Source organism: Rhineura floridana, chromosome 1, assembly GCF_030035675.1.
Source record: "Rhineura floridana isolate rRhiFlo1 chromosome 1, rRhiFlo1.hap2, whole genome shotgun sequence".
Lineage (NCBI taxonomy): Eukaryota > Metazoa > Chordata > Lepidosauria > Squamata > Rhineuridae > Rhineura > Rhineura floridana.
This window is the reverse complement of record NC_084480.1, coordinates 21,355,576-21,480,421: the sequence shown is the minus strand read 5'-3', so window position 1 is coordinate 21,480,421 and position 124,846 is coordinate 21,355,576. Positions and strand designations below refer to the sequence as shown.

General features: G+C 42.6%; 2 protein-coding genes across 12 annotated transcripts; one reads left to right on the top strand and one right to left on the bottom strand.

Annotated features, from left to right (window-relative positions):
* Window positions 1-3,562: 3,562 nt before the first annotated feature.
* LOC133379577 (uncharacterized) lies at window positions 3,563-64,331 on the top strand. Of its 11 annotated transcripts, none has more exons than XM_061615128.1 (5): window positions 3,563-3,651; window positions 3,963-4,083; window positions 5,180-5,236; window positions 5,648-5,965; window positions 13,481-16,667. In XM_061615128.1, the coding sequence occupies exon 5, from the start codon at window positions 13,937-13,939 to the stop codon at window positions 15,179-15,181; it is 1,245 nt and encodes a 414-aa protein (XP_061471112.1). In that variant the 5' UTR covers window positions 3,563-3,651; window positions 3,963-4,083; window positions 5,180-5,236; window positions 5,648-5,965; window positions 13,481-13,936; the 3' UTR covers window positions 15,182-16,667. The 11 variants fall into 11 exon arrangements, 5 of the variants coding, with proteins under 5 accessions (XP_061471112.1, XP_061471122.1, XP_061471121.1 ...); XM_061615137.1 differs by having other exon boundaries at window positions 3,565-3,687; XR_009761219.1 differs by lacking the exons at window positions 3,563-3,651; window positions 3,963-4,083; window positions 5,180-5,236; window positions 5,648-5,965; window positions 13,481-16,667 and adding exons at window positions 5,387-5,484; window positions 40,253-40,366; window positions 55,705-56,116; window positions 58,329-58,442; window positions 63,926-64,331.
* ST8SIA3 (ST8 alpha-N-acetyl-neuraminide alpha-2,8-sialyltransferase 3) lies at window positions 37,832-75,264 on the bottom strand. Its single transcript, XM_061615189.1, has 4 exons — window positions 75,086-75,264; window positions 68,669-68,791; window positions 41,356-41,913; window positions 37,832-38,114 (listed from the first exon to the last, which is right to left on the bottom strand). Exons 1-4 carry the CDS (start codon window positions 75,262-75,264, stop codon window positions 37,832-37,834), a joined length of 1,143 nt encoding a protein of 380 aa, XP_061471173.1.
* Between the last annotated feature and the right edge of the window lie 49,582 nt (window positions 75,265-124,846).

Genomic DNA, 124,846 nt, shown 5'->3' with positions numbered 1-124,846 from the left:
GCTTGCAATCCTTTACATACTTACTTTGGAGTAAGCCCTATTGAGATCATTGGGGGTTGCTTTTGAGTAAAATTGCCGCCCTGGGCTACTGCTGGAAGGAAGGGCAGGGTATAAATAAAATAATAAATAAATAAAATAAATAAAATGCCTAGGATCCGGCTCCACGTTTTGCACAGGTTTTTTTTAAAGCTATAGTTCAATGCACACTCTTTTAGAGTAGCCCTGTTGAACTCACTGTGAGGAAGCATGCCTGAAATTGTTCTGCTAATGCGAGAGAAATTAAGAAAGGGCAATGTGAAAGGACCAATACTCAAAAATCTCTTAAGGCTGCAGTCCAATACACACTTACCTGGGAGGAAGTCCCATTGAACCCAGTGGAGCTTACTTCTGAATAGACGTGTTGGATTGCAGCCTAAGCCAGCAGTCTTCTATATCCACATACCTAGGAGTAAGTCCTATTGAACTCAATGGGACTTACTTCTGAATAAGCATGCATAGGATGGTATTTGCAAGTTGACCTAAGGCCAGGGTTACTGTAGATGACACTTGACACCCTGAGCCAAATTTACTGGGTAAGAAGCCCGTTGATGTCTAAGGAACTTACCCTAAAATTAGACGTCGATCCTGAAAGCGGCCATCCTCAAATCTTTTTATGTTATTTTTCTGGCGTTCTCCAAGAAATTAAATCAGTGGACTGAGGACCATGGCTTCACTATCACCACTAGAGTGGGATGGCCAATTGTGGATCTAACAGTGAAATCCTGAGCGTGTTTACTCGGAAGTAAGCCCCATCGAGCCTAGTGAGGCTTACCCTGCAGCAAATGTGCTCACAGCCTGGCCCTATGCATATTTACTCGGAAGTAAGCCCTAGTGTGACCGGCGATGTGCAGCCTGATTCTCTGCATATTCATCCAGGAGTTAAGTTCCATCGACTGCGATAGGGCTTCCACCCCAGTCATGGTGCTTAGGATTGCAGCAATGGAGCCCTCACAGCCTCCTCACCTTTACTCTGCCTCTCGCCCCCCTTTATGCCTTGCACGCCTCCATTTCTCTCCACTCCTGTGTCAGCCCTGTTGGAATAGGCAACCGACCCAGAGAGCTGGCTGGGCTCCACTGCACCCCCTTCTCAGAAGTAACAGCTTCTGCAAGGGGGTGGGGACGAGAGCAGGTTGAGGCTGCGCAGATGTTGCCTTTGTTTAAAGAGACAGTAATTAAGGGCGGGGGACATAAGTTTGAAAAGCGTGACCTATTTTCTTTTGATCAGCTGTCAAAGGAAGAGCGGGGGTCTCCTTAAGACAGTCCCTTCCAACCACTTCCAGCTGTTAGAGAAAACTTGACTCAGAAAACAATGGGGGGGGGGAGAAAGAAAGAAGCCCCACTTTTTTTTTAAGCTAGAAAAAGGGTTGCAAAATAAATCTTTGGATCAGTAACAGAGACCTGGTTTGTGCTTTTGTTTTCTTCATTTGCAGAGTGGGCAAACAGTGTCCCCCCGCACCAATCTTAAATACATTTATTTGACACCTTCATCCTAAAGACAGGACTCTGAAGCCAACCATTCAAAGACTAGACCTGTTTACTTATCAGTAACTGCCACTGAGTTAAATGGGACTTCTTTCGTGGGAAAGATGTTTCGCATCCGAAGCGCGTTTATTTGTATGGGAGTCCAATTCAGATTTGGGTATGTGGGGAGGGGGGTTACTCGTACGTAAAGCCCATAGATTTCATTAGAGCTTACTCTCAAGCAAGAATACTTACGACCTAGACGTGTTTATTCGGAATGAAATCCTGCGTGGGATGCCACTTTCTCCCTCTTAAATTGGCTGAAAATGGAAGCTTTAGGCTGCAGTCCTAGGGGTAAGCCCCACTGAACCCAATGCCATTAACTTCTAAGTAAACATAAATAGGATCAAGGATCCTCAGATTCACAATTGGCCTGGGGAATTCGGCAGTACTTAAGCGGTCGTGCTCAAGCCATTTACTCCTCAAGTAGTTCTGTTGCATTTGTCATGCTAATTTGAGGACAGCGACTCAGCCGCTTTCAGGACCGAGGCCTTACTTGGAAGTAAGCTTTAAATCAATAGTTTTGCTCAGTTTGTTAGATGTCAGGTACTGCAGCACTGCTCCAAGGTTCACTTAATACACTTTTGAGTATTAGTGCCGCGAGTGGCCTTTTCTTAATTTCTGTTGCATTAAATGACCAGATTGGCAAAGAACTCCCGATACAGGCATAATGTTTAAAATTAATACTAATGATAACCTGCCTCTCTGAGTTTTGCAAGGGATGGTTTAACTCCAAAATAAAAATAAAAAATAATTATGACTAAAATTGAGAAAAGTCACTTTGAAATGTAACATTTGGACTTGGATCAAGGAGGCACGAGTTCAAATCCTTTACCCAGTTATATGGTTCCATTTATTGCCATAGATCGATCACCTTCTGCCAGCCTGGCCTACCTCACACAGTTGTTGTGAGGATAGATATGGAGTGGAAGAACATTATGGGCCTGTCATTGGTGCAAGGGAGGAGTAGAAAGTTCATAATAAATTTTTAGAGAGGGAGTGTTTTAAATGTTGGGCACACATCTAAATTTCTAGCCAAAAACAGCTAAAAAAATTTTGGCTTGCAATTTTGGAATACATTAAAAAGGATTCAAGCCTCCTCTGTATTAAAAGCTTAATCCTAACAACAACAAAAATAGCATTAGAAGGGAGGGTGTTCAACAATTTTGAACTATGCTCAGTTTCGGGCTTTGGCGAATCTCCTGTTTGATAGGGGGTTGGCAAATCCAAGAGCCAGTTTTAAACTAGGAAGCAGGCGTTTGTACGGCTGACTCCACAGGAGCCAATCGCAATTCATATGCACGAACTCGATGCATTATTGGAAGGAAGTCGTACTGATTTTCCTCAGGACAGAGGACTGTAGCCCATTGAAATGATTATTTAGAATTAGTGGCCTTCTGCGATCCTAAACCCGTTTCCTGGAAAGTTAAATCCAACTGATTTCTATAGGACTTGAGAACGGTGCTTTCATTGACACGTGACACCACGCTAAACCAGATGAACTCCCAATAACTCCGCAGTTGCGAATCAAGCTGGCAGCCGTTCCATTGACGTCTGTGCGACTCAGGCTGCAGTCTTAGCGCCACTTACTTGGGAGTAAGTCCCGCTGAATTCAATAGGACTTACTTCTGAGTAGACATGGTTAGGATTGCGCTGTCAAAACTTTGACTCGCTGTCCGTCTGGATCCATCCATTTGAAGGCTTGAAAAACCTCTGTAGAAGAAAACGTACATACAACACCCAGAAACTATAAATGCTGAATTTTTGTAGCTCTCAATTGTCTTTTTTTAAAGTCCACATTTTCTGTAAGGAAAAGGAAACATATTCCTCTTACCCTCTACATTTGGGGAGAGGAAGTGAGGTTCTCTTGGGTAGGAGAGATCAACCTGGAAAATAAACCTGTTTTCTGTCTGCTGAGCTCCGTGATCACGTGGGCAAGAGTTTAAAGGTGAGGTGTTGAACGTTCCCCCCTCCTGATCAATACTCTGCTTCTGTGTGGAATCAGCCAGGCAAGCGGGTCTTTGTGTGCAATATTGCCTTTGACTCGGCTCTGGATTTCAGGTTTCGTGTCTCGATGGCAGGACGTGGAAGGTTAAGTAAAAACAATCGTCAACACACCTTTTTAAAGTAAGATACAAACGTCAAGATTATTTCAGATTAGGGTCATTTTTATCCAGTGCTTTAAATGATAAACACACACACACGCCCCCTAGACGTCTTGCTCAGGAAGATACAAGGGAAGTGTTAACCTCAGCTGTGAACCTCATCATATTTACCTTCGTAGCTGATTGTCAGGAACAGTAATAATAATCCTTAAGAAATAAAGTACCAATGATCTTTAATCTGCATAAGGACTTTTCTTTTTTACCATAATATTTTAATTTCTTCTTTTAAAAATAAAGGAGCGACCATCAAGCTGGAACCAGGAAAACCCCCCCCCATTAATATTTGAGAAAAATGGTACCCACGCCAACACTGGTGAGCGAAGAGATGGCTCCTGTATTTATGTATCCAACAGCACAGGTGAAGGAGAATATCAGATATGTATTCTCAAAATCTTTTCATCATTTTAAAACAGAATATTGCATGCTTGTGCTACGATTCAACCTTTCTCCTCTTCGGTCCTACACATAAAGAATACTCCTCTGTCCCCCCCTCTCTTTTAAAGAATGTGTATGTTTGTGTATTCTTCATCTATAGGAGCTCATCACCTCCCCCATTGAAAGGAATGTTTTTTTTTTAAGCAACTTTATTGTGACACGGATAGTGCAGACTGTTAGGAGAATCTATTGAGGCTGTAAGTCCTTTCCACGCTTGCCCCACTGGACTCAGTGGGCCTTCCTCCCCAAGTATACATGCCCAGAAAAGAGATGAAGGATCTACTTCCCAATGCACTCCCCCTCTCACACACGACAAACTGTTTTAACCCCCTCCCCCCATTCGAGGAGATGTGTAAATATATATTGTCGATGTTTTTACTGTATACGATAAACATTTAGGTACCTAGCAATCTTTGTGTTCCTGTCCTGAGTCAGGTGTACGAATAATTCCCAGGATGCACCTCTAACACACACACACACACACACACACACACACACACACACACACACACACACACACACACACACAGAGAGAGAGAGAGAGAGAGAGAGAGAGAGAGAGAGAGAGAGAGAGAGAGAGAGAGAGAGAGAGAGAGAGAGAGAGAGAATGCCCCTCTAACACACAGGTGTATTGCAGGTGACTGTATTCTCGTGTGCACAGCCTTGCCCAGCAGCCTACGCTCCTGTGAGCGCGACGCACTTGCACACTGTGTGGGCACTGCATTGTGCTTAATTATTCTCTGTGAAAAGGCATCGACGACCTCTGGTTTTTTTTTAACCCCTTGGCACCTGCCAAAACAAAATAAGCCCTCGTGTACACGTGTTGAAATACGATAATCCTTACATACACGCATACAATATAGTGTGTTTGGTGAGGGCAAACATACATATTTGCTAGAAAAATACATCTCAGGATTTAATCGAGGGACAGAAGTGGTAATTTTCTAGGGTGTAATGAAGCACAGTAATCTGCACAAGTGAAATATCTATTATTTTTAAAAACCCTAAATCTTCCACAGGTCTGTGAAATACCAGGGATGCGGGAGTGGAGTGGATCTGAACTCTTGGTTAGTTTGGTAAGGTTTCCCCCCTCTTTCTCTCCCCTTCCCCCCCTCTTCTCTTTCCCCTCTTCCAAAACCATCTGGCACGTGAGTGCGGGGGTATTGATCAAATCCGGGTGTGCTGGTGACCCCATGCTAATCTAGAGCGTTGCTGGCCATCAGTTTGCCTAGGAAGTGTATCTGCCTGCCCTGTGCAGCTCCCAAACAGTCTTCTGATCCTCCCTTCAAATCCCCCTTTGCCCCAACTTCAACCTCCATTTAGGGTAAGTCATTCTCTTTTCCCCTTTCTTAATCCTTTTTTTTGGGGGGGGGGATGGTGGTAGCGGTGGGTGGCTAGGAAGTGTGTGCAACAGATCCGACCTCTGTAGGTGGCAAACCCTCCGATTTTGCTTAGTGGCCTAATAACCCCCACCGTAATCGTTGCAGCACAGAGCTGAGTTTGCGGAAGGGCCCAGACTTCGACCTGCAGCTCCGTTAGAGCAACATCTGGAGGAGGAGCTTTACTTCACCATATGGAGAAGACAGGGGGGATATGCCTTTGTCTGTTTATTTATTTAAAACAGCCCCCCTCAGTGAAAGTCCTGACGATTCACGAGGAGGGGGGGAAAGGGCTGGCTTGGAAACCAGCGAGCACCGTTGGAAGGAGGCATTGAGATCGTGGGGGCCAAATACAAGAAGGTGAACTGAATATCCCGTGTCCCTCTGCCCCCTCCGAGGACCATCGTTAGGAGAAGGGTGGTCTAGGTAAGGTAGCCAAGAAGAAACTCGCTCCCTGTTGAGAGGGAGAAGTTTGCCACGTGTTTATAAAGTGGAGCTACCGAGTATCGTAGTTTCTTGGGGGGGGGGAGGAAGTGTTGCGTGTGAATGGCGGGATATATGTGCGACCCTCCGAGCAGAGCAGTTGCAAACGCCGGAGCAAAAAAAGCCGTCGGACGAGGAAGCGATCCTGCTCCTATTGAAGGGAACCGGGCTTGGGGACAAGAGCCCGGAGTTGCGACGGGGCCAAGACTGGCTGCACGGCTGTGACGGAGACAAGGAGGGCCCTGAAGCGGGTGGATCTTAACGCCGGCCACCTGTCAGGATTTGGGCCACAGGCCCCCCTCTCTGCCTACCCCCAAAAGCTTGGGGAGGGGCAGATCTGGAGAAGAGGAGAGGGAGGAAAGGGCCGAAGTGGGCGCAGTCGAAAAGAGGGGGCAGAGTAACTCACAGCCAGGGACAACCACAGCTTCAGAGTTGGACCTCCCTGCAGGCTGGCTAGTCAGCCAGTCAGTCAATTTCTCAGGAAGAAGCACAGGTTTGGGGAGATGAAGCTCGACCAAGAGTCCTGTGAGACCTGGAAGACTAACGAGTTAATAAGGAGGCATCGGCTTTCCTGGATGTGCCCTCCACTTCCTCTGATGCCTTAGTCCACGAAAAAGTCTACACAATTAACCGCTTTATTATTATTACTATTATTATTATTATTTTATTATTATTATTATTATTATTATTATTATTATTATTATTGACTAACATGGCTACCCCTCTCGATTTTACCACGTTTTCATTTAAGAAGGCCTTTTTTTTGGTGGGGGCCACCTTTCTCTCCATCCAGCACCCCCTAATTTCCCCTCCCAGTTTTTAATCAGTAACTTTGAACGGAGTTTCATTCTCTCTCTCCCCCTCCCCCCCAATCTCCTTGTTTGGCAGGCAATCTTATCTTTGGCAGCCTGTGGCCTTCTTTTGTTTCTTCTCCTCCCCATCTTTTCAAGTCACCCACCGCTTTCGCCACCTCCAGCCCCCCCCCTTCTCCTCCAGGAATCTGTTTCTTGCTCTGTTGTTGCTGGGAATCGCTAGATGAAAATGTCACCTTCTCTTAAGGTCAGAGAAAGTTAATCCTGTTTCTATTCTAACCCACCGAGGAGGGCATCGGGGAGAGTTTCAGATTCAACAGAAAGAAATCAAGAATGGAAAAAAAGGAAAGAAAGGGGAACCCCCCCTCCTAGCCCTCCATCCTTGCATCGAGATAGCTCAATTATACACTCTTTGGGTTTGGGCGTGCAAAAAAAGTCACAGGCTTCTTTTCCAGTGGAGGGAACCTATAAGGTTGGAGCCAGACTTAAAAAGAACGGGATGTTTTAAGTTAGTTCTGGCTGACTTAAGTCCCATTAAAACCAGTGGGTCTACTCGAAGTATGACCTTAAGCCTGGCTCCAGCCCATATTCTTTTGACAAGGGGAAACGCGATGTACAGGACTGGTCGCTCCTGAAGGTGCGATTGCCGCCTGAGTGTAAAGTACTTCGAATAAGGAAAACTTCATAATTTAAGAGGGGAGAAAAGGAGGGGAAGGACAGATGGAAATTTGTTCATCTGACGCCACCTCAACCCCATGAAGACATGCCGCGATTGAAGCAGACTGGCGTTTCATCGCCATATTCTCTTGCCTGGATTTCGGTGCCATTTCCATTTCCAGGATGCCTCAACCGGCTGAAAGCTAAGGAATTTGGCTTCACTGGGACATGGATCCCACTGCAGCCGGCTTGTATGTTAGCGACATGCTAGGGGTGGGCGCCCATGCTGAGCTACATGCATGTATCCAAAGCCCACCTAAAAACAGGAGACCTCGTGCTGAAAGCCATGGGCGCACCCAAGCTGGCGACACGTTCAGATGACACCACAGAATATAAACAACACAGAACTAAATATAATGCGTTTAGTTCTTTAAATGTGGAGGCCACTTTCACTCAACTTCCTATTATTATGCCTTTCGCATCACTTTTCATAAATGCACTCAGTTTTATCTCGTGCATTCTTTGTTTTGCGAGGCTATATACCTCAACTTTCTAATATGTAGATTTAGATGCAATTGCCTGCATTTCTTTTATTTGTATATAGCCTCTGTATATTATTATGTAATTATCCCTTATTTGGCTACATGTCTCATTTTAACACCCTTCCTTTTCTTTCCTTCAGATCTTTTTTTTAAACCAATGCATCTTTAAGCTTTTTGTATTTAGGGAGAGGTCTTTCCCTTTCTGTAACTCTGATTCAATCGAGAAGTCCCCCCCACAAAAAAAGTAAGTTAAAATTGAGTTCTCTCGTCTCATCCTTAACAACCGATCCACCCTCAGTTAAATACGGTAGTAGAAGGGGGGGGTTGAAGCAAAGCGGCGCGAGGTCTCTTGTTTGTTCCGCTCAAGTTAGGCGTGAAATCTTTTTGTTGTCCTTTCAAAGGGAAGGCAAAAGTTGCTATTGATTGTAAAAGGGACAAATTTAACTCTCCGAAAGCGGAAGTGTTTGCAAGTTGGCTTTGGGAGGAGAAACTCGGGACCCGCTTTTAATTTATGCCCGCTTTGCGGGGACTAGTTTGCAGAGGAAATCTCACATCGACTTGCGAGAAATTCAAGAGAGAAATCCAGCCGATCTCTCTCCTCTCCTTCTGCTTGTTCCAGAAGTTTAAGGGAAGGAGAAATTATATATTTGGGCTATAAAGAAATCTTTTTTAAAAAACTTCTTTAGGGAACAGTTTCCCACTTGTTGGAAAAATAAAACTACAGTGAACCAAATCGGATTCGAGCGGAGGGAAACTTGAAAACTAGCATGATAAAATTAGCTGCTTTTTTTTTCTTCTCCGTGGAAGGTGCGCCAATACCAATCTTTTAGAAAGATCTTTGTAGCTGGCAGGGAAGCACTCGATACAAGTAAACTTATATGTGTGGTTTAACTCTCCGGGACTTGATTAAAGGGTTCCCCCCCCCAACATCAAAATTTCTTCGCGGTTTCACATTCCACCTCCTCAAGATCCGAAGGTATGTTCCACTCCTTGGTTGTAACTTTTGCTGAAAGCATTAAACGTCTAATTAATCGAGCAAATCAGAGCGTTGTAAAGCGGCTCGTGAGCCTGCCTTCGGCTCGATCCGCTCGAGTGGAATTCAGTTCTGATCTTCTCAAGCCCGTCTAAAGCCAACCCCCTGAAAATGTACTCAGCCTTTCGGCTTAATTTGAACCCCGAATAGGACGGCAAATATGGAAAACAGACAAAAGCCTCCCCCCTTTTTAATGCGATGATTCAGTAGAGTTAAACTGTTTATTTTTCACCAGCTAGCTTTCAAAAGAAGTTAAATTTAAAATCCCAGTGTTTCTCTCACGGCTCAGAGAGCACATATTGGCATCGATGTCGGAAAAAAGATCAGTTTGAAGTGGACTTCACCATGCATGAATTTAAATCTGTCAGCCTGCGTTGAAATATCACACACATACCCACGTGGGAGCGTGCAATTTGAATAATATGAAACATAATTTCTATCTAAATACACACATCAGTATGCATTATGACTTTTTAAAAAAAACATTCATTTGACTTTTAATTTATTAATTACAAAAAGACTAGCCAAACTGTATAAGGTTGATCCAACTTTTCCTGAAAAGTTACGCTTTTAAGATAGATCCAGTTGTGGACTAATATTTCCAAAAATGTTAGAAAAGAAAGATCCTGGAGGCAGAAAGCGAAAACAAAGGGATAAATAAAGAAACTACCCTCCCTCCACCCCTTCCTTAGGTGCGGTTTTTTCCCAGCCAATTATCTGGTTAAAAACACTTCTGTAATATCTGGAATCGGCCTGACAGAAGGGGACCCCTCAATCCCAAATACCCCCCTCCCAGTATACAGTTGGCGTTTCCCAAGGAATTCCTCCCAATGTTTTCATCTCTGCTGTAAGCGATAAAGAAAAGGGATCAGTGGGGAAAATTGGGATCTCGGTCTTACCCCCCTACCCCAGCCCAGCCCCCTAAACGGGCACACGTTAAAACAATGGAAGGAAAGAGGGGAGTCGTCATCCTGGGCTGCTCTGGGATACTCTGCCAATTGGCCTTGGAGAAACTCAGAAACTGATTTTTGTGGCAAAACAACAACAACCAGAACAAACACAAACAACCCAGAGGGAAGCTCAGTTTATTATAGTCCAGGGAAGCTCAAGCCATAATAAGTCTTTAAGGAACTGCAAGACTCTTTGTTGTTTTAGCTTTTAAAGGGAAGATGGGAAAAGAGGCATCTGGCAGGTGGTTTACGTCAGTGTGCAATAAACACACTCTGGGGTTTAGCACCAGAAGCATGACCGTTTTGTTTTGTTGTCCTCTTCCCGCCCCCGCCCCCCAATTAAAGGTCCCTTCCTCTGCATATTTTCCCTGGAGTCAGGCAAAGTGAACTCAGTGGATTTTACTTCTGGGGAAACATACATGGGATGAGGCACCTTTCTGCACTCTGGGCGCACTCAAGATGAGGGAGTTAAGGGCCCCACCGAACCCAAGAGGGAAGGGGCACATTAGGGTTGCTGGACTAGGGTGCTGCAACCCTCTTCCTACTGAAGTCATCAGCAAAACGCTCCCTTGATTTCCATGGAGCAGGATGGCTGCCTAAAGGTTTCTAGTGCTTTAATCTTTCTCTGCACCTCTCTGTCTGTTTGTCTGTCCGGGTAGATCAGGGGCTCCTAAACTTTTTTCCCTGCTGAGGGTCTTGGCAGACTATTTAACTATTTTTTCCCCTGCCTGTTGTAGCAATTGTAATGCCCTGTGCTAGATGCTGTACGATATTTGATTGCATTTTGATTGCTTCTTTTGTTGTATTACAGTCAAACTTTAAGTGTGGTTCACAGACATACTGCAGACCACCTGAACGAAGCTTGTGGGCCACTGGCGGTCCACAGGCCACAGTATGGGAACCTTTGATGAAGATAACACAACAAACCACTTTAGTTGGTTGAATACATATTTATTTATTGTTATTTATTTATTATTACATTTACATCCCACCTTTCCTGCATAGACCTCAAGGTGGTGTACATAGTTCTCCTCCTTCCCATATTATCCTCACAACAACCCTGTAAGGTAGGTTAGTCTGAGTCTGTGACTGGCCCAAGATCACCCAGTGTGCTTTGGCTGAATGGGGATTTGAACCCTGGTCAATCAGGTCCTAGTCTGACACTCTAACCACTACACCACACTGTCTGTCACATATAAATGTGCTGGGGTATAGAGAAACAGCCTAATACTGTCCAGACTGCAGCTTTATAGTTCATTTTCTGCAGGCTTTTTTTTTTTTTTAGTAATACACTGAGGATAGCAACAGTTTTGGGTCATCTTGTTGTCTGTGGAAACAGATTTTTTCCTTTAGTAATACATTCTCAATGCATGAAGGAAAAAGAGAAATAAAATTGTTCCTTGAAATGAAAGATTCTGACCAAACTAGGATGCAACTGTGGACTAGATAAAGTTGTTGCTGTTAAGATATGGCACGGTCTCCAGTTTGCAATCAGTTTATCTATCTTGTAATTGCGAAGAGATTGATCTATGAATAACAATACTGGTATACCCTATAGGGCTGTTGTAAGGTTTACCAAGATAATATATGTGAAATATTTTCAACACTCAAAATGTACTTTGCAAATGTGAAATATTGTTACTATCTATATAGCATCTGTTTTTGTGAATCCAGATTCTTCTCTATCACTTTATTTATTAAATTTATATCCCGCCCTTCCTACCAGAAGGAGCCCAGGGTGGCAAACAAAAACACTAAAAAGACTCTAAAACATCTTAAAAACAAAAGACTTTAAAAATATTAAAATAAAACATCTTTAACAACATATAAAAACAAAACATCTTAAAAACATCTTTAAAAAAAGAACTTAAAAAACATCTTAAAAAGCAATTCCAGCACTGATGCAGACTGGGATAAGGCCTCTGCTTAAAAGGCTTGTTGAAAGAGGAAGGTCTTCAATAAGCACCAAAAAGATCAGGCCTGGCCTGGCAACCAAGAGGTCTTCTGTATCTTTAAAAGTTGTGCAGGGGGAAGGGAGAATTCCACCTTGTGCTTTTTCCCATTACAGTGTTATAAGAACACCTGCACTTGGCTGACTTTCTCTTCTCCTAAAGATACAGGATCAGTCTCAGGCCCTGAGCCTGGCAACCCTAATACCCATTCAAGCCCTGGACAGAGAATGTTTTGTAAAGATTCTTTCCTTATGGATCCTACGAGAATTCATAGAGCTGGTTGAGGAGACAGGTATGACCATTTCACATGCTACAATTTTCTTACATGGAAAACAGTTCAGTGGAAGAAATCACATGGTACCCATACATCAAAATCATCTTGTAACATGCTTCCACACTTTGTGGCATGCCAGTGTGATACATTCCAAAAACCTGTGGTCATGAATGGCTTCTTTCCCTCCCTAGACTAGAGCAGAGGTTCTCAAGCTGTGTGTGTGTGTGTATCACTTGAACCTTGCAGGCAGTCTTGGTAGACCATTTAATAAACTGTTTTTCTTGAGTCTCCTGCTTATCAAAACCTGTTGGAAGTAGGAGCAAAAAGCAATAGGATAGACAAAAGATTTCTATTAATCTAATGTGTTTTTAAACCCTACTTGTCCTTCTTCAGGCAAGTCCAAACCTGATCTAAAAAACATATTTTGAATTACAAAACTGAATAGCATACTATATCAAACTCTCTCAATAAACAATGCATGTAAAAGTCATCACAGACTTTAAAAGGAGAGCAATTAATACCCCACATTCACAATCAAATTTTAGAAAGCACAACATACATCTTTCAAGTAAAAGCATTCAGTGTATGTTCCAGTTCTTGTATATTTATACCAAATGTTATGAGAATGTATATACATGCATGCACAATATCAAAGATTCATCAGTTGCTCAGGGAAATAACAATTCAACATTTAGATGTGTTCCATCTTCTTTTCTTACGCTCTACTAAATCAAGCAGGGTCAAATGTATCTGCCTACCAATCCTAATTCCAAAAAGCTGTATCTCAAAGTAATGATAAAAGGTCCAGAGTCTCATTAAGATCTACGGGCGTCATGCTTTTTGACTTTAGAATCTACCTTGGTTCCTTCTCCAAAAGTATTCTGTCTGTTGGGTTTTGGATCTCTTATGTTTCAAAACCAGTGACGTCTCGGAAACCACAGCACCTATGCCACAACTTTGTTAGCCCAACAAAAAAAAATTTTTTTTTAGTTGCTAAGGATGTTTGAATGACTTTAGGGTATTTTGGGGGTGCTAAATCCAAAAATGACATTAGTTTGCCGAATTGGCTCTAGTTTTTGAGATAATAGATACCCCTCAAATGACGATTGTACCCCAATACGACATGTAGCTGCTGACATATGCAGCAGGGTTTGGTCTGTCTTTTTACTCTTGAACATTGTATTGCAAGTTTATCCATTGCATATAATATCATATTGATACTTTTTTTTTTTTTGAAGAGGAATATGAGTTCGTCACGAAGAGGCTGCTTAAACAATCCTAATGCATTCTGCTACATTTGTGGCGAATACACTCTGTAAAAACAAAGAAAAATCATCACTGACTTTGTAAAACAAGCATATCTTGCTTACTTTGGAGTGAAGCTTGGAGATCAAGATAAGTCTTGGGCTCCCCATAAGGTTTGCAAAACCTGTGTAGAGTGCCTACGACAGTGGAAAAATGGAGAAAGGAAACGTTTAAACTTTGGTGTGCCTATGGTGTGGCGAGAGCCGCAAAACCATCATGATGATTGTTATTTTTGTGTTGTGAATGTGAAAGGCTTCAATCGCTACGAGAAACACAAGTGAGAGTATCCTGATTTGGACTCAGCAAGGTGACCTGTGCCACACAGCGAAGACGTTCCCATACCAGTGTTTACCTCACTGCCTGACCTTCCATTGTCAGATGTTGAAGAAATGCTGGACGTGGAGTGTAGCACAGGTGGTAGCCCTGGAAGTGGATATGAAGAAAGCTTTTCAACACCTGAGCAGTTTTCCCAAAAAGAACCCAACAATCTGATACGAGACCTCAGTCTGTCAAAGCAAGCATCTGAACTTCTAGCATCCAGGCTAATGGAAAAGAACTGTCTACAGCCGGAAGCTAACATAACAGCTTATCGGACAAGAGAGGAGGGACTTCTTCCATACTTCAGCCAAGATGAAGAACTTGTATATTGCAATAACATTCCTGGAGTTCTTCTCCAAATGGGACTACCGGAATATCGACCAGAAGATTGGCGGCTTTTTATAGACAGCTCCACCAGAAGCTTGAAATGTGTTTTATTGCAAAATGGTAACCGCTATGCATCTCTTCCAATTGCTTACTCAACAAAACTTAAAGAAGAATATGAAAATATCAAAATGGTCTTGCAGAAGTTCTGCTATCATGAGCACCAGTGGTCTATTTGTGTTGATCTAAAGATGGTGAACTTCTTGCTTGGGCAGCAAAGTGGATATAAGAAGTACCCTTGTTTCATCTGCTTGTGGGATAGTAGGGCAAAGCGAGATCATTGGAAAAAAGTGATATGGCCTTCAAGGGAACACATGACTGTAGGTGCAGTGAACATCATTAACAAGCCATTGGTTGACAGAGAAAAATTCATTCTCCCACCACTCCATATCAAACTTGGACTGATGAAGCAATTTGTTAAGGCCTTGGACAAAGATGGTGATTGCTTCAAATACATTTGTAGATCGTTCCTTGGACTGACTATGGAAAAACTAAAAGCAGGAATCTTTGATGGTCCTAAAATTTGTAAACTCATCAATGATTTGAATTTCACTAAATTTATGAATGATGTTGAAGCTTCTGCCTGGTGCAGTTATGTCTCAGTTGTCAAGAACTTCTTGGGTAACCACAAAGCAGACAATTATGAAGAATTGGTGCAAAACGTGCTAGCTAACTTTAAACATTTGGGTACTAATATGAGCATAAAGGTACACTATCTCCATAGCCACTTAGACCGATTTCCGGATAATCTTGGTGATTTTAGTGAGGAACAAGGGGAGAGGTTCCATCAGGATATAAAGGTGATGGAGGAAAGGTATCAAGGAAGATGGGACAGACACATGATGGCAGACTACTGCTGGAGCCTCCAACGTGATTGTCCTGATGCCCCACATAAAAGAAAATTATACACACAGCGTTTTTCTATACATTAATTGTGATTATCTGAATCAGCTTCCTTTGTTTTAATGTTATTGTACTGAATACAACGCCATTAGGTATTTCATGTGTTTACTTTTGTATGATTTGAGACAGTTTCCATGTCATTTGTGGGTAGGCTATGCCTGACCATTAATTTTTTTGAATTTGTTATGTTTTTCAATGGGGGCATCCATTATCTCAAAAAGTAGAGCCAATCTAGCAAAAGCAATGCCATATTCGGAATCAGCGACACAAAGTTACCCTAAAATCGATCAAACATCATTGGCAATAAAATTAGTGTTGACTGACCCTGGCTAAAACCATCGTCGGGGAAAATGAGTCAAGCGCAGGTCCGAATACAGATATTCTCAGCTGTTCTGCAACCTTTCCAAAGAGCAGCTGAACTGAACCGGATGACCAGTGATGCAGTCTACAGTTGGAGAACTGAGGACTGCCAGTTTTTTCTACAGGCCCCTGTAGCTGTGACTTTAACAGCAGCTTGCTAGTCAAGCATGAACAAGTGAGCATGCTTATTTCCATACTGGGGAAAAAGCTTCAGCTGCTGATTTGGACAGTTAAGGGCTCAAGAGGCAGGGTTCTGCTCCCCTCCCTAATTCTTGGTCATTTGGTAACTCTGCTTGACCTTTTACATGATATTGCTCTACTGTCACTGGATACAAATGGGTTCTGCCTTAAGGAGACTGGCATTAGGAAGTCCTTGATTCATCTTGCTGCACTTTCAATGGAGCATCTCAGAGGTGATGATCTAATGAGCTGCCTTTATTATAGACAGCCGGATTCCACCTCACCCTTTGCCTCCCAGGGCACAGGGAAGCAAAGGTCAGCACCTTCAGGCCTGGCCAAGCAAGGTCCTTTCTATTAGCATAGTTTTCAAGAGCAGTAGGTTGAGATAAAGGAAATGGCATGATCTAATTTGGGGTGAGTTTAGGAAGGGATTCTTCAGTACACATGCACACATGCACGTGCACACACACACTGTGATTAAAGGTAAATGTGCAAAAACACTGAAGATTGTGTACATTCTAATGAAGGAAAAGAGAATGTGCACAAACTGACAAGCATGAGCAGAGTATTTTGCACACTACCTGGTCACTATGCTGCCTTGGTTAGTGAGTTTTAGCACTTCTTTGATTGCTTTCTGGGATTTTGTTAAGCTGATATTTTACTTGTTCCTTGCACAGAAAACAGGGTTATAGAGCAGCTCATAGATATAGTAAATAATGAGTATGTTTTCCAAGTGAAATTGAAGAACGTACAAAGCTGAACAACCTAAATAGGCCAGTGTGTATATTAGTTGGTCACTGTATGGATTCCCTGCTTGGGGAATGTGCATGCGAGTCATGTGATGTATGAATTGTCTGCCATCTTCACATTGTCTGTCATCGGTGATCCTCCATATTGATAGGGCAGTATTTGAAATCTGCTGTTGATCTTGTGGATTTGTGTACATTCGCTATATCTTCATGCAAATGTATGCATTTGCCCATGTTTTTACACATTGTTAATTAAACTCAAACAACATCATAAATATATATTCTTGTATTACAAAAGTAGTCTATAAGATATTCAGTTCTGAAAATAATGCATCATATTACATCAAACATCTATACAGGAAAAAAAAAGAATGATCTACATCAGACTATCTGTCTTCCATCTGTTCTATTTATAATGCTACATCTCCATACATTTCTTATATACAGTCTTAATATTTTTACTCTTACCATAACCCTTATAAACCACTTCTTTCATAGCTAAATTCACCTAATTTAATATCCACTCAGCTATGGCCAATATAAGCAAATCTAGCACTTTTTACATTTACAAACTTTTTTTGTGTTCTACCTTCACAATAGTCCTGAAGGGTAGGCTACTACTTGGACATTTTCACAGATTAGGATCAGGGGTATAGTCGTTTGGGGTCTCAGGTGATCTTAAACCCCTTATGTTTTTGGGAGCAGGGTCCCAATGTCTCCAGCATCCTATGAGCCAATCAGCATGAAAGGGGTGTTTTAGCCATTGAGAAGAGTCTTCTAACATGCTTCCTGGTATGTTGCCCAGAGTGACTGGTTAGCCAGCCAGATGGGCGACTAAGAAATCCAATAAATAAATAAATAAATAAATAAATTCCTTGTCCTGTCCTGCCGATTGGAGCCATAGTGAAAGGAAGTGAGTCAGCCACTGAGAAGACTCTTTCATGGTTATTGGCTCCTAGATGCATCTGTTGTTGTGGGAGAAGGCATTAATAAGGATTTCATTTTTAGCCCAGCAGGGGGGGGGAAACACCCAAGGATGGGAGAGGACGAAGCTGTGACTATTATGAAGAGACCTTGCTCTGCTGAATTTGCCACTGCACTACTGATTGGGGCCTAATTAGGGATAGTGAATTGCTCAAGATCATACAACAAATCACCTGCAGAAAATATCTTCTTCTCTGCCTCCAATTTATTAACCATATATTGCCCCCATATTTATTTATTTATTAAATTTGTATCCCTCCCTTCCTCTCAGAAGGAGCCCCGGGCAGCAAACAAATTATCTTTAAAACATCTTAAAAACAATTCCATCACAGGTGTAGACTGGGATAATGGTCATATGGGACCATTTGAAAAGGCTAAAATACATTTGGAGCATACTCTGAAAGAGTTAGTGGAAAGGATCTGTGTAAAAAAAAAAAAGACAGCAATACTCAGAACTGTTTGAAGTGCTGGCAAAACCATGAGCCGTATGTTTTTGTTAGTCTTATGATGATGATAATACACTAATCAGCATCTACAAGACCTGAACCTTGTGCAAACAAATCTGTGCAAAAAAAATCTCCCCCTTGTCTGTCTGTTTGTGTCACTTGTATCCCTTCCTTCCAGAGTCCCTTTGTTGTGTAAACTGCACTTTTGTAAAAAAAATACAATGAAGTGGTGTACACCATAGAAAGTTATGACAATAATAACATCAATAAAACATTAGTAATATCATCCATAAATATTGGTTGGTTAAAAAATTTCACATTTCAAAGGCCTTTCTAATCCAGTACACCAATGAATCCAGGCACTTTGGAAGTTTGTCCTTTGTAGTCTCACTCTGTACTAGACTACATTTCCCAGGATGCTTTCATGCAGAAATGAGGAGCTCTGGAAAAGAAAAAGGGAGGTAGAAATCCCTAATAGTAGGGATGGGTGACAATTTCGATTGAGTGTGCATTTCAAGCAGAATTTATCAAATTCGCAATTTCTGAAACAATATGAGAACCGAAATACAGCCATCCTTCAAAATTCGCATTTATTAGAATTTTGGGATGCGGTTTGCCAACTAAACAGCATTTACGAAAATGCATATGTTAGGGGAAAGTGTGCATAAAAATGGATACATGAGTGACAATAACATGCAAAAAGGCATGAAATGATGAGAAATGGCTTGCAAAAATATGTACCTTTGTCAAAACTGCCTACAAAAATGTGGGTTTTTTTAGGAATTCGCACTAAAATGGTGAAGAATTTTCATGAGTTTTAAAAAAAATTCACAGATTGCTGTAGAAATGTTGAGAAAGGAATTTAACATTGGAAAAATGAGAAAGTGAGAGAACTGAAAGTGACAGATCTTTCCATCCTTACCTAATGGAGCACCCTCCACTGATGAAGACCAGTTTCCACATGGGATCCCTTCTCTCTGTGGGTGACAGAACTGGGGTAGGGAAGAGAGTATTAAGAAGAGCCTGCTGGATCAGGCCAGTGGCCTATCACATCCAGCATCTGGTCCTCACAGTGCCCTTCCTGATGCTTGTGAGATGCCTGCAATCAGGATCTGCATGCATCAGCACTCGCCCCTCCTGCCGTTTCCAACAGCTGGCATTCAGAAAGACCATGCCTCTGATAGCACTGGAGCTGGAAGGTGGTAGGCAGGTTCTCTTCTAAGCCACTTACATCCAGAGCCGATGGCAGGCAGAGCCAACACATTATAGTTTTGTCCCCATCCTCCTCTTTGCTGAGTTCTACAGGGCAACACTGAGACTAAGGAGTTCTTCATAGTTTCCTTGCCCTCCTTTTGTGGAGGAGGATCTGTCACCCTCCCTCCCCACCACCTACCTGCCCTTGAATCTCACCTCTTTCTCCTAACGTTTTGGTGGAAGAGCCTTTCTAGGCCAACAGGAGCCAGTGAGCACCTGCGGAAGATAGGGGTGTTCAGCAAAAGGGGGTGAACATGTGTGAGGACATCTGTTCACAGATTTCTTGATTTTAGATTGGCCTCTTGGAAGTTTGCTCAAGGAGTGATCTCTATTTTATGTTTTTTTTTAAAGCACCAAATACATGATTTAAGGGAGACATGATGCCCAACATTCAGAAAAGACTATTTCAACACAGTTAGAAAATAAATGAATGTTATGACAATAACAAATGGAGGGGAGGGAGAAGAAGGGAATGAGAAAAGAGAGGAGGAATAAGAGAAGGGAGGAAAGAGGGAGAAAGGTGAGAGAGGGGGACAGAAGAGAGGTTGGAGAGTGAAGAGAGGTCAGAATAAGGCGCTGCTAAGGAAGAGGACGGGTGTGCGAACAATATCCATATTTCAATATATCACTATTTGACTTATATGACAATAAGAAAAGGTGTTAGGAATGTTAAGGTGAGGTGCAAAGAACTCTATTTTATGTTGATTTTTAAAAAATAGATTTTTGTTGTTGCCTAGCGCAACTTTGGAATGGTTTTAGTAGAAATATTTAAATAATAGTCCCTGCGATGTGGTGGAGGAGATATATTCAGGATGGGAGGGTTCATGTGAAATATACTACAATTTCTTTCCCCAGAAATGGAACAAGTGAAGCAAAGTTTGCACCCCTGAAAATGGACTTTATCCTTTCTATGTCTCCCATCCCCCCATATGCATATATGTTTCTGGTGCTGCCTCCAAAAGACTCTCTCTCTCTCTCTCTCTCTCTCTCTCTCTCTCTCTCTGCATGTTCCATTTCTGGGTAAGGTACTGTAAGACCAGCATTTTACAGCACCACTTTCATTTTTAGGAGACTGTCCTTGAGATTAATGGTGTGCTTGCGTTGTCTGTGTGTAAGACAGTATGGCACAGAAGAGCATCCAAAGAGATGGTGCCAAGTTTTCATAGCAGCACCAGTTCCCCCCCCCCAAAGTAACAAGGGTCAGCAATCTTATTTTGGCCAGTGGGAACCCCTGGAATTATGAGAAAGTGTAGTGGGTGCCAGCCACAAAACGGCTGCTGTGGCATAACTAGGAATGGAGGAGAAATTCGATTCCATTTGCATTTTAAGCTGAATCTGTCAAATTTGCATTTTTCAAAACAATGTGAGAACCATAGTATAGCCATCCCTAGAAATTCGCACTTACTTGAATTTTGCAATGCTGTTTGCCAACCAACCAATGTTGAGAAAAATGCATATGTCAGGGGAAAGTCTGCATAAAGACGGGTGAAAATAACATACAAAAAGACATTGTATGATGAGAACCTCCTTCTAAAAATGTGTACATGAGTGAAAACTGCCTACAAAAATGTGTTTATTCAGAGAAATGTGCACTAAAATGCTGGAGAATTTTCATGAGGATTTTTTTTTTTAAATCACAAATTGTTGCAGAAATGTGGAGAACTGAATTTAAGACTGGAAAAATAAGAAGCCAAGAGAAACTGACAGATCTTTCAGTCCCTAGGAATAACAGAAAATGGCTGCACTGTGTGTGCGTGTGTGAGAAGCCATAACACAAAATGGCTGCTGTGAGGGTGTGGCATAGTACTAAATGGCTGTAACATCTCAAAGAGCAGAAGAAGGGACAGGACCACAATATGGTGTGGGCATACCTCTGCATCAGCCCCACCAGACCTTTTTAAGACATTGAGAGGCAGAATGTCCATTTGAGGTCCCCCCACCACCACCTCTGAGCGACTTTAGGCCAGTCACTGACTCTCAGCTTAACCTACCTCACAGGGGTTTTGCGAGGATAAAATGGAGAGGAAAAGGAGCATCATGTAAGCTGCCTTGGGTTCCTTGGGGCTGGTGGGGAGGAAAGGTGCAATATAAATATAATGATAAAAAATGTCTGACTATGGTTGGGCTGGGTTGCTACTATTTGCACTTCCTGTGGCTGCAGCCATCTTTTCAGGCTGTCATGACAGAAGGACACAACCTCCAGTGGAGTTTGTTTTGTGGGTTTTTTCTCCATGAGGTTTATGGAGCTCAAGTTAGTGGAATTCTGAAGGAAAGAGTTGACAAGAATGCAGCAATGCCTTTGTTGATGTTGCCCTCTCCGTGTGTGAGGCCCCCCCCTCATATGTGAGGCCCAGGGCAATTGTTCCTGTGCCCCCCTAAAAAGGCCGTGCCTCCCCACATCAACAGGGGAAAAGGCACCCAAATCAGCCACACTGCACTCATTCACTTTCTTTGAGCCTCTTTGCTCTTCAGAGTGATTTCATTGCCCCGCTGACATGGAGCCACCAGTCACTACTGGAGGGTGGATATCCAATCCTGGTATCCAGTGAAATGTGGGCATGTTTCAGGGAGCATGTTCAATGAAGGAGAGGAAGGAGTACAAACAGGGACTCGGGAGGAAGATCAATCAATCTCTTGTGCATTGTAGATTTTTGAGGGGATGTTTACCAAGACCTTTTGTGGGTACATTGGCACTAACTAAAATGGGGCTCCCAATGGTCCACCTGGCACCTGTCCTGACACTGATAAGATCCAAACCCCTTTAGTTTCACCATGCTGCTGCATAAGGTGCTCCCAGATCTTTCAACGGATCTTAGGATATAGCCTGCTCCATCTGCACTATGTGTTGAAAGCAGTGTCATACAACTTTAAACAGTCGTGGCTTCCCCCAAAGAATCCTGGGAAGTGTAGTTTGTGAGAGCTGTTAGGAGACCACCTATCCTTTTCACAGAACTACAATTCCCGAAGCTCCCTGGAAAGAGGAATGATTGCTAAACCATTTGGGGGAGTATTCAGTTTTTCTTATTTTTTAAGGCTGAGCTCCTAAACACATGTACTAGAAACTAAATGCTACTGAAATATTGGGTAAACATGTAGAGGACTGGGCTGTTAGTCTTTTACACTTTCTTGAAAACCAGTTTACATGCCTTACGTTATTGTTAGCTATCCAGAGCATGGGATGGGTCGGATATAAACTGTTAAATTGAGGAAACATATTCTATTCATTGGAAAGATAGGGCAAAAGATTAAGGCTGCACTCCTATACATGCTTACCTGAGAGCAAGTCCCATTGAGCTCAGTGGGACTTACTTCTTAGTAGGCATGCTTAGGATTTCACTGTGAGTTACCCTTGTCTTTAAGAAAATACCGTTGTGGAATTATGCCCCTCTGAGGTTTGAAACTGTTAAGGCAGGAATTCCTTTTATTTCAAATATTTACAAAAACGCAACACACTTTTATTCCAGCATAGCTAGGGGATGAATGTGTGCAAAAGCAGGTTCCTGTGTACATACTCCCTAGCTGGATGGGACCCTTGCACACACAGCTTACATCTTGGATCGGTGAGGTCACCTGCACAATACTTGGACTCTTGACTATTCTGGCCAGGCCCTCCCTTAGTCTGTGCAGGGCCCAGGGCAAAAGTATAGTTGGGGGCTGTGATGTTCCTATATATTAGTGTATTATGGTAAGTGCTGGTTGTTTAGAGTATACATGGTAAGTAGTGAAAGAGGAGGGGGAGTGAATGGGCAATAGAATGCTTGATGATTGGCTGAATGTTTAAAATGGCTGACAGTATAAATGAAAGGATGACAGGTAAATCTGGGGGAATGTGAGGTGGTGAATTGTGGAATCTGGGGGGAGAAGAGAAAGAGTGGATTGCTTGGTGGGGTTTGAGAGAGTTGTTTGCCAGGAGAGAGTGAAGAAGGAGGGAGGTGGAGTTCGGATTAGTATTGAGTAAAACCATATGCTTATGTGCCTTAAGAAGAAATCTTGTTAATCTTGTTAGCTTTGTTATCTTTAATAAATACTTAATTTGGTTTACCAAAGGCCTGATCCTTGGCTGGAGTTTCACAGACCAGAAGGGAGGGTAAGGTAATGACCAAGGCTGAAGGGGAACTGTAACAAATGGTGGCAGCGGTGAAGAGAATAACAATACCAGTATTCAGAGTCTCTGGGAATACTGGTTATAGGACGTTACTGGTGGTTGCCTAGCAGGGGGATCTGTTGAGATCTGTGCTAAAGCGGATAGGTAAACCATAAGAGAGTGCGGTCCGGACTGGTGGAGTCCCTGGTGGTGCCTAGAGACAGGCAGTAACCACGAGCAGGTAGGAACCTGACAGGGAGAGCCAGGGAAGGACGCATCACATGTGGTGGCAGTAGCGGTGGGATACGAACAACAGAGAATCCAGATACGAATACTAGAGAATCCAGAACAGTGGTGTGGCAAACAGAAATAACAAAACAAGATTTCTTGTGAGAGTGACTGGCAAAGAGTGTGTGGCAAAGAGTAAGTGAACTCAAACACCATGGCTGAATACATAAAAATGAAAAGAGAGGAGCTGGTGGAGAAGTGCATAACATTCAATTTACCTCACGAGGGTAAAGGGGTAGATGAATTGAGGGTAGCACTTATAGGATTTGCAACTGCCCAGCAAAAACAACCTGTCAGGGAAGAGACCCCAGAAGGATATTTAAGCAATCCCGCTTATATAGAGTACTTGAGAGAGAAGTTAAGATGGGAGGCTGAGGAAAAAGACAAGCAGAGGGAGTTGGAAGCTGAGAGATTGAGGATGGAAGCTGAGAGATTGAGGATGGAAGGTGCAGAGAAGGAAAAACAGAGGGAGTTGGAAATTGAGAGAATGAGATTGGGGTTTGAGGAGAGGGAGAAGCAACGAGCATTGGATGCTGAATTACAAGTAGAAAAGTTAAAATTTGATAGAGAGAAATTTCACTCTGAGGAGACAAGGAAAGAGAGAGATGGAGCAAAAATAAAAATTACTCCAAAGGACTTTGCTGTCTATGAGCCTGGTCAAGATCCTCAAATTTACCTCAGCACCTTTGAAAAAGCCGGTCAGTTGTGGGGGCTACCTGAAGATAAATACATGCAGTATTTATCAAACCTGATTAAAGGGGAATTGGCTGAGGTATACCAATATTTCCCCTCAGACAGGCCCGTCACCTATGCTGAATTCAAAGAAGCAGTGTTTAAAAGATTCAGACTGGGGCCTGATCATTTTAGAAAGCTTTTCATAAACTGCCAGATACAGACAGGGAGGTCTTTTGTGGAACTGGGAGCAAAGTTGATGGATATATTTGGAAAGTGGATGAGTAGTGCCAAAGCTCAGTCAGTGGAAGAGGTGAAAAGCCTCATGATACTGGATCAATTATACCATCAGTTACCACCAGAAATAAGGCTCCTGGTCAAAGACCGTTCCCCTACATCTGTGCAGGAGGCCGCAGAGCTGGCGGATCACTTCGCCTCCAATAGAACTGTCTGGGTGGGGAAAACATCAAGAGAGTTTAAACCCAGACCATATAGTGCTGGCAGAAGGGATGTGGTACCACAGTGAGTGAGTCCTCCATTAAAATCTGAAGGGCACAGGACACCCCAGAGTGGATCTGTGTACCCTAAAAGTGAGGAGAAATTATGCTACAAATGTGGTAGACCGGGGCACCTACATTTTCAATGTGAGGTTGCCAACCCCATTAGTAATCCTGCTCAGACAAGGGCAGTGAAAACAGAGCCCAAGGCTTTAGAAGCAGCGAAAAAGGTTCAGTTTTGCCAGATAAACTGGACAGAAGTAACAGACCTGGATTCAAGTCTGAGAGAGGAAGTGAGTGTACAAGGGGCAACTTATTGGGCATTGCTTGATACTGGTGCCGCTCAGACGTTACTGAGGCCAGTTTTAATAAAATCTGAAGAAATATTACCTCAGGAAACAGTGACTATCCAAGGAGTGAGGGGTCAACCAGAGAGTTTGCCTGTGGCCCTAGTGAAAATGGAATGGAGAGGCCGAAAGGGCCAATATAAAGTTGGTATTAATGCCCAGCAACAAGAACCAGTAATACTGGGAAGAGATGTTATGGGGGCACAGGGGAAAATATATGTAGTGACCAGACAGCAAATTGGCAGAGAAAAAGAAGCCATATTAAGGGGGGCTGAAACAAACAGGGTGGAATCTGTTAACCAGCCTCAGGTCACCATAGCAACCACTAGCAGGCCTGCTGAAGAAGACAAACTGTATCAAGTGGTCTCTGGGGAAGAAGCAGATCAATTCAGGGAAGAGATGCATAAAGATATAAGTCTGAAGCAGATAAAGGAACAAGCACTGACCCAACAGATTCCTTTCACTGACAAACTGAGGAATCAAGTTGTGTGTGAGAATGGGATTTTATATAGACTGTGGATGCCCGCTGAGAGAAAGGATGAATGTGAACCAGTGAAACAAATGATGGAAGTGGTGAAAGAGAATCTCAGTCAAGCTCAGCAGAAGCAAAGTTACTGGTATGACAGAACAGCCAGAGAACGTGTGTATGATGTGGGAGATATGGTTATGGCGTTCATACCCAGGAAACATGACAAATTACAGGCTAACTGGGAAGGACCATATACCATCAGAGAAAGGCTTGACACAGTGACATATGTAATCACCACAGACCAATTAAACAAAAGCAAAGTGGTTCATGTAAATATGTTAAAGCCTTACCATACCAGGGATGCAAAGGTGTTGCAAGTTACCTTATTCCTTGAGGGTAGTGGGCCTGAACTTCCAGATTTGGTACAGGAAAGCAAAGACAAAGGAGGGGTAGATCAAGTGGAATGGTCAGAGGAGGTGAAGGAGGAAGTAAAAGAAGAGATTCTGAGAGTTTTGAAAACCTATAGGAATCTCTTTAGCAACAAACCTGGCCGAACCAGTATAGTTATACATTCCATTGATACTGGAGATCATGCCCCAATCAGATCTGTTCCGTACCGTGTGAATGGGAAAGTTTTGAATGAGATCAAAAAGGAGGTGGAAGATATGCTGGAATTAGGAGTGATCAGGGAATCCATCAGTCCCTGGGCCTCAAGTATTGTCTTGGTTCCGAAAAAAGATGGAACGACAAGGTTTTGCATTGATTATCGGCTAATCAATAAAATTACTGTCCCAGATGCGTATCCTATGCCTAGGGTAGACGCTATGTTAGAGTTATTGGGGGCAGCAACCATTATCTCTACACTAGATCTCTGTAAAGGATTTTGGCAAATGGAACTAGACGAGCAATCCAGAGCCAAAACTGCCTTCAGTACACCAGATGGGTTATATGAGTTTGTGACCTTACCCATGGGACTAAGGAACTCACCAAGTTCATTTCAGAGGCTAATCAATACTGTGTTGCGAGGCATGTCAGATTTTGCAGTGGCCTATATCGATGACGTGGCCATTTTTAGCAAGTCGGTGCCTGAGCATGTCCAACACCTGACAACAGTATTGGAGGCCTTAAGAAAAGCAGGCCTCACAATAAAAGCTAAGAAATGCCAGTTTGGACTAAAGGAAGTAATCTATTTAGGACATAAGGTGGGGAGTGGGAAAATCACCCCCTTATGGAGCAAGGTGGAGGCAATACAAGCGTGGCCGATCCCCTTAACCAAAAAACAAGTAAGGGCATTTCTGGGTGTGGCTGGTTTTTATAGGAAGTTTGTGAGAAATTTTGGGGAAATAGCAACCCCCTTGCATGAATTAACAAAGAAGAAGTGTTCTGAGCGTGTGGTATAGACGGATGAATGTCAGAAGGCTTTTGATCTACTGAAGCAAGCCTTGTGCCAAGGACCCATATTAATAGCACCAGACTATGAGAAACCATTCATCGTGGCTACAGATGCGTCGGACCTGGCGCTGGGAGTCGTCTTGCTGCAGGAGAGAGAAGGCACCAGACATCCAGTGGCGTAACTGAGTCGCAAGCTGACACCGAGGGAGAAAAACTATTCGTCGGTCCAGAAGGAGTGCCTAGCAGTCGTGTGGGGACTGAAGAAGTTGCGCCCATACGTGTGGGGATGAAGACTCACAGTGACTACGGATCATCGGGCCTTGTTATGGTTGCAGACTATGAAAAACCATAACACTATGCTGCAGAGGTGGTCCTGGGCCCTACAGGACTATCAAGTGGACTTCCAGTTCATCAAAGGCAAGGACAATGTACTGGCCGATGGACTTTCCAGGCAAGTGGCTGGGACTGCAGTGACGTGACCAGACAGAGGAACAAAGAAAGACATTTTCCCCATAGAGTCTTTTATTTGTTAACGCAACGTATAAATCCTGGAACAGGAATAATACTCTGCAGTTGTTTAAGGGGGGGGGGAAATGTGATGTTCCTATATATTAGTGTATTATGGTAAGTGCTGGTTGTTTAGAGTATACATGGTAAGTAGTGAAAGAGGAGGGGGAGTGAATGGGCAATAGAATGCTTGATGATTGGCTGAATGTTTAAAATGGCTGACAGTATAAATGAAAGGATGACAGGTAAATCTGGGTGAATGTGTGGTGGTGAATTGTGGAATCTGGGGGGAGAAGAGAAAGAGTGGATTGCTTGGTGGGGTTTGAGAGAGTTGTTTGCCAGGAGAGAGTGAAGAAGGAGGGAGGTGGAGTTCGGATTAGTATTGAGTAAAACCATATGCTTATGTGCCTTAAGAAGAAATCTTGTTAATCTTGTTAGCTTTGTTATCTTTAATAAATACTTAATTTGGTTTACCAAAGGCCTGATCCTTGGCTGGAGTTTCACAGACCAGAAGGGAGGGTAAGGTAATGACCAAGGCTGAAGGGGAACTGTAACAAATGGTGGCAGCGGTGAAGAGAATAACAATACCAGTATTCAGAGTCTCTGGGAATACTAGTATTGGGACGTTACTGGTGGTTGCTTAGCAGGGGGATCTGTTGAGATCTGTGCTAGAGCGGATAGGTAAACCATAAGAGAGTGCGGTCTGGACTGGTGGAGTCCCTGGTGGTGCCTAGAGACAGGCAGTAACCACAAGCAGGTAGGAACCTGACAGGGAGAGCCAGGGAAGGACGCATCACAGGGGCCCCCCACATTCTTCCTCTCTTTCAAACCTCCCGCCCAGAATAAGCCGGCAAGCGCTGCCTCTAAACGTGCTGCACAGCTGATGAGCGGGCGGCAGGCAGCACAAGGAAGCCACTCAGGTAGGGGATTCAAACCTCACGCCTAAAAGCCTCAGCACACCCGCTTCACAGCTGATGAGCGGAGAGGGGAAAAACCGCTCAGGCACTCAGCCAAAGAGCGGGAGATTTCCCAAGAGCGGGAAGCAGCTGGCGAGACTGCATGGCTTAAAAGAAAAAACCCCACCGCAGCCCAGCTTCTCATCGCCAAGCGCGGGGCCCCCCAAAGCGCAGGGCCCGGGGCAACTGCCCCCCTTCCCAGTGCCTAGGGGCGGCACTGATTCTGGCTTGTAAAGGCAGCTAGAGGTGGACCAGCTGATTGAATGCTTGGAATTGTTAACTCATCTTCATATGGAGGTTCTCTTCCATTCTAACTAAAAATGACAGTAGTTCATCCTCTGCTAAAGAAGCCATCTTTGGATCCCACTCCTTTGAATCACTATTGGTCAATTCTGAATGTTCCATTTTTGGCTAAGGCGATTACAGCTTATTTTATGTAAATACATACATTAGCATGAGTTTAACTTATTTTACAGGATTGTGCTTGCACACACAAATAAACATAAGAAGCTGCCTTATAATGAGTCAGACCCACGGGCCCATATAGCTCAGTATTGTCTACACTGATTGGAAGCAACTCTCCAGGATTTCAGGTAGGGAGTCTCTCCCAGCCCTACCTGGAGATGCCGGGGATCAAACCTGGAACCTTCTTCATGCAAGGCAGATGCTCTACCACTAAGGTACAGTTCTTCCCCTCTACGGACCTTGCAGGTTGCTTTTGTACACTGTTGGGCTGGAGCCTTCTGCCTGGCTGTGTTGGCATGAGCATTTGTAGAGCATCCAGTTTTACTTGCATATCTTATAAAGATGAGAAGGAAAAGACCTTGTGGGACCATACCAGTTTCCAGTGCACAGTAAAACATTTTATTTAAAAACAATGCATCCAGGATCATGTTTTGGCACATGAGTCAATGTGGCAGGCACATTCCACACCCAACAACGTTGTTGAAAGATTCAAAAGGAATTGTTGCCAATTTCCTGCCTCTGACAAATTTCAGTCACCACAATAACTATGCAGAATTCCTCTACAAGAGAACAAAAAGGGAAACAAAACACACACGCACACCTTGGTGTGCAATCCAACCAAAGTGAAGCCTCTTTAAACCCGCTTGATTGCAGAGGGAGAAAAAAAGGCTCCTTGATGTTCCCACTGAAATCGACGGGGGTTGAAAGTTCTTGATTTTGGCTGGATGAACAAGCTGGCGATGAACAAGTCAGACAGAATATTTACATGTACATTATATTGTACAGATCACATTCAAATCTCAGAGGTGTGACCCTGTTTCATACATCTTTAATACATAATATCCTGGAGCTGAACCGAGTTCTAAAGAAGCTAGGGGCATAAGCCATTGGGAATATCCCCTCTATATGCTCCATTGAAATGAGTTTAAGTTCCATAATGAGGCAACTCTTGATCTGCTTTGATGGCGTTTGCACATTGATTGGCTTCACGCGCGTGAAATCTCCATTGACTTCACTTGGACAGCCTCCAGAATTTTGTGCCAAATGTTTTGAAACTTAGTGCAGCTTTCTACACCATTTCACCTGAGATTATATCCTGACTCTTATGTGTACATTTGCTACCTGAAAAATAAAGACTTTCTAATATGGCTATTTAAGAACAAATGGTTGGTTGATGGCAATGGCAGGATTTTTGAAAAACTGATTTCTGTTTGAAGGTGATGCCACTCAACATGGAAAGTAAGCTTTTCATTGGAAAAGTTCACACTTATTTACAGGATTTCGTTCTGTTTGCAGCCTCCATTTATATTTCTTATTCTTGGCTTTTTTGGGGTATTTTGGATGGTGAAAAGATTCTGTGTTTGGTCGGGCCTGCACAACTTCACATACCCAACATATTATGGTCTGTCAGGAGCTTGACAGCTCCCCAACCCCTTTCTGGTTGTGCAGTTGCAGGCAGGCTTTCTCTCAACTGTGCTTGGAGGCTCCCTGCGCTTGGCTTCCTCATCTATCAAAAATTGGGCAAGCCTGCTTTAAATGAATGAAGGCTAAGAAGTACAAAAGTACATAATCACGTATGAAATGACACATTCAGAAACCTTTGTGGATTTACTGCCAGTCGTTCAGAGATCTACCAGTAGATCCTGATCTTCTTTCAGTCTGCCTTGGTTCTATATTTTATGGACCCACTGACAATCATGTAAGCCAGAGGAAATAGATTTGAGCTGAATTTCCGATCTGGAAACTTTGTGTGTCTCAATCACTAGCCCAGCAACCAGATCCTCGCATGCAGTTTTGATGATTTCTGTAATGGCATGTTAACTGATGCCTAATTAAATCAGGGTCATAACAGAGTATGTTGGATTCAGCAGTGTGGACAGGCTTGATTCTTGTGCTGGGGATTGCCATTCTGTGAGTTTGCGCATGCATATCTTTTTGATGCTCTTGTGGCTCTTCTGTGAGAATGAAGGCATGTTACAGACATATAAAATGCAATATGCATGCACCTTGATCACCTGCATTTGGGTGTGAGCTTCCTTCCACGCAGGCAATTGAAGTTGCTCTTTTAATTTCAGTGAAAGCAGGATAGGTTAGGTCTTCATGCATGATACTGTGAAGAATAGCAAACATGTTAAGATCCCAGTATAAATATCTGTTGTGTGCTATGATGTGCCCATGGACCTTTTGTACACATGGAATGTGCCCCCCCCCTATTTCAAAGAAGGGAGCCAAGCTACATGGGTGGACTACTTTCTTCCACTAAAATGAATGAAATAACCTTCTAAGTGGGAAAGCTCTGCAAGTACGCTACACCAGAACTCTTATGCCAAGAATGGATAAAGTGAGGCAATGGTGACCAAAGGTCCTAGAATCATTGGGTTAAAGTTACTTTGATTGACAGCTTAATGAAGCCCTGGATTGCACTATATAATTACATTTCTGCTGCTACTGGGAATATCTATTTCTTGAATCTCTTGCTTAAGCACTCAAGCTACTTCAGAATCCATGCTACTCAAGCAGTTGTGTCATCCTAGAATTTGTATCTAATTTAAAATCTAGGTTGCATTCTAGGTCGATGATACTTGATGATAGTATTTAAGCTGTTGTTGAACAGACTCTCTTGGACTCGGCAATGGAGTTGCTTTGGACAAACACAATGGAAGTCCTTTCACTGATGTTATCAGAAAAATAGAAGTGAGTGGTTCTATGTTCTTTACAGTTTTGCCTAACAACTGTAGGATCATGCCAGTTATCAAAAGTAGGATTAAAGCAGCATTTAGAAAACAGATGGTTGTGAATAATACACTTTGCTTTAAGGAGAGACTTCTGCCCTGAAACCAAGAGTATTGATAGGTTTTTGTTTTATTCTTAAGCAATTTACTTTGGATGATATTGGGTTATTGATTTTGAAGTTGGACTCCTTGATGGATCTATAGCTCTGAAATATTCAATGACGTTATGAAATATCAGTGGCAAATTCCACATGAAAATCAATTGCTACGATACGACCTTTCATTGTCAATACCTTTCTGAATTTACATTTCTAATGTTTGAATCATTTGTTTTCCTTTCTTGGATCTTTTCCTCTCCACTCCTTTTACAGAGCCATAAATGGTAACCCTCACACCATTTTCTTGGGTGGATTTCTACTGAAGTCAATGAGATTGCTCGTGTTAAAGAGTTCTGAAGACTGCAGGCCATTATATCCAACAATTCATCTTGGCTGGATTGTTGCTCAGCTGTGTGACTTGGCAGCAATGATAGTTATACAATACAGAGCACGTAAATGGCTGATGCAATTTCTTACCATCATTAACTAGGAACTGAGGGAAAAAAAAGAGATACTCACAAAGCACATTAGTCTGTGGGCAACACAAACACAATTTTTACTGTGTGCCTACCAGGGCTGTGGAGTCGGAGTCAGAATCGTGGAGTTGGAGTTGGGGTCGGGAGCAATTTTGGGTGGAGTCGGAGTCGGTAGAAATGTACTGACTCCGACTCCAACTCCTTCATAAATGGCAAATGTATATTAACTAGTAATAACACATTTACTGTAGTAAAATGGTAGCGCAAGGCATTTCATCACCACCACGTGAATCCAGAGCTTGGAAAAGTTACTTTTTAAAACTACAACTCCCATCAGCCCCAGGGATTGGGCTCGTGGGAGTTGTAGTTCAAAAAAGTAACTTTTCCAAGCTCTGGATTCACGTGGCGGTGATGATGAAATGCCTTGTAGTACCATTTTACTACAGTAAATGTGTTATTACTAGTTAATATACATTTGCCATTTATGAAGGAGTCGGAGTCGGAGTCGGACAGTAGAAAAATAGAGGAGTTGGAGTTGGAGTTGAAGGTCTGGCGTACCGACTCCACAACCCTGGTCCCTACTCTCTATTAATCCAACAACATATTAAAATCAGAGGTCAGTGCTGTTGAAACTTTCAGTGAATACCCTCTCTGAATCATTGGCAAGCATGATGACTTAAATTCAGATAGAATAATCAGGCCCTAAATGACTGTATCACTACCTGTCCTGTTACTTTAATGTGTGTAACCCCCCTCCTTATTTTGAAAAAAACCTTTAGAAACCTAGGCTACTAACATGGTGAGATGTACTTTGTTTAGGACATTATTTTCCTCAGAGTCCCATCTTCAAGAATGATGTCACGAAGCTTCCACTTCATCTCCCACATGTCATTACTCCTGTCTCCTTTTCTCAAAGTACAAATGTATCAAATATATTATCAAGCGGCTATTTTCTGTTGTACAGTTCTTTTGCTATCAGCCTCAAATGCAGCATGTGTGATGTCAAATAGTTATTGATATCAATGATATCATCGGTAAAAATATGTTAAGAATTGGGACTTCAGTTGGATGCGATGGTGGAATAATGGAATCTATTACTAGCTTTTTTTGTGGATAGGAAGAGAAGAAGTATGTGGTTAGGAACAGGATTTGACCATGTCACCCAACCCAGCTAACACCAATGAAGCTTTTCATACATCAATAATATCAAAGCTTGATGTTAAAACAAAATCAAGATTATACTGAAATATAGGCTGAATAGCTTTGATCCTCAAGATACTCCAATGCCAAGACACCATTAATATCAATGGGATGTTATTTCAATAGAGGACTTTAAATATTGAATTCTTTGAAGTCTATAGCAAAGCTCATAGCAAGCTCAATGAAGCCAAAATCACTTTCTTTCTTTCTTTATTTTCTCTCTTTCTGTTTTTTTAAAAGCAAAGCCCAGTGTCTTCTGCAGGATTACGGTTTAGATAGCAAGTTTAATATTTTCTGAGATTTAAATGTTGGAAAGTGCAAGGACCTAAAAGATGGCACATACATTTTTTAAAAAAAACGTACTTGATTAATCATACGAATTTTAGTTGATTACTCAGTTGAATCTATTGGTTTGAATTTGCAAAAAAATCAGATAGGAAAAATATTTTTGATGCAAGATCATGATTTTTTTTTGTTACATGTGTTTTAGGAGAGAAATTCCCTCCTGAATGAGAAAAAAGGGAGGATGCCTCTTTTAAGATTGTTCTTGCTACCATCTACATTTTAAATAAATACTTGTATTGGAATATAATTTTAAAAAACTTGCTGCTTGACTAAGCTAGGGAAGGTTTTTTAGTCATTTTAAAGTTTTAAATTAAATAAGGAATTTTTTTATCAAGCATTGCAGAATCCAGGGTCTAATAACTCCACAAACAGGGTTGAGAACCTTTATTAAAGCCAAGGCTGGGATTCTTCTGGTGCCTGCCTGAGCATAACTACCAACTGCAAATAACAGAAAAGAAAGTGAAACTAACTTAAAGTAACTGCTTTGCCCAAAATTACTACACTGAGTAGTTAGGGAGCATCCTCAAATTCCAACAAAAAATATATTATCATGATATAACTTTGGGTTTAGACTCCTGGAATGCAGTGACTTAGATTAACAGTTTAGAAGTGAAGTGGATTTCCAGAGGGGAAATCCTAAAAGCCAGTCCCAATTGAAAACAAAGCTATAGGGGTGCCAGGCTCAGGGCCTGAGACTGATCCTGTATCTATAGGATAAGAGAAAGTCTGCTAAGTGCAGGTTTTCTTGCAACACTGTAATGGGAAAAACCACAAGGTGGAATTCTCCCTTCCCCCTGCACAACTTTTAAAGATTCAGAAGACCAGTCATGTCAAAACAAACACTTGTTTGAGGTTAGAAGAAGAGAGATGGAGAGTTTGTTCTGGATACTCAGTGCTCTCAAAATCTTCTTGTTTTATTACTTCTCTTGATTTGAGGCAGGGATGGGGAACCTATTGTGGATGATGTGCGGTGCTACCATAGGACTGCCCTCTTAGTTGCAGGAGTGCTACCGCCAGGGGTGTAGTCATCTGGTGTCTTGGGGGGAGGCTTAGATCACTGACTTTATTGAGAGCAGGGTTCCAGCTGGGCCCATGTCTTCAGAATCCAACGAGCCAATCAGCATGACAGGGAGTTTGTTAGCCACTGAAAAAAATCTTCTAACATGCTTCCTTGTCCTTTCCGGCTGATTACACCCAATCAGAGTGAAAGGAGGTGAGTCAGCCACTGAGTAGCTAACACACTCCCCTTTCATGCTGATTGGCTCATAGGGAAATTTGTTGTGGGAGAAAGCTTACACAGAAAGGGCTGAGTGTGGAGATGATGACGGAGAGCAAGCAAACAAGTGAGGAGGCCTGGCATAACTATAACGAAGGGACCCTGCACTTCTGAATTTGGCACCACACCACTGACTACCACTCAGTGGGATGGAGCAGGGCAGGACAGGTGAAGGTGAACATGCATCTATCCCTGCCACCAATCCAGTGCTTTCCTTGCCCTGCCCCATCCTTGTCCCAGTGATCAGCAGCGTTGCCACAACTGAGAGAACAGCACAATGGTGGCACCCCACCTCACACCCTGTGCCTGCCTTCAGATGTTGCTGGACTACTGTTTTGCCAAAGGTTTTTCCCTTTCCTGAGCCAAGTAAGTTTGGGATCTGAATGACCATGAAACACACTGATGAGGAAGGAAAATGTAGTGATTTTATTGAAACAAGCTGTACAGTCTAACAAGCTGTGACTCTTAACTAGCAGGCTCTAATCTCTTACACTCAGCAGCTGATGATGACAGCTTTGATCTTACATTTGCCTCCTTTTCTCCCTGCCGTAAACCTCATTATCTGCAACAGTTGAAGGAGATCCCTTTTGGCACAGTTTTACACCAAGCTGCACACACTTGCACGCTGGTGCCAAGGCTTAATCTCCCGATCTAGGGGTCCTCTATTTATACTCAAAATAACCTATGGGAGGGGGCACCTTATACCTATGAGATCATTATCTTCCCAGCACTCAGGCTGCTGGATTCTCACACAGGTGACTTTTGTTTATCTCTCCTGACTCTGTATTTACTACACCCTGAGCTGGGAATGCATCTGCATTCCCAGCTTTCCCTCCATAAGCACTTTATTTTAACTATCAAGACTTGTTTACATAAGCAGGGTGAGAACATTTGTAAACCAATTATGCTCACTGTCCATTCTGAGCTTGGGAAAGCCATAAACAAGCCCACCTGGGGAAGCAGGAGTGTGAGACAAGCTGATTGTTTTGGTTAACTGAACAACTTTCCCAAGTGCTGCTTTTGAACATAGAGTGAAAAAAGTTCTTTCTCAGCTTATTATCAACCATGCCAGAAAGCCTGTACTTTAAGCTCTCAAGACCCTAATACTGTGACAGTGTGCAACAGCAATAAGCACCCCAATAAATCAGGGGTATGAGGCATGAATTATGGGACAGGGGCCATGAGCGTGCCATCCTAAGCCTTGTTACATCTAGAGTCTTCCAGACTTTGGCACTACAACTACAACTCCTATCATCCTTGAGCACTGGCAATGGTGGCTGGGGCTCCTGGACTTGGAGCCCAACAACATCTGGAGGTTCCTCATCCCTGATCCAAGAAGTTCAAACTCATCAGAAACAATGACAAATACCAAATTTCTCTTCATAGAAGCAGTTCAAATGCAACAGTAATCTAAGTGAAGCTTTTTTTAATAGCCTCAACAAGGTCCAATGTTTTACTGTTCTGTTAATGGTAAGTTCAAAACTATGGAGTAGTGATGGGCAACATCTTCAGCCTCAAGGGCTAGATTGTCCTAGGACAAGTTGTTTGGGCAGTAGATCCCTCCTTGGCCAAAGTGTCATGCCTGAGCACTTTAGGTGGGGAGAGTCTGTAACCTCTTTAGTTGGTTGGTTGGTTGTTTTACCCCTTGGTTGAAGAAATTGGCCAAGGACATGATGAGGCAGTTCTGCTTTTGCAGATGCCCTTTGAGATATGACTGAGTGTTATAGAAGCTTCTGCACTGTCATAGAGACCTTTGGTGGCATGCTCTTGTTTTGCAAAGGGTGCTTGCCACGGCTGAAATGACACTGTCTCTCATAAGTACATAGGAAGAGCCTGCTGAATCAGGCCAGCGGCCCATCTAGTTCACCATCCTGTTCTCACAGTGGCCAACCAGATGGCCATAGGAAGCACACAAGCAGGTCCTGAGTGCAAGAGCACTCTCCCCTCCTGCGGCTTCTGGAAACTGGTTTTCAGAAGCATATTGTCTCTGACTATGGTGGCACGGCACAGCCATCATGGTGAGCAGCCACTAATAACCTTATTGTCAATGAATTTATCTAATCTTCTTTTAAAGCCATCTAAGTTGGTAGCCATCACTTAGCACAGAGGCTTGGTCAGCTCTGGGTTGTGTCCAGAGTTGCTCAAGTAGCAATAGTAGATGCTGTGGAGGCTTGTCCATTAGGGTAAATGAATTGTGATATAGGCCAAATGCATTCTTTGGGTGCCCACTTGACAATCCCTGCTGCTGATGTATGAAAAGTATCTTTTCCTCTCCATTGAGCTTGATCTCAAAAAGGACTCCAAAAGATGTTTGGAATAATTCAACAGCCACTTACACTGATAGATTCCCATTGACCATAATGGGGTTAATACTGGTGTAAATTATCATTCAGTCCGATCATTAGGGACAGTCCTCAAATTAACCACGGAATAATACCAATGTTTTCAACTAGTAATCAGAGTTGTGCAAGTTAGCCAAGAAAATGAGCGGATCTTAATAAATACAGGAGTTTTAACATCTGACATTTCGAGACATTTTGCAGAATGTGAAAAATATGTGACTATGAAAATACCTTAAAGAGAACCATCTTGGCAGCATAACCAGAAATGCAAAACTTTTTGCTGTAAACAGCTGTCCTACTGCACAAATAGAAGAAATGTTTCTGCACTGCTAAATATGCTGAAGCCACCCTTCTATGCCTTAAAAGATGGCAATAAGAGGGTGCTTTCAAAGCATCTCTGAATTTAAGAGGAGAAAAAAAAGTCCTCGCCCCCCCCATTTGCTTTGTCTTTTAGAATTCTGTCTAGAGAAGAAAAAAACCCCAGCCCCGATTAATTCATTTTGGGCACTTTTTTTCTTAAAAAACAACAACAATCATTTGGCACTTCAAGTGTTAAATCCTTAGGCACAATGGGACAGAGTCAGCTTTGCTAGACCTTCGCTGTGCATTCGAAAGAGTTGCTGGAATTCAGCAGGTAGCTGATGAGACTCTTGCCACTTGGTGGTAAACTTTGTTCCTTTTTTATCATAGTAATGGTACGGAAGGTCTTCTCGGTTGTTAGGATTAAATCCAAACGGCCAGAATCCATACAGGTGGATTTCGTCGCAAATTGCTGATGCGAGCGTATACATGAGGATACCTGTGCTGAGTCGCTTGGGGGCCAAGTGTTTGTTTTTCCAATACCTGTGAAATAATAAGAAAGTATGATGTGGGAAATAGATTATATATTGAATGGAAATATTCTGGAAATGCATAATATACTACCAATAATACGCGTTTAGCATTTAAAGCCCTAAACAATTTGGGACCAGGCTAGCTAAGGCAATGGCTCCCAAACTTTATTCCTCCCACTGACTACCTGAATATTGCTGATGGTGTTAGTGGACCACTTAATGATCTGACGATTCTGTCTGTTGTAGCAATTATAATGTGCAGTGCTAGATGCTATATGATTTTTAATGGCTGTTTTTACCGCTTCATTTATTTCTTATATTTTATTATATTGTATTACAATTTACATCCCATAGAACTCAAACGGTAGAAGAAGCAATAAAGAGACCATTAAAAATCAATATGAACATTTAATGTTGGGCATGCTGCAGACCACCTGAATGATGCTCATGGACAACAGGTGGCCCATGGACCAGTTTGTAAACTCCTGCCCTAAGGATCAGTGTTGATCACTATATCCCTGCTTGGCAACTGTGCTCCTTAGATGGGGCACTGCTGAGAGTACCGTATGCCTCAGAGGTGTACTTCACCTGTGCTAGAAATCAGGCTTTTAGTTGCAGCTCCAAGCTTTCTGGAATCAATTACTGGCTCAGAAAGGCACCTAGCATAATAATGTTTAGGTGCCTACTGAAGACATTTTTGTTTAGGTAGGCTTGCCCTGAGGTGTAGCCCAGTCATTTATGGAGTTATTAATTTTGCATCTGATGAAATTGTTTTGTTGGTTTTAGAATTTGTATGGATGGTTTTATTGTCTTTAGAGTTTGTTGAGTTGATTTTGTTGTTTTCAGAGCTTGTGTTTGAGTGTTTTATTCTATTCTTATCTTGCACACCACTTCGATGCTGTGAAGTGGTTTATAAATTTGTTTAATACTACTACCGCTACTAATAATCATGATAATGAAAATTTCAAAATCGCTATTGCCAATATCTTTAATAGGCCAACCAAAACATCAGAAATTACTGTCCAAGCTTTTGAGTCCTCCAGTTCTTCAGTGATGAATTCCCATCCTTGAAAAGCCATGAACTAGCTGTTCTTGTCTTTTCAGAGATGGGATTCAGCCATTACAGGAACTCTTTGGGAGTGTAAGGATTCCTTCTTTGGGAGCTCAAACTCTAATTATACATTTATATCTGAACTGCATAAAACTTAAAAGAAGCTGGGAAAAGAAATTCAGAAAAAGAGAGTATGTATCAGTACTAAACTCAAACCTTGGCCAATGCGTACTGATACAACCTGTCATTTTCGAACCCCTCCCCCAAGAATCTTGTACCGGTTAGTACTGGAGTCTTCCCTCCCCCTTTTTGGCTCTCTAATATCCACATAGCAACTTAAAGGGCTCCGTCTGAATGTCTGCTACTTCTTCCCCATTCCATGTTAAAACTGTGATCAGATGCAGACTCCATGACTTCAATATTGTTGGAAGTGCAACTCAGCTTGCTAGGGGTTTGCATAGGGAAAGAGCAGATAGAGAAGGGAACCTCCGTGCTTCATAAACTGTCCTCCTGACCTGACCTTCCTTCAGGTGCTAGACTAATACTCTTAGGGTTGCTGAGCTCATTTCCTGCTCCTCCCACTTTCTTGGTCCCACTTTGGGAGAAGAGACTTCTTTTGTTTCTCTCTCTCTCTTGTAGGGAAGAAAGAGCAAGCATGGTCTTTTGCATCTCCAACTTTAGTTAGCTAGAACTAGAATCTTTCCTATGCAATATGTATTTCCAACAATATATGTAAGCTTTCTTGTTTTCTAAAGCCAGAGTCTCAGTCTGATTATATCCAGGGTAAACTGTGCTCCTTCAAGAGGGATCCGGTTACAGTTTGGCTTCTGCCAGCATTCAGCTCCAAATGCTAACAAACATAAGCCATCACTTTCATGCTCCTGCCCCTTACCCTGACTACTCTGTTTAAATCACCTAACATGATGAAGAGTTCTGGAAAATGTGAAAGCTTGCTCAGTGTTTTGTGACATTTTGGTAGGCCTAACAAAAGTATTGCCCTAATGTGTGAATTTTGGAATCTTCCTTATGGGCCAATATGCCTACAACTGTTGACTTATTTATTTATTAAATTTATATTGTGCCCTTCCTTCCAGTAGGAGCCCAGGGTGACTGATCATGATGTATAGCTATATAGAAGAATAGTGTGACCTGGTATGAAGGAACTTTCCTATGTTCCTCTGAAGATGCAGATCATTCCCTGATATTGAAAGGTATGGTCGAATCATAGATCTTGGGGGGCTCAGTGAACATGCTCAAATGTCCCTGTAGTTCAGGGGTGGAGAACCAGTGGTCTGCTGGAAGTTGTTGGACTCCAACTCCCATCATCCCAAGCCAGTGCAGCCAGTGAATAGGGAAGATGAGAGTTATAGTCCATCAACATTTGAAGGTCTGTAGGTTCTTCTTCTCTGCTCTAGCCTTGGCTATGGTTGTCTTTTGTTACCTTGATTCACATTTGTTTTTACAGTTCCTGGTGCTGATTTCCATTGACCATACACTTCTCTACTCATACTGCTTCTCATTCCACAGCCCCATAATTTGTGAACCTTGTTTATCTTACCCCAGGGTCTAATCTTACAAGGGCTTTTGTAAGGTGTCCACCTGACAATCTTGTTATTGTATAAGAATTTTTGCTAGATAAAATATTTCATATTGAGCTGGTACACATGTGATGCTAAGCCAAACCATGGTTTAGCATGAATGATCCAATGTGCAGGTTCCAGGAGCAAAGGTAGCAACTGCAGCATTCATCTCTGCTCCTGCCACAGGGGTTAAGCCATGGTTTGCTTAGTGTTACATCCCAACCTGGGCTTGTGTCTTGCTCCAGACAAACCATGAGCAGTACCTAAGGTTTGTTCTTGGTTTACTGCTCGTGTTTTGTCTGGGGGAGTTTGGATGTATTGCTAAGCCAAACTATGGCTTAGCTCTGGGTAGTACAGTAGCAGTGGGACTGGAGATGGAGCAAAGAGACTGTGATATTCTCTTGAGGTACCTGCATGTTTGTTTGCACTAAGCCATGGTTTGGTTTAGCATTAGCTATTTTTTAAAAAAGAAGAGTACAAATTTAATAAATTTATAAACAACCCATTGCTTCTCTTACAATCCTACGACTCTGGCTACTGCTCATCAATTGCACTGCAAACCACAACGAAAAGCAAGCTACACCATCAAGGAGTGATTTAAATGCAAGAACAAGCTGCACCTGTTGACATGTTGCATTATATTTCCTGGCCAAGCCAACTGGACTTTTAACTGCCCTCGATGCTCAATAAAGAAGTCAACCAATGTTCTTGTAATGGTTGCTGAAGTATGGAAGAAAAAGGCTGGGATCCAGAGAATGGCGCCATCAAGCTTTTTTAAGCTTAGGAAAAAGTTATTGCGATCTTGAATGGTCAAAAGATTGTTGTAGTATTTCTCCAGAATGCTTGGGTTGAAGGTGGTGATGTTAGTTTTCCTTCCAACATCTTTGTGGAATGCCTCAGTTGGAGCAAAATTGCACCGAAAAACAAAATCATATTTATCTATTTCCTGCCCGCACTGGCTGCCCACAAGGATGCCACTATTTCCAACGACGGCACAAATATTATAGTGCTTGTTCTGAACAGGTGAGACATCTGGAAGCAGCAAGTGGAAGCTATTGCTAATGGAGAAGACATATTTATGGCTAGAATAATCATAATGCATCAGCTGTCCAATCCGAACCATATTCTTTGTCAAGGAAAAATTTTTTATCACATCAACATGCTGAAGAATTTCTCGCCTAAAAAAAAAAAAATACAAAACAGAAATATTTCATTAACATGACAGATCCCTCTTCATATGTCGGAAGCTGCCTTTATTTTGAGAAAATCTGAAGTAGGTGGCTAATTTGCTAAACAAAAGTACTTGAAGGAGTGCCTTCTCCAGTGCAAGCCAACCTCAGTTTTGCGATCTGCAAGGGAGGCCCGCTGGTGGTAGCCTCAGGGGTCACCAAAAGAGACAGGGCTTTCTCGGTGGTGACATTCTGACTATGGAACTCCTTACCTGTAAAGATCAGATTGTCTTCACGCTATGTTAATCCAGGAGGCAGCTTACAATCTATTTATTTTGGCAGACCTTTGGAGCATAACAGAAGTGACACCATTTGTGTAATGTAATTTTGATTCATATTGTATTTTGTATTATGGCTCTACTTTTGTTTTTAATGCTGAGCTTTTGTTGTAAGCTGCCTTATAATAATAATAATAATTTTTTTATTTGTTAGTCGCCTATCTGTCCGAATTAACGGACACTCTAGGCGACTTACAACAACAACATAATAAAATACAATATACAATCTAAAAACACGATCATGAGTCTCATGAGAAGAAAGGCAGGGAATAATAATTTTGACAACAGGGATGGGGAACCTTTGGCCTTCTAGATGGATGGATTACAAATTCCATCATCCCTGCCTATTTTCTGTGCTGGCTGGGGCTCATAGGAGTCCAGCAATATGTGGAGGACCAAAGGTTCCCCATTCCTAATTTACAACATGAACAGAGTAAATTTTGGGCTGCATCAGACATTATCTACTATTTCCCCCCCTGTGCAGTGGAGTAACAAGATTGTCCCCTACCACCAAGCTCATCAGTTGTGCCTACCCCGCTTCTGACTCCCTGTCACAACCATGTATGAATGAAATATTTGAATAGGTAGGATGTTTATAAAATCCAAAGTGCACAGTTAATTCCTCCTCCAATAAATCAATAAATCTGAGAATAGGTCACATGATCTGGGCCTACTACAGACGAGGGAGAAATTTATTTATTTATTTATTTCCCAAAATTGGAACTCAAGGCAGCTTACAGATAAAAGTGGATACATATAATAAAAAGATACAAGAATTTGCATGAAGCTAAACTCAAACTGTTTGCAACATTAAAACATTAACATACACTCAAGATACTTAAAAACAATTTAAAAATAGTGCAGTTAAAACCGTGAGCAATACAGCATACCTCTTAAAGCCCTGAATTTGATTCAGTTTACATTTATTATTATTATTATTATTTTATTTTATTATTTATTAAATTTATATACCGCCCGACTAGCGATAGCTCTCTGGGCGGTGAACATAAAATAGTATAAAAATACAATGAATAACAGAATAATATTAAAATACAATCAACAATACAATAAACATTATTAAAATTAGATCAATGTAACTTAAAATGCTTCAGAGAATAGGAAGGTTTCGACCTGGCGCCGGAAGGAAAGCAGAGTCGGCGCCAGGCGTACTTCCTCAGGGAGACTGTTCCATAGTTTGGGGGCCACCACTGAGAAGGCCCTAGATCTTGTCATCACCCTCCGGGCCTCCCTGTGAGTTGGAACCCGGAGGAGGGCCTTCGTAGCAGAACGTAGTGCACGGGCCGGTTCATATCGGAAGAGGCGTTCCGCAAGGTATCGTGGTCCCGCACCGTATAAGGCTTTATAGGTTAATACCAACACTTTGAATCTAGCCCGGAAACATATTGGCAACCAGTGCAAGCTGGCCAGAACAGGTGTTATATGCTCGGACCGCTTGGTCCTTGTCAGCAATCTGGCCGCCGCATTTTGCACTAGTTGTAGCTTCCGAACTGTCTTCAAAGGTAGCCCTACGTAAAGCGCATTACAGTAATCCAAACGTGATTTAAAGCAGAATTGATCAAACCTGCACTTTTTGAAACAATATGAGAACCGAAATAGAGCCTTCCTTTGCAACTTACACGTATCCAAACATTGTGATGCAGTTCACCAACCAAATAATGTTTACAAAAATGCATTCCATTAAGGGATTGCTTGCAAAAAATAATGTGTAGATTAGTCAAAACAGCATGCAAAAATGTGTGCATATTAGGGAAATTTTTGACTAAAGTGCCAAAGAATTTTCAACACAGAGAACTGAATTTAAGGTTGGAAAGATAAGAAACAGAAAGAACCGAAACTGATACATCCTGGCATCCTTAGGGTCTACACGCACTTGTTTTCCCTATGAATATTAGGATCAAGTGAAATTAGTGAGCTTGATCTACTGCTTTTCCTCCCAAAGGGAAAAGCAGTTTGAACTGTGGGGGTGAATGACCTTAGGACCATGACTAGGGTTGCCATATTGCCAGGTTAGCCATGTTTTTTCCGGATTCGAGCCATGCTACCCAGTGCCCGCTTAGCCCATTAGGTGGCCTGGATTCTCAGCTTTCATTGTTTTAAAAGAGCAAGTCGCTAGTCCTTATGGACAGGGCTGGTGCCAAAGATCGGCCAGGTCAGGCCCTGGCTGAGGGTCCCTGTGGCCCAGTGGGGCTCCTGAAGGGCCCCTCCTTAGAGTGTGGGGGTAACACTCTCCTTCCATGATCCTTGGCATGGTTGACTCCCAACACTGCTGCAGATTGCAGAGATGAAGCTCCCAGCCCCCCCTACAGACCGTGCGGGCCTGTGGTGCCTGCCCGCTCCACCTGCCTCTCCTCCCTTTTTGTGAATGCCCTGCATGCTGCGCTTGCAGCTGCCATCAACCAAGATGGCAGCAGAAGTTTCTCTAAGGGGCTGATGCCCCTACCGTCAACTTGATTGTGCAAGCGTGCCATCAGCGAAGATGGCGGCAGAGGTATCAGCCCCTTAGAGAAGCCTGCTGCCACCAAGAGAGAAGAGGTAGGTGAAGTGGTCCCGCACAGTCTATGGGGGTGGGTGCCCAAGGGCCCAGTCACGCCTGGTGCCGGCCCTGCTCATGAATCCAAAAATACAAGGCAAAATGGGGAGGCAGTTTTCTGTCTATTTTCTGAGAAAATAGCCTACTCCCACCTTCCATTGTTGTTAGCAATGAGGGACACCACAGCTGTCCTGGGAAAATCAAGAATTTTAGTCTGCCCATTTGCTGCATATGTAGAATCTAGGCAATTTAGAACACTGCACATGCTCAGTTAATCAACACGTGCAGCTCTGCCCCTTATCCATAGACTTTCTGGTTGAGTAAGCAAAAAGAAGCAGCCTTCATCTCAACTGCCTCTGTGTCTCAGAGTATGTGTCTTAAGTGGCAAATGAAATGGGGGTACGGTTGCCAGGTTCAATCCCTGAGACATCCTCTATCTTTAGGAGAAAAGAAAGTCAGCCAAGTGCAGGTGTTCTTGCAACCCTGTAATGGGAAAAAACACAAGGTGAAATTCTCCCTTCCCCCTCCACAACTTTTAAAGATACAAAAGACCTCTTGGAGGCCGGGACTGGCAACCAAGAGGTCTTCTGTATCTTTAAACATTGGGCAGGGGGAAGGGAGAATTCCACCATGTGGTTTTTCCTATTACAGCGTTGCAAGAACACCTGCACTTGGCTGTCTTTCTCTTCTCCTAAAGATACAGGATCAGTCTCAGGGATTGAACCTGGTACCTGGCATCCCTAAATGGGGGTGTCTGCCTGCCATAATGGAGGATGGAATACAGGGGTTTGAATCCACCAAACAATCCCTCCCCTGAGCAAATATAAGATATAAAAGCAAACCTCTCTGTAGAAAAGGGGGATGGCATTTTTCAGCCCTGCCCCTACCCGGTTAATTGGTGCTTACTCTCAAGTAAAGTTGCATTGGAATGCACTTTCACCACCCCGTTGCCAGGGAGAGCCTCTTTTCAGTACTTCAAAAAGTATTTGTAATATATATCCTTCTTCAGAATGACTGGCAGGCATCTCCGCACCAAAGATCACCCTTCTTCATTTCCTCCCCATGGATGGATGGATGTGTGTGTGTGTATGTACACATGTACATATATATATATATATATATATATACACACAGAGAGAGAGACTCTCTATATTCAATGCAGTGGGGGATATAATCTCCTGCTCTTAACATTAATAGAAATGGAACAGCTGCCCTGCCTAATACTAGCACAGCTTGACAAGTCTCTGGAATTCAATGCATTTAAAAAAAAAAAAAAGAGATGCCAGCACCAAGTTCCAGCCTTTATCATAGAAGGGTGTATTTCCTCTCTCCGTGATCTGGTATATGAGAATCAGTGTACTAAAGACACTTCTCACATACTCAGACACTACTCTCTTTAGATAAGACGATTGATTGAACTGATAATATTGACATCTTTATTTCTATCTGTGTTACAATTTGTAGTGGTGTGTTCATTTCACATTTCCTAATTGGTACAGGCAATCTCTCAGTCACAATATTGCTTTTAATTGATGCTTTTCTGGCTTTTTGTTTCATGCTGGCTTTTTATACTGCTGCATTGACTTCTTTTATGTTTGTTTCAGTTTTGTGTTTTTATTATGTTTTACATTGATTGTGTGTTTTTATTGTTTTTATTATGTTTGTAAGCTGCCCTGAGCTCTGTTTTTAAGAATGGAATAGCAGGATATAAATGCTCTTAATAAATAAATATTCCATAGTGTTGGAAGCTAGAGTCTAGGCATTTAAGGCTGAAAATGTAAGGTTTTGTTTTAATTCCTCACATCCTTCTCTAGTTTTTGGTGGTAATTACTAGGCACAAAAAAAGGACAATGAAACCGTTAATATGCCTAATTTGCAAATAATTTGCATAATGTGCAAATTATCCTTTTGTGGAACCCTAACTATGGCACTGGGAGAAGGGGCCCAAAATGTTTACCCAACAAAAATGATCCACCCAAACGTAATAATTGCAGCACAGGTCAAAAAGCCACTTTTTTTTTTTTTAGTGGAAAGGATATGAGCCTTGGATATGAATATACTCATTTAAGTGTATATATCATCAGCAGCAGCCCCCCTAGAATCCACCTGTTTTTCCCACGCTGTGGCTGCAATCAACTTAACAGCACCTACCTCCCACAAAAAATGGCATTTCCCTAACAAAACAAGCAAACAAAGCCAGCACACCAAGAGGCTGAATAACAACATTGGGGTACAATGCAGGGTTATTATACATTATTCTCTCTGTTACACCCCCCAGCAAATGTAATCCATACTTTCTCAGCCAATATACCTCCACTTCCACACACAATATGGATATGCTAATGATGGATTTTATTTGCGTTTGAATTAGCAGGGTAATTTTTTTTAACAAAATGTTTACATACTCAGCAGGGATTGTGTGTGTGTCCTTGAAATTAAACCTGAGCCAGAAACAGCATGGTCATCTTTTGCTTCTGGATGGGCAAGCTACTCCCCAGTCACAGCTACTCTGAAATCTTGGATTTCTCAATTGTTTTCTCTGGGCAACTATCACTTCTTTACCAGAGGTTTTTTTTTTTTAAAAAAAGCTTCAGAATAAAACAGGAGTCTGTTCAAAATGCACGAGCCAGTCCTTCTCATTGTTTGAATCTAGAGAGAAAAAGAACAGCATGGTCTCCAACTTTTCTGGGTCTAGGGGCACATCTGGAAATCTAAGAAAATGTTGCAGACATTACAAAATACCCATTCCACAGAAGAAAAACTGGCGATGCTCAGAGCCCCCCTTCCCACTTCAGGCAAGACATCTGGAAATGGACTGCCTTCAAGTCGATCCCGACTTATGGCGACCCTATGAACAGGGGCATCACTACTGGGGTGCAGAGGGTGCGGCTCGCACCCGGGTGTCACCATGAGGGGGTGACACCCAGAGCCGCCCCATCCCGTGCCGTTGCCCAGCAAGGCTGCTCCAACTCCTCAGAGGCGGGCAGACAGGTGAGACCGGGAGCAGCAGCGGTGGGGCGAGGGAGGCGCGGCGGTGTTCCCAGGCCTTCTCTGGCTGGGTGCCCCTCCGGCGCGTGCCCTCTCAGGGGCATGGATGGGGTGGCTGGCCTTGAGTGTGTGCACATGCGCGTGTGCACGCAAGCCCAGGAACTCGTCCATGCCCCTGAGAGGGTGCGCACCAGAGGTCCGCACCCCCCCGCACTCCCGCTAGTGACGCCGCTGCCTATGAATAGGGATTTCATGGTAAGCAGTATTCAGAGGGGGTTTACCATTGCCTCCCTCTGAGGCTAGTCCTCCTCAGCTGGCTAGGGCCTGCTCATCTTGCCACAGGCACAGGCCAGCCCCTTCCTTGTCTGCAACTGCCAGCTGGGGGGCAACTGAGCTCCTTGGGACTATGCAGCTTGCCCACGGCTGCACAGGTGGCACGGCACGTAACCCCTGAGCCACTCACTGTGGGGATGATCTTTAGTTGGCCCTTGACATGAGACATGAGCAGGGATTTGAACTCACCGACTCAGGACTCCCAGCCAGGCTCTCCTCCCCACTGTGCTACACCAGCTGCGCAAAACATCTAACCCCCAACCAAACAAATAAAACAGACAAAACAAAAATAAATCAGGCAAGCCTCCCAACCTCCCCCAACAAACTTCATTAAAAAAACAATTGGAAGGACCAGGGAGCCTTTGGGGTGTCAAGGGGATTATCTGAAGGTATAGTGATGCCTATCTGCACTAGGGTTACCAGGTCAGAAGCATCCCACACCTTGAGATTTCAGGGGCAGACCCTAGTGATGTCATTAAGCATGATACGTTAAGCATCAACCATAGTTGCTTGGAGCATACCACTCAAACAAAAAAGAAATCTGATTGGAAATTAAGACAGAAATCTTAGCTAAATGAGGGTATTCCCAGGTCCAGCTGAAGTGATGGGATCATTCCTTCTCATCTGCTGAGAGAGCCTGGGTAGGGAACATTTAATCTAGCCTACTTGCTTCTGGCAAGAAGGGTTTAAGTGCCCTTAGGCCAGACCAGTCACCAGAAGGCCATTGTAGACAGAAGGGAGCCTAGTGTTGTGGAGATGTTAGATGGGAGCACTCAGGAGGAAAGATGGATGCCCCTGAAGGCTGCAATTCTAAACACATTTGCTAACTGCCATAGAATTCAATAGGACTTACTTCTGAGTAGATATGGTTAGGATTTGCTGTTGGTAAGGCTTGACTAGGGATCTTCTGTAAAGATATCCATATCCAAGCAGAGTTGGCAACCCCCTGCCTGCAATGCCCTGCCCGTACCTTTTAATGTGGCCGCTTCAAACTCCTTTACAGATTTGACCCTTCACTGGAGAGAGAGGTTTGAGAAACGTGTAAGAGTTAAGATTCTCTACCCTTTTCTGTCTACCCTGTGGGTAGGGCTGCCAGGTTCATGGCCTGAGACTGATCCTGTATCTTTAGGAGAAGAGAAAGTCAGCCAAGTGCAGGTGTTCTTGCCTCTAATGAGAAAAACCACAAGGTGGAATTCTTCCCCCCCCCGCACACCTTTTAAAGATACAGAAGGCCTCTTGGTTACCAGTCCCGGCCTCCAAGAGGTCTTCTGTATCTTTAAAAGTTGTGCAGGGGGAAGGGAGAATTCCACCCTGTGGTTTTTCTCATTATAGTGTTGCAAGAACACCTGCACATGGCTGACTTTCTCTTCTCCTAAAGATACAGGATCAGTCTCAGGCCATGAACTTGGCAACCCTGCCTGTGGGCTGCTATAAACTTACTTTGACAGACAGCCCAATTCCAGTGAGTAATAATTGACAGAGAGAAAACACCCATGGTTTGGTCTACCTTCACAGGCAGTAGCTTGGGAACAACAGCAATTGAAACCACACTTCCCAGTATGTGCATTCTCTTTTACCACTGTTGGGGAAGAAACAAACCATCATGAAAACAACAAGGTGCATCATCAGTGTTTAAGGGGGTTCAGCTGAGCACATGGAACCACTGTTGTTGCTTCTATGGATGTAAGGGAGTGAGGTCAGAGATAAACGAAATGCAAACAGAAAAAGAAAAGACAGTGATGATTTCCTAAATGCAATACCATACCAACCAAGATTCTTATGTGTAAGGCAGAAAACTCAGCATCCAACAATCAATCAGGGTTCGTAACCAAAAACCAAAACTAAAAAAACCTGGCAGGCAGTCAGCCAAGGTCACTGAAATCCCCATGCAGCATAACCTGACCCTGGAGCTGCAGTTAGTGCAGAATGCTGTGGCACGATTGCTGATATGAATGAGACCCTGTCAGGACATAAACCTCTGCTCTGAAATCTGCACTGGTTGTTGATTTGCTATCAGGCCAAGTTCAAAGAGTGTTTTTCATGTTATGGGTGCCACATAGTAGTTCTGTTCTTGTAAGAAATCGATCCTTTAACATGGCAGAGCCTACCCTTGGAACTCCCTGCCTATTGACATTAGGCAGACACCTTCTTTGTACTCTTTTTGGTACCTGCTAAAAACAATTTTGTTTAGGCAAGCCTACCCAGGCATGTAGAAGTTATTATATTTTTTATCTGGTTTAAGTCATTGTTGGTTTTATTATTCTGAATGTTTTTAAATACCTGTCTTTAACTGTTTTTGCCAATTTATTGTTTTAATTCATTCTGTAAACCGCTTTGAGTTTTTTTTACAATAAAGCGGTATATAAATGTTGTAAATAAAAAAAATGTAAATGTACTGTAAATAAAATACATAAATAAATTTCAAGTCATTGTGGTCCTTTGGTTGCTTTCCTCTTTTAGGAGCAAAATAATCTGCGTTATACCCACTCAGGCTATTTGGTACTATCTAGCATGGACTATCATTGATTCTCCAGGATTCCAGGCAACAGTCTGTTCCAGAGATTGAATTTTGCACCTCTGCATGCAAATCATGTGCCCTACCACTGAACTATAGCCTTCCCCTGTTTAAAAAAGTATCTTTTAAAATTGTTCTTTTCAATGCACTAATGAATGCACATCATACCTAGGGCAGATACACACCATGCATTTAAAACACATTCAACATACATTTGAAGCACATGAATTCCTACCACAGAATCATGGGATCTGTAGTTTGTTAAGGGTGATGGGTACTATAACTGTGAGGAGGAAACTACACTTCCTAGGATTCTTTTGGGGAAGTCATGTGCTTTAAATGCAAGTTGGATGTGCTTTAAATGTATTATTTGGATCTGCATTACTTCATAAAGTTTGCCTGGATACACATCATTTTAATTAATTTTAAAAATGGAAATCAGCTACGAAGTTTACTTGGTGACCATTGTCTACTCACCATCTCTCATCCTAATCTGTCCTTCAGGGTGAAAACAACAAAGAGGGACCATGGCCACCCCAAGGAAGAAGGGGTCACTTAAAATGTAGAGGAAATAATGATGTACAACCATAGTGTGAAAATAGATACTTATTGAGACATAGCAAGAAGAAATATTTTTATAAGCATGACTGTCAAAGATTGTTATTATTTACACAACCTGTAAAGATATTTATAGTGCAATATTATGTTTGTTTACTCAGAAGCAAGTCCCAATGTATTCAGTGGGGTTTCCTCAAACAGGGAAGCATGTGATAAAGAACTTCACTCACCTAGCCTAAAATTCAGAATCATGCCACTTGAAGCTGTTTTGCAACTGTTTTATACTTGTTTTTATGGTTATTGGATTTTAAATGGATTTATTTCTTGTTGTGAGCTGCCTTGGTTTCCAGTTGGCGACCCTACCTCACAGGGTTGTTAGAAAGACTCCATATATACACACACTGAAGATATAAAAATACATATGCCCCATACAATAGTTTATTGTCAAAACCAATTGGTCATTGTAGGACTTTAAAAAAAACAGTATTAGTCTCCTACCAAATAAATGCAGTGACACCTAAACAGGCCCTGCCTAATTGCTTTAAAAGAAAAAGGATTGGCGGGGGAGAGAAAGATTTACAACACAAACACAATCCTTTGCTATGTTCACCCAAAAGTCCCATTGATTTACAACACAATTGTACTTATAAGATCTGAGCAGGGTGGTTTATAACAAATGCTACTGGAGGTCAATGATTCATAGGGTCGCCATAAGTTGTAATTGACTTGAAGGCACATAACACACATGTGGGATTAGCATTGCCCCTTTACTCCCCCCAAAAATGAGTACAGGATTAAAGCTTCATATTGGGAAGGTTTTCCAAACAAGCTATGAATTAGACAAATAAACTTGTCTTTTCAACAGCCCAGGAAAATGTAAAATTGGTTGACTCGTTATACTTAGATTGTAAAGGCATCATAAGATAATTACATTGTAATGGTATCATAAGATGCATGTACACTTTTATAAATTTCTGTTCAAAAATTATTTGAAAGATAAAATGTAATATACTATTTTTACAAGTAATTAAAAAGCCCTGCATGTATACTTTTATTATAATCATAACTGAAATTGTTTACTGTGCATGCCTACCAAGATCCTGCTGTGCTCTAGATCTGCTGAAAGCTATAAATTTCCTGATTTCCTGATGCACAGACAAACAGGAATAGGGAACTGTTTTTAGAGCTTGCAGTGGGTTTTAGCTATTGCCTGGAGGTCAACAAATCCATTGTCAATCACAACCCTGACTTTACTTATTGGCTAAAAACTGGAACTAGAAAAGTTCAATAAACTAGAACTAGAAAAGACAATGATGCTGGGAAAAACAGAAGGGAGTAGAAAAAGAGGAAGGCCAAGATGGATTGATTCCATAAAGGAAGCCACAGACCTGAACTTACAAGATCTGAACAGGGTGGTTCACGACAGATGCTCTTGGAAGTCGCTGATTCATAGGGTCGCCATAAGTCAAAATCGTGTTGAAGGTACATAACAACAACAAAACAAAAACCTGAAAGGATAGGGATTAGAGCAGCCAGTACTAACAGAAATTGCGGGGGGGGGGCTGATATTTTGGTGTATATCTCCTGAACATACTATTTGCCCTGCAGGTGAAAACATCAAGGTTCCAGTTTCTCTCCACAGATTAAATAGTGGGTTTCAGGAGTGGGAATTTGGATAGTGTGGGAAAGGGTTAAAGTTATACCCCACTCCCCTGCCCCTGATCCGAGTCCCCTCCCCAACAAAAACAGTTGGTATCTTTAAAAAACAAATTCACACCAATGCCTGCTCCCATCTCAAAACTCCCATTACATCATCTAGTTGAGCCCTTCCTCTTAATACGTAACATGCTTAATCAACCAAGTACATTAGCCTAAGAAGTACATAATATCCTTTACAATATGAGTATGACTGAACTTATAAACCTATTAACCATACTTAAGGAACACCAACTATTGATTGTACATTACTTAGCTGCCGTACACCTATCTGCTTAAAATACCACACCTTGTCTAAAAGGTGCAACTAAAAAAAAAGCAAAAAACTGTCGCAAGTTGACTCAGGACTAGGTTATTAATCTGCAATAAACCATCAATATGCCAAAGTACCAACACTCTGTTATTATGCCCAGTATATAACTTGATATGGAGCCTCATCTTGTTCTATTCTAACTTCTGTTGTGATGTGACCTTATTTAGTCACACTTTCCCCTCTCAGATGCTCTGATTCCAATGGAAGGAGGAAGTCGAATCTCTGGTAAAAGGGGTCGAGGTCCACTCAGCCTTCCATCCATCCGTGGTCGGTAAAATGAGTACCCGGCATATGCCGGGGAAGGAACTGGCAATCCCACCCCATATATACGGTCTGCCTAGTAAACGTCGCAAGACGTCACCCTAAGAGTCGGAAACAACTCGCACTATAAGTGCGGGGACACCTTTACCTTTAATGGTCTTGCATATGCTCATATCATAACTGGTTTTCCTGGCAATTGGCACCCTGTTCAAACATTAAGAACTGTGTGCGGACATCCAGGCATTTGTGAACTGAGACAAGTGTGCCAGGTGGGAAGGCAGAAGCTTGCTCCTTATCTCCCCCTTGAATCCCCTTTGTTACATTTCCCCACCACCCACACTGACCCTTCATCCATTTTCTAAAATTTCACCAAACAAGAAATTAACATCTGGCAATAAAGACAGTCAACAAGAAGACACAGCAGCAAGCAGTTAGTTGTCTCATCCTTCTTTTAGAGGACCACTTGAAAATTGCTGTGGGTCTTGGTCGAACCACTTTGTTTTTTCTGCCTATTATAGCAGTTGTATTGTGCTGTGCTAGATCCTGTATGATTTTTAATTGTATTTTTATTGCTTCTTTTATTTCTTATATTGCATTGCAATTTGAATTCCACAGAATTCAAATTGTTAAGTGTTCTTCACAAACACACTGTGGGCCACCAGAATCAAGCTTGTGAACCACTGGTGATCCATGGACCACAATTTGGGAACCACTGCTTTAGAACATTTTATGCCATCCTTGCAGAATGATAATCCCCAGATACATAATGCACACCCATGTAGGATTTTGATGGAAGTCTACAGGCCTCTAGGAAGCCTGCATCTCTCTTGACTTGGATGTAACCTTCTCTGCTGTCTACACTAATAACATTGTTCAGGTTGGGATGGGTTCAGTGGCTTTGTGTTCTACTTTACAGAGGAGAGAGACCTCTATTTCTGTGTTCTTCAACCTTGGGTTCCTGGATTACAACTCTCATCATCCCCAGGCATCTTAGCCAGCTGTCGGAGATGATGAGACCTGTAGCTGAACAACATCTGAGAACTAAAGGTTGAAGAACACTGCTCTGTTTGTTCTCTGTTTGAAGGGCTATCCAGTTCAGGTCCAGGTTAAAGATAAAGAACCCTAAGAAAACAGAGCAAGGGGCCTTGAAGTTGCTCATCAACAGTTAGCAGCTGGACAGCTGACTGAGCTGGGACACAGGTCACCTAGTCACAATCTTCCTTCCTTTAATGAGATGTATTGTGTTCCTTCTGAAATTATAGCCATTATTTCTAAATTTACATCAGTACACTTAAATTGGCATATAGAATGTTTATGAAAATCTGAGCCTTCTTTTCCTCCCCCCTTTTTGCTGTTGCATTTCCTCTTTTCTGGGTGATGTGTAAGTGGCCAGCATAGGATGGGCATAGGCTTCCAACAAAGTCATTGGGTATGTGCAAGCCAGGCTCTGGGGCCTTTCCAATTCAGAATGCATCCAGGAAAATAGATTAATTTTAGGACATCCAGTGGAATAAACCAATCAACCCTCTCCCTCGGATTAATTCTGCAATGGATTTTTGTGTGTCTATCCACTTATCACTAGAATTAAAACATATGGCTCTAACACATGATTGATTAATTAATTAATTAACAAACTAACCAACACTTAATTAGTTTTATGGAATTGGCTAGCAGAGGATGTTGTGATGGCCCCTGGCTTTATAAGAGGATTGGATAGTTCTATCAGTGGCTATTAGGCATGAAGGCTATGTGGAACCTCTGTGTCCTAAAGGCAGTCTGCCACTAAATACCAGTCACTGGGGAGCAATGGTGAAAGAGGGCTACAGCCTTCAAGCCTCACCCGTTGGCTTTCTGAAGACATCTGCTTGCTTGGTCACTCGTGGGAAACAGGATGATGGGCTAGAGATGGACTTAGCAGGGGTCTTCTTACATTCTTCTGACTATGACATCATAGCCCTCTGTCTTAGAATGGACTGCCAGATCATAGGGGTGTAACCTGGGGCTAGGGGTGCGCAAGACTGTGCTCTGTTTTTCATTACCTGGAGCATTTTCAGACACTATAATACCAGCATGTTGGCATATATCTGTATCTGTATCCATGGTAAGGTTCAACATGGAACTTGTAGAGCAGAGAAGATGAGCTGTTTGTACTGATTTTTGAGTTAGGGTATAGGACCATGCATCCCCCACATGATTCTACCTCATGTTTCTTCTTCTCCTTCTTCAGATCTCTCCTCAACATCCACATTTCCCTTGAAGGCTTTGGCATAACCTAACCCAACGATGGGGGACCTCAGGCCAGGGAGCTGAATGCACCCTCCAAGCCTCTCTGCCTGGCCCTAAGAACTCTCCACAGGCCACACCATTCATGGCCCCTCCTTCAGCATCGTTGCCTGGCTGGAATGTGCCCTTGAACACTGATAACATCTCATGCTTCTCTGGATGGAGGATAGAGAGGTGTGTGCGTGAGTGTGTGTAGCAATGAGCCTACTGTGCATAGGTAACAGTTTCATTTATTGCTCTGTCCACCATGGTCATGTGTCCCTCAGAACCAGAATGTGGCTGCCCAGAAGGAAATGCAGACCTTGGGCTGAATAAAGATCCCAGACCCTTCATTTTCCCAACTGTTATAAAGCAAAGTAGGTATATTTCCTCACTTTTATCACTTGTTATTTCCTCCCTCTCTCCTATCTTGGTTGTCTTCATCATGATCTGAATTTAGACTGTGAGCTCCTGAAGGTGGAAGCCTATTCTTTTCTTGCTTCTTACTCTTGTAAATGGTAGCAGCCCGCACGGCAGGGCAGGCAGGGCCATGTTGCTGATCTGGCTTCCCTACACTACACGTCACTGCCAGTTTCTGAGACGAAGGGGGGAAAGTCAGTGGGGAGCTGAGCGCAGAGTGGGCACAGCATTGGGATTGGCTTTGCTGCTGTGCCCACGTCATGCCAAGCTCCCTGCTCCCTTTCTCCCTTCCTGTCAGTGACCAGCAGCGATGCATGGCATTGGGTAGCCAGTCATCAGTGCAACCCTGCCTGCCCCGCTGACCGCAGTTGCTTACAAAGTGCTATGTATATTGCTGGCATTACTTAATAAATAATAGTAACAATGGGATCCTGGATGCAAAATGTCATTCGTGCGTTCCCTATAATATTTGGAAACCACTGGCTCAGTTAATACTATAAAAGATTAATAACTCTTTGGGATGGAAACCCACAAGGACAATTAGAGCTTTGTTTACCCATAGTCCTAAGAAGGCATGTAGTTATGGAATCAAGGAATAGGGATAAAGAAAACATCATAAATGGATCTGTGTTTTGGTTTTGGTGGAAATATGCTTGCATTCCATTATTGCTTTTAACATGGCTGCTTTAAATAAAATTTCATGCTTTGTGTAAAACAATTTGTTTTGCTTTTAGTTTAGTTTGAAATATGTTATTATGGGATTATATGTATGTGTGCTTTAATAGTAATTATGGCATAGTGGTTAGAGTGTTGGACTACGACCTGGGAGACCAGGGTTCAAATCCCCAGACAGCCATGAAGCTCACTGGGTGACCTTGGGCCAGTCACTGCCTCTCAGCCTCAGAGGACGACAATGGTAAACCACCTCTGAATACTGCTTACCATGAAAACCCTGTTCATAGGGTCGCCATTAGTTAGGATCGACTTGAAGGCAGTCCATTTCCATTTTCATCTGTAAGCTGCTTTGGTCACTGTATTGTAGAAATGTGGGCTAGAAATTCTATTTATAAATTATGATAAATAATTCACCTGTTTTAGATACTCTCTGTCCTGTGCAGAAGCAGAGTACTCACAGTTCAAAACTTTCCTCAAAAACAATGGGCTGAGTCCAGACTTTGCTTTCTGCAAAGAGTCCTGTCCATGGGAGACTTTTGATCCAGCAGAGAAATATCACCGGCAAAGTCGGAAATGCAACTTTTGCCAGTTCCCTTCTTCCCATTCAGTTCCCAAGGCTACCTCCCACATTCTTCTGGGTGGTTCCCCAACCTTCCAAAACAGTGTGGGAGATGGGGCTGGGGGCTGCAAAGTGGGGGGAGAAATTGGCAGAAGATGGTTCTCCTATTGCTGGTAGGAGCAAATTCTGTATCCAACCTCATGGGGTATCCAACCCCACCTAGACCAGAGGTGGGGAGCCCTTTTATTTATTTATATTTATTTTATTATTTGATTTATATCCTGCCCTTCCTCCCTGCAGGAGCCCAGCTTTTCCGCCACAGAGCCACATTTCCGTCCAGGGGCCACATGCCAGTGATTGGTGTGGCCAGACACAAAAGTGGGCAGACCAATGCATGTAAAATTTACCTTTTTGCAGTAGGCTAGTTTTGACACACACCCCTCTGTCCTCCACCCAGGCAAACAAACAGCACAACTGAAGTTCAGGGACACATTCCAGCCAGGCAAGAACACTCAGGGATGATTTGGAGCAGGGCCAGTGAGGGGTGTGGCCTGGGGAAGAGTCCTGAGGACCAGATACAGAGGTCTGGAGGGCCACGCACAGCCTCTGGGCTTGAGGTTTCTGACCTCTGGTATAAAGATGGTGCTACAGTGGCCCTCTTTCACTACCCCTTAGAATGGAATTACCGCTAGGATTTTAGACTTTTTATTTTAAGAAATACATTTCATCAAAAATCCTTGTAAACCTGTGCTCAAGTAATGAAGGAAACGAACATAACTGAGACCCTGGTCACGGATGCTTATTTGTCAACCCCTGCTAGACCACAGACAGAATGCATTTTGGTTTGGGATTGCTACCTGATTGTAATACAGTTATTACAAGCCTTTTGAAGGAAATTAAAACTGTGATGGCATCTTATATTATCTACATTTTAGGGGAAAGGAAAGAGCTTTGCAAAGAGATGTTGCTGCAGATTCCTTGTACTATCAACACAGAAGTCTCAAGTCAACCTTAAATGGCATTAACAATAATGCGCTTGAAGTTTTGAAGTGAGTGCTTCCAGTATTCTCATTTGGCATCTTCAAGCAATATTTATCTGTCTCCCCTTTGCAGACACATAACTTCTTAATATTCTAGTTGGGGAATCATAAGGTCAGTTTGCAAATATTAAAATTTATCCTAGAGTGTATGAGGCTAATAAAAATACCATTACTGTTTCCATTTACTCATCATCAAGAGAAAACAAAACAACCTGAGCTGTTTCATAACTTACTTGCTACCTTGTGTCTGCTATTTTTCCGAAGTGCTTAGGCTGGAAGCTACACTATGTGTTATGTGTGAAACTGGAAATGCTATTGAAAACAGCATTCTTCTGTTGAGCTTTTCCCATCTTCCTTGGAAAGTTTAACATCTCTTACCCCATCTTGTGATGTCATCATGTTGCAACTTGCCCCACCCCTTCCAGTCGCCAGTTCTACCATTTTTTATTTATTTCATTTATAGACTGCCCTTTGTCAGAGACAACAGGGCATTTACAGTATTCTGAAACAAAATGGTAATATTTACATACATTTAAACATTCAAACCAAAACAATTTCCCAAATCATAATAATCAATATAGCAGCCAGTTGCATAAACTCATAAACATAGCACAGCCATTAGGAGGACTCTGAATTAGGGAGAGGGGAGAAATTTGATTCAGTTTGCATTCAAAGCTGAATCTATCAAATTTGCACTTTCCAAAAAAGCATGAGAACTGAAGCGCAGCCATCCTTCAAATCCACACTTATCCGAATATTGCGATGCAGTTCTCCAATCAACCAATGTTTTTTAAAAATGCATATATTAGGGGAAAGTATGCATAAAAATGAGTATATCAGTAAAAAACATACAATGCATTATATTAGAAGAAACTGCTTGCAAAAATGTGTACATTAGCCAAAAGTGCATACAAAAACATTAGGAGAAATTCACACTAAATTGCTGAAGAATGTTCAGGAGGATCTTTTTTTTTAAAAAAAATGTGCAAACTGCTGCAGAAATATAGAGAACAACGTAAGATTGGAAAAAAATGAGAGACCCAAAACTGACAGATCCTCCCATCCCTACCCTAAAGCCTGGGAGAATAAATACATCTTTAATTAATGTCAAAAACTCCACAGTAAAGATGTTTGACACAACTCTAGGGGAAGGAAGTTCCAAAGATGGGTCACCATGAGAGATCTTGGAACTATCCTGGATCATCACACAGCACGACATCCCTTAGCAGGACAACAAGAAGAATGTCCCCTGCAAATCTTAAGATGCAAGCTGCCAGATATAGGGAGAGGTGTTCCTTCAAGTATTTGGGCCTCATGTTGTTTTCAACTTTATAAGCCAGCATCAGCACCTTATAATGGGCCTGGAAGCACATAGGCATCATTGCAAGTCATGGAAAATAGATGTAATATGACTTCCGTTGCTTGTATCACTCAGTACCTTGGTGGCAGAATGCTGCACCAGCTGCAAATGCAGGGCCATTTTCAAGGATAGCCTCACACAGAGTATATCACAGGAATCCAGGTGTGAGATTACCAGAGCATGGGTCATTGTGGCCAGGCTATTCTGGTCCAGGAATGGCCATAGCTGGCAAAACAGCCATAGCCTGTAACAGGAACTCCTAGCCACCATGGGCACCTGGGCTTCTAGTGATAAATGTGGATATAGGCATACCCCCAAGCTACACCAGTCTGAACTGAAGGACCTTGGACAGCTCCTTGAAAGTTCAGACTAAAACCCAGAGTGGATTCCACTGTTCCTCTCCACTCTCCACTGACATGGAGCCACCAGCCACCACTGAGTTACACGCCTGCTCCATAAAAGGGTATCCAACCCAATCTAGAACAAGCTGACTTCCCACTTCCTGGACATGGAAATCACCCACTTTCTCCATCTTGTCAAGATTCAGTCTATTTATTGGCCTTCATTCATCTCATTACCACTATCAGACACTGGTCCAGCACCTCCATAGTCATATATGGAGAGAGCGAGAGCAAGTGAGCTGGGTGTCATCTACATATTGGTGATACCTTGCTCAAAATCCCCAGTGGCTTCAATGTTAAAATGTATAATGGATTATGGAACCCTATGGGACCTCGCAGCCTTGGGGCCCAGCAGAAACCCTGCAGCGCTACTCTCTGAAAGTGGTCCTGCAGGTAGGAGCAGAACCACCATATCATGGTGATCCCAACCTCACAGATCCAGTCCAGGCATATACCATGGTCGATGGCATCAAAGGCCACAGGGAATCAACACAGTTGCACTCCCCACTTCTTGGTCTAGATCATCAACAAGGGTGATATTCCACCCCAGGGTAGCTAAGCCTGGACAGGGTTGGTTTTTTTTTAGATCTTATGAACAATAAACATGATTGTGATTTGAGAAACAGAGTTTTATTCCATACTTAACAAACAGTAGGCATAAAAATACATCATTGCCTACTCAGAGCTGAAACAGATTAAATAACAAGCTTCTATGCAATTATACAGGTTAACTGACAGGTGGTAAAACAGTTATACAACCACAACCATGCTGTATGATCTGATACTCATCTATAAACCAGGTCTCAAAAGGCTATGGGAAACCCCAGCAAGCATAGCAAACACCTGTTCTGCACCCTTTCCAGTGGCCCAGCACTGCCAGCAGGACCTCAGTCTGTATCTGGCATTTTCTGTTGTTGCAGAGAGGGCTTTTTTTACAGTCCACATCCTTTGAACATTCTCCAGTTGTCCCAACAAGAGCCTCACTGAACCTCCCTGTGCTGGCCCCAACAATGCCAACACGAGAGCACCCATTGATTGCCAGTTTATTTCCGGGACCAATTTAAGGTGCTCACATTAATGTTTAACGCGCTAAACGACTTAGGTCCCAAATATCTGAAAGACTGCCTCCTTTCCTACAGACCCTCTCAGCGTTGAGATTAGCAAAGGTAGTTTGGTAGTTCCCCCACCCTATGAAATTTGGAGGGTGGCAGCCCAGGAGAGGGCTTTCTCTGTGGCAGCCCCTAAACTGTGGAACTCCCTCCCCACCGAGGTGCATCTGACAACTTCATTGTACAACTTTCAGGGAATGCTGAAGATGCAGCTCTTTTCCCTGCCCTTGTCCATTTTTAGGACCCCCCCTATTTTCTGTGATGTTGTTTAAGTTGTTTCTTAACTGTTTTTAATTACATGTTTTAAATGGTTGTAACCTGCCCTGGGACCTTTAGGTGAAGGGTAGGTAATAAATTCTAAATAATAATAATATGAAGTGTGGCTCAGAAACTGTGCTTTCTGTGGAGGCTTAGGGAGGGCTGCTGAACTAGCTCACAGGAGGCCCCCTTTCCCTGTAATGCTATGGGGGAACCAATGGCCCATCAAGACCAGCATCCTGTACACACAGTGGCCAACTAGATGCCCAAAGAAGACTCACAAGCAGGAACTGAGCACAAGACCACTCTTCCCTCCTGCCATTTCCAGCAACCAGTATTCAGAAGCATACTGCCTCTGACTTTGAAGGCAGAGCATAGCCGTCATGGCTATTTGCTAGCTAGGTATCATGACTACGTGTAGTTGGGGAAGGGCCATAGCACAGTTGTAGAGCATCTGCTTTGAACACAAAAGTTCCTAGCTTCAATCCCTGGCATCTCCAGGTAGGGAAGAGCAGGGCAAGCTCCTCTCAAACCCTGGAGAGCTGCTGCCAATCAGTGCACATCAGCAGTGGGCAGTCTTCAAGTTTATTAGATCTACTTTGTTTTTGACTCAGACCCCAAGAGCTACTAACTAACCAGAGCCGAGTGGAATAGATGTACTGCTGTAATTAATGACCTCTGAGCATATTCTGAGCTGAGTAATTTGTTCTCAGTATCATAACAGAAACAGAGCTTGCATTCCTTTCACTCCTAAGCAGCTCTCTTTATCTACCAACAGATCCCAATCTACCTTTGGTATAGATACATCAATGGTTCAGCTCGGTAGAGCAGTATGTTACCATGCCGATGTCCTGTTATATTCCTTCTTGTTATAATGGAATTTCCCTCTGTGTATGGTTAGAGTGGATTGCAAGATTACATACCATGGAGGTGTATATGTTATAATCTGGCACATAGGAAATTGTCTTAAACTGAATCAGACTCAGATTTGCCCCCCCAAATAAGAGCACTAATACATACAGGTACTCCCAAGTGAGGCAGCATGCCTCCCAATGCCAGTTGCTAGGACTCACAGGTGGGAGAAGGTGCTGTTGCGCTCAGGTCCTGCTTGTGGGCTTCCTATGGTTGGCCACTGTGAGAACAGCATGCTGGATTGGATGGCTCTTTGGCCTCATCCAGCAGGCCCTTCTTATGTTCTTAATACTAAACAAATCCCCCACGCCCTGAAGTACATGAACTTTCAGTTTGGAAGTGTTTATATTTTCAGCAGAATAAACTAAAGATCTGAAAATCTGAATGAAAATTTCCATAGGCACATGTAACACAATGTGACTAGGAATTCCTCCCCTCTCCTAATTTATTTGAAGCCTAGATTATGATGCTTGTTTGTCAGAATTGGCAACTGCTACCTATCTGGCATTACAAGTTCAGTGGTTAAGAGCATGAGCTATGCTTCATATCACAGTACAGCTCTGAAGCCCCTGAGCCGCCTTAGAGTTCAAATGCATGCTACACAAAATGTGTGTTATAAAGCCTCTTTTTAAAAAAATAATAATGAAAAGCATCCTTGGGAGGCTGCAATTTTGAGAAATGGAGGGGAAAGGGTGCATAATCCATCTCTGCTGGCTGTTACCCCCCCAAGCTCATCCCTCCCCCAAAACAGCTTTTCCTCACACAGTTCCACCAGTGGTGGCTGGTGGCTCCATGTCAGTGGAGCAGTGGAATCTGCTCAGGGTGCTGAAGAACCTTGGACAGCTCCTTGAAAGTTCAGTCTAAAACCCAGAGTGGATTCCACTGTCCCACTGACATGGAGTCACCAGCCACCACTGAACTACACTTCACACTTAAACTAGGTTAATATTAATTTGCTCTCCCAGGAATTCTGGGAGTTGTAGTTCTGTGAGGGGATGGGCAAGTGTGGGGAAGCTTTGGCCTTCCAGATGTTGTTGAACTACAACTCCCATCACTCCTGGCTATTGGCCATGCTTGGTAGGGCTCATGGTAGTTGTAGTTGAGTAACATCTGGAGGGCCAAAGGTTCCCCACTCCTAGACTAGGGTTTTCCAACAGAGGACATCTTTATCATGGCTAGCAAACTAAAATCCCCAGGTTTCCTTTGGAGAAACTATGACAGTCAATTTAGTAATAACCAGAGAGATGTCTGTTCTGGAGATATTTCCCCCTAGAGTCTCTTAGCCTCATCTGTATTAAGAGGATGATGATGATAATGTCCAGACATTACATTGTTTGTGAACGAATATAGAGTTGTTATAAGGATAACACATATGAAATGTTTAGGAAATATAATGTAAATAGATATTAGGCACTGTAACAATTTTTTTATGTATCACTTTTCCCCTACCAGCTGAACAGTGCCTTAGATGGAACAAAGCTTCAGTTACCCATTTTCTGCCGCTAAGAGATACTCTTGGTGGGAAAGTTCTTATCTGATAGCAAATTGGCTTGGATTTGCCAGTATGATGGTATATATAGAAAGCTGTAGAAAGATTCCATGGAAACAACTCAGCATATTCTTGACCCTCTGACAAGAAGAGCCTGCAACCAAATTGAAACTGAATGGACTCTTGCCTGTTTAATGAAATTTCATATTGTGCCTTGTGCATTGCCTGCCTTAGAAAGGTGCATCAGAAATGGAAAATGAGCTGATGACACATCTAACCCAATGCTATTGTGTTTCCTTTTGCCTTCCCTATTTTAAAAGCCATATAATCCACCATCTCTTCTCCCTGCAGGATCAAATAAACTATAATCCAATCAACAGTCAACATACCCATTTTGACCTCTGAGCATTGTGGCTTATTCCATCTTATTTTCTTTTACTTGACTCTAGATGTCCACTCACACAGAAGAAAGCGTTTAGATTTGAAAGCACACAACACATCTGAACAGCCTGTTAGCTGATTAAAGCAGTGTCCTTCAACGTTGGGTCCCCAGATGTTGATGGACTACAACTTCCATAATCCCTGACCACTGACTATGCTGTCTGGAGATGATGGGAATTGCACTCCAACAACATCCAGCTCCTAACTGTTAAAGTCATATGACAATGGAACCAATTGCCTAGAGAGGTAGTGGGCTCTCCGACATTGGAGGCATTCAAGAGGCAGCTGGATACCAATCTGTCGGGAATGCTTTGATTTGGATTCCTGCATTGAGCAGGGGGTTGGACTTGATGGCCTTATAGGCCCCTTCCAACTCTACTATTCTATGATTCTATGAACATCTGGGGACCCAACACTGAAGAAGAGTGGAATAAAGTATGTAATTTCTGCTTATTCTATGTCTTTCATTGGGCCCCCACATGGATGTAACCATGGCTATCACTTCACCATGGTTAAGAGATCAATAGTGAGCTACGGGACTGTGGATATTTCCTGTAGCCCCCTCTGTCTCTGGAGCAAATTCCCCCCTCTTGCCTTAACCATAGTTAAGGAATACATCTGCAGCAATGTTAACAATGATTAGGGCTAACTACGTTCATTTTAACCAGAATTTGGTAACTAATTCCAAACTCTGGTTAAACTGGGAATCTGGTTAGACATTAACTGTGGTTAAGGTCTGTTCCAATGCAATTTTTAACAGAGCAATCCTACAGAGATTGGGTGAGGTGGGTGGGTGGAAAAATCCTTGGCAGAGGAATCTCCACTTCCTCAGCACTGCTGGGCATGTGCTGGTCATGGTGGAAGGTTTTTCCCTTCTCCATCAAGCATTTAATCTCCTCCACCCATCCATTGGTTTTCAGGAGAGGGAAAACAACTGTGCCAAATCCAGTGCTGTCATAGTTTGTCTCCCTTGTTGGGGGCATGTCAGGGGAACAGGAGGGCATTGGACTCTGTGGATCCAAGGCCTCTCCCAATCCACCCCTGACATACCCACGACACACCTCTTTTCAGTCCCTATCACCATCGCAGTGATGGTGGTGGAACTTTCTACTGCTGTGATGAGTACACTCCTGGGCACAGATTTCCTTCTTTGCTCACAGAACTCCCCTTTCTGCCACTGAGAGGGAGGTACACAGGATCCAACCACCCACCAGCTGCTCTAGGAAAGAGATTTCTACACACAGTGCACAGTTAAAAAATTGAATTTGCTCCCACAACATTTGTTCCCACAAGACAAATTCATGGAAGATGATAGCCATTATGTACCATGTCAATGACAGCCATCATGTACATAGCCATGATGCACCATGACTATGTATTTACCTCCACTCTCTGAGGCACTATGCCTCTGAATTTCAATTGCTGGGAATCACAAGTGGGGGGGTGCTCTTGCACTCAGGTCCTGCTTGAAGGCTTCCCTTGGGCGTCTGGTTGGCCACTGTAAGAACAGGATGCTAGTCTAGATGGGCCACTGGCCTTGATCCAGTAAGGCTCTTTTTATGTTCTTATGTAGGGGCTGAGCCAGGGGTGATGGGTGGGTGGGGAAGAAGCATGCAAAGTTGTATTTTTTTAAAATTAGATTTTTTTATATTGCCCTTCAATCGTATTCCCACGGTGGCTTACAAGAAAGGATAAAACAAAATGTAACTGCAAATAAGACATTATGCACTCATCTTGTACCTGCCTTCCAGTTTCTTAACAGTGGATTAGCCCACATTATGCCTGCACCAGCTCATTCAGCTGGACCAGTATGTCTGCAGTTTTTCTAAAAATACTGTGCAATAGTTGCATGATCCCAGTCTATATTTCAGATAGAACAGGCAGCTATTGGACAAAAGTGTCCATTGACATTTATAGCTCTGGAATAATGTGACCCATTTCAAAAGAACTGGGAACAACACTAATACAGACAGAAGAGATAAACAGTATCCCCCCAGAGTTGTGTGCTTTTGGCAGGAGCAGGATGGATTACTTAGAGCTTGGTTTTGCTCCAGCTCACAAAATAAGAGCAGCCCTGAGATAGGTTCTCCTTGGTCTATCTAGCTCAGTATTGCCTACTGACTGGCAGTGCCTCTCCAAGATTTCATACAAGGGTCTCTCCCAGCCCAGAGCTTTGGGGGAATTGAACCTGGGACCTTCTGCATGCAAAGCAGATGCTCAACCATTGAGCTATGGCCCTTCCCAATTATACAAGGGGTCTGCCTTTGAAGAACTCTGAAGGTTCCGGGGCCTATAGACAACAGAATGCTGGAGTGGAGACAAATCTCACATACATTCTACTGACCACCTTTCATCTTTAATTGTTCATCCCCTCTGGTGTCTCTCCTTAAGCTAATATCCCTGGCTCTCTCCTTTTACCCCTTTCAGGCTCCTATGGAAAATTAGTGGCAAAAGAGAAAGTAAGGGGATACAAATGATGAATGGAGATAGTGATGTGGGTTTTCTCAAAAATTGTGAATGGAAAAATTTTCTGGAAATTTGTGGAGGGATTCTGACGCCCTAGAGAGTGGTTTAATTTAGTGTGTTTATTTTACTGGTATTTAGTAAACAAAGCTACAAAAAAGTACTCTCTGTTATTTTTTGTCCCCATACCCCACAAATATTTGACCTGAAATATTTGAAGGAGGGGAATAAAGCACTCCTAATGTGGTTTAAATGATATGTTATGTAGAACTTTTTATTGGAATACTTGTATAAATTTAAAGACAATAGCATATACTTCTCTTACATCATTTCCATTTAAGAAAAAATCCAAAGTTACTGAAAACTGTAGACACTAATGAAGTTTGGCAACCCAAAGAACTGTGCATGATTTCCTGACTCACATACTTGCTAGGGATGGTCACCTGAAAAGCATTAATAACAACTCTGAAAGTGACAAACTTGCCTAATATTGTATTTGCAATTGGCATCCATTCATTGTTACTAATGAACTTATGAAATAGAAATTTTTCCACAGAAAAATTAAGCACTAGGAAATTTTGCACCTCACAGAATGATAGAATTGTAGAGTTGGAAGGGGCCTATAAGGCCATCAAGTCCAACCCTCTGCTCAGTGCAGGAATCAAAACATACCCGAAAGGTGGCTGTCCAGCTGCCTCTTGAATGCCTCCAGTGTCAGAGAGCCCACTACCTCTCTAGGGAATTGGTTCCATTGTCATACCACTCTAACAGTTAGGAAGAAGATTTTCCTGATGTTCAGGTGAAATCTGGCTTCCTGCAACTTGAGCCCATAATTCCATGTCCAGCACTCTGGGACAATCGAGAAAAGATCCTGGCCCTCCTCTGTGGGCCCTGGTCTTCCTCTGTGTGGCAACCTTTCAAGTACTTCAAGAGTGCTATCATATCTTCCCTCAGTCTTCTCTTCTCAAGGCTAAACATGCCCAGTCTCTCCTCATAGGGCTTTGTTTCTAGTCCCCTGATCATCCTTGTTGCCTGAGTTGAGAAAAATAGCCAGATCCTGCACTATGTGTATGTGATTGCTCTCCCCTCCAGCTTTCTCTGTTGACTTCAGAATTATCAGCAAGCAGAATTTTGGTGTGGGGCTGCTCTCACATTAGGAGTGGAACTGGGGGCCAAGGAGTCAAGCACTAGTAGATGGTGTGGTGGGGTGGAACTGCTTAGCTGACCTCCTGGGAGGTGAGTTGCTGCTGTTTACTGGGAGAGGAGAGGTGGCAGCAAGGTTGGCATGATGCAAATGCAGCGCCTGAGCCATTTAATTGCTCCTGCTGGTATGTCTGCACCACCCTGCCCTCTCCGCTGTCTTTCATGCTGTCCTTTACTGAGCCAAGGGTGCTAGGAAGCTATAGCGGTGGGAAAGAGCAAAATCAAACTTTCACATACTTGTTTGAAAAAAGTCACGTCTTTGGCTACAGGTTGATCTGTAGTAATATGTTTTTTTCAAAAAGGCAAGGTGTCTGTTTAGTGTCTTAGTATAAACTTTTTTTTTGCTTGAGGGGCGATTAAAATATTTTTTTTGGGAGGGAAGCAGAACTTTTTCTACTTTCTAGAAAAAATAGAACCCATCTCAAAACTTTGGTTAATCCTAGTTCAATGTTATAATAGCCTGATCTTCTTAAAATGCTCCAGAGCACACACTATCTGTTGCCAAATAATTAGTCAAAGGGCTAATAACATTTGCAATCACTTTGTTTAAAAACCATGCCTTTTGCTCGATTGCTTAGGTTAGTCTCATTCTGTCTCACCTTTGCTGCAAAAATGCTGTTCTGTTGAATGTCCATTTGGGAGCTTTATCCTGCAAGTCATGGTTCAAGGTGTTTGTATTGGGTACAAATGAAGGGTCAAGGAACTTCAGTGCAAACTGGGACCTGAAAGGGACCACATATCCACACTGTCAGTGAATTCAGTCCAGTATTTAAGAGCCAAATTAACGGTACTATTGCAGTCAAGAATGGAGTACAAACCAAGGACACTTTACCATAAAACAGACATATACATTCTGTGACACATACCTGGAATCTAAACATGCTTAGTCGGGTGTATCTCACTGATTTCTACTCCCAATGAGAAGCTGGACAAGAAACTGTTAGAGACTGTTTGTACATTCTCCCTTACATGCAATATTTCTATTTATTTATTTATTTAAATGATCCTGTGTGGCGCAGAGTGGTAAGTGGTAAGTGGTAATGCAGTCGAAGCTCTGCTCACAGCCGGAGTTCGATTCCAACGGAAGGAGGAAGTAGAATCTCTGGTAAAAGGGGTCGAGGTCCACTCAGCCTTCCATCCATCCGTGGTCAGTAAAATGAGTACCCAGCATATGCTGGGGGGTAAAGAAAGGCCGGGGATGGAACTGGCAATCCCACCTCATATATACGCTCTGCCTTGTAAATGTCACAAGATGTCACCCTAAGAGTCGGAAACGACTCGCACTATAAGTGCAGGGACACCTTTACCTTTACTTTATTTATTTAAAATATTTCTATCCCGCCCTTCTACCCTATAATAGGGCACTCAGGGCAGCTTACAATAAAATTGAACATGTACATAATAAAAATTGTACACAATAAAGATCACAAATACATTAAAATAAATTAAAATACATAAAATACAATATACACAGGGAGTGGTACTGAAGGGACTACAGAGGCAAAAATTAACATAGAAGGTATAAAATCAGTGTTAGGCTCTACCCTCAGTCCCACCCAGAGGCTCTCCGGAACAAGATCATTTCCAGAATCTTTTCAGATCATTATCTATGTGCAGGGAGAGTGGGAAAAGCATTCAAAACAGGAAACATTTTGCCATTAGATCCTGCTAAATATATAATCTGGACCATAGTATGTTGTAGGGGGAAGCTAGATGCTATGGAGCATTACAGACAAGCTAGAGGCCTCAAACTAGAAACCAGCTGCAATCACCTTCCTTTGGACTCCTCTTGTTGGCCCTATCATTGGCCCTGGAAATTCACGTGCTTCATGCTTTTCCACTCCTCCACTGCTTCTTTTGCCCCTCCCACTTATATTCCTCCCCAATTCTTTCTTTTTCCCCTGTGAAGAGTGCTCTCTCTCCTCCTGTCTTCCTTTGCCTGCAATTCTTGGCCCGTTGCCTCCTCCTTTCTTAAGGTCCAATGCTTCTTCTGCCCATCCTTCTATAAATGTCCCCTGCCTAACTGCTTGCTATTCTTCTTTAGGCCTTTTGCTCTTTCACCAGCCCCAGGGATGGTCTCTGAATGTTGTTGGACATGATAGCTGTGCTCTACCACCATAGTCACAGCAGTATGCATCTGAAAACCAGTTGCCAGAAGCCACAGGAGGGAACAATGCTCTTGCATGGGCATCTGTCTGGCCACTGTGAAAACAGGATGCTGGACTAGATGGGCCACTGGCCGGATCCAGCAGACTTTTCTTATGTTCTGATGACTACAGTTCTCATCATACCTGTCAATTGGCCATGCTGGCTGTGGCTGATGGAAGATGTGAGTCCAGCAACATCTGAAGGGCCATAGGTTATCCACCCCTGACTTTCTCTTTCTTGTTTCTTAGTTTACTGTCTACTCTGTTGCCATTCTTGCACAATTCTGAGTCTAAACGTCCTGTTCCTAAATGCCATCTGCTGCTCAATTGAACACAACCTCTATCACCCTCTGTGATATTAGCACTACTTAGGCAATTGGTGGCCTTAGTGCAGCTATCATCCCTGACCATTGCTCATGCTTGCTGGGGCTGATGGGAGTTGGAGTCCAAAGAACCTGGAGGACACAAGGCTGGGGAATGCTGAATTAGTCTACCATTGCATGAGGTTCGCTTGCAAGAGTCTAGAACAGAATCTAGAATTCAGGCCAGGAGGCCACACCTGCCCTCCAGGCTTCTCTGTCTGGTCCTTGGGACACTCCCCAGGGCAGTCTTTCTACTCAAGCTACATCCCCTCTTCCATGTTCTCCTCAGGTACTTTCATCTGGCTGTAATGTGACTTTGAACTGTGATGTGTAGAAACCTCTGACTTTTGCATGGCTGGAATGTAATCTACTGTTCAAAAATATGAGCCACATCCATTACTCTACCCACTTTTTGCCTCTGGCCCCACCCACCAATGTCATGTGGCCCCTCAAAGGTTGTCCATGAGGGAATGGGGCTCTTGGGCTGAAAAACGTTTCCCACCCAATACTGAAGCCAATGGAAACTCATGCCTCAGCACACCACTTAGCTTCCAAATGCCCCACATGATTATTTCACTTCAGTTGGGGAATAAGAATAATAGGACTGAGAAGGTAGTGGGGTTTTTTAAAAAAAAATTATATCCTCTTTTACATTCTCAGTGGAAATAAAAACTGGCTGGCAACAGCAAAAACTAAAAACAAAAATATAGTATATATAAAAAAACTAAGTAAAAGAAGTAATCAGTCCAGATTATGTGTCATCAGTATCTTTAAAACAAAGTCTAGCTTCACTCAAGTAAATTGAAATTTCTCATCTTTTTAAAAAAAAGTTTAAACATGATTTTAAAAAGGATATAGAGATAGGCTCTTGTGGCCTATTTGTGGAGGACATTTTGAAGCCAAGGTGGCATGATAGCTATCTGATAAATGCATATATCTACTTCTGTCTTGTAACAGATGCTATTGGAGGTCACTGATTCATAGGGTTGCCATAAGTTGAAATTGACTTGAAGACACATAACAACAACAACAACAGTTCTGTCTATCAGGAACAAGTGCATATCTCATTCTCAGTCAATTTTATACATTTCATAAAAGTAGGGTGCTGCTTATGTGCACGCATATAATAGTGAATCAATGGGACTTCTTCACATACAGTATTATGCTTTTCCAGGAAGCACTGCATGTAAGATAGTGCATGAAACTAATGTGTAAAACATTATGTGTGATGATCACAGATGTGTATTCTTGATGTTCTCATGTTTATGGCAATCACATATAATGATGTGCATGCTGGTTTCACAAACTAAGCATTTCCATTGATGAAGATGCTTGAAAGCTGTAGTGCAAATCATTATTTGCCTGTCCTCAGAGGAATGCATTTTAGAGAGCTACCTTATACCAAGTCAGACCACTGGTCTATCTAATTCAGTATTATCTACACTGACTAGCTATTACTCTCCAAGATTTTCAGACAGGGGTCTCTCCCAGGCCTACTTGGAGATGTCAGAGATGGAATAAAGCAGCTGCTCCACCATCAAGTTACAGTCCTTCTTAAGCATTTTGCTGCATGGACACATGTGCTTCTCATCTGATGAGCTATATATCATACTTTTATCCACATGTAAGTGAGTAGGACAATCGTAACATGCAAAGTAGGGATGAGGAACCTGTGGCGCCCTCCAGATGGTATTGGACTTCAGCTCCCATCATTCCTGGCCATTAGCCATGCTGACTGGAGCGAATGGAGCTGGAGTCCAACATCTGGAGGGCCACAGAAACTCATTCCCTGATGTAAAGCATTCCTTAGGGTGCAATTCTACTGAACTCAGTGTGACTTAATTCTGAGTACACGTGTATATGATTGTGCTATTAGCCTCTAATTTTTTCCACAATACATCTAACTTTCTAATGATTAAGACCCAGTCTACATATTAGTCTAACCAATAGATGATGCCACCAGAAACAACTACAGCATGGTGGTTGCATAACACTATAGATTAAGGTGGCAGCATAAATACAATATGCTAAAGTCATTTCAAGTGCCATTCACATATAGAATATATATGAATTGAGGAAGGATTTGTGACCTTTGACCCCACCTGATCAAATTCTGAAGGGATTGCATTTCTGTGCTTTTTCATTTAAGCCATGAGAGGCCTCTGATATTATAATCTTAGCTCAAATTATGCATTGCTTGTGAAGCCAATATTATTTTGAAGAACTATGCTTTGACTGAAAATCGAAAGTACATGATGTTGTAACATTGTGAAAGATTGTGGTTAAGCTACAGAAACAGCAGAAGGAAACTAAAGGATAACATCTAGAGAAGATGTTAAAAGATGCATTTAGGGGTGGTAAAAACTGATGATGAACTCTGTTATGTGGTTTCAGGTACTTTCTGGGATAAAAAGTTTAGAGGGGCGAGGCCGAAACACATTCAAGTGACTACCTGAGGTGAGAGGGCATGGGCATAATCGTGTCCTGTATTCCTGTATGTATGACGTTTATAAAAGCTATGCATTGCCTGTTTCTCTCCAGAGTTAGTTCTATGGAACTTCTCTCCCAATGCATTGGTCTTTGCTATCTTTCCCCCCAATAAACTCTGTCCTTTGGAGCATAATAAATCGACTGGAAAGTTTTTCCTTCCACAATTTGGTGCATTGGCTGGGAAAGGACAAGCACGGGAAATTGGGCTCCCTGTAGCCGCTAAGCCTCTCTCCAAAACCCTGAGTGCCCACCTAGGAGTTGGAGAGGTCTCGGTTGAAAACTCTCAACAGGTTATTTTGAAGAAGGCTTGGGGCTCTGGGTGCCTCGCCCGTCAGCTCCCTCCAAACAGCCTGATTGCTGTGGCTTGCTTTGAAGGACAGACATGCAGCTGCCTTTTACTGAGTTGAACCTTTGGTCCATCTATACAGTATTCTTTGCTTTGACTGGCAGCACCTCTGCACATAAGTTGAAAATGAACAGAATAATGCACCCTTTCAATTGTTATGATCTCACAATGGAACAGACAGCCTCAGAACTCTCAATTATATGGTTTTTAGGAGTTTTTAAAGCAGAGGCTGGATGGGCAACTAACAGGGATGCTGCAGTTGTGGATTTCCTGTATCAGAAGGGGGTTGGACTAGATGACCTTTGAGGGACCTTCCAACTCTCTGATTTTATCTTCATTTTAAATACCCCACAACCAGGGCCTATAGCAGATCGGCAATTCGTAAACTGGCCCTCTGTAAGTAGGAAAGGAACTGTTGAAATTGAAGGAAGGAGGAGGAACACAAAACCGGAATGTATGTCAAATCAGCACCATGGACAGCGGCTGCCCCGTTCAGCGGCCTCTGAGAGACGGTCTCTCCTTCGAGTTCCAGTTACCTCCTTCCCTTTTCAGAGCTCTTCTTTCCCGCAAATATAGGGAGGGAGGCAACTTCAGATAACACCCCGCCCCCGGGAGCATTTATGTGGGCGACAGGAAGGGCGCTATCCTTTCCAGAAGCGCCAATGCAACGCCTCTTAAGTCTCCCTCCTCCAAACCGCCTCCCCACACGCCGTAGGGTTCTTTTCGGTCTCTAGATTAGCAGAGGAGGAGGAGAAGGCCGGGGAGAGGGTGAATCATCTTCATGACTGCCGTCTCACGCCTAGCTGGAAAATCCCGCTCCCCATTCCCCTCCCCTAATTTCTCGGGCTGATCTCTGCGCACAGAGAGGGCTGCCTTGATTTCCTGGCGTTAAGACGGAAAATAAATGTACGCTTCTGGTGGGAGTGGCGAGGCGGGGAGGGGGAGAGGGAGAGAGCCCAGAGCTTCCATTGCAAGATTTTAAAATAAAATAAAATATACCCACCATCACACAAAAGACTCTCCGCCCCCTTCCCCCACCAGCCCTGTAGGACAGTGAGGAAAACCGGACCGCGGACGAGGATTGGTGCCTCCCCCCCCCCCAGGAAGGATGGATGGGAGCAATCAGAGACCCTCCCTAGCCATATGCTCCTCTGCACGTTTCAAGATTGTGCGTATCTCTCCGCTGCCCGACGCTGGGGAAGACGCACTGGGAGTCTTCCCCCGTCGCCAGCCAAGGAGACAGCGCCTGCGCCATTAGCCTGCGCCCCATGATGGAATATACATGAACCGGGCAAGCAGCCACCATGATTCTCGTCAGATACCCGCATCATATTTTATCTGTCTATAAGGAGATGGGGGTTTCTCGCCTCTCCATCCCCACCCCTCTTTTCGGGCCATTGAGGCAAAAACTCCAACCTGCTTGATCTCATGGATTTTAACAGGGAGCGGGGGCTTGCTTCAGGTCTGGCACAAAAGCCAGGAGGTGGGGAGGGGGTCCCTGGAGCCTAGATCCAATAATAATAATAATAGTAATAGTAATTATAGTAATATCCCCCCTCACCTTTTCCTCCTCTGCCCCCTCCTCCCTAGCATGCAGACCCTTTACCAGCGTGCTACTTCCTCCCCTGTAAGAGGGAAACGTTTGCAGATAGACGTATTTGAAGCACTCACCTAAATCCAGTGTGGAACATGTACATTCTTGGCAGCCCCGTGTTGGCGTACTTGGGAGTAGTGAAGATATTATCTTTTTTCAGAGACACGTAGCTGATGAAGGACAAAATCAACAGAGCGACGCTGAGCATCACTAGACCCAGAACACTCACCACCCGGACCATCTTGCAGCTTCTCATGCCTGGGGGCGGGTAAGGGTGGGGGAAGAAAAGAGAGAGAGAGAGAGAGAGAGAAAACCACACACACACACACACACTCCACACACACAGGGAGCCCGAGAACTACATTGGAGTTAACACACCCAGGAAACAGGGATGGATGAAGCTTGTATGAGTGTGTGGGGTGTGTGACTAAGGAGGGGGAGGGGAAAATGCACACAAAGCAAAGGATGAATTCAAAGCATACACACACAGAGGATGAAGAATTAAATAATGATAATCACAATAATCATAAAAAATGGAGGGCATGAGCTCTGCAGTGTTGTAATGGCAGCAGATGGGGGTGAGTTAAAGAAAGAAAGAAAGAAAGAAAGAAAGAAAGAAAGGTAGATCCTGCTGGAAATTATAGAAGGCTGCAAGATCCTGCTTGCTTCCTTTGTGCAGGAAGCTCTGAATCCCATTGCCTAAATAGGCGTCCCATTCAAAAGCACTCAGGGGATATGGCAAACCTATGCAATCCTAGAAAATTCAGGAGATGCACTCTATAAACATAAAAAAGATGCCTTGCATTGAGTCAGACCATTCCAGCAGTGTCTACCCTGACAGACAGCAGCTCCCTCAGGTTTTGGTTTTTTCCCTGCCTTGTCTGGAGAGAGGGGGCTGAACCTGGGAACTTTTGCATGCAAAACATGCTGTCACTGAGCTACAGTTTTAGAAAAGTGCCTGTTTTCATGTCCAAATACCATCAATTAAATAGGAGAAGCTCCACAGAGTTTGGATCCATGACCTTCCCCTTAAAAACACCATTGCCTACAAACTGATATGAGTTGGTGGTTTGGGGCTGGTACAGCTGAGAACTTTGTGGTGACCACACAGCCTTCCAACTTTGGGCCCAAATCTCAATGCCCCAGTACAGAACATATATATACCCAGTTGTGAAAATGAGTGGATGCCATCAGGTATGGCATACGTACAAGGTTTAGCACAGGAATGAGGAAACTGTGGTCCTCTAGATGTGGCCATACTGGCTGAGGCTGGAGTCCAACAACATCTGGAGGGTCACGGGTTCCCGAAACCTAGTTTAGCAGTCATGCCACCCTAAACTGCAATCTTTCCATTTCAGATTTTTATTTTTATATTAAAACCAGAGCCTGTTAACCAGGGGTGGGCAGATGATGCTTCTTTTTATTATTATTATTATTATTATTATTATTAAAAGAGAGCTACCAGGGCTTTGGCCTATATTGGAACTCTGCCAATGCCATCTAGCCCAGAAGGAAAACCTAAAAGGATATGCAACTCTGACTCTTGGTGAGCTACCGAGTCCAATGCAAGGGTATATAAAGCCCTAAACACCTTGGGACTCAAGTACCCAAAGTATTAGTTGACCCATGCAATTTAATGGGCAGAGGATGGCCCTGCTTGTTATCCAGTCTGTTGAAGTGATCAATAGGATCATGACACATGACAGGGCATTCTCTAGTATCCTACTTATGAAATTCTCATCCAGGTGCCATGTGGTTGGTCCTACAGAAACATTTAAACAAAGGTTAAAGACCTTTTTAATTTGTCTAGGCATTTGATTACTACATGGATTTTGAGAGGGTCAGTATATTATTATTATTATCATCATCATCAACAACAACAACAACAATAATAATAATAATTTACCCACCTTTCACTCAGAGGTCCCAGAGCAGGTTACAACAATTTTAAGAAACATAATTAAAACAGTTAAAAACAACCTAAACAACAACACAGAAAATAGGATGGCTCCTGAAAATATGCATCTCAGGTGTTGCAAGGACAGGGTAAAAAGGTGCATCTTCAGCATTGGCTGAAAGTTGTACAATGGAGTTGGCAGATGCACCTTGGTGGGGAGGGAGTTCCACAGCTTAGGGGCTGCCACAGAGAAAGCCCTCTCCCGGGCCACTCTTTCGACCTTCTGAGGGTGGCAGAACGATCTGCTGATCTCAACATCCAAGAGGGTCTGTAGGGAAGGAGGCAATCTTTCAGATATTTGGGAATTTAAACATTAAAGCACCTTGAACTGGGCCTGGAAATGAACTGACAGCCAATGCAGCTGTTTTAAAACAGGGGTTATATAAGTTCTAAAAGGAACCACCTCCAGTAATCTGGCTGCTGCATTTTGGACCAGTTGAAGTTTCTGAGTCGTCTTCAAGGGCAGCCCCACATGTTGCAGCTGATGCTATTGTGGTTTAGTGGTTATGCTTGTCTTATTTAGTCTGTTGTTAGCTGCCATGTGCTCCCGATTGGAAAAACATGGGTATAAAAATAAATAATAACAGCAGCAGCAGCAACCCTCTATGTGTTTGGAGACAGGCTGTAATGGCTCAGTTGTAAGGGAAATGTGCTCTGTCCATGCTTAGGAGCATTTTTAATTACAAAACATTAATTCATACTTGTTTCTTTTAAGAAAGGATGTGGCCAAAGAGGGGAGGAGGGGTGATGCTAAAGGGATGTGATTCAAGGAGGAGAGGATATGCTGCATGGCCAAGATCAGAAGAGACCTGGTGTTGGACTACAATCTTAAAATCAGTTTGCATCATCCCTGACCATTGGCCATGCTGGCTGCAGCTGCTGGGAGCTGGAGTTCAACAACATCTGGAGGGCCACAGGATATCCATCCTTGTGTTAAGAGATGTTTTCTACAGATTCCATTAGCCTCGGTATTCCAAATGCTTCCTGGCAGAAAAAAAATCTGGATTTTGGACATATTTCTCCCAAATGTCACCGTCTCGGTGATGAATCTCATCTTTTGCCCAATTTAGGATGGGATTTATCATCTTTAAAACCCAAAAGCTCTTGAGCCTTCATGTTATGGGAGTGCCTTCTCCTGTATGTATCTCCCTATCCTGTGAGGGAGGCACATGGAGATTTAACAGAGGCCATATGCAGCTGCATAGCAGCTGTTGGGGGGCAAATGGCATGAAGGGGCTATTGCACTCATGACCTGCTTTGGTCTTTTCACAGCCATCTAATTGGCCACTGTGGGAACAGAATGCTGGAGTCGATAGGCCTTTGGTCGGGTCAAGCAGTGCTCAGTTAGGAGAAGCCTTCCCCATATTCCCCAGCTTGGAGAAGTAACACGTGTGGAGGAACAGGACAAGCCCTTCTTAGTTGTGAGGCTGCATTCTGAAAATTCCAGCCCAGAGAGAAAGGCACATTGGAAGGTGACCTCTACTAGCTCATTCCATTTGTCTACCTAGCCCAGGAGAGAGAGGTCTTTCACATCACCAGCTACCCTAATTCTTTTTAATGGAAATTCCAGGGATTGAACCTGGGACATTCTGCACTCAAAGCATGTGTTCTACCACTGAGCTATAGTCCCTCCCCAAAGGGACATGCCAGGTCCCTCCTTCTATAGCTTCTGCAAAAGCAAAGAGTTTCGTGTTTTCAGAGCTTCCCTTGCCTATTGATGGTGGTTGGGCTACCTATATTATAATACAGCCAGACCCTGCTGCAGTCTTTAGAGCAGGAAATACATAGTTTTAAAATTTGTATCCACTTTTCCTTCCAAAGGAGCTCTGGGCAGCAAACTGCAAAACATTAAAACAGTACAATTTAAAATCAAATCAAAACATATTTAAAACATTTTAAAAAAACAACTCAGGAACATTTAAACACATTTAGAACATCTAAAAACATTTGAAAGCAATAACATACTCTCACAGTTAATAATTTCACAGTTGCCATGGCCAGTATCTCTCAGCCATCAAATGCCTGGGTAAGCAGTATTTTTTAAAAAATTACCCCTGAAGTTCAATAAGGATGGTTGATATTGACATGGATGATTTCATTATTAATGTCATAACAAAGGTAGAGGGACACTGCTTATGCCAGAATCTCATTCACTGGTGATCACTTGTGGCCGAGTAAGATTGTCTTTCAAGATAAGGTCTTTAACAGTGGGTCCATAAGTGACTGTGGAGGCCAATTCTGGATCCACACAGCCTCCCACAGTGAGGACATAGGTTTCCAGATGGAAGATGGTCGCGATGAGGATTTGTTTGACGTGCCTTCTGCTTAGCTCATTTGTCCCGTTTGTCCTGTATTCGTGCTTCTTCAAAGTCCACAGCACCTTTGATAATAGCTGACCTCCATTTGGGACGTTCATGGGCCAAGACTTCCCAGTTGTCGATGTTCATGTTACATTTTTTTAGATTTGCTCTAAGAACATCTTTAAACCTCTTTTGCTGTCCACCAATGTTCCATTTTCCATCCTTAAGTTGGGAGTAAAGTAGCTGCTTTGGAAGACAGTGATTAGGCATTCAAACAACATGGCCGGTCCAGCGAAGTTGATGTTGAAGGATCATTGTTTCAACACTGGTAGTCTTTGTTTCTTCCAAAATGCTAACATTAGTCCGTCTGTCTTCTCAAGTAATTTGCAGAATTTTCTGGAGGTAGCATTGGTGGAATCTTTCAAGAAGTTGAGAGTGGCTTTTATAAATGGTCCATGTTTCACAGGCATACAGTAAGGTCGGTAGTACAATGGCTTTGTAAATAAGCATTTTGGTCTCCCTGCAAATATCCCGATCCTCGAACACTCTATGCTTCATTCGGGAGAATGCGGCACTCACAGAGCTCAGACAATGTTGAATTTCAGCATCGATGTCAGCTTTTACAGAGAGATGGCTGCCGAGATAGGGGAAATGATCAACGTTCTCCAACGTCACACCATTAAGCTGGATTGATGGTGCTACAGAGGGACTAGTTTGCACCTGCTGATGAAGCACTTTGGTTTTTTTAATATTAAGTGAGAGCCCAAGCTTTCCATATGCTTCTGCGAAGACATTTAGGATGGTTTGAAGATCTTCCTCTGAATGTGCAGAGACTACATTATCATCGGCATATTGAAGATCTACGACAGAGGTTGACATTATCTTACCCTTTGCTTTCAGCCCACTGAGATTAGAAAGCTTTCCATCTGTTCGATATATGATTTCCACACCAGTAGGAAGTTTCCCCTCAATAAGGTGTAGAATCATAGCAATGAAGATAGCAAATAAAGTCGGAGCAATGATGCATCCCTGTTTTATGCCTGATCTGACTCTGAATGGATTGCTCTGAAAGCCATTGTTGTCCAAAATTGTTGCTGTCATGTTGTCATGAAGGAGTCGCAAAATATTCACAAATTTATCAGGGCATCCAGTTTTCAGAAGGATGGTCCAGAGAGTGGTTCGATTTACAGTATCAAAGGCCTTAGTCAGATCAATAAATGCCATACATAAAGGTCAATTCTGCTCCTGGCATTTTTCTTGAAGCTGTCGTGCAGTGAAGATCATGTCCACTATCCCCCTGGAAGGCAGAAACCATTTTGAGATTCGGGGAGGACATCCTCTGAGATCGGCAGGAGGCGATTTGCGAGGATCCTTGCAAGGATTTTACCTGCGGTAGCAAGAATAGAAATACCTCAATAGTTCCTGCAATCTGTTCTATCTCCCTTCTTAAAAAGGGTGATAATTATGGTGTCCCTAAAGTCTTCCTGGATCTCCTCCCTCATCCAGCGTTTTTTGATGAGCTTATGAAGTTGTTGTGTAAGTTCAGGTCCACCTTCTTTAAAGACTTCAGCAGGAATCCCATCAGGTCCACTAGCTTTGTTCTTCATTTGATTGATGGCTTTACTGACTTCATCCAAATTAGGGGATACTGCAAGCTCATCTCTAGTTTGTTGTTGTGGAATTTGCGAGAAGACCTCATCAGCCACAATAGAGTTACGATTAAGGAGGTCGTGGTAATGCTCTTTCCATCTCAGTGCAATAGACTCTTTATCCTTAAGAGGTTTGCTACCATCCATTGAACGTAAGGGATTTGTACCGTAATTTGTTGGTCCGTAGATGGCCTTTGTGGCATTAAAAAAGCCCCATGCATTGTGAGCATCTGCAAAGTGTTGGATTTCTTGAGCTTTCTATATCCACCAGGCGTTCTTAAGTTCTCTAGTTCTTCTTTAGACCTCAGCCTTTGCACTGGCAGATTTTTTTCTTAGCAGCACAGTTAATGTCTTTCTGCCATATCTGGAAGGCTTTCCTTTTCTTCTTAATGATATGTTCAATCTCACTATCATTCTCATCAAACCAATCCTGATGTTTCTTAGTTTGGTATCCAATAGTTTGTTCACATGCTGCAATAATGGATGTCTTCAGTTTAATCCAGTGTTCCTTGACATTTTCAGGGAGTTCCATCGGTAGATGTTTCTTGAGAGGTGTTTGAAAGCAGGCTCGCTTAATAGGATCTTGAAGGGCATGGATGTTCATTTTACGCCTTGGTTTTCTTCCTTGGAGCCTACGTTGAGGAACAATATTAATGGCCATATTGGATCGAATTAATCGGTGATCTGTCCAGCAGTACTCATCATGGCCCTAGTGAGGAGTACATCACAACGATCTCTGCCACGGACAATTACGTAATCCAGGAGATGCCAGTGTTTTGACCGAGGGTGCTTCCATGATGTTTTAAATTTATTTTTCTGACAAAAGAGTGTGTTTGTAATAACAAGATTATGCTCTTAGTCAGAAGTAGAAAGCCATTCAGGTTGCTATTGCCAACTCTTTCTTTCCCAATGGTTTCTGACCATAAATCAATATCACACCCAACTCTTGCATTGAAATCACCCAACAGGATAATTTTATCCTCCTTAGGTATCTCTGATAAGATGGTGTCCAGCTGGTTATAAAAATTTTCCTTAATGTCTTCATCAGCATCTAATGTTGGCACTTAGAATAGTTGCCTGCTGGTTTTTGGCAAGTTTTAACTGGAGAGTTGAGAGTCGTTCATTAATGCCAATAGGAACTTCTGCCAAGAGCTTCACAAGATTATTTTTAATAGCAAAGCCTACTCCATGTATTCGTTGTCCTTGTTCAGGCAGTTCTTTCCAGAAGAAGGTATAACCTCCTCTTCCTTCAGTGGTCCTTCTCCTGCTCTTCGAGTTTCTTGGAGTGCTGCTATGTCAATATTAAAACGTCTCAATTCACTCGTGATAATGGCAGTCCTGCGTTTAGGACGTTCACTATCTGTATTGTCCAGCAATGTTCGTATATTCCATGTTCCAAAATTCATTTGTCTTTTGCGACTGCTAAGTGGTGACCCCACTGGATGCAGTAATCCAGTCAGGGAGAGAGATGAGGCAGACTATGTTTAGGGCCCCTTTTATAGCCCCCTCCCCATACGAGGTGAGCAGAGTGGATCCTGAATAGGACTACTCAGTTGTGGACATAGCTGCTGAACTACTCAACTGCCTCGGTACTTGAGCCAGGACGACTGAGTCTGTATCCACTGCCCATGTGCCGGTCCATGACTAGGGGCTTCTGGATTTCACAATCCTGCCCCCATTGCCATTCGCCGATCACCATGGGGCTTTTGGTTTGGTTTGATTTGCTTGGAAGATGCCTGTGCATGAATTTGTTTTATGTGGGGAGATCAGCGCACGACAATCAACACACAATCTTGACAGAAAAAGGCTTTGATCCAATGGCATGGATACCATGACAATTGGAAGTCTCTTATCTGCTGCAGCCTTCATCCACCTTCACAGCCACTGTAATGTACACATTGTTATCCTCCACCTGTTCTGTCGTTGAGGACTTTCTTGGATCGTTCTTTGTCTGGTTCCTCTCCCTTGACCTTACCGCCATGGGTGACCCTGCTGGGAGTACATGACTCCTGATGGCATCGCTCACAGAGTTCATTGGAACACGCAAGCCCACTCACCACTACAAGGTGACGATCCAGTGAGGGGCCCAGAATCTACCTCCTGGCCTAATCAAGACATGAAACTGACCAAGATGTAGATAGGCGGTGGTGCTGCAGGTGTTCAAGCCACAGTGTGTCTCCCCTCAAGGAGCAGCGGGCCTCACCCTTTGAGAATAAGAACATAAGGAGAGCATAGCTGGATCAGGCCAAAGGCCCACTGAGTCCAATATCCTGCGGCTAGGTAGATGCCTATTGGAATAGGGTTGCCAGGCTCAGGGCCTGAGAATGATTCTGTACCTTTGAGAGAAGAGAAAATTCAGCCAAGTGCTGGTTTTCTTTCAACACTGTAATGGGAAAAACCACAAGGTGACATTCTCCCTTCCCCCTGCACAACTTTTAAAGATACAGAAGACCTCTTGGAGGCCGGGCCTGGCAAGTGGTATTGAGAGGCACACTGCCGCCAACAGTGGAGATAGAACATAGCCATCAGGGCTAGTAGCCATTGATAGTCTTATCCTCCATGAATTTGTCAAATCCTCTTTTAAAGCCATCTGAGTTAGTGGCCACTTCTACATTTAGAAGTTCTTTCTTTTGTCTGTCCTGAATCGGAATGCACCAGTTTCTAGGATTATGAGAGAGAGAAAAATTCCTCCCTACCCACTTCCTCCACATCATGCATAATATTTTACACATTTATCAGGTCTCCCCCTTATTTACTCTTTTTCTAAACTAAAAAGCCCAAGAATGGTAGTCAAGTACAGTTTTATATTTTGCTGTTGTTATGTGCCTTCAAGTCGATTAAGAGTTATAGCAACCGTATGAATCAGCGACCTCCAATAGCATCTGTTATAAACCACCCTGTTCAGATCTTGTAAGTTCAGGTCTGTGGCTTCCTTTATGGAATCAATCCATCTCTTGTTTGGTCTTCCACTTTTTCTACTCCCTTCTGTTTTTCCCAGCATTATTGTCTTTTCTAGTGAACCATGTCTTCTTATATAGGCTACAACAATAACCTGGACAACTTGGTGCACACCTTCTTGAATTGTAGATATGTATGGGATGTGAATTCCAACACAAATTTTATTCATCTTATCTAGGATGATCCTTGAAATCTGGCAGCACATCACAGTATGCTAACAGACTCTAACATTTAGTGTTTGCAACCCCTGAAAAGTACAAATACAGATCTGATTCCAACCAATAGGATCATATCTATTTAAAGGTTATGTATATGTTGTAAGATGACCAAGAGATAACTGTTACATACAGTACAGTGATGAGCACAGCTTTTTCACCTCATTGGCAGGTCCTGGCTGGTAGAGATATAAGCCAGAGCTGACTAGATGAATCAAATTAGACCCTGTCTGTTCAAATCACAGCCCATGTTTGCATAATTTTCCAAACAGATGTGTGCCAGGATTTGTCTTGTAGTGCAGTCTAGGTTCTCATTGTAGCCGATACGCAAGCCCTATGTATAGCCTAAAACCAGAGCTTGGAAAAGTTACTTTTTTGAACTACAACTCCCATCAGCCCCAGCCAGCATGGCCACTGGATTGGGCTGATGGGAGTTGTAGTTCAAAAAGGTAACTTTTTGAAGCTCTGCCTAAAACCATACGATATAACTGTGCTGAAGCTAAGCAGGACCTGGGTGTGGTCAGGGAGACCAGCTGCAATCCTATGTTGTCTGTGACCTGTGAGAATCATTGTTCTTAAGAGGTAAAATCTACTCTTTAAAGAGATGAGCAGAGCTCTGCGAAGACTGACTGGCCCCTGTCCACCTTCTTAATCAGTTTGTGTGTGGTTTGTTGTGATGGTCATTACAAACCACACTGTGTGGTTACTATTCCCATGGAAGGAGATTTTATATAAACATCAGAGTAACCCTTATAATCAAGTCTTGTAAATAATCCCACAAAAGTTACTAGCCTGTTGAGGCTAGTAACCTATATTTCTTTGCTGGCTGAAGAGATGAAAGAACGTAAGAAGAGCCTGCTGGATCAGGACAATGATTTAGTCCAGCATCCTGTTCTCACAGCGGCCAACCAGATACTATGAGAAGCCTGTAGCAGGATCTGAGCACAACAACACTCTTTCCGCTTGTGATTCCCAGTAACTGCCATCCAGAGGCATAGAGCCCCCAATAGCAGAAGTAGGATATAGCCAGGGTTTTTTTGTGTGTGTGGTGGAACTGAGTTCCAGCACCTCTTTTTTTGCTGCTGTGCTGCCATTCAGGCAGGGGAGTGGAAGGAACAGTGTGGACACAAATTATACAAGGGCAGAATGCGCTCAGTTTCCATAGTCTGCTGGGCCTAGTCACTGTCAGTCTGAGAGTTGCTCTGAGTTTGTGCTGCTGCAACTGCTATACACTGAGAGAAGAAGGGTTTGAAAAGGAAGGATGAGAAACCTGCAAGACTAAAGAAAGATATGGGGCCTGTCCTGTGGTATTTTTCTAAACTGAGAGAACTAACAGTGAATCGTCGCTGTAAGAACTTAGCAGAACCAGGACTACGTTCTGCTAAAGGGCTGAGGAAGAAGACCTTCAAGGGCAGAGGAGAACTGTAATTGCAGCTGCTGGAGGCATGTTTTGGTATTCCTTGCTGGCTAGGACAAGCACAAACCAAGGTCTGTTTTTGACTCTGTACAGAGATGTTTTTAGTCAAGATTTGAGTGGGGGAGTGGTTATCTTGATTTCTTATGCTTTTTTACCCATATGTATGCTCCTCATCTCTAAACCCATCTAAATTCAAACAATAATACCTTATGGTGTCCTGTTTCTTCTGTGAACTAAAATTAAGTATGATACAACAACCACAGTTGCTTGGAATATACCATTTAAACAAACAAACAAAAACTGATTGGAAATTAAGATAGAAATTTTAGCTAAATGAGAGTGTTCCCAGGTTCGGGATTCTTTGGGGGAAGTCAAGCACTTTAAAAGTGAGTTGGGTGTGCTTTAAATGTATTGTGTGGATCTGCATTACTTTATAAGCTTTGCCTGCATACAAATAGTTTTAATTAATTTTTTAAGATGGAAATCACCAAAAAGTTTCATTGGTGACCATGGTCTGTCTATTCACCATCTCTTAGCCTAATCTGTCCTTCAGGGTGAAAACAACAAAGGGGGACCATGACCACCCCAAAGAAGAACAGCACACTTAAAATGTAGAGGAAATAATAATGTACAACCATAGTGTGAAATCAGATACTTATCGAGACATAGTAAGAAGAAATATTTATATAAGCATGACTGTCAAAGATTATTATTATTTACACAACCTGTAAAGATATTTACAGTGCAATATTATGTTTAGTCAGAAGCAAGTCCCAATGTATTCAGTGGGGCTTCCTCAAACAGGGAAGCATGTGTAGGACTTCAACCTCAAGTGATAAGGAACTTCACTCACCCAGCCCAAAATTCAGAATCATGCCACTTGAAGCTGTTTTGCAACTCTTTTATACTTGTTTTTATGGTTATTGGATTTTAAATGGATTTATTTCTTGTTGTGAGCTGCCTTGGTTTCCAATTGGCAACCTACCACATAATGTTGTTGGAAAGACTCCATATATACACACATTGAAGACATGCACCCCATACAATAGTTTATTGTCAAAATCAATTGGTCATTCTAGAACTTTTTTAAAAAAAATCAGTATTAATTTCCTACCAAATAAAAGCAGTGATACCTAATCAAGTTCTGTCTAATTGATTAAAAAAAAGGATTGGAGGAGTAGAGAAAGATTTACAACACAAACACCAATGCTTTGCTATGTTCACCTAAAAGTCCCATTGATTTACAGCACAATCGTAATAATATCTACTCAAAAGTAAGTCCTATTGAATTCAGTGGGATTAGCATTGCAGCTTTACTCCCAAAAAAGTGAATATAAGATTAAAGCTTCATATTGGGAAGGTTTTCAAAACATGCTATGAATTAGACAAACTGCTTTTGTCAACAGCCCAGGAAAATTTAAAATTGTTTGACTCCTTATAATTAGAAAAGTATACCACATTGTAATGGCATCATAAGATGCATGTAGACTTTTTAAATTTTCTTTTCAAAAATTATTTGAAAGATAAAATGTATAATATGCTATTTTGCAAATAATTAAAAAACCCTGCATGTACACTTGTTCATGTACACATGAAATTGTTTACTGTGCATGCCTACCAAGATCCTACTATGGCCTTCTATTCTAGATCTCCTGCCAGATTACACAGAGAAAGGCACTCTTAGCTGCTGAAAGCCATGAATTTACCCAACCCCTGATGTGCAGAGAAGCTGGAAAAAGCAGCTGTTTTCTGGACTTGCAATGGGTTCTAGCTGTTGCCTGGAGGTCAACAAATTCCTTGTCAGTCACAATAATTAGCTAAAAACCTGAAAGGGCAGGGATCAGAGGAGCTGGCTAGTAGCTAATTTAACAGAAGTTGCAAATGTGTGTGATATTTTGGTCTATATCTCTTGAACCAGATCACCCAGGAACTTTTTTTAAAAATGAAAGCTAAGTGTCTGGAGATTAGGGTGACGCACCTGGAAATCCAGAGAGGACCCCCAAAAAACAGAATCTCTGGGTGAAAACCAAATACTTGGCGATCTTGGTGAAAACAGGATAAGCCCAGTGTTTGAGAGGTACCTGTTTTGGCAGTACAAGTTTGATGAGGCAGCAGGAACAGATAGATAACTTTCAGGATGATCCAATGGTTCTGGCAATGGTGTAAGTATTGCTGAGTTGAGCTTTACATTGGTGCAAGAGCTGTTGGATTGTCCTGTTAGTTAGTGAACTAAGGTAAATTCATAAATGAATCAATTCTGTATAGTAGTTAAGAACTACTGACTCTTATGAAGAAACTGCCACTGATACAAGGAGTAAGCAAAGAGCAAAGCATGCTTTGTGTTCATTTGGCTTTGCTTTTATTTATGGTGTGGGGTGTCCAATGGGAAATTTGTGCAGTTGGAAAATCTGCTTTAACCCCCCCCCCCGTCATTCATAGCATGAGGAACAACAAGCAGCAAATATCAGGCTACCTGATTGCTGTCTCTTGACTTGTGGTGCCTTTCTCTTAAGCTGTAGTATGGGTGGTTGGATTTTGTGTGTGGCTTTTTAGCCCTATTCTTCTCACCTTTCTTACCAATTTGAGGAGTTCAGGCTGTGAGCTGGACTAGATAGGCCATTGGCCTGATCCAGCAGGCTCTTATATTCTTATGTTCACTGCTCAGCCAATTCCAACCCAAAACCATCCATATTCACTGCTCAACCAACCCCAATTCAAAATCATCCATCTCTAAATAGTAGGACAATGTGGATGTTGTGGAATCATCTTATTAAATTCAAGCAGGGATTCCTCATTGGTGAGGCAGGCCACTTTGTACATGATCTTCCCATTTATTACTGAGGCTGATAATTCCTTATAATACCTGCACATTTTCCTTCTCAGTAAACCAATTGACAAAAGCATTGTTTTTAGATTTTTTTAAAGTCAATCTTCCAGAAAATCTGGGGGCCTCATTAAAAGCCATTCTCTGCCAGAGGCTCATTGCATGGTACTGGGTATTTATTACTCTGATTCACTTTCAAACAAAGGGGTAGCCAAATAAGCATGGTTTAGAGCAGAAACAAAACAATAGTTTCATAGCACTTCAAAGGTCAGCAAACATATTATTACATACGCTTTCATGTATTACCAAGAATGATAAAGTAGGCTGCATTATTATCATAGTTTGAGAAAATTGCACTATGATCTACTCTACAGGATTGTTATGAAACTAAAACAAGCATTAAAACACTTTGGCAACTCTAAGATGCTATTTCAAAATGCAGGATGGTGCAGAGGATAGTGCAGATGACAAGCCAGCTAGGGAAGAGATTTTATCTCTGATCCAGAATTTCTTATTGCTCTACTTATCAAAAACATGATTTATTTATTTTGTTGAATGGATAAGAGATTATACTTCAGAGTGCTCTGTTGGTGGGTGCTGTTGGAAAAGTTTGTTAAAGCCAAGGTTGTGGGCTATTGTGTGGACTCTTACATGTGACTACTTTATTATCCCTGTGTATTGTTCACAGTTATTGATGTGTATGACTGATTGTTATGCGCTATGGCTAAGGCAATGAAGTTTGTCAATTGACTCATTGATAAGCGCCATTTTGATTCTTATATAAAAACTCCTTTTTCCATTAATAGAAATGACACAGTCTGGTTTATAATAAGAACTGCAAAAATGCCTTCAACTACCTCTGTAAGAGGATCCTTCCCCCCACAGTACCTTTCTTATGTAGTTGTTGGCTTTCAAGTGAAAGGTATGAATGAATCAGATGTGGTTTATCACAAGTCAAGTAGAAAACATGAAAAGACTTGACATAGTATTTGTGGTTCAGCTAAAGTGACTTTAATTGATCTAGGCCTTGTTTCTTTGTATGCAGTGGCCCACAACCTACATAGGCTTTCCCCTTAAACTGAGGACCCAATGAGAGAATGGCAGATAAAACATGGATTGCACGTGTTTCCTCCCATGTTCATATTTTGTGTCAAAGAAGAAGGAAATGGGCCAAGCTGAGGTATTAGCAAAACTGTCCATTTTCAGTGTATTCTGGAACACCAGCAAATCATATTGCTCACTCTTCCTTTCTTGACAATCTGTAAACCAGCTTCCCAGATGAGATTTACTGTAAGTGGCTTCTAATTTTATATGAATTGTCTTGTAGATCCACCAAGAGCAGGACACTACCAAGTTGTTCAACCTTTTAAGGACATTTGACAACAGATGCAATCTAGGTTGCTGATTTTTTCTTGGCAATTGCCATCCTTTGTTCACTCAATTTTTATGGGCAATCCACATGACAATGTAGTTGTTAAATTGTTGCATTCTGTTGTTTTCTGTGTTCTCCACCTTCCGTGTTCTTTCAGACCTCTTTTGTGATTTTGTTGTTGCTATAAAATGCAGTCGTAGCAATAACCATATTTAGGGCTCATCAGAGTAATCTTTAAACAATATAGGAAAGAATTAATGTTAATGGAAATAACAATACAACATATAACAATGATGCATGAAAACACACGTTAAACACAATTAATAAACTGAAAATGCAAATTCTTTTGTGAACCTAAGATTCAGCTTCACAGGGGAATTTTCATTTTCAGTTTATTCAGTGGGGTTTTTTTGGTTACAATCTCCCAAGTTTCAAAAAAGGGCAACCAAAATGGAGCAACTCCCCTATGAGGAAAGGTTGCAGTATTTGGGGCTTTTTAGTTTAGAGAAAAGACAAGAGGTGACATGGTAGAAGTGTATAAAATTATGCATGGCATGGAGGAAATGGATAGAGAAAAATTTTCCGTCTTCTGTCATAACACTAGAACTCCTGGATATCCAAGGAAGTGGAATGTTGGAAGATTCAGGACAGAGAAAAGAAAGTGCTTCATGCAGTGTGTTGTTAAACTATGGAATTCCCTCCCATAGGAGGCAGTGATGGCCACCAACCTGGATGGCTTTAAAACAGGATTAGGCAAATACATGAAGGTCATTAATGGCTACTAGCCAAGATGGCTATGTTCTGCTTCCATTGTCAGAGGCACTTTGCCTCTGAATGCCAGTTGCTGGAAATTGCAGGAGGGGAGAGTTGCTCTCAGGTCCTGCTTGCAGGCTTCCCTTGGGCATCTGGTTGGTTAGACACTGTGAGAAGAGGATGCTGGTCTAGGTGAGCCACTGGCCTGATCCAACAGGCTGTTCTTATGTTTTTATGTACTATTGTTGTTCATACATCACTGTTGTTGCATGTTGCATTATTTCTATTAATACTATTATTTTTTTCCTGTATTGCTTATAACTTCCACTGACTTTGTAGGGTTTTTTGTGGGGGAGGGACCTCTACTTTGTGTTTGTGAACTTTTAACTGTTCTTTTAAAGTAAGGGCTGGGGAACTTTTAGCCCTCCAAATATTGTGGACTCCAACTCCCATTATCCCCAGCTAACATAACCCATGGTCGGGGATGATGGGAATTTTATTTACTCCAGCAACATCTGGAGGGCTCCAGATTCTCCACTCTTGGCATAAACAGTACTGAGCTAGATGCTGACTCTGTATAAAGCAGTTTCCTATGTTCCTATATTGAGTGGATTTGTGGGAAATGCTGTGAAACAGGATGAATTTCCTGTCAGCATAATTTATTTATTTATTTATTTAATTCAATTTATATACCGCCCTAAGCCCGAAGGCTCTCTGGGCGGTGTACAAAAAGATAAAAACAAGCAGTGTATAAATACAATAAATACAATAAATCAAAAAACAAAACAAACAAATAATAAAGAAACCAAACAACATCCAGGATACAAAATAATAATGAAAATGCTATTAAAACACACTCTAAAATGCCTGGGAGTATAAAAAGGTTTTCACCTGGCGCCGAAAAGATAGTAGCGTCGGCGCCAGGCGCACCTCATCGGAAAAACTGTTCCACAGTTAAGAACATAAGAACATAAGAAGAGCCTGCTGGATCAGGCCAGTGGCCCATCTAGTCCAGCATCCTGTTCTCACAGTGGCCAACCAGGTGCCTGGGGGAAGCCCGCAAGCAGGACCCGAGTGCAAGAACACTCTCCCCTCCTGAGGCTTCCGGCAACTGGTTTTCAGAAGCATGCTGCCTCTGACTAGGGTGGCAGAGCACAGCCATCATGGCTAGTAGCCATTGATAGCCCTGTCCTCCATGAATTTGTCTAATCTTCTTTTAAAGCCGTCCAAGCTGGTGGCCATTACTGCATCTTGTGGGAGCAAATTCCATAGTTTAACTATGCGCTGAGTAAAGAAGTACTTCCTTTTGTCTGTCCTGAATCTTCCAACATTCAGCTTCTTTGAATGTCCACGAGTTCTAGTATTCTGAGAGAGGGAGAAGAACTTTTCTCTATCCACTTTCTCAATGCCATGCATAATTTTATACACTTCTATCATGTCTCCTCTGACCCGCCTTTTCTCTAAACTAAAAAGCCCCAAATGCTGCAACCTTTCCTCGTAAGGGAGTCGCTCCATCCCCTTGATCATTCTGGTTGCCCTCTTCTGAACCTTTTCCAACTCTATAATATCCTTTTTGAGATGAGGCGACCAGAACTGTACACAGTATTCCAAATGCGGCCGCACCATATATTTATACAATGGCATTATGATATCGGCTGTTTTATTTTCAATACCTTTCCTAATTATCGCTAGCATGGAATTTGCCTTTTTCACAGCTGCCGCACACTAGGTCGACATTTTCATCGTGCTGTCCACTACAACCCCGAGGTCTCTCTCCTGGTCGGTCACCGCCAGTTCAGACCCCATGAGCGTATATGTGAAATTAAGATTTTTTGCTCCAATATGCATAATTTTACACTTGTTTATATTGAATTGCATTTGCCATTTTTCCGCCCATTCACTCAGTTTGGAGAGGTCTTTTTGGAGCTCTTCGCAATCCCTTTTTGTTTTAACAACCCTGAACAATTTAGTGTCGTCAGCAAACTTGGCCACTTCACTGCTCACTCCTAATTCTAGGTCATTAATGAACAAGTTGAAAAGTACAGGTCCCAATACCGATCCTTGAGGGACTCCACTTTCTACAGCCCTCCATTGGGAGAACTGTCCGTTTATTCCTACTCTCTGCTTTCTGCTTCTTAACCAATTCCTTATCCACAAGAGGACCTCTCCTCTTATTCCATGACTCCGAAGCTTCCTCAGAAGCCTTTGGTGAGGTACCTTGTCAAACGCTTTTTGAAAGTCTAAGTACACTATGTCCACTGGATCACCTCTATCTATATGCTTGTTGACACTCTCAAAGAATTCTAGTAGGTTACTGAGACAGGACTTTCCCTTGCAGAAGCCATGCTGGCTCTGCTTCAGCAAGGCTTGTTCTTCTATGTGCTTGGTTAATCTAGCTTTAATCATACTTTCTACCAGTTTTCCAAGGACAGAAGTTAAGCTAACTGGCCTGTAATTTCCGGGATCCCCTCTGGATCCCTTTTTGAAGATTGGTGTTACATTTGCCACTTTCCAGTCCTCAGGCACGGAGGAGGACCCGAGGGACAAGTTACAAATTTTAGTTAGCAGATCAGCAATTTCACCTTTGAGTTCTTTGAGAACTCTCGGGTAGATGCCATCTGGGCCTGGTGATTTGTCAGTTTTTATATTGTCCATTAAGCTTAGAACTTCCTCTCTCGTTACCACTATTTGTCTTAGTTCCTCAGAATCCCTTCCTGCAAATGTTAGTTCAGGTTCAGGGATCTGCCCTATATCTTCCACTGTGAAGACAGATACAAAGAATTCATTTAGCTTCTCTGCAATCTCCTTATCGTTCTTTAGTACACCTTTGACTCCCTTATCATCCAAGGGTCCAATTGTCTCCCTAGATGGTCTCCTGCTTTGAATGTATTGATAGAATTTTTTGTTGTTGGTTTTTATGTTCTTAGCAATGTGCTCCTCAAATTCTTTTTTAGCATCCCTTATTGTCTTCTTGCATTTCTTTTGCCAGAGTTTGTGTTCTTTTTTATTTGGGGGCCACCACTGAAAAGGCCCTGGTTCTAGTCACCACCCTCTGAGCTTCTCGATCGGATGGCACCCGGAGGAGGGCCTTAGATGTTGAGCGCAGTGTCCGGGTAGGTTCATATTGGGAGAGGCGTTCCACCAGGTATTGCGGTCCCATGCCGTGTAGGGCTTTATAGGTCAAAACCAGCACTTTGAATCTAGCCCGGAAACAAATAGGAAGCCAGTGCAGACGGGCCAGAACAGGTGTTATATGAGCGGACCTTCTGGTCTGCGTCAGCAGTCTGGCCGCTGCATTCTGGACTAGCTGTAGTTTCCGAACAGTCTTCAAGGGCAGCCCAACGTAGAGCGCATTGCAGTAGTCCAGTCTAGAAGTTACCAGAGCATGAACAACTGAGGCGAGGTCGTCACTGTCCAGATAGGGACGTAGCTGGGCTACCAAGCGAAGATGGTAAAAAGCATTCCGTGCCACCGAGGCCACCTGGGCCTCAAGTGACAAGGAAGGATCAAAAAGAACTCCCAAGCTACGCACCTGTTCCTTCAAGGGGAGTGTAACCCCATCAAGAACAGGATGAACATCCTCCATCTGGGCAGAGAAGGCACTCACCAACAGCGTCTCGGTCTTGTCTGGATTGAGCTTCAGTCTGTTAGCTCCCATCCAGTCCATTATCCAGTCCATAATGTTTCATGTTCAAATGAAATAAGTGAAATTCTTTTGCAGAGCCCACAGAAGTACGCTATTTTACTTAGAACTCACCTTGCCTTACCTGAAAGCACTGCTATACTTGTCACAAAGTTTTCAGAACAACAATTGACCAATACCTGTGTTAGAACTCTATGTTAGGTCACCATTGGTTGACACTAATCATGTTATTTAATGTTCAGAAATAGTTCCTGGACTGTTTTGAAGTAATAAAGAAGAGTGATTCTAAGCATGTGCAGAGGGCTGTGGAGCTTTGCAGCAAGGAGGTGGCGGCTTTGAGTACTCAGTGGCCAGAGCTAGGAGGAGGCATAGGACATTTTTAGAGGATAACTTTTCACTGTGTGGTGAACTCAGAAGTCCGCTTTTATGTGATACTTAGAGGCACTTTAAACATACATTTAAAAAACAACACGTTTAATTATAATAAATAAATATTTGATGCATTTATTTTAATATGAAATGATTATTGTTATTTCAGGAAACTCTATACATTTCTGTTCTATTGCATTTTTATTCTATGCATCTAGTTTTAAATTACTGAAAAGCTATTCAGTATTTTATATATTTGTAAGCCATTTGAGACTTTTGTAGTTTCAGCAACATTTGGAGGACCAAAGCAGAGCTTGGAAAAGTTACTTTTTTGAACTACAACTCCCATCAGCCCCAGCCAGCACGGCCACTGGATTGGGCTGATGGGAGTTGTAGTTCAAAAAAGTAACGTTTCCAAACTCTGCTTTGGTCCTCCGGATGTTGCTGAAACTACGATTGTCCTCAGCCCCGTAAGCATGGCCAATTGCAAGGCATGATGGGAGTTGTAGTACAACAACATCTGCGCCAAAGATTCCCCACACCTGCTGTACCTAATAGGAAGGGACAGTACTCCCTGTCTCTCAAACAAGAAGTTCCAGAACTTCAATATAGAAATGCTGTCATTTGACACTGAGCCCTGGAGAGTGTGTTATGGGAAACTCTGGAACAGCTGGATTTCAACTCCCACCCCAAACATTTAACTTTTACTTTTAAAACAGTTTTAAGTTAACTTTTTAACTTGTAAAGTTTAAAAGTTGACAGCTGAAGGATTAGTTAGTTTAAAGTTTAAAGTTAGCAATTTCTTTATTTTTAATTTTCAGCTAGTCAATTAACTAATTAATTTCCATGACTTATGTGGCAAAATACTCTCCCCCCCTGCCCCCAGACCACTGTCTGGAAAATACAAATGAGTTCTGAGAAAGCAGAATGTTGGCAACCCATTCAGTCAAAACAAAAAATAGTTTTGGCAAGCAATTACAATTTTTTGAGCTAATGATAGTTATATGGTTTTTAAAATCCTTTGTCATTTGATTATATTTGCATATACCATCATATTGCCAAAACCATTAATAGGGGGAAAAACACACCTCCAACAACAGTAACAAATAACTAACGAACTGCTATGATGTTTCAGTTTGTACTAAGTTGAGCTGTTTATTTGCTGTTCTGCCATACGCTACTGGCATTCTGTAACACAGATTTCAAAAACATTCAATGGTTAACATTGAGCTGGCCAGTGTGAGTTGCATCTCTGTGGCCAGTATGCTGTTAGATTGACCAAATAACGATAGTTTTAAAAATTATAGCCGGGATGGGGCACCATTTTCAGCCCGAGGATCACATTCCCTCCTGGGCAATTTTCCAAGGGCCATACAGCAGTGCTGGCTGGGGCCAGAGGAAAAAGGGCACAAAGCAAAGAATGTGAATTTCACCAGTGCTCAGTAGGCTAGTTTATACACACATGCATACAGCCCTCTCTATCCCTGGTCCAGGCAAGCAAGAACCATTATCAGAGTTGAAGGAACATTCCAGTCAGGCAAAAACACTTCAGGAGGGTGCAAAGCAGAGCCAATGAGGGACATGGCCTGAAGGGAAAGAGGTATGGCCTTAGAAGAGGCCCAAGGGCCAGACAGAGAGTCCTGGAAGGAGGCATTTACCCTCTGACCCTGAGGTTCCCCATCCCTGGATTTATTTATTTATTTATTTAATTTATATGCCACCCCATAGCCGAAGCTGTCTGGGGGGTTTACAGCAATTAAAAACATTAAAAACAAATATACAAATTTTAAAACACAAAAAACAATTTAAAACACAATTTAATAAATAAATAAAAACAATTTAAAAAATTGGATTAAAGCTATTGTTAATTATTTGGCACTGATGGATCAAATAAAGTTTCCAAAGATGCTGGTTGGGGACATTTTATCAGTTTAACTGTTCATACCCACTGGAATGGAAATGGGCTGCCTTCAAGTCAATCCCGACTTATGGTGACCCTATGAATAGGGTGTTCATGGTAAGCAGTATTCAGAGGGGGTTTACCATTGCCTCCCTCTGAGGCTAGTCCTTCCCAGCTGGCTAGGGCCTGCTCAGCGTGCCACAGCTGCACAAGCCAGCCCCTTCTTTGTCCACAACTGCCAGCTGGGGGGCAACTGGGCTCCTTGGGACTATGCAGCTTGCCCATGGCTGCACAGGTGGCAGGGCACATAACCCCTGAGCCACTCCCTGTGGGGGTGATCTTTAGCTGGCTCTTGATGCCCAGGAGACACGAGCAGGGATTTGAACTCACCGACTCAGGACTCCCAGCCAGGCTCTCCTCCCCATTGTGCTATAGGTTAGGATAAAAACCAGCCAATGTCCCAGGGTATGGTCTAATGTGGGGATGGAGAATAATTTTTCATCTCTATCTCTCTAGAAGAAGAATATTTTGATAATTGTGGAAGCTTTTTAGTCAACCAAATGTTTAATAATAGATTAAACTAACTGATTGGAATTGATTTAAGCACTCAGCCTGCACATTATGTAGCAGCAGCAACCTGGGTTAACCTCCTGGTGTCCACTCAATGGGTACTGACTGTATTCAGCTAGGGATGGAGGATAGATTCGATTCAGTTCTCATTTAAAGTTGAATCTATCAAATCTGCACTTTCTGAAACAATATGAGAACCAAAACGCAGCTATCCTTCAAAATTTGTACTTATCCAAATGTGATGTATTTCTCCAAAAATGTTTACAAAAATACATATATTAGGGGAAAGTGTGCATAAAAATGAACATCTTAGTAAAAATAACTCACTAAAATGCATTATATTAAGGGAAACTGCTTGCAAAAATATGTACAATAGTAAAATCTGCATAAAAATGTGTTTATTAGGAGAAGTTCATGCTAAAATGCTGAAGAATTTTCATGAGGTCTCACAAATTGCTGCAGAAATGTGGAGAACTGAATTTAAGACTGGAAAAGTAAGAAACTGAGAACTGAAACTGACAGATCTTTCTACCTCTGACTGCAGCCAATCCTGGCTGTCTGATTGGTGGAGTTGTACATGTTTGCCTCAAGCCTAATTCATTCATGAGGGAGGTGGTAACAGGTAAAGCTGTGTTTGGACTGCACCATTTCAGACAGCGCTGCCATTAGCTGACACATCCTGGACCCTTATCTAGTGAATGCACAGGGATGAGGGTTCTACATGTTCTTTCTAGGGTTATGTCTACCCAGGGTTTTATATGTTAAATGTTGTCCTCACCTAAGTGAGTCTTGTTATCAACAGCAGACAACTAGAGAAGGTTGTTGTTATGTGCCTTCAAGTCAACTACGACTTATGGCGACCCTATGAATCAGCGACCTCCAAGAGCATCTGTCATGAACCACCCTGTTCAGATCTTGTAAGCTCAGGTCTGTGGCTTCCTTTATGGAATCAATCCATCTCTTGTTTGGCCTTCCTCTTTTTCTATTCCCTTCTGTTTTCCCCAGCATTATTATATTTTCTAATGAATCATGTCTTCTCATTATGTGTCCAAAGTATTATAACCTCATCATTTTATGCTTCATCATTTTATCATTTTAGCTTCTAGTGATAGTTCTGGTTTAATTTGTTCTAACACCCAATTGTTCTAACACTAGAGAAGGTAACCCTAGAAAAAGAAATCTTACCCAAGTTCCCCTTGGGGCTGAGGATGTATCAGGAAATAAAAGTAGGATTCCACAGTGGAAATTTAAACACATATTTCTTTATGAAGGTCTGCTTCAAACTAGACATACAAGGAACTGACCAGAGCCAGTGCATAAAGTGTGCATACAGACTTATAGAAAATATGTGGCCTTGAAAAATGGAAATGGATTGTCTTCAAGTCGATCCCGACTTATGGTGCCTCTATGAATAGGGTTTTCATGGTAAGCAGTATTCAGAGGTGGTTTACCATTGCCTTCCTCTATATGTGGCCTTAGCCAGTGCATGATACATAGATTATAATATAATAAACATAATAAAGCTGGCTGCAGCCAGGGCATAATGGTTAAATAGGCATGAAGTGTACAAGTTCACTTAACAGTGCTAAGCTGAAAGGCAAATAACAGTGTATTCACATACATAAGCTGTTGCCTTAAATGCTATACAACATCCACTTTATCTCTTTTAGGTATCCAGAAATACAAGAAGGAATGTTTTCTTGTAATATATTATGCCTTTCTGTCTCCAACCTCCATTAATCAGTCAAATGGCTACATTGCACCAGATCCCAAGGACTAGTCTCTTCTGCGCAGTCCCAAAGGACTGGCCTTGAGCACCAGGTTTGTGGGCTATTTATAGGCTTTTCTTTCCTAATGAGGGCTTTCACTTTGTTCTTTTGTGCCTCCTTGGAGGGCTAACTACTTTGCATTTTGAAGCTCCTTAAAGCTTTAACGGCATCACATACAATGACTTGCTAAAGGTATGACAGGACTTGTGAACTCCTTAGAGAGTTGGCAATATTGCAGTTTGTCTCTCCTCAGAGGTCTAACAGGTTTGTTTCCCAAAATGCCTTTTACAGTTCTTGTTTACAGAACATCCTTGGCGGGAGAAGGGAAGTGCCTAGACTCTTGGCAGGCTTCTAAGCCAGCTGTTCTGTGGCAACCAGAAAAACAAAAAAGTTGCACAGAGAGGTGAGAGATTGCCCAGTCATCAGATAGGGGAGGAGAGAGTAAAAAGCAAAAGAGCAAAGGAATGAAATATAACTGTTATGGTAGCTAGGCAGTCTGTACTCTAGCTGATTTTTCTTACAATACAAAATAAATCTTGTATCCCAACTTTTATACATTTTATTTAACATTGGAGAACTCGAGAGGGCCAGAAAACAATAAAATCAAAGGCCAGCCTATAACAAGGAGCTGCAGGCATTGACATGTGCCCTGGGCCCTCAGGGTAGGTGGTTATGCGACACTACTTAGGATTTCTCATAGCGTTGTGGCATGATGTGTAGGCTGCTCAGATGTATGTGTCTGGTTTTCCACAAAGACAGAGGGCAGAAAAGTCTAGTTATGGGTTAAAACTGTACTGGCAGTCCAAGGCCACAGACTGCAGCTGTACAGAGCTGGATAGCTATATATCCTTGAAAGTGAAAGCTTTCAGTGTGGGGGATGTTGATAGGAGTTAGGAGAAGCTTGGGAAATGTGTTCATGTCTGTACCTTCAAGTCAGTAAAGCCTCTTAAAACCTATAACGGTCTGTGTCTCTCTATCTGCTGGCTCCCTGGGACTGGGTTGCAACCGGGTACAACCGGCGCTGGGCATATGCTGGAAATCACCGCACAACAAGGGGTTATGGGCCCAGACTGCCCAGACGGCCCAGCATAGCCAGCGATGTCGAGCAGCAGAATAGCCCGGGAAAGGGGCGAACAGACCGGACCAGAAGCAAGCAAGCCAGAAGCTTGGGAGAAGCGGTAACGTGGGTGAGTGCTTGATTGAGAGAGGCGGGGAGGAGAAGTGTGCTGTGGAGATGGCAGTATCACTTTCAGCCGGCATGCCTCTGGAAAGGCTAACTGAACGTAATTATTCAAGCTGGAGACTAAGAATGCAGGCTTTCCTGACGAAAGAAGATTTATGGCAAGTAATTGTAGATGACCCACCGGGAGCTCTGCAGCAAGCCTAGATACACATGGATGAAAAGGCAAGAGCTTTTATTATATTGGCTTTATCTGACTCTCAGTTGTTACATGTAACAGAACAGCCAACAGTGAAGCATATGTGGACAGCTTTGAATGCGGTTCATGTAAGACAGACAGCCAGTAGCAAGATTTATTTAGCACGTAAACTGTATCAGATGAAACTGGCTGAGGACGGGACTATGTCTGAGCATTTGATGGAATTTAAGAGACTGTTTGCAGAGCTGCAGGAGCGGAACATAGAGCACACACAGTTGCAGAGAGTTTACATCATCTTGTCTTCGTTAGACGCATCGTGGGATCCTCTGGTCAGTTCGTTAGAAGCGATGCAGGATGCAGATTTGACAGAGGATTACGTTGCAGGCAAACTTCTCCAGGAGTGGGAGAGGAGGAATGAGACCGGAGGAAAAGAGAAAACAGAGAAAAGAGAAAGCAGGAAGATTTCTTTCAAAGACACAGAAGCGAGATCGTTCGGACTTAAATCATGTTACTTTTGTGGTTCGAGAACACATCTGCAGAGAGACTGTGAAATGAAGTGGAAAGGCAGAGGCTGGAAGCCGTCAAGCGTACAGCTGGTGAGTGCGGGAACTTGTAAACCGGATAGCTGTGAAAGCAGAGACAGTACTGTTTGGGTTGTTGATTCTGGAGCTTCCCATAGCATGGTAAAATACTTAAACATGTTTAAAAGTTCACTTCCCATGACAGAAGTTGTCGTACTGGCGGATGGAATGAAGAGGGAGGTGTTGGGCAGAGGTACGGTGAAACTGAGTATATTAAATACAATTATGACTGATGTATTGTATGTGCCAAGCTTGGAATGTAACATAATGTCTGTAAAGAAGCTAAATGACATGGGATACACTGTCACATTCAAACATGGGACGTGTGAAATACAGAAGGGCAACAAAGTCTGTATGAAAGGGTTTATGAGAAATTCACTGTTTCACATTCAGTTTAAACACGCAGGTTGTGCTACTGTTAGTGCTAACAGAAAGCCACATGATAGCTGTGTTCATTTATGGCACAGAAAACTGGGACACGCTAGTTTTGGGACAATCATGAAAACCCCAGGTAATAGTATAGATGTGACACTGAAGGAGTGTGATCAATACATAGATTGTGAAGTGTGTAATCAAACCAAAGCCACAGTAGCTCCCACAAACAAAGAGGCAGAGTCTAGCACAAACGCACCATACCAGATGATTCATGTTGACTTGGCAGGACCGTTTCAAAGTTCACAAGGAGGTGCAAAGTACTTTATGGTGATCGTGGATGACTACACTAGGTATTGCACCATATATCTGCTTAAGCGTAAAGATGAAGCAGAGGGGAAACTGAAAATGTTTATAAAGAAGGTTGAAACGCAACATGGTGTAACAATACAGAGAATATGCTCCAATCAAGGGGGAATCCTTAGAGCAGTACTTAACAAACAAAGGTATAGAACAGAAATTCACTGCACCTTTTTCACCATTTCAAAACGGAATTGCAGAGAGGAAAAATAGGTCACTTCAAGAGGCAACGACAGCCATGTTAAAGGATTCTGAGTTAACGAATGCGTTTTGGAGGAAATGTATGCTGTATGCTACTTACATTCAGAACAGGCTGTTTCATAGAGCACTTAACATGTCGCCGTATGAGAGGCTAACAGGGAAGAAACCAAGGCTTCAGCACATTGCAAGGTTTGGGGCGAGGTGCTGGGTGCACATACCCAAAGGCAAGAGACATGGCAAACTGGCTCAAAGAGCGCAGAAAGGGAATGTGCTCGGATTCCAAAATGCATACTACCGTGTGTAGGTACCAAGTCAGAGACAGGTAGTGCTGAGTAGAAGTGTTAAGGTTCAACAGCAGGATTGGGAACAAAGCACATATGTAGAACTGAATAATGCACACGAAACATCCACAGTAGATGAAGTAGAACAGGAGGTTAAACAGGAAGAAGAAGAAGAACCTGTTTCTAGAGTGGATGAGGGAAACATAGAGGAAACAGTAACATTAAGATGCTCTGAAAGAGCTAACTTGGGGAAACCGCCAGACAGGTTTCGCATTGGCACAGTGAAAGGCCAAGAAACAAACAAACACACAGAAATGTATGATGAAAACACGTTGTATTTAGATTGTGTGAAACCATAAGAGACTGTAATGTCTGTAATGTGATAATGCAATGGCATGAATGTAGAACATGTTTTGTTTTAAAAAAAAGAAAAGAAATGTATGTCTTTATGGAAAAGGTGGGAGCTGTAGGCTGCTCAGATGTATGTGTCTGGTTTTCCACAAAGACAGAGGGCAGAAAAGTCTAGTTATGGGTTAAAACTGTACTGGCAGTCCAAGGCCACAGACTGCAGCTGTACAGAGCTGGATAGCTATATATCCTTGAAAGTGAAAGCTTTCAGTGTGGGGGATGTTGATAGAAGTTAGGAGAAGCTGGGGAATGTGTTCATGTCTGTACCTTCAAGTCAGTAAAGACTCTTAAAACCTATAACGGTCTGTGTCTCTCTATCTGCTGGCTCTCTGGGACTGGGTTGCAACCGGGTACAACCAGCGCTGGGCATACGCTGGAAATCACCGCACAACATGATGCTATCTCCAGGGCATTTGGATGATTTAAAATAGTAGCCACCTGGTACCAACTGGAGAGTTGACCACCTAATGCCAATCACAAGAGTGATATTGGGTAAACTGGCTGGAGGGAGAGGAAGAGTCCTACCAGGTAAGCCTACCAAAAAGGGGGTCACTAGCAGGGTACTATGCTGAGGCCCCCCTCAATTATAGCACTGACTGTAATCTCAGATTGTGTCCTGGCCAAACCCATTGGGTTCAGTCTCGGACTCGCTGGTGTATTTTTCTCCAGTATGTTTAATTAGAAAAACTCAGTTTAGAGCGCTGCACGGATCAGCTAACAGGTTACACAGGATTCTGCATCTCTACGCAGCATAATTAGGCATGACTCCTCAAAGCTAAGACATTGTTGCAGCAATCAGACACGCCCCCTTGCAAACCTTAAGTAGGTTGAGGCAGGCTCTTTCTACTTGCATGGGGAACATGTCACAGAAAGGGAGTGCAAGTGCTCCTCCTAGGTGGGAAAGTGGGGGCCAGCTGAGCCTGCTGTTGCAATTGTCTGCGTGTCTGGGGCAATGGGTGTGGTGGCACCTCATCGAGATCCTCCTGCTTAAGAGCAGGAAGCACCTTGGGAGAAGAGGGTGGAGGGGAGGAGAAGGGTTGGGTTCCTGATCAGCCGCTCTTCCTTCTGTTGTAACTGAAGCTAAGGGGGAGGAGCTGTCCTGTCAAAAGTACTGAAGTCTACTGTCTTAGCACTTCCTGGTTGCAAGTTGCTAGGATGCTCCCTTTCTTCTTCTTCTTCTTCTTCTTCTCCTCCTCCTCCTCCTCCTCCTCCTCCTCCGCGAGGCTTAGATTGTAGATAGTGGTTTAATGTTTAGGAACATAGAAAGCTGCCTTATGCTGAGTCAGAGCACTGGTTCATCCAGTTTAGCATTGCCAACACTGACTGGCAGCAACTTTACAGGGTTTTAGAGAGGAGCCTGTTCCACCTACAGATGCCAGGGATTGGACTTAGGATCTCTTGCATGCAAAGCAGATGTTCTACCTCCGAGCTTAAGTCCTTCCCCTGAATTCTACTCAAGGAGGGAAATCTCTGCACATATAAAACTAGCATGTCAAGGCGACGGCTAGGCCAGAACACTTTTCACTATCTAACTTTCTGGGTGTAGGGATTTTATTTTAATATGACGGAGAATGTAAAATGCAATCTCCCATCCACACTTCGAAGTGGTAGAGTCCAAAGAACAATTTTACCCCTTTCTATGTTGTGTGAATGGGGCCATAGGTATGATGATACCTTTGAATGTGTACCCTTAAAAAAAAAACTTCTAACGTTCGCACTTAAAAAATGTGCAAAGTGGCCCACCAAAGTAACAGTTTAAGCCCAGGTGAATGTCATATGCATCAGAAAAAGCATGTTTCAGAAGGAAACAAAAGATTTTTTTTGCTTCAACATTCTTTAGAGAGAGCAGGATGTCAGTGGCCCTCAAGAGATGGTGGAAGTAAATGAATCATTGCTAGAAACTGAAGGATATCATCCGTGCTGAATGGTGCAAAGGAGTCCCGAACAGTATCTTCATTGATTTTTCTATAATTGACAAAGAAGCTTGGTTTGCCTTAGGGCTTCTAAACTAAAGATGTGGGGAAGCCAATGTTCAGGAAGCTGCTTTTTACTACAACCTGTGCAAAATTGCACTTCAATTAGTTGTCCTTTTTTAAAAAAAATATGCAGTCATGTTCTAGACAAGTGTCTGGGTTGATATGCCTGCCATTTCCATGATTCATTCAAGAAAATTAAGCAGTCCTCATGACACAGCATTCCTGACAATGTCACAGCCAGTGACATACTTACAACAGATGAAGATATTATTTCAGTGGCAAACTTGGTTGCATAAACACACAAGTAGTTGTGGGTGCTGGTGTGCAGCAGACGTCACTGACATAAAGAAATGAAAAATGATCTATAAGATGCAGGACAGACAAAAGAAAGCACATCTTCAGTGACAGTGCGGGGCTAAATGATGGAAGTTGCTCCCACAAGAGGTAGCGCTGGCACCAACTTGGATGGCTTCAAAAGACGATTGGACCAATTCATGAACAATAAGGCTATCAACGGCTCCTACATAGCCAGATGGCTATGTTCTCCCTCCACTGTTGGAGGCACTTTGCCTCTGAATAGGGAATCACAACGGAGGAGAGTGCTGTTGGGCTCATGTTGGACTGGACTTCAAGAACCAACATGTTTGATTTGTATCTGGCTTCTCTAGAACATACTGTTGGAAGATGTGATGTTCCTATATATTAGTGTATATATGGTAAGTGCTGGTTGTTTAGAGTATACATGGTAAGTAGTGAAAGAGGAGGGGGAGTGAATGGGCAATAGAATGCTTGATGATTGGCTGGATGTTTAAAATGGCTGACAGTATAAATGAAAGGATGACAGGTAAATCTGGGTGAATGTGAGGTGGTGAATTGTGGAATCTGGGGGGAGAAGAGAAAGAGTGGATTGCTTGGTGGGGTTTAGAGAGTTGTTTACCAGGAGGGAGGTGGAGTTCGGATTAGTATTGAGTAAAACCATATGCTTATGTGCTTAGGAAGAAATCTTGTTAATCTTGTTAGCTTTGTTATCTGTAATAAATACTTAATTTGGTTTACCAAAGGCCTGATCCTTGGCTGGGGTTTCACAGACCAGAAGGGAGGGTAAGGTAATGACCAAGGCTGAAGGGGAACTGTAACAAATGGTGGCAGCGGTGAAGAGAATAACAATACCAGTATTCAGAGTCTCTGGGAATACTAGTATTGGGACGTTACTGGTGGTTGCCTAGCAGGGGGATCTGTTGAGATCTGTGCTAGAGCGGGGAGAGAAATCATAAGAGAGAGCGGTCCGGACTGGTGGAGTCCCTGGTGGTGCCTAGAGACAGGCAGTAACCACGAGCAGGTAGGAACCTGACAGGGAGAGCCAGGGAAGGACGCATCACATGTGGTGGTAGCGGTGGGATACGAACAACAGAGAATCCAGATACAGTGGTGTGGCAAACAGAAATAACAAAACAAGATTACTTGTGAGAGTGACTGGCAAAGAGTGTGTGGCAAAGAGTGAGTGAACTCAAACACCATGGCTGAATACATAAAAATGAAAAGAGAGGAGCTGGTGGAGAAGTGCATAATATTCAATTTACCTCACGAGGGTAAAGGGGTAGATGAATTGAGGGTAGCACTTATAGGATTTGCAACTGCCCAGCAAAAACAACCTGTCAGAGAAGAGACCCCAGAAGGATATTTAAGCAATCCCGCTTATATAGAGTACTTGAGAGAGAAGTTAAGGATGGAGGCTGAGGAAAAAGACAAACAGAGGGAGTTGGAAACTGAGAGAATGAGATTGGGGTTTGAGGAGAGGGAGAAGCAACGAGCATTGGATGCTGAATTACAAGTAGAAAAGTTAAAATTTGAAAGAGAGAAGTTTCATTCTGATGAGACAAGAAAAGACAGAGATGGAGCAAAAATAAAAATTACTCCAAAGGACTTTGCTGTCTATGAGCCTGGTCAAGATCCTCAAATTTACCTCAGCACCTTTGAAAAGGCAGCTCAGTTGTGGGGGCTACCTGAAGATAAATACATGCAGTATTTATCAAACCTGATCAAAGGGGAATTGGCTGAGGTATACCAATATTTCCCCTCAGACAAGCCCGTCACCTATGCTGAATTCAAAGAAGCAGTGTTTAAAAGATTCAGACTGGGGCCTGATTATTTTAGAAAGCTTTTCAGAAATTGCCAGATACAGACAGGGAGGTCTTTTGTGGAACTGGGAGCAAAGTTGATGGATATATTTGGAAAGTGGATGAGTAGTGCCAAAGCTCAGTCAGTGGAAGAGGTGAAAAGCCTCATGATACTGGATCAATTATACCATCAGTTACCACCAGAAATAAGGCTCCTGGTCAAAGACCGTTCCCCTACATCTGTGCAGGAGGCCGCAGAGATGGCAGATCACTTCGCCTCCAATAGAACTGGCTGGGTGGGGAAAACATCAAGAGAGTTTAAACCCAGACCATATAGTGCTGGCAGAAGGGATGTGGTACCACAGCGAGTGAGTCCTCCATTAAAATCTGAAGGGCACAGGACACCCCAGAGTGGATCTGTGTACCCTAAAAGTGAGGAGAAATTATGCTACAAATGTGGTAGACCAGGGCACCTACGTTTTCAATGTGAGGTTGCCAACCCCATTAGTAATCCTGCTCAGACAAGGGCAGTGAAAACAGAGCCCAAGGCTTTAGAAACAGCGAAAAAGGTTCAGTTTTGCCAGATAAACTGGACAGAAGTAACAGACCTTGATTCAAGTCTGAGAGAGGAAGTGAGAGTACAAGGGGCAAATTATTGGGCATTGCTTGATACTGGTGCCGCTCAGACATTACTGAGGCCAGATTTAATAAAATCTGAGGTAATATTACCTCAGGAAACTGTGACTATCCAAGGAGTGAGGGGTCAACCAGAAAGTTTGCCTGTGGCCCTGGTGGAAATGACTTGGAGAGGCCGAGAGGGCCGATATAAAGTAGGCATTAATGCCCAGCAACAAGAACCAGTAATACTGGGAAGGGATGTAATGGGCACCCAAGGAAAGATCTATGTAGTGACCAGACAGCAAATTGGCAGAGAAAAAGAAGCCATATTAAGGGGGGCTGAAACAAACAGGGTGGAATCTGTTAACCAGCCTCAGGTCACCATAGCAACCACTAGCAGGCCTGCTGAAGAAGACAAACTGTATCAAGTGGTCTCTGGGGAAGAAGCAGATCAATTCAGGGAAGAGCTGCATAAAGATATCAGTTTGAAGCAGGTAAAGGAACAAGCTCTGACCCAACAGATTCCTTTCACTGACAAACTGAGGAATCAAGTTGTGTGTGAGAATGGGATTTTATATAGACTGTGGATGCCTGCTGAAAGAAAGGATGAATGTGAACCAGTAAAGCAATTGATAGTACCTAGCAAATACAGAACCAGATTGCTAGAGGTAGCCCACGATGTCCCATGTGCAGGACATCTGGGAATAAAAAAGACCAAGAGGAGATTGGCTGCACATTATCATTGGCCAAATATCTCCAAGGATGTAAAACAACATTGTCTATCTTGTGGAATATGCCAAAAGGTGGGAAAGAGTGGAGTAAAGACCAAGGCACCCTTAAAGCCCCTTCCTATAATTGGACAACCCTTTTATAGAGTGGGAATAGATTTGGTGGGCCCTTTTTCCAAACCCACAAGGCATGGCAAGAAATATCTAGTGGTGGTGGTGGATTTTGCCACCAGGTACCCAGACGCAGAAGCACTGAGATCTGTAGAAGCCCCTGTAGTGGCAGAGGCTTTATTAAAATGTTTATGAGGCTGGGTTTCCCTCATGAAGTGCTGACAGATCAAGGCAGTGTATTCATGGGAGAAGTGATGCAATGTATGTGGAAATGTTGTGGTCTAAAACATCTAAAGACCACTACTTACCATCCCGCCACTAATGGGCTAACTGAGAGATTCAATGGAGTTTTGAAGGGCATGATAAGAAGCTATGTTCAAGATCACCCACAAGACTGGGATGAACGGTTGGGATGCTTCTTATTTGCATACAGAGAAGTCCCTCAGGAGTCAACAGGCTTCTCACCCTTTGAACTAATGTTTACTAGAAAAGTGAGGGGACCTTTGGAACTGCTAAAAAATTCATGGGAAGGAAGTCTGGGAGAGTACAAAACTTCTGTAGTAGATTTTGTATTGGAATTCCGCAATAAATTAACATCAATGATGGAAGTAATGAAAGAGAATTTGAGTCATGCACAGGAGAAGCAAAGTTACTGGTATGACAGAACAGCCAGAGAACGTGTGTATGATGTGGGAGATTTGGTTATGGCGTTCATACCCAGGAAACATGACAAATTACAGGCTAACTGGGAAGGACCATATACCATCAGAGAAAGGCTTGACACAGTGACATATGTAATCACCACAGACCAATTAAACAAAAGCAAAGTGGTTCATGTAAATATGTTGAAGCCTTACCATACCAGGGATGCACAGGTGTTGCAAGTTACCTTATTCCCTGAGGGAAGTGGGCCTGAACTTCCAGATTTGGTACAGGAAAGCAAAGACAAAGGAGGGGTAGATCAAGTGGAATGGTCAGAGGAGGTAGAGGAGGAAGTAAAAGAAGAGATTCTGAGAGTTTTGAAAACCTATAGGAATCTCTTTAGCAACAAACCTGGCCGAACCAGTATAGTTATACATTCCATTGATACTGGAGATCATGCCCCAATCAGATCTGTTCCGTACCGTGTGAATGGGAAAGTTTTGAATGAGATCAAAAAGGAGGTGGAAGATATGCTGGAATTAGGAGTGATCAGGGAATCCATCAGTCCCTGGGCCTCAAGTATTGTCCTGGTTCCGAAAAAAGATGGAACGACAAGGTTTTGCATTGATTATCGGCTAATCAATAAAATTACTGTCCCAGATGCGTATCCTATGCCTAGGGTAGACGCTATGTTAGAGTTATTGGGGGCAGCAACCATTATCTCTACACTAGATCTCTGTAAAGGATTTTGGCAAATGGAACTAGACGAGCAATCCAGAGCCAAAACTGCCTTCAGTACACCAGATGGGTTATATGAGTTTGTGACCTTACCCATGGGACTAAGGAACTCACCAAGTTCATTTCAGAGGCTAATCAATACTGTGTTGCGAGGCATGTCAGATTTTGCAGTGGCCTATATCGATGACGTGGCCATTTTTAGCAAGTCGGTGCCTGAGCATGTCCAACACCTGACAACAGTATTGGAGGCCTTAAGAAAAGCAGGCCTCACAATAAAAGCTAAGAAATGCCAGTTTGGACTAAAGGAAGTAATCTATTTAGGACATAAGGTGGGGAGTGGGAAAATCACCCCCTTATGGAGCAAGGTGGAGGCAATACAAGCGTGGCCGATCCCCTTAACCAAAAAACAAGTAAGGGCATTTTTGGGTGTGGCTGGTTTTTATAGGAAGTTTGTGAGAAATTTTGGGGAAATAGCAACCCCCTTGCATGAATTGACCAAGAAGAAGTGTTCTGAGCGTGTGGTATGGACGGATGAATGTCAGAAGGCTTTTGATCTGCTGAAGCAAGCCTTGTGCCAAGGACCCATATTAATAGCACCAGACTATGAGCGACCATTCATCGTGGCTACAGATGCGTCAGACCTCGCACTGGGAGTCGTCTTGCTACAGGAGAGAGAAGGCACCAGACATCCAGTGGCGTACCTGAGTCGCAAGCTGACGCTGAGGAGAAAAACTATTCGTCGGTCCAGAAGGAGTGCCTAGCGGTCGTGTGGGGACTGAACAAGTTGCGCCCATACATGTGGGGACGAAGATTCACAGTGACTACGGATCATCGGGCCTTGTTATGGTTGCAGACTATGAAAAACCATAACACTATGCTGCAGAGGTGGTCCTGGGCCCTACAGGACTATCAAGTGGACTTCCAGTTCATCAAAGGCAAGGACAATGTACTGGCCGATGGACTTTCCAGGCAAGTGGCTGGGACTGCAGTGACGTGACCAGACAGAGGAACAAAGAAAGACATTTTCCCCATAGAGTCTTTTATTTGTTAACGCAACGTATAAATCCTGGAACAGGAATAATACTCTGCAGTTGTTTAAGGGGGGGGGGAAATGTGATGTTCCTATATATTAGTGTATATATGGTAAGTGCTGGTTGTTTAGAGTATACATGGTAAGTAGTGAAAGAGGAGGGGGAGTGAATGGGCAATAGAATGCTTGATGATTGGCTGAATGTTTAAAATGGCTGACAGTATAAATGAAAGGATGACAGGTAAATCTGGGTGAATGTGAGGTGGTGAATTGTGGAATCTGGGGGGAGAAGAGAAAGAGTGGATTGCTTGGTGGGGTTTGAGAGAGTTGTTTGCCAGGAGAGAGTGAAGAAGGAGGGAGGTGGAGTTCGGATTAGTATTGAGTAAAACCATATGCTTATGTGCCTTAAGAAGAAATCTTGTTAATCTTGTTAGCTTTGTTATCTGTAATAAATACTTAATTTGGTTTACCAAAGGCCTGATCCTTGGCTGGGGTTTCACAGACCAGAAGGGAGGGTAAGGTAATGACCAAGGCTGAAGGGGAACTGTAATAAATGGTGGCAGCGGTGAAGAGAATAACAATACCAGTATTCAGAGTCTCTGGGAATACTAGTATTGGGACGTTACTGGTGGTTGCCTAGCAGGGGGATCTGTTGAGATCTGTGCTAGAGCGGGGAGAGAAATCATAAGAGAGAGCGGTCCGGACTGGTGGAGTCCCTGGTGGTGCCTAGAGACAGGCAGTAACCACGAGCAGGTAGGAACCTGACAGGGAGAGCCAGGGAAGGACGCATCACAGAAGACTTGATGGGTATTGGAATTGTTGTAGGGAAATGCAAGTAATACACCATTTTAAATTATTCATTTAATGTTAATGTTATGTAAATTAATGTTATGTAAATTTGTATAAATTTGTATAATTTTCTTAATAATGTTATTTGTTATTTAGCTTAATTTTTGTAAATTGTATTGTTTTCATTGATGTATTTTTATACTTGTGTCTATTTTTTTTTTTGTAAGCCACCTTGAGGGCCTTTGGCCGAAAGGCGGGGTATAAATAAATTTTAATAATAATAATAATAATGTTCTGCTTGTCACCTTCCCAGAAGGATCTGGTTGGCCACCGAGAAAACAGGATACTGGACTTGATCGGGCATTTTCTGATGCTCTCGTATAATATTATGCTGGATTCCTCATATACAGGACTTTGGGGTAGAATTCCTGGGTCCCACTCACAGAATGACAAGGAGCCGCCACCCCACCGCATGGTGTACTAGAGTTGTTTTCAATCCCTGCTAAAACAACTTTTAGGCAAGCCTACCCACACATGTAATTTTATTATGCATTATATATTTACTTGTTCTGCTGATTTTAACTGATTTTGATCATTTTCATTATGTTCGACTTGTTTTACAATTCTCTTGATTTTATTGGTATTTTCTTATGAATGTTTTATGTTGTTATTATTTATTTATATTTAAACTTTTTTTTAATGAAGTGGTCTATAAATCTTGTTAAATAAAAAAAAAAACGACTGCATTTTGAAATGACAGAGCAATCCCAAAGCCCCTCATCTGCTATGCTGGCGTAGGTTTAGATGAGTCGGAGCAGAGCTTGGAAAGGTTACTTTTTTGAACTACAACTCCCATCAGCCCAATCCAGTGGCCATGCCGGCTGGGGCTGATGGGAGTTGTAGTTCAAAAAAAGTAACTTTTCCAAGCTCTGCTGGATCACACCTATGGCCCATCTAGTCCAACATCCTGTTCCAGACAGATGCCCAAATTCTTCCAAGCTACACAGGAAGTGGATTGGACTGTGAAAGACCAACCCAAATGGTGTTTGCATTTTGACAGATTTGTAGGGCAGTCTAATATCTCAGAGAGGAGGTCAGGTATCCTGCTCCCCTGGTGCATTGACTATAGCTGCCCAATTTCCCTGCTTTTTAAAGATAGAAATATCTGTGGGCTATAGGTACACTCTTAAACCGCAAGGTTTTTTGCCTATTAGTGAATGACCTTTATTTTCTTTCTTAAAAAGGAAAAAAGGAACCCTTCGGGAACTATGGTTGAAGATACAGAATAAAATTATAATAAAATGGTGAAATAAAGGATTAGAAACCCCTTCAAACTATATTATGGTTGCAAAGCACACACACACGCGCGCGCGCACACACACACACACACAACTTAATAGACTATTTCAAAATGACCACTGGAATTGGATCAGGAGATTTGGAAGTGATGGAATTACCAAATTGCATCCTCCACCCCCAGCTTTGTTTCAGTGATGGATATATTATAACCCTAATAGATGCAGAAACCCAGTTATCCACGAAGGTGGCAATTGCTATCAGCCCTTACTCCATTCCTTCTGGTGTAAATTCTAAAAGTCAAGCTGACTTCCCTGATGTGGATTACATTCTGGGGCTGCTTCCTGGAGTTTGGTTGTGTTTTTCTCCCATTTAAAATAAATTGCATGAGCATCTCAGTGGCTGCGCAGGTCATATCAGATCTTTTGCACTGAGGAAGACCCCAGGCGGCCCAAATATTGTCTGCCTCACCAAGTTAATGAAGAGCAAAGAAAAGACCTGTCTGCATTCCTTTTCTTTTCTTTTGGTCTGGGGTGCCATTTGCTTTTCTTTCTTTCTTTTTTCATCAGTCGATATTGTTTTGGAGGGAAATTCTGTTGCATGCTTTTGGCACTGAGCTTAAAGTCGGTTTGGAAATATAAATCTGAATTCCATAGGTTAGAAGCCAATAGTAAAGGCTGTATTGTATCTGGGGTTGGGGGGCATTACTTGGAATAAAATTAAATATCCGCAGAATCATTTTCTGTGTCAATCATTATCTGTCCTCTTGTGTTCATTTGTATGTCCATATTCAGACCATTTCTGGAGAAACAAAAAGCTAGCTCTCTGAACAGTCGGTAAATTGCAGCTACAACTAGCCCTGTTAGCAATCTACAAATAGCAACACTCTCAAAGTGCTATACAGTTAATAAGTCTGTTTCACACTTATGTAGCAGCCAGTTTGTGCTTGGCACAAAGGAATCACTGAACAGACCATCCCTGACAAGCACACCTGTATAATACACCTGTTTGTAAAGATGCATTTGCCATAGTCACACTTTATGTTTCCAGGTGTACCCATGAAACATCTTAGGTGCACACCTAAGCAAGGCCACATTATTCTATTTCTAATTGTATTTTTATGGTAAGTTTACTTGCCGCCCTGGGAGGAATGGCAGGATATAAATTAAATGAATAAATAATCAGAACATGATGATAATGATATCTCTATTGTTAATATATGTTCACCGCCCAGAGAGCTATTGCTAGTCGGGCGGTATATAAATTTAATAAATAATAATAATAATAATAATATCCACCACTTGGTAGCTAAAGTGCCTCTTTTAGCCAATCTGCACTAACCTGGGGTTGATGAGTGTTGTAATCCAAAACATCTTGAAGGCACCAGTTTGTCAAAGCCTGCTTTTTCATGCAGATAACTAGCTCTCTAATGGCTAGTTTATGCAGTACAGTTCTTAGGTACAGGGCCAGATCAATTTCACCAGGGACCATGACTGTAAGGGGGCCTAGACTCTGAGCTTTCATTTTTTAAAAAAAAGTAAGATCTACCTCTCCTAGAAAGAAAGTGACCTTAGAATGCTGACTGATTGTTGGGGGGAAATAAATGCGAAACCATGGGTGAGAGGGAATGGAATGGAGTATTAGGGGAAACAGTATGGCTGACTGAAGCAGTGAACAGGAGTACTCCACACCCTTAGTGTAGTGCAATAGGAATGGAGAGAGTAGCTCTGAAATTTCTTTCAAAGAAACAATGGCATCATCTGCTCGAGTTCCAAAGTAATTGATGGGTGATCTTTGTTCTAACAAGTAGATGAAGAGGTAACTGTTACTGTTGTTTGTGACAAATTAGCATAGAGGAGGTCAAATAATGAGGGAACCAATCAAGCAGAGGCCGGATCCTTCTTTTCTTTGGTGGAGTTCCTGCTTGATGCTAGCAGTTTCAATGGTAACACTTCTTTACAAAATTATTTGCACTTCTAATTAAAAGCTAAAGGTTGCATTTTAGCTGGCTGAAGATCTTTTGTTAAAATTCAATGTGTTTTACAAGCAGAACCTAGGCATTCAGATGTAAGATGTAAGAACCACTGAGCTCAATGGAGCTTACTCCCAGGTAACTATGCATAAGGTCATAAGCTAACTATTCATAAGCAGTCATACAATCCTAATCAACTATTCATAGGATTACTTAATGATTAATTGGTTATCACGCTGTGCAATGCTGTTATTTCGAAGTCTAGCATCAGAGCATCTGAAAAAGCTGGAAGCCAAAAAGTTTTGCTGTATGCATTTGATCTCTGTTTAAATCAGGAATTGCCAACATGGTGAGGTCCTCCAGAAGTCATTGGACTACAGCTCCAATCAGTCTCAATGGCCAGAAATGATGGCAAACGCAGTTCATCAACATCTGGAGGTCACCACATTGGTATATGGATTTGAAATTGTTTGAATATATGGAATTTTTTATTGCCAATGTTTTTACTGTGAAATTACTTCCCACTTCACTTATGGGAAGTGATTCATAAATTGAATCAAATGTATACACACACACACACACAGAGAGAGAACTACCTGCATTTTTGGACTCTACCTGGGCATGGTCATAAGAGATATATATATATACACACACACACCACAATGCTACTTTGGAAACAGGATGCTTGAATAGCTTCTGGGCCCTTGTCCTGATACAGCTCAGGTCTTCTTAATGTTCTTGTAAGAGGGTGTAATTTTGAGTGATTATTTCCACCCCCCAAAAAAACTTTTTTTCAGAAATGTCACCTTCCCATAGGAAAATGAGATGGTAAACTCAGTCTACATGTCTTGACCATTTTGAAAATAAACAGCTTAACTGACCCAGAGGAACTGCTACCCAGAATAAAATATTCCCATGACCAGCCAAACTCCAGATGCAGAAAGATCCTGGAAGAGACTCAGCCATGGGTGATTTCCACCCCTGAGCAAATTGCTAGAGAGATCCCTGACCCTCAAACCATCCTTGTGAGCTCAGCCCTTGCATCCTGTGTCACTTTCATCTGGAATAAACCCTACACCATGTTGATTCTGGGCTTGACATTAAACACTGAGTTAGACCTTATACTTCTAAGCATGCATTGAATAGCATATGGGGAAATCCATCTATTTACCAGTCTTTAATCAGCCTGATTGTGAGATATGACTAGGGATTCAAAGTAATTCGAAAGGGCAACCATTCTGTGTCAAATGCTTTTGAGTATGTGCCTTAGACTCACCTAACTCCACCCAACTAATCCCTGATTCTTTGGGAGATGTTCAAAACATCACTTTTTTTTTTACATTCAACTTACCCTGCCCCTGTTCTGTCCTTACAATCATTAAAACAAATTGAAGTTACAGCTCTCCAAGCTTTGGGAGGATACAACATGAACTCAGGATCACGAGTGGAAATTAGGTACCAAGTAACTCTTGTTAGCCACTCTTTTGAGCTCACACTTAGGTTGGTTAAAGAAGGAGGATTTCTTCTACGGTTTCAATACATTCTCATGGTTGCTGTTTATACTGATGATGCAAGTATCATTAAACTTTAATAAATTAATTAACTGTTCTAGGGTAGAGGGTGTGTGTGAAATCATGCACATGTGTATTCATAGAGGTAGAGCCTAGACCATGATCTGGAAGATACAACATGAGCTCTGAGAATGCAGAAGTTTGCCTCCCTGATTTAGTCTAAATAAATAAACAAAAAAGGACTGGAAGCCAGTTAAAGATCATCGAGCTGATGATAATCACCTGTTTTTTTAAAAAAGCAACCCATTATTATTTGATTACATTTGCATAAATGAGCATATTACCAAAACTATTAATGGGGAAAAAACAGTAAAAATAACAATGCAACCTGAAACATGGTGTCAGTTTCCGAGAAGCACATAACTGATACGATTGTGCTGGATTCAGGCTGCAATTTTATGCACATTTAGGCAGAGCTTGGAAAAGTTACTTTTTTGAACTACAACTCCCATCAGCTCAATCCAGTGGCCATGCTGGCTGGGGCTGATGGGAGTTGTAGTTCAAAAAAGTAACTTTTCCAAGCTCTGCGTTTAGGACTAAGGTTACTTCCAGATGACCTGTTTACTGAATGAATAAATGAATGAATCTTTATTTTTACCCCACCCTTTTTCCAAAGCTGGAACTCAGGGCGGCTTACAGATAAAAACTACATATGGTTAAAAGCAAGATCCTCCGTGGCGCAGAGTGGTAAGCGGCGGTAACGCAGCCAAAAGCTCTGCTCACGGCTGGAGTTCGATTCCAATGGAAGGAGGAAGTCGAATCTCCAGTAAAAGGGGTCGAGGTCCACTCAGCCTTCCATCCATCCGTGCTCGGTAAAATGAGTACCCGGCATATGCTGGGGGGTAAAGAAAGGCCGGGGAAGGAACTGGCAATCCCACCCCATATATACGGTTTGCCTAGTAAACGTCGCAAGATATCACCCTAAGAGTTGGAAACAACTCGCACTACAAGTGCGGAGACACCTTTACCTTTTTATGATTAAAAGCATACAAAAATATACAATTAAAATACAATTAAACTATTCACGACATTAAAACCATGAAGCATGCACCTAAAATACAAAAATAAAATAAAATAATACAGGTAAAACCATGGGACAATACAACCGACCTTATAGAGCATTTGCCCTCATTTGTTTGCACAAAGTTTATGGAGATATTATTATTATTTATTAGATTTGTTAGTCACTTGTTACCCAAAGGTCTCCATGCGACTTACAGTATTTTTTTAAATATATTTTCATTGGTTTTTTAAAGACATAGCAAACAACAGGATAAACAGATAAACATTACAATAGATCACATCAAAACAATGTATAGAATGGCTTAGCAAACAGCAATACAAAGATTCTGGTCCTCTTTAAGCACTGTAGTCCAACTAGGTAATTCCTTGGTGTAACTAACACATGGACTGCCTTCAAGTCGATCCCGACTTATGGCGACCCTGTGAATAGGATTTTCATGGTAAGCGGTATTCAGAGGTGGTTTACCATTGCCGTCCTCTGAGGCTGAGAGGCAGTGACTGGCCCAAGGTCACCCAGTGAGCTTCATGGCTATGTGGGAATTCAAACCCTGGTCTCCCAGGGTGTAGTCCGACACTCTAACCACTACACCCACTGGCTCTCTTGTAACTAACACAAGAAGAGGACAATTTTTCCCATTTAAGTTAAATAGAAATAGCCCTGCCACAGCATACCATGTGTAGACGGTGGTTGGAGCTCCCCATCTTTTTTATTTACATAGCTAATGAAAGGATACCATCAAATCAGTAATGTTTCAAAAGACTCCTCATTACTCGCCTGTTACACTAAATGTTAAAGCAAAGATAAATACATCATACCATAAAAACAAAACAATAAAACAACTACAACCTCCCTACAGCCACAGGAAGCTTTAGCGGCAAAGTAATAGCAAAGCAACATCATCTCAGTCTATCAAATGCCTGGGAAGGGGTGAGGAAGGTAAGTCTATAAGACGTCAGCTGCTTGTTAAGTATTCATCCCTATTTATTTTCAGGGAGGTTATATGACATTACATAAGAGCAATTGCTATTCCACACTTTCCAGTGCATTTCCCCATCACTTTCCTTACCACAGAAATTCTGGGTTTTTTTTAAATGAGGGGTTGTTGAGCTTGAGCCCAAATCCACTTTAACTGCCTGACCTGAATTTGCCAATATGCCATTGACTCTCACCCGCAAAACAGCAACAGCCTGGAAGTGCCCTAAGACACGACAATGAAGAAAACATCCATAAGATCATACTGCAAGTCATTTGCCTCAGTATACTCTGCAATGATGCAGGAAGGGTTTTTTTAGAATCTGGGAACTCCCAGAGACCATCTTGGCTGTAAGACCCTCTCCCTGCTTGCTGGCCTCTTTCCACCTGGCCTGGAAGGGTGGGGCTTTGACTGACTGCACCTGTAAAAGGTATCACTACCTGAAGATGCCAGAGACCACCTTGACTGTGGGGTGTTGTTTAGGGGCTTCTATTTGGGTAAAAGTTTAATTTCTGATGGTCGCCTTTTTGTTTTGCTGTTATTGGGATTATGCTTCTGTATTTTATTGTTGGATTTTATTAGGAATTATAAAAATAAAATGTACTGCCTTCAAGTCGATTCTGACTTATGGAGACCCTATGAATAGGGTTTTCATGAGGCTGAGAGGCAGTGACTGGCCCAAGGTCACCCAGTGAGTTCATGGCTATGTAGGGATTCAAACCCTGGTCTCCCAGGTTGTAGTCCAACACTACAATTTATCAAGTTATTGTATGTTTTTATGATGTTTTTGTTAACTTATTCACCATTTGAATTTATTTCGTACAGTGAGTTGTGTAACTTTTTTTCTGTTCATGTTGTGAGCCGCCTTGTGCACAAATTGTTATGGAAAGGCGACATACAAATAAACAGTGATGATGATGATCTTCAGACGGTAATGCATATTACTTCATGCAGGGTATAATTCAACCTCCTGGAGGGCAACTATGGCCTTAAACGATGGAAGCTGCAAAGCATTTCATTTCATTTTCATTTTATTAAATTTATATACCGCCCATAGCCGAAGCTCCCTGGGTGGTTCACAACAATCAGCATAAAATACAATGAAACACATATTTAAAACAGTTTTTTTAAAAAAGCTTAAAATTTAAATTTAAAACATAAACATTTTTACACATACTAAAATGCCTGGGAAAAGAGGAAAGTTTTAACCTGGCGCCGAAAAGATAGTAATGTGGGTGCCAGGTGTACCTCATCAGGAAGACTATTCCATAATTCGGGGGCCGCCACTGAGAAGGCCCTCTTTCTTGTCACCACCCTCCGAGCCTCCCTCTGAGTAGGCACCCGGAGGAGGGCCTTCGATGCTGAGCGTAGCATACGGGTAGGTTCATATCGGAAGAGGCGTTCCATCAGGTATCTTCCATCAGGCTGTCTTCACTGCTTTCACCACCATGCAGTGGCCATAGTTATGTGCTGCAGCACACTTTCAGTTATCATCACAAGGGAGACTTTTGCCAACAAAACCCAGTGGTTCAAAGAGCAGCACAATCTGTCTAAAAGCCTTTTAGCAAACAGAGGTTTAAAGAGCAACACTGGGCTACTTGCTAAAGAGCTTTCAAACAGCCCCCTCACTGTGCTTTCAAGTTCTGACAATCAGGGCTTCAAAGCGCAATATCAGCTGATGTCACTACTACTACATCAGGTGCATCTGTCAGATTTGGACCTGCGGGGTGGGGTGGGTGAGGAGATAAGGATCTGTCTCGGCAGCGAGAAAATGTTCCCCACACCTGGCTTAATGGATCAGCAGAACCACTGCTGTATCTGGAGTTCTGGTGCCCATGCAGCCAGGGTGGAAGGTGGGGACAGGAAAACTCTGCATTTTCAGAAGGCCAGCTCCAGACTAGCACAGCACAGAGACTGGATCAAGCCTGCTGGAGTGACTTCTCAGGAGATGGACCAGCTTAACATCTAACAATCTGAAACATCGTTGGCCAGCAACCTGAAACCTTGGTCCACTCCCTCCCTGCCCTCTCCCCACCCTCAAATGCCATTTTGAGGGCATGCACCAGCTACTGCCTCTCTGCCCATGGTTTGGATGGGCACTTTCAGGAGCTCCACATCAGCACAGCTGGACAGAAAGACACCTCCAGCCTCTTCTTATGTTCATATGTCCTTTGCAGCCAGCAGGAAAACACAGGCTATTAGCCTCTTAGCAGGATGATGGTGAAATAACATTATTGCACCCAGTTTATCTTCCTTTCAATGTGTAATTCTCAAGGCAATTTACAAATTAAAACTGGGACTATGCTGTGTGAGGGGACAGGCTTAGACCTCTTCCCTGTGCTGTGGCCTTGATCTAAATTCTACCCCTCTGCTCATCTAAAAGAAGCAGAAAATTACACCGGAAGTTGTGGTCATGGATCTCCCATGTAATAGGGCCCTAACTATAGTAGCTACACATCTCGTTTCAGAAGCTGAGGCTGCAAGAATTGGGCCTCGAAAGTGGATGACAACAGCTGAGCGGATTTGCATGGGAATAAGTGGTCCTTTACATACCATGGCTGCATAGTACACGCCATACATTTCAAGCACACTTTCTCTCCTCACCCAAAGAATTCTGGGAACTGTAGTTTACTCCCCACAGAGCGACAGTTGCCAGCATGCTTAATGAACTGGCTAGAAGCAGCAGCTAGCAAGACACATTCAGGGACAGATGGGCCTTGTTTATTCAATGTTGGAATGAAAAAGTAGCAGGTAATATTTGCCCTTATAATTCTTTCTCATTAATATAATAGACTATCTACACATAAACTTTCCTTGTCCTTTTCCCTATAATCCTTGGCCGTGTGAATTGATCAGCAGCTCTGTATCAGGTCCACTTAGCATGAAATACTGAAATACAAGTCAACGTGAGAGGGTTTGTGTATAGCAAGGTTGGCCAGAAGGTCGGAACAAAGTTCTTTGCAATATAGCAATTTGCGGAAGGGCCACAGCTCAGTAGTAGAGCATCTGATTTGCATGCAGAAGTTCTCAGGTTCAATCCCTGACATTTCCAGGCAGGGCAGGGAAAGACTCATGCCTGAGACCCTGGACAGCTACTGCCATTCAGTGTAGACAACACTGAGATAGGTGGACCAATGGCCTCACTTGGTATAAGGCCGCTTCCCATGGTATTGTGTTGGAGATCATCAGAGGGGGGAAACCAGAAATCCTTTTTTCCACAGAGAAGGAAATGCAGGTATACTACATAAAAGAAGTATTCACTTTGAAGCGGACCAGATTTCCTCCCCCCCTTAAAAAAATAAATCCATTGAGCTGAGTGCACACTTAAGAAAAGTTCTTGTATTTTGACTTATTCATAAAAAAGAGGGCTGCCCTCTTAACTCCAGAGGAAAGTTGTGCTTTGAAGATTTGCACCTACCAAAGTGAGCCCTTTTAGGACTAGATTTTCCTTTGATGCTAGCGATGTAACCTCAAAGTGGCAATTCTTTAAATAGGGTTAATTTAAAATAATAATTAAAAACTCTCTTTTAAAAACAGATGCCAGTCAGTCTCTGCTGGGGTGTAAAGCTTTATGAATTCATTATCAGAAGCACTTTTATTAATCCTCTGATGTCTGCTGTTGTGACTACTAACTTTGCTACTTTCGTACGCTCAGCAAACAAGTCTGTCCTTGGGAAACAGGCAATAAAGAGCTAGCTTGTACTCAAATAATTGTCTCCTTTTAAAAATCTTGAAGTCATTTGGTCTTATGAAGTCAGGAGTCTTAGTAGTACAGTAAATGCACAGCTTTGAACACAATAGAATGCATACTGATTCACAGAGGCAGCTGGTGGCTCCATGTCAGTGGGGCAGTGGAATCCGCTTCGGGTTTTATTCAGAAGTAAGTTCCATTGCTTTCATTAGGCTTACTTCCTAATCAGTGTGTTATTTAGATATTATACTCACTAGGGAGGCTTTGCCCCCTTGCTTTCTCCACTCTCCAACCCCAGTCTCCCCACTCTCCCACCACATCCCCAGGAAAACACACTCCCTTTGCCAACCACCACTCTTTCAGGCAGCCCCACAACCCTCACCAACCCGCTTGCTGCACCTGTTCCTCCACTGCTGCTGCCCTGGACAAGCACTGATACCGTACAGCACACCTAGGCTGCATACCGCCTCCCCCCAAGCTGCTGCTGTTGCCACCAAGATTCGCCCCACGCCTGCCTGCCTTGCCCATCTCGCCCACCCCACCCCATATCTGCCCACCCCACTCGCCCCATAATCGCCCGCCTTGCTTGCCTCTCATCCTTGCTTCCCTCAAGCCCTTGCCTCACTTTCCTCACACCCGCCCTGTCCCATCATCACACTGACCCCCTGCCTCCATGTAATGCCATTGTACACGCTGTGTGATAGCTTACAAAAATATTATATGTATAGATACAGATATTCTGCCTGTACTGCAAGGAACGTATTTTGCATTTTTTTTCTAGCAGTGCTATCAAGGTGTTTCTCCTAATGTTCAACCAAAATCTACCTTCTTATAGCTGTAACATTAGCTCATGATTCCCTCCAGACTGGCAGGAGGAGGGGTTCAAGCGCATCTCAGATATTTAGGAAAGCATGCCTGGCACCAGGCTGACATTTTATTCATGGTAACTAAGATGGTCTCTATGGCGATGCTCATCTTTTAGTGGGATGAGGAGGACTTGTCCATCATATTGTGTTATTAGATGAGCATTTTAGGTATTTTGCATTGCGCATTGTTTTGAAGATTGCTGGGTTTTAATTGTTTTTATCTGTTTATATATTATCTTGTTAAGTTGCTTTGAAAGGTTTTTTTTTTATAAAGCCACTAGCAAACGTAAATAATCATCACCATTGTTATTAGGGATGGAAGGATCTGTCAGTTTCATTTCTCTCAGTTTCTCATTTTTCCAATCTTAAATTCAGTTCTCCATATTTTTGCATCAATTTTCTTCTTTTTTAAAAAAAACCTTATGAAAAATTTTCGATATTTTAGTATGAGTTTCTACTAATAACCATATTTTTGCATGCCGTTTTGACCAATGTACACATTTTTGCAAAGCAATTTTCCCCAAAATGATGCATTTTCTATGTTATTTTCACTAATATATACATTTATTTTGTAAACACTGCATTGCAAAATCTGGATAAGTGCGACTTTTGAAGGATGGTTTCAGTTCTCATATTGTTCCAGAAAGTGCAAATCTGATAGATCAGGTGTTAAATGAGAACTGAATTTAATTTATCTCTCATTTCTATCATCATATAACTTTGTGCAATCAAAGTGGATTAAAACACTCTGTCACACTAGCACAATAAATCCACTTTCAGAAAGAACTAAACATTTTACAGTTAGGAAAGTGATGAGGAAATCCACTGAAAAGTGTGGGATGAATGAATGATTAATGGGAAGGCATATAACCTCCTGCTCAAAAAAGACAGGACATAGTCTAATGCAGTGGTTTCCAACCTGGGGGCTGGGACCCCCAGGGGGGCCGCGAAGTAATCCAGAGGGGGCCGTGAACAGTAAAGAAATGAATTATTTATTTATTTTTTTAAAAAAGTCTTCACTCCTTCTACACTGTCTGCTTTCCACTGACGCTGCAGATGACACCTCCCCCTTGCTCCAAACGAGAGGGGAGGCCTTTTGCTGAAGCGCCAGAGCGTCTTTCAGGCGCACTAAGGGCAGGCATCTGCCTATAAAATACATGGCAGATGCCAAAGGAGGCTAAGGGTGGGGCTACCAGGAAGAAGAGGGGATTACTATCACTGATTCCCGTCTCCTTGCACTGCTGCTACTGGCAACACTCTTACTTAGAATGAGAGGAGAGGGCTTTTTGTGAAGCAAAAAGAAGGCAAGCCTGCAAAGAAAGGCTGCTTTCCCCCTTCCTTCCTGGCAGCCAGCCTGCCTCCCTGGGGGGAGGGGGGTCACACACAAAAATCAGCTTATAAAGGGGGTCCTGTGCTCATAAAGGTTGGGAACCACTAGCTTTGCGCAAGCAAATCGGGATGTATGTTCAACAGCCATCCCAGCAAAAGCCATCCCGCTGCAGAGCTGTTAATTGGCACCAACAGAGGCTTCCCTAACGATACAAATAACAGCTTTGGTGTATGTGTGCAATTTTTGCCAGGGTTGTGGCAGGAGGTGGCAAGGGTTAAAGTTACCCAAAGTTGCTCAACCCTCCCCACCCTTGCTGCTAATCACATTTTTAAAAGCAGGTTAATTGGATTCACACACTTAATCGTCACATCTACAGTTCCCAGGATTCATTGGGGGAAGCCATGTGCTTTAAATGTATGGTGTGGATGTGTCCTAGGCCTCCCCTCTGTTACTGATGCCCAGGTGGTGAGCGCTATTCCTTATGCAGCCAAAATGGCACCATCCAGGCACAAGAGAGAGGTATCAGCAAGCCTGGGGGGGGGGGCTCCAAGATTTTTGGGGAAAAAGGACTGCCTTCAAGTCGATTCTGACTTATGGTGACCTTACACATAGGGTTTTCATGGTAAGCAGTATTCAGAGGGGTTTTACCATTGCCTTCCTCTGAGGCTGAGAGGCAGTGACTGGCCCAAGGTCACCCACTGAGCTTCATGGCTGTGTGGGGATTCGAACTGTGGTCTTCCAGGTTGTAGTCCAACACTCTAATTGCTACACCACGCTGGCTCTCCAAGGTTTACAGAAGTACAATAAGATTTAGATTGTAAGCCTGTGGGCAGGGACTGTCTTGTATCGATTGACTGTATGTAATCCACTCTGGGAGCCTTTTTGGTTAAAGAGTGGGATACAAATGCTCTAAATAATAATAATAATAATCTAGTTTGGCTGTTAAACCTGCACCCCCTCCCATACGAATTAAATTTGCATCCCTGTATGAGTTAAACCTAGATTAAAATTTGATACGGCTTTGGTGGTGCGGTGGGATAAAATTAACACAGGACTTGATATGTCTTGATAGCCACCAGTTGCTCACC

Excerpts from the sequence above, each read along its gene's own strand:
- LOC133379577 (XM_061615138.1), top strand. The coding sequence starts at position 13,937 with ATGCTGGACGTGGAGTGTAGCACAGGTGGTAGCCCTGGAAGTGGATAT.
- ST8SIA3 (XM_061615189.1), bottom strand. The coding sequence starts at position 75,264 with ATGAGAAGCTGCAAGATGGTCCGGGTGGTGAGTGTTCTGGGTCTAGTG. Across the intron at positions 41,914-68,668 it reads ACAGCATTTTTGCAGCAAAG|GCGAGAAATTCTTCAGCATG; the intron begins GTGAGACAGAAT and ends TTTTTTTTTTAG. Across the intron at positions 38,115-41,355 it reads ATAATGCAACATGTCAACAG|GTATTGGAAAAACAAACACT; the intron begins GTGCAGCTTGTT and ends ATTATTTCACAG.